The sequence below is a fragment of the Asterias rubens genome, chromosome 2 (assembly GCF_902459465.1).
Source record: "Asterias rubens chromosome 2, eAstRub1.3, whole genome shotgun sequence".
Lineage (NCBI taxonomy): Eukaryota > Metazoa > Echinodermata > Asteroidea > Forcipulatida > Asteriidae > Asterias > Asterias rubens.
In genome coordinates, this window is record NC_047063.1 from 22,414,049 (window position 1) to 22,536,566 (window position 122,518).

The window sequence follows — 122,518 nt, forward strand, 5'->3', positions numbered from 1 at the left end:
TGTGGTCTTCGTTTTACAACTATTTTTTTCTGAAGGGATTTAAACCGATTGCTAGCAACTTGTCAGCACATGAAAGAGTTAAATCATCAGAACCCCTTTTTGTATGAGATGTTCGTAATTGCTGATATGTAGTTAGATAATAATATTTACACATTATAAACATTAAGCTAAAAAGAGATAAGCAAAATACAGCAAGATTATACATTGTAAATAAGAAGAAAAAAAAGAAAAAAAAGAGACACACCAATAATAAATAATAATAATAAAGGAAACTTGTAATGCGCCATGTCTGTCACAGGTGACACTCCTGGCGCAGGAACCCTAACAAAGCTTACAACTGAAGTAACTAATTAAACAAAATAAACAGAAGGAGAAGCAGCTGGTGTGAAAGTGTTGAAGGAAGTTTCCTTTCTGAGTTTGATGGGGAGTGAGTTCCATAGGCAAGGACCAGACTGAGAGAAAGAGCAGTTTCCCCAGGAGTGATGAGAGAGGGGTACTCGGAGAAGGTTTGTGTCAGAGGAGTGAAGGCGTCGGTTCGGTTCATGGCATTGTAGCAGGTCTTGTAGGTAGGTTGGTGCTGTGCCATGGAGAGTGCGAAAAACCAGAACCAACACCTTGAAGACTATTCGCTGATGTACAGGAAGCCAGTGAAGTGCATATTTGATAATCTGGTAGGTGAATCAGGATAGCATTAGCAAAGTCCAGTTGAGAAGATATGAGAGAGTGAACCAAGCATTCAGTCGTCTTGCAAGTGAGGTACTTGCGGAGGTGTGACAGATTTTTATGCAGTTGAAAACGAAAACCTTTGCATATGGAGGAAATATGGCTATTGAGGGTCATCCCTGAGTCAATAACAGCACCCAGGTTGCGGCACCTCTCCTTGGGGGTGATCTCCGAATCTCCAATATTGATGGGTTGGTTAGAAGAGATTTTCCTCTGGGAGGACTTGGAACCAAGGAGCATGAATTCGGTTTTGTTGTCGTTTAGTTTGACGCTATTATGAGACATCCATTGTTTGACATCTGACACACATTGCTGCAAGCGGTTTAGTGCTGAAACCAGGTTGTCATCGGTTGGGGACACATTGCTGCAAGCGGTTTAGTGCTGAAACCAGGATGTCATCGGTTGGGGACACATTGCTGCAAGCGGTTTAGTGCTGAAACCAGGATGTCATCGGTTGGGGACACATTGCTGCAAGCGGTTTAGTGCTGAAACCAGGATGTCATCGGTTGGGGACACATTGCTGCAAGCGGTTTAGTGCTGAAACCAGGATGTCATCGGTTGGGGACACATTGCTGCAAGCGGTTTAGTGCTGAAACCAGGATGTCATCGGTTGGGGAGAATGAGATGAATAACTGAAAGTCATCCGCGTATGAGTGGAAGTTGATTCCATGCGAAACGGATGACAGCTCCAAGTGGTTGTGTGTAAACAGAAAACAAGAGCGGTCCTCCGACAGAGCCTTGGGGGACGCCATGTGTTAGAGGAGTTGGAGGGGATCTTGTGCCATTGACGGAGATACACTGATGACGGTCACTGAGGTAACAACTAAACCATTTCAGTGCGAGTGATGTGACGCCAAAGGTCTCCAGCCGCTCAGCAAGGACAGAATGCTTCACGGTGTCGAATGCCGCTGAAACATCGAGAAGAACCAGTGGGTCAACACGTCGAGAAGAACCAGTGCAGTCACCCTACCGTGGTCCATCTCTCGCAAGATCATATCTGTCAAACCCACTAAGACAGTCTCGACGCTGTGGTTACTTCGATATGCTGATTGGTGGTTATCAAGTAACTTGTTGTCATCAAGATGATTAGTGAGCTGAGAGAAAGTGACACGTTCCAAAACCTTGGAGAGAAAAGGTAGATTCGATATGGGCCTGAAGTTTTGATGAGAGTTACGGTCTGAGCCAGGTTTCTTAAGCACTGGATGTACATTGGCTATCTTCAAAGATGCAGGGACAACACCACACTTGAAGCTTGCATTGATGATAGAAGTGATGCCGGGCACAATGGTTGGGAGACACTCCTTCAAGAGGTCAGTAGGCATGGGATCGAGGTTACACGTCTTTGTAGGAGATCTGGCAAAAATGGACTTAACTTCATCAACAGTAACAGGTCGAAGGTGGTCGAGGGTTGATGAGAGTGATGGCAATGGTGATAAGGGGACACCGTTGGTAGCTGATATTAGTCCATCACAGATAGCTGAAACTTTGTCCTGGTAGAATTTACTGCGACAATCAACAATGCCACACTACAAGAAAAGGCAAAAAATAAAAAAGATACAAAGATTCAAAGATAATGTCTTTTAAAAAGAAATGTTCTGAGTTGAGTTTTAAAAATACCCAGTTCTAGTTTTTCTTATTCCCCCTTCACATCCCATCCCATCCCAGAACCATCCCCGTCCGATACAATCATTCGATCCTTATTGCCTGTACTCTCAGGGGAGTTTGACTTATCAGATGTGTGCACGAGGCGGATGTCTTTGATGAACTACAAGTTTAGTTTGTTAGGGGTTTTTTTCGCCGGGAAAACAAAATATGAGTGACGATCTTTGGATTGGGCAATTCAGGATGCTGATTCATAAAATTGTCCTTCCAGGGGTCACCCCTTCATTATAGAGTCTGTGGAGTGGTCACGCATCACACATTACTGGTTTCTAAGACTATCTCTCAGCTACTTCAATGCAAATATCATCTGTTCTGAAAGATACAAGTCACAAAAATAATTTTCATTTTAGTGAGACAAAATTTATTTTAGCATGTAAAACATATTTTTGTGACATTGTTTTTCTCATAATTTCTCAAAAAACTACAGCACCTCAGCAAGTATTATTTTAAGGTAAGCTTTCTACTATCATTTTCTTCAAACCATGTAAGTTTGAAGTAAACCAACAAAGTAACGTGACCGTTTAAAAGAGAGAGAGAGAGAGAGAGAGAGAGAGAGAGAGAGAGAGAGGGTGTATTTTCAGAAAAGTCATTGTTTAAAAAAATTATTTTTATTTAAAAATTGTTTTGACCCATCCACCCAATCCAAATTTTGAATTAAAAATAATCTATACGATAAAGAACAAAGAAATGCCTCAAATGAACCAGCTATTTGAGGTCAAAGGCCTCCAACATTAGTAGTTTTGGGTAGCATTTCCTATCGAAACAAATGACTTTTACTTTGAAGTGAAAATGGCGATCTTGGCTGGCTGGGTATTTTTTTTTTTCATTTATTAATTTCAGTTTTTCAATTATATTTTGACTCACCCAACTAATTTCAGGAGAAATGAATGTTCTGAATGACCCCTAAGCTGACTATTATGAAGTCTGTGCCAGGGAAATATTTTCTTCATTTGAATTAGCATTTGAAGAACCCACAAATCACTATTTTTCCACAATCAAAATAAGGCTATTTCCCCACAATCAAAATAAGGCTATTTCCCCACAATCAAAATAAGGCTATTTCCCTTTAAAAACAAGATGACTTAAAGTTTCTGTAGGTTGTTTGTAAACTGCAATCATCTTTATCAGACAGAGTGCGGAATGTTATTCTTGTTAGTAATGGGTTGGGATCAACAATACAACCTTTCCAACAGATAATTTCTGCAGATATTTCACGATAAATGCATCATCAGCGTGTCTGAGTCCTCCTATTGGGATGTTGAGTGTAGTACTAGGCTTTCTGCTTGTTCTCACCCATGCACTCCACTTTGCCGAGAGAAAAAACAGAAAGCCATTCCATCAGCTTTTTCCCCCGCAAACTGCACCTCTTTGGAACTCCTTGCCTGGTGCATGTTTCCCTCCATCCTACAATCTAGACTGTTTTAAAGGCAGTGGACACTATTGGTAGTTGTCAAAGACTAGCCTTCACAGGTGTTGTATCTCAACATATGCATAAAATAACTAACCTGTGAAAATTTGAGCTCAATCGGTCATCGAAGTTGCAAGATAATAACGAAAGAAAAATAACACTTGTCAAACGAAGTTGTGTGCGTTTAGATGGTTGATTTCGAGACCTCAAGTTCTAAATCTGAGGTCTCAAAATCAAATTCGTGGAAAATTACTTCTTTCTCAAAAATTATGGCACTTCAGAGGGAGCCGTTTCTCACAATGTTTTATACCATCAACCTCTCCCCATTACTCGCCACCAAGAAAGGTTTTATGCCAATAATTATTCTGAGTAATTACCAATAGTGTCCACTGCCTTTAAGAGGAATATCAATTCCTACCTTGGCTTCCCTGAGTTATTTTCTTCATACAGCTTCTTACCAATACCAAGAGTGGTTTTTAATCTTAATAGGGGCAAAGTTCCATGAAAGGAAAACAAAACGAAGACATCACTCTTCCAACCCCCTCCTGAATGAGAGAGAGGGGTTCTTTCCCTTTATAGAGAGATAGTATCCATCAAGTCAAATAAAGCCCACTTCCAAGTTCCAATCTAAATCATTCTAAAAAACATCTTTCTAGTTGAAGTGTCTTTAAACTTTGAGAAAAGAAGTTATTCAAAATACAGAATAGCTTCACTATGTGAACTAGTTTAAGAGTCCTTGTACATTATGTTTGTAACCATACAGTAGGGACAATTTTAAACTTGTTTGATTTCTTATTTAAAATATCATACAAATATTTTTATCAATTTGAATCTGGAATAGACAGTTTGCTTGGATTCAAACAACTCCACACAAATCAAAAACTGTTCCTCACAAGAAAGTTAATGATTCATCCCTTACAATTTGGTGAAAGAAAGTAAACCCGTCTCATCCCATTATGGCCTATCTGTACATAGGTAGAACTAGGAGAGTCATTTTGTAAGAGTTGTGGCATTAAACCTTAACATCGTAAAAAGCCATAAATTATCTTAGAAAATTGTGTAGTTCGAGCGACTTCATGGATAGGGGTAATAGATAGGCCTGTAAAAGTCTTAAGAAGTTAAAAAAGATCAGTTGAGGAGAAATTTTGGATGTCGGGTTCTAATTGATTCAATGCCAGTTTGCAGCCAGTCAGCCCTCAGCCAGGATGGCCCTCCGCCAGGTCGCTACCTGACAGAAATTAAAAAGTTGCGAAATCAGCGAAACACTGAAGGTTGCTGCTCTAGTGCTAGTTTATCGCAAGACGACATCGAGTTGAAGACATCCTGTCAGCCCAATTGCAGCAATTTGCGGCCTCGTCTGGCGCGCTTTTCTTATGCAATTTAAGGATTTTTAATTGAAACCTGAGAGAGGAGCGCAGGAATCGTGGCTGCAAGGCCCGTCTGGTGAGCATTGTGTGGAGACAGTTAGAGGAAGCATTAGTTACGAGCTATTACCTCCAGAGTTAACGCCCTTGTCTAGATAACCAGCGTGTTGACCCACTATTTACCTGACCCTGTTTGGGGAGGAGGGTTGCGTGGGTGACACATAGGGTGGGCTCACCCCCGCCCCTACCCCTTGAGCTGTCACATTAAATGTGCCAAGTGCTTTGCGAACATGCATACTTTAGGTGGTGTTTTTTTTTCGGGCTGGGATTTCGGAGGGATGTGTATATCAACACGGAGTCACCTGCGGTATTTATCACAGACAGTATGGGTGTTGTAACTTCCCACGTGCTTTAGTCCGCCCGACGACAGCGGGGTGAAAAACCAAAGGATTTGGATTGGAGCTGACATCGCACAAATATTGTTTTAAGGTGGAGGAGCATGTTTTGAATTAGTTTTGGACGAGCTAAACCAGCGCATCTTCTTATCTCGGGCAGGGAAGCCCCTTCTGTCAATGACAAACGCATTTTGCTAAAAACTGGGTCATAATTGAGTTTGAGACTCAAGGCAGGTGAATGGGTTCAAGGGTAGTAGGTTTCAAGTTGGAAAACAAAACTGAAGAAGAAGGAAAAGAAAAACAACAAATATGAAAACCCCTATTTTTTTTTAACCAAAGGAAAGTGGGGGGGGGGAAAGGAAGTATGTTAATGGTTTGATTGTGCTGCAACAGGTGGTTGGTGAAGTTTTGAATTCGGGGGAGAGGGAATCCACAAGACCACTGGACCTGGCCTCTGAATTTTTTTCTGGACCCGAATTTGTTACCCATGACCAGATTCAAAATGAGAAAAGACACGAAAACACTTAATAAAAATGACGACACAGTTTTAAAAAGTACCCAAACCCTTTAAAAATCCATGGAACGATTTGCTTTAATGGTTGTGTGTCTTGCTTAGGAACACAACGAACCCACATTGATCACCAACACCAAAGCTTGAGTTTGATGCTCTTAATGGCCGAAATATAGTGGTATCAATACATTCTTATTCAGATTGTGGCAATTGAAATAAGTAAAAGTGATTTGGAGATCATTCTCAAGAGATCGTCTTTAAGAGATCATCTTTAAGGGATCATCTTTAAGAGATCATCTTCATATTGCAGACGGAGTGATTTCTCAGGAGGATCCGTATCGGCATTACCAATCGGCGAGTTATCATATTGACGTTAATAAAAAAAATTCCTAGTTGAGATTTGAGACTTTGTCTTTAAAAAATCCTCAAACTGTACAAAGTGTAAATGTCAACTAGCTCCCTTGTGGGGGAGGGGCAGGGGGGTAATTTTCTCTTGGGTCCTTTTCTCTATAGTAAATTACATACCAGCTAATCTGCAGTTTTCTAAACACAATGCAGGTGTACAAAGAATATAAATTCTTCAGTAGGGCCTGTGATCACTGCTGTACAATACACATTTCTTTCTTTTTTTGTAGCAGGTGTGTGCTTTATGGGAACAGGTGGGTTTTGGCCATTATTGTTAAAGCAAGCTGGAAATGTTGAATATAGGGCATGGTTATAGTTCAGTTCTGCATTTCCCATTCTGCTGGATTCATACATCTGTTTTTTTGTCTCTTATTTCCCACTGGCTAATTTGCAAATTACAGGGTACTCTAGATTTTTCCGAGGGTTCGGACTTGTTGAATTTGGTTTTTCAATTTGTTTTTATAGGCAGGAGCTGGTCTGGATTTCTCGCTGCTCTTTAGTTTTTTTTGGTCAGTGCTGTTTCGGGAACCCTGGAAGTTATTTCATGTATGGAGTGAGGCAGTTGTAAAGGGATTAGAATGCTGCGTGATGGTGCAGGTGTCCATATCGATTAGAAGTTTGTGAAGCTATCCCTCGGCCTGAAAATAGTCCTCATGCTTTGACGTTATCACACCGCCATCTTAGATGCACATTAATGCAATAAAAGAAAATGCGCTTTAGGGTGCACATGGTTAGGGTGGACCAAACGGCAGGCAAACTTCATTTGACCTCTTGCTGAGGGCGCCCTACTCAAATGCAGTCATGTGAATAAGGTCCATTGAGATTAGCCTGAACATCTGACGTCACACTTCAAGGCTTGTGAATAACGCCAGAGACTGGCCTAAAAAAACGGCGTCTATATTCACCTTTGACCTACATTCATTTCACACAGAGATACACACAAATTCTACACATACACCAACAATACATGCAAGTACATCCACATGCATCCTGTATACATAATACCACTCACGTGGACACAGCGGACGACCGAAAGTTAGCTTTCCATCTGTGTTTTTATTGGTCATCCGTGGTGGAGGTGACCTCAGACCAGTCAAAACGAACACAGCTCTGGTAGCTTTTAGTCACTGCATCTATGATCTATCCAGTGATAATCATTGTATCCAATGGAATCACTGGATCTGAATAGAAGCAGGTACCTGTCTTCATCCACAAGGATAAAGACAGGGGCCCAGTCTGTATTGAGTTGTGAACCAAAACTGATGATGTTTAGTTTAGTCTTCTTGTACTGCACGTCAGCGAGTCAATTTCTAGAAGTAACAAGTTTTGCATCTTGGTTGGAAATTATTACTTGACCATGATCACTTGAGCTTCTTAAGGTATTGAGGGGATCAAGACACAATTATGCTGATGCGTTTGAGACATGTATGTAGACCTCATTCATTGATGTCACCATCTTAGATGTTATCAAAAATGATGGAGACACGGTTATGTACATCCAGACAGCGCACAGCTTGTGCCTTAATTTACACCTACTTTACTGACATGATGTTCATTGTCTATTGATTAGATATCAGTATTGATTAGTAATCAATAGCCTACTTATTAGATAACAGTATTGATTTTAAGTAATCAATACATGTACTTATTAGATAACGATATTTGTTTGTTATAAATACATATATTAGTATTAATTAGTAATCAATACTTATTAGATATCATTGTTGATTAGTAAACAGTACTTATAGAGTGTTAGACATCAGTATTGGTTAGAAATCAATACGTATAAGGTATAAGTATTGGATGGTAATCAATACTTATTAGATAAGTAATGATTAATAATAAACATTGATCAGAAATGCACATTAGTGAATGCATTGAACAACTTTTGTAATACAAATGGAGACAAAAAATGGTGGAAAACAAATAATGATTAAAGTATGGAGTAGAAGCTATCAAATTTAATAGTGACCTTAAAATCAATTAGTTGAATTCTATGCCCCATACTTTGAATTTGTTTGTCACTGTCAGGATTGTCAACAATTTTATCACAGGACTTTGCGTCCAATAATTGTTTCCTAGGTCTCTCTAGTAACAGGTGCCCTCTGTGGTATGTGAAGTATGGCTGGGGTCAAGAGGGGTCAAGTTGCTAACCTTATTGATGTGTACATGTAAAAATGTATGATGTTGGGCTGCCCTTAAAGGCACTGGATACTATTGGTAATTACTCAAAATAATTGTTAGCATAAACACTTTCTTGGTTACAAGCAATGGAGAGCTGTTAATACCAGTATAAAACATTGTGAGAAACAGCTCTCCTCTGAAGTAATGTAGTTTTTGAGAAAGAGGTAACTTCTCACTCAAATAAACCTTAAGCATAACACATGCATCGGAAAGCATGCAACAAGGTTTTTTCCCATTATTCTCTTGCAACCTCGATGACCAATTGAGTCCAAATTTTCAAAGATTTGTTATTTTATGCATATATTGCGATACACCAAGTGAGACTACTGGTCTTTGATAATTACCAATAGTGTCCACTGCCTTGAAAGGTTAGTGTTTTTTCAACCTAAACGTAATGCTATAGGCCAAATTATCAAGAAATATGCAATTAAAGTCACATTTGAAAGTTAACTGACCGAGTAGGCTACAGTGTCTACTTGCTGTGAAAAAGCCAAAAAAGTGCACAGTATTCTCACTCTAAAGTCAATCCATCCATGTGCAAGACCACAATTCAGTTTGTTTTTTTCTGCCTGTGTCTTTTATCAATTTTGATGAAATAAATCATAAACCATTGATTAAAAAAAAAAAAAGTTGTATGAGGTGACAGCGGGGACCAACCGCATCTCTGGCTGCAATTCACAAGCGAACACCAACTCTCAGAACTTTGAGAAACCATCCTTGCTTCTTTAGATTCAAATGGTTTTGGTTGAAAAACTATCCCAACCATAATACTTCTAATGGAATCCTTTCTCAAAATAGTTTATACAATCAACAGCTGCATTGCGTCTCACCAATTTCGTTTTTAAGGTCATTAATTTTTTGAGTATTAAACAACCTATGACCATACCTTTAAATATTGTAGGCTACACGTATACTGTCATCATTTTACAAATTTATGACAATGCAGGTTTTTTATGTGTGATAGAGCCCTCTGTTGAACCTGAAGAGTCACAATGGGGTAGGTACTACAGCCATAGCAACAGACTAACAGTAGACCTTGGCCCAATTTCATAAAGCCGTTAAGCAGAAAAACTTGTTAAGCACTGAAAAACCTGTTACCAGCCAAACTTCCATAAAGTTTACATAATTGCAACAGGTACCCCACTCATTGTTGGCTTAGCAAAGAAGGTTGGCAAGTAGTATTTTCTGCTCAACAGCTTTATGAAATTGGGCCCTAGGCTGGTAGTCATGGCTCTTCTTACCGTAAGCAAAGAATTGGCGCTTACGGTAGGGAAGTACGTGCTAACATGCTAGCGTGTCTCAAAGAGAAGTAGGAAGATTTAGCTCAATGTGCTTGTGCACTCCACATAACTAGACATTCTTTGCTTACAAACCTAGCTCAGAAATTTGGTGTTTTCCCTGTAAGCGAAGAATGGCGATCGCGAGCTCAGAACTTGGCGGTTAGCAGAGGGTATACTAATGGGACCAGCTGCATTGTTCTTCCAAGGACATAGTCATTTTTTTTGCTCAGTAACATTTTTGAATTGAATGTCTTATTTAGAGCGCCACCTATCAGCAGGAGTGCAGAGATTTTGTTAACTCAGTGGATCATGATTCTAGATCTCTTCAAATTGATCTCCTAAAAATCATGTAATTTCACAAGAAATTCATGGAATTGAACCCACCACCTTGTTATTGCAAGTCCTGGCGTCCATTTCACAAAAAGTTAGGACTTGTCATAACTTAGGACTAGTCCTTGGAGAAAGTAAAAACTGAAGGGTAGTCCTATGTTATGTTAGGATGAGTAACTTGTCTTAACTTGAGATCAGACTTGTCTTAAAGGCAGTGGACACTATTGGTGATTACTCAAAATAATTATTAGCATAAAACCTTACTTGGTAAAGAGTAATGGGGAGAGGTTGGTGGTATAAAACATTGTGAGAAACGGCTCCCTCTGGAGTATTTTTTCGAGAAAGAAGTAGTTTTCCATGAATTTGATTTTCGAGACCTCAGATTTAGAATTTGAGGTCTCGAAATCAAGCATCTGTAAAGCACACAACTCCGTGTGATGAGGGTGTCTTTCTTTCATTATTATCTCGCAACTTCGATGACCGATTGAGCTCAAACTTATTACAGGTTTGTTATTTTATGCATACGTTGAGATACAGCAAGTGAGAAGACTGGTCTTTGACAATTACCAATAGTGTCCAGTGTCTTTAATTCTTTGTGAAATTTACCCCTGTAGTCTAACCAAAATGGCTAGATAGTAACTAGAACCACAGAGCTACGGTGTACTAAGTACAGAGCAAAGACTAGAGTAGACTTTATGACAAGTCGTTATCGCTGCCCAAAACACACATTCTGCCATTCATGCAACAGTCACAGTGCGATTATAGTTCATGCAATGGTCGTAGGTAGCGCCAGCAGCTCTAACTGCCACTCATGACTCACACACATACTGGGATCGAGGATGTGTGTACGGTCCCCGTAGCTACACAGTCCTTAACAATTACCGACTTGATTTCAAGACTAGGATTAGAGGACCCTGTAGGCTCAAAGGACAGCTTTATCACATTGGAGTACCAATTGGTTATTTCATGATTGAGCCCTCTATTGGCCACTTTCCTTCCCGGTGGTTCAATGAGTATACATAGGATGGTGGCAGCAGATACAGTGGTCCAAGGTTTACATGTACAATGCTCATTAAATTTATTAAAACTTTTTTAGGTGAGAATCAGAGTTTTTGTTGTTGATCCTATCAAGAATTTGTTGTTACTACACCAATAGAAAACCTCTACCACGTTGATGATGCAGTTTATAGCCATACTCTTTCCATTCAGGGAAAAGAAGACTGGAATTTTGAACATTTGAGAGAATTGTGATTGTGGAAATATGGGCTATTACAGCTCAAGTTTTTGCCAACCAATGTAAACAGATAGCCACAGTTACACAAATATTCGGTGGGGATTTTGTTGGAAACAAAGCAACCAATTATGTGATTTTTTTAAATGAAGGTTTGCTGAAACATACAATTGAATATTTTGCTAACGATTCAGATGTCCACGGTGCCTAGCTTGGTTTGTTTCAGCAAAAGGACTATAATTTATGGGGGATGTACGAAGATTAACCCTTCAAATATTGTGGTAATGGTACCAATCAAATTCACATTGAACTACCTGGATTTGTGTCCACCACATATCTTGAGCTTTCTACTATTTTGTATTCTTTTGGGGGCGTTTACCTGCTAAGATACAATCAGGTCAACTTCAACTACTTGACAAACTTTGTGAAGCCAATAAAGTCAGTGACAATGGTCACTTTGTGGTCAGTTGCTGCCTAGAGGCCCAAGACCAGTGTTTGCTTATACCTGGTTGAGGGAGAAACTGACCTCCAGGCTGCGTGTGAGTATTATCAAATTAATGTGACCTTACATGGGGTAATTCAATGGCAAACACCTTGGGTGATTGTTGGAAGAATGTTGTGTTGGGGGTGGGGGGGGGGGGGGGCTGATATATTGGGCAGTTCGATGAAGCTGCTTAGGCACAAACAAAATTTCTTAAAAATCTGGGCCACTATTTGATAAAGCTGTTTAAAAGAAGTTAATTCGTCTTAGGAATAGTTTTGCTGAGCAAGAATTGAGTGGGGCACCAGTCTCAGCAATGTAAAGTGTATGGTATTTATGCGGTAACCTAATTCTGCTTAGCAATAATTTGTGGGACTTTGCTTAGTTTTTTATGCTTACATGCTTTAAGGAATATGGCCCTGATTTTCCTTAACAGTAGAAAGGTGTATTGGTTGAAAACCTGTCCATTATAGACTGTATTGAATATGACGTCACGCGGCTCAAATCCCTGACCTACAAGATGGTGTGTGTACGTGCATGTGCTGTAGAAATCAAACCGGGAATGTTGCGTGCTGCGTGCTTCGATGATGTACGTGTTTGGACCTGCATACGGTTTACCCTACAAGATGGCGACTTTTCATAGCAAAAAGGGGTTATTCAATACGGTCTATAGCCATCGTTTCAGGGTCCAATTTTAAAGAGCTGCTTTAGTATAAGAAATGAGCCAAGCACAACGAAAATGTGCTTGTCACTGCAGAACAAGGTTATCATCCAAAGTACTAGGAAAAAGTTTGAAAAGGGAAAGGTTTGAAAAAGTCGATATTATTTGTTGGAAATGTTGAAACACCTCTTACTAGGGCACCTCTAAAACAAGGGAAATTTACACTTCTACTTGAATATTTCAAGGCAGTGGAAGCTGTTCTCGGGCGAGAAGATATGTATACAGAGCCCTTGAAACACAACCGTTTGTAATTGTTCTAAATTATGTGTTTTTACAGTGGTTCTTTTGTGGTGGCGGTTTTACATTTTCTTTTGTGATGTGTTGGTGTGTTTTTTTTTTTGGGGGGGGGAGGTGGGGGGGGGTGTGGCTACAACTGTATAAGAATTGTTTTGGGGACCTTATCAATCCATCAATCGAAACAATTTATAATGGTGTTCAAAGGCGTCTGAACTACAAAGATTTGTTTTGTATGTTGAATAGTACAAATGAATTTCAATTCAATCCCATACAATTCGGTTAGTTCATTGGGTTCCTGCTGTGAGAGGATTTAGAAGGAATTGGGATATCAGGTTTCCTTTTACACAAGAGATACATAAGGATTTAGTTCGTGTGTATAAACAAATGTCTGTTAGGGTAATGTAAGACAAAAACTAAACAACTATTATTACACAAAAATGCACACTCTTTAAGATGGAACTGTCGTATTAGTTTTGTGAACAAATCCTTAAATAATCATCAAGTTTTGGAGGTAGTGCTTTTTTCTCTATAGGCCAGGCTTCCGATGAACAGATGAGAGAGCAAAATTGGGCAACAGCCCCTGGAAAAATAGTTATAGCCCACACCTTGAAGTGGCCTTCAGGCCTTGTGTGTCTGGGACACAGACAAGCAAAAAACTTAAATTTTTTAAAGATAATAAATTATTCTTTCTCTTTGTCTCAAAAAAGTGCAAACAAAAAACATGAACAAAAACCCTTAAGTCTAGATACTCAAATTCCTTGTTGCAGTTTCTTACAGGGACGTGCAGGTGCGTGAAGTTTTTGTGATTGGAGAAATCCCCCCACCACCCGCCCCCCACCCTCGTAAATCTTAATTCTGTCATTTAATGAACAGCGTCTTACATTTGTTGATTTCCTCGGTTGTGCATTTGTTATGCCAATTTTGACAGTCCGAGAAAATAAATTTGTACAAATAAACTTGCTCCCCATGAAAAATGTGATGGATGTTTTTCCACTGTCAGAGTGGAGTTCTTGCGATTATTGTTGCGGCGATGCAGTTGAGAAGGATGATGTGAATTCCACACCTTCTTGCAATACATGAAATAACTCCGACATTATTAATATTATACAATGAATTTTCAAAGCTCTGGCACAGAGTTTTGTTTAAAGGTAGGATCGTCCTTCGGTTTTGACACAAAAATTCTGATTTATAAAAGTAAGTTCGGAAAGTTTCAGTTGAATGCAGTGTCTACTTATTTAGAAAACAGCAAAAAATTGTCAGCTTTTCATCACATTAAGCGAGTTGACAGTGGGAACCAAACTGCATCTCTGGCCGATTTCAGAGCAGCATTCGCAAATGGACACCACCAAAATGTCAAAAAGTGACCTGCTGGCGATCTTTAGAGATCAAACATTTTGGAATAAGTTACTGTGAAAGTTTGTGTAGTATGTACTTGTTGAGAAAACCCAACCCTTTTCATCAAGAATGTGGAATTGATCCATGGATCAAGGTGACGGCGGGTTTCTCTCTGGCCGTATTTTAGGGTAGGCATTTACAGATAGCTACCACAGAAAGTTCCAAAAGTCGCTTGCAGGCAATCTTTGAAGATACAAGATTTGTCAACATAGTTTTTTGTTTGTTTTTAATCAACTTTAGCCAAAATAATTTAGTAGGAAGAATATTAATAAATGTAAATTTTTGGGATAAGGAATATAACATGGTTTTTACCCTTTTTGTTATCTACATAAATATCCACCAGGCAAATTTTCAAATCCTACTTTTCTTGATTCAAGTTGAAAAACAAATTGCTTAAAATCATAAACCATTGATTTGCTTTTTTTATGAAAAAGAGAACAATTAGTGTGATTGAAACTAGAGGATCAAAACAGATGCAAGCCTACCCAAAACTGTAGGTAGGAATATACCCCCAGTAGTTATCAAGCCCGGCCATCAGTTGAATTTGATGTTGTCATGAATTTGAAGTGCTACTCATTCAGAGAATGCCTGGTTCTGAGTGTGGGTTATTTATTAGTCTATGGACGTTTGCAGTTAGTTGTGTTGTATACTTTCATCGCCAATTAACTGTCACATTCTATTGTATGTCTTCATCCAGTGTTTTGCTCCATATGCAGGCCTTACAACATGGAGGCCAATGGCCCCTATTGCCTTATTTTAGTTTAAGAATACTAGGCGTTACACTTGCAGTGGTGCCCCTTCAAAACTTTTCCACACACTTAAAGACACTGGACACTATTGGTAATTGTCAAAGATCAGTCTTTTCACTTGGTGTATCTCAACATATGCATAAAATAACAAACCTGTGAAGCATTGAGCTTGATTGGTTGTCGGGAGTTGCGAGATAACTATGAAAGAAAAAAACACCCTTGTCACATGAAGTTGTTTGCTTTCAGATGCTTGATTTCGAGACCTCAAAAATCTAAACTTGAGGTCTTGAAATCAAATTTGTGGAAAATTACTTCTTTCTCGAAAACTACGTTACTTCAGAAGGAGCCGTTTCTCACAATGTTTTGTACCATCAACCTCTCCCCATTACTCAATACCAAGACAGGTTTTATGCGAATCAATATTTTGTTTACCAGGTTACCAATAGTGTCCACTGTCTTTAAGGATTTTCCAATGGAAGTATCCTTAGCAAACTGAAAATGGCCTTTAGTAAACCATAAATAATAATAAATAATTGTTTTAGTAATAAAACAAATTTAAGGAAAATCCTCTTAAGTCCAAAGGTCTTACATTAATTATTCTGCAAAACCATATTCGGGACTTGAATTTGGTGGCAAAATTAAAAAAGATTAAAATGATAATGTGTCTTTCTAAGCTACAGAATGTTTTTGATCTGTTTGTTTCATGTCTCACCAGTGATAAAAGAAACCTTGATCTGTTTATTTCATAAAAAAATTGCTATCAAAATTCAGCAGACCTCTGAAAATAACCCTGCATGAATAATGTAATATTCTTCTCTTGGCAATTGTCCAAGATGCCACCTACCACCCCCCTGAAATGTTTAGGTGTGTAACGCAATCTTGTTATTCGCAAGTCACCCAATCTGCTTTCACATGCAGCGCAAATATGCCCAAATATTTGATAGGCCTCGGATTACTAGTTAATGAACTTGCAGCTGGTCGATGCGTGGCTGAGATCCAAACCATAGTAGCTGAGGCACTGTGATGCTATGATATGCGTAGCTTGCCGACCGCTGTAGGCCATATTTGCAATTTGGTGAAGTTGATATTTTTTTATATTAATGTGTGAAAAAAGATAATACATTTTCTGATGAAGAAGGAGAGAGTAGTTTTAGTTTTAAAGGGATTGTCATCTTTTTATTTATTTCAGAGAAATCTGTTGCAAACTGCTTACAAATGGACCTATGGTAGAAATGGCAACCAAATAGTTAATGGGATGATGTTTCTCTTTTTTGAGTCTTTCTCTTTAAGGGCCTTCGAGCATAGTAGCATCGTGTTGTTAAGCTTTTAGCTACTTTTTCTGCTTATAGGCACTTGACACAATTGGTAATTACTCAAAACAATTGTTAGCATAAAAACTTACTTGGTAAACACGCAGTCGAGAGCTGTTGATAGTATTAAACATTGTGAGAAACGGCTCCTTCTGAAGTACCGTAGTTTTCGAGAAAGAAGTAATTTCACACTAAAATATATGAATTGATTTCAAGACCTCGGCTCGAAATCGAGCATCTGAAAGCACACAACTTGTGCGACAAGGGTGTTTTTTCTTCCATTATTCTCTCGCAACTTCGACGACCAACTAAGTTTTCGCAGGTTTGGTATTTTATGCATATGTTCGAGATGCACCAAGTGAGAAGACTGGTCTTTGACAATTACCAATAGTGTCCAGTGCTTTTATATACCTCTTTAAGTAGATCAGAGCCCTGATTGTTCAAACAAGGTATGAAGTAGTTTGTAAGCTAGTAAAATAAATACTACTTTACTCTTTGATAACCCCCGAAGGCATTGTTTATGTATAAAGCTTTGATGAACTGATTAAATCCAAATAAAATGCTTATCACCCTACACTGTTTCCCCACACATTGACATTTATTAAATAACTTTAAAGGGGGTACCCTAAAGGTTTGGTGTGATAGCTGCCAACAGTTTTCACCCAGCAATTTGGCTGATTTTAGACGAAGTGTTTAGACTTTTCTTTCAGACATGTTGTGTGGACACTGAATGCTTTTGCTAATGGCAAATGATTGATTGTTTGTGTGTAGCAACGAGCAATCAAGATATTTTGTGTAGCATATTTTTTGCTGTGCTATACCACAGGGAAAATAATTCAGTGTAGGGTTTCATTACTGAGCGGTTTAGAGCATCAAATTCAAAATCTGGTGGTTTAGTCATTGGGGTGTGGGTTCTGATCCCGGTCATGACACTTGTGTCCTTGAGCAAGACACACATCACTATAATTGCTTCTCTTATGGTCACCCATGTCCTTTCTCTATGGTTCACCCAGGGTATCAAGTACCTTTAAAGGGTAGAGGTTGATAGTGTGTTTGAAAAGAGCTTTTTGGAGCAACATGGCAGCCCAGGGCTGTATACTCCCCAGGGAGCTGAGAAAGATTCCATGAATGTTATTGGCCCAATGACCAGGGCACTAATGTAATGTGCATTGACAAAATATTTTAACAATAATTTTTGTTAAAACAAAAACACAACTTTTAGTTTCAAGTTGAGCATTATGATTGTGTTTACATCTAATCAGCCAAGTTGACGTTATTATTATCACATAATTTCTTGTCACATTGTCACTGAAAATTTGAAAAATGGAATTTAATTTGTGGGGAACATTTATTATCAGGTTAAATAGACATTCTTTGTTTATTTTGAATAGATGGTTTTTGTGCTTTCACCTAGCTCAGACATTTCTCAGCCTCTGTAGTCTTTGTACTAAATCTGCCAAAGAAACCTCTCAAAACCATTTGACAAGTTGAACACAATAGTTTTCCGCTTGATTCGACTGTCAAAATATCCGCTTCTCCCTGAACAGCAAACAATTTTTATATTTTGTCATGGCCAAACAATGGGCCAATGGAGTTCCAGTGAGGAGCTGGGGGTCTCGCGATACACACCCCAAGCCACATAGCTCACATTCCATAGATACCAATTTGCATAGTTATCCAAACAAGCCTTGAGTGGTGCTGTATGGGACCACGTGATTGGCTGTCTCCCCCCACCGGTGGTGAAGTAGATGAGTCGCGATTGGTCAAGGGAGGTGTAGGGCTATTCAAGAAGGTTTCATCACTGGGATGGGGATTGTGTGTGGTGTTTTTTTTTCTCTTCTATTCTAAACCAACCCAACAACCTGTGTGACTGGCCAGCTAGAAGAGCAAGTGGCCAAACCAAGACTGGAGTGGATTATAGCTTGGACTTTATGTCAGATACTGAACCCACTAGGTAGGAGCCTAGGTTAGTTCAGAACACTCCGTTAGTGTTTGGAGACTCTTTGACATTGCAAGTGTGTAGATTTCTTGGGAGTTGTATTTGAGACGGTCTTTGGGGAGTACCTTCTTCTCTCCCTCGCTGTCGTTGCTCTCACACGTCTTGGGTGTGTGGATGTTTGGTAGAGAATGATCATGGAGACATTGACGTACACTCAGCTTGTGCCGTGCTTTGATCCGATGCGGATTGCGTTTTATCATGAAGGTAGGGTTTGGTTGGATGCCATTGTATTTGTAGTATCCATTGATCAAGGGTGTATCATGTACATGTTGTATGTACCTAACATGTACATACCTAACATGCCCCTGCATGGTTTTAACTTATGTTGTAAAATCTCCTGTGTATAATACCTCCATTAACCTTTTTGAGATATGGGGGACACTACATGACACGGGTAGGAGAGCACAGTTTGGGTGTAGCGGTGTACTAAATAGACAAATACTTCTTGTCATACAAAAAGTACAGTACCGGTACATGTGGGCATGATGTGAGGTAGCATGCTTCAAGTCAATACTCTATTAGTAATGTATCCACCACACTGACAAAATGGTTTATGGGATTGGATATCATGAAGGAAGAAGAGTAAGGTTGGCCACTGTGTTATTCTACTCAGGTTTCTACCTCCATGTTCTACCACATCATACATGTACAGTACATGGTTATGTACATGTATTCAATCATTGCAGTCGGTAGATTTAGAACCATAGAGTAGGGAACATGGCAGATTCTTTTTAAAGACAGTGGACACTATTGGTAATCGTCAAAGACTAGCCTTCACAGTTGGTGTATCTCAACATATGCATAAAATAACAAACCTGTGAAAATTTGGCTCAATCGGTCATGGAACTTGCGAGATAATCATGAAAGAAAAAAACACCCGTCACACGAAGTTGTGTGCGTTTAGATGGTTCTAAATCTGAGGTCTCGAAATAAAATTCGTGGAAAATTACTTCTTTTTCGAAAACTATGGCACTTCGGAGGGAGCCGTTTCTCACAATGTTTTATACCATCAACCTCTCCCTATTACTCGTCACCAAGAAAGGTTTTATGCTAATAATTATTTTGAGTAATTACCAATAGTGTCCACTGCCTTTAATTAATCTGGTGAAATGTCTGTATCGATATCCGGCCCCCACTTTTCTTGATATAGTATCTACTGAAATTTTTTGGTAACAATGACTAATGAGTAGATAAAAATAGAATGATTACGAGAATTTTGTTTCAATTAATCTTTTTAGATTCTAATGAATACTGTACAGTTTTATTATACCATGGTCACCTGTGAAGCATTTTAAGGATTGGTGTTCCATGACAATGTCTAGTAAGTGCAGTTCTTCCCCCTAGTTGTTACTATGGTACAACCAATATGTACACATCATAGATGAAGGGTACATCAGTCAGACTATGGAGGAAGGGCCAGGGCCTAATTTCATAGAGCTGCCAAGCACAAACATTTTGCTTAGCATGAAATTTTTGCCTTGATAAAAACAGGATTACCAACAAAATTTTCACGTGATTTTCAGGATATGCAAACGACAGCCGAATACCAGTAACAAGCAATGTGTAACAAATGGAAATTTGGTTGGTAATCCTGTTTTTATCAAGAAAGAAACTTCATGCTAAGCAAATTTTTGTGCTAAGCAGCTCTATGAAATTTGGCCCAGACCATAGAGCTTGGACTTGGGCCTAATTTCACCCTTAAGCCCTGTTCGCATTGGACTTAATTTGGGTAAACTAACCGAGCCAATGGGTAACTTACCCATTTTAAATCCAGTGCGAACAGCCCAGGAAATTTTCCTCCCAGTTAACTTACCTGACCTGCTGAATGGGTATTTTAACGAAGCCAAAGGTGCCCAGGAAGATTGACCAGGTCAGTTTAACCGAGTCTGAAAGTCCAATGTGGACGCGACGACTCGGTTAGATCTCCCATCCGTCCGTGACCCGAAGAAGCTGACGTGTTTTGTCATGGAAGAATAAGATTTATGTTACGCAGGGGGCCAGCTCGGTTAGTTTACCCACGGTCTCGGTAAGTTTACCCGAGTCAAATAAATCCAAGTGCGGACGGTGGGAAAGTTAACCCGTCGGAATGTTACCCAGGGTCATGGTTAAGTTACCCAAAATATAAATCCAGTGCGAACACGGCTTTAGTCTATGATTTCACCGAGTGTTATTTACAGAATGTACATGTGCATGAATGGAGGAGTTTGTGTACATTTACCTCATGGAGTTGGAGTGAAAACATTAGGCTACAATTGTAGTCAAATGAAGGCTTACTGTATGAGTAATAGTAACAACAAACCTTGTCAAAACTTTTCACACAATTTACAGAGTGTTTGTTGACTTTCTTTGACAGTGATTGGCAGTTAGTGTTGGTTTGGTGCTGATGGTAGACATATAGACAAGTAGTAGACAAGTATGTGTGAATTTAACTTTTCATAACACAAAACAGCAACAAGCATTGTTTGACTTATTCTTACAAAGACACCATTAGGAGCAATAGTTACATTGTAGAATATATCTTTCAAAAGTTAATTTCTCTGATGTAATAAGATAGCTAATTTCATTTTTTGTTGTTGGTGGAAATCGACTTGAATGGTTAAAATGGTTTGATGTGTAAAACAAAGATAGTGCTAAGGGGTTAAAGGCAGTGGACACTATTGGTAATTGTCAAAGACCAGTCTTCTCACTTAGTGTATCTCAACATATGCATAAAATAACAAACCTGTGAAAATTTGAGCTCGATTGGTCGTCGGAGTTATGAGATAACTATGAAAAAAAACACATGAAGTTGTGTGCTTTTAGATGCTCGATTTCGAGACCTCAAATTCTAAACTTGAGGGCTTGAAATCAAAGTCATGGAAAATTACTTCTTTCTCGAAAACTACGTTACTTCAGAGGGAGCCGTTTTCTCACAATGTTTTATACTATCAACCTCTCCCCATTACCCGTTACCAAGTAAAGTAAAAAACTGACACCTTACTGGATTTATAACCAGAAATGTCTCCCTGGTTCAGTGTTGCTGCTCTCTCCACCACCAGGAAAAAAAATACCTGAATGATAATTCCCAGATGTTGGCTAGTCACTGCCATTTATTAGGTCCCTGGATGCGGCTGAATTCCTCCCAGTGCTTTAGAACCCCAGCAGGTGTTATCCCAACCCAGTTTGTGGTCCAGGAAAGCTGAGAATTAACCCCCCAATGGTACCATGTAAGACAGGAGAGTATTCATTAAAGCCTATTATGCGACTCCTAAAAAAGTGGGCATTTTGGTCCCCGCAGATCAGAAATATTTCTGGCATTTTGTTGTAATCATTATTTTCAGGGTAGTGAATCATCATGAATGGAGTGTTGTGGCTCCTTTAGTTTCAAAGTCTGTGTGTGACAATGGCCCCTATTGTTGTTTTCAGCCCCTCCACCTGACTGCGTAGGTTTCTCAAAGTCGCTGGAGTTTACTCCAACATCTCAAACTGAATCTTCCTTCCTTGTCTTTACTCCATCAGCCTCGAAACCAATGGTTCTTTTCAGAACCACCCCAACTCATTAGAGATAGTCATTGCATGGTGTTACTGCAAACCTTTTCCATATCCACCAGCCTGTTTGAGGTATGGTGGACACTAGGAGTGCACTGTTTGGTTTGGGTGTCTACAGACAAATTTACCCAAACCTAAGTAGTGAACTCCACTATCATAGTACTGTGCTCACCAAACCTAAAAATGGCTTAAAAGGTTCTTGGCTAGTAGTAGTACTATGATTAAGTTTGCTTTTTCTGAGAGTCCTTGGTTTCACAATTGGAAAAAAATGAATTGAAATGAATTGAAATCCCATCCCTGCACGATTAAGTGTGAAGGGTAGACAGTCGACTGGCCAACAGGACCAGTTGGCTTGGCATTTTACTGGTCCACCAGCTTTATTACTGGTCCATATTTCAATTAGAAAAAGAATTTCAGTTTTCCTCTTCTTTTGTTGTTGTTGATGAACAAAGTTCATGTTTGAAGACTGAAGTAGTGTGCACTACTTCTCCAATCTGAATCTGAAGCCAGTATCCGATGCACACTTGAAACCAAGTGGCCCACTGCTCCCTTTTTATCAGCGCTATCAGTGGGAGTGTACAAAACTTGAGATTGGACACAATCCTCTGGCTCTCATACTTAGCATAGCACGCATAGCAGGGCGGCCTCACTCACGCTCTGCTTACAACCGTGGGAAATTGCCCGAGACGTTTGTGCAAACTAATTTTCTTGGCTGTGTTTTTTCTTTTTGCCCATTCATGAGCGCCATGGACCCCCAATCTACTCAATGCCTGAAGACTGGTTTGTGTCTCTGCATGGGGTTGGGTTTGCTGACTTTCTGGGATGCTAAGTTGATCAAATCGGGAAGGGATCCCTCTGTGATTTTTTGGTCCTTTTTTGGCTCCATAAATAGAGGAAATTGATTCCATCAAACTGCTCCACAATTGAATGATCGTTGCATCTTTTTGTGTTGCTGCTGCTGTATTTCATGGTCATAATGCTGATTAGGCAATTTCAAAAAGAGTATGGAATGTCAGTTTTAACTTGCTTAAAGTTAACTCTCTTTTTATAATGTGTATATAGTTGAAATCAACCCATTTTTACAAAGAAATTATGGCAAGTAGAAGATAGCAAATTGAAAACTGCAATTGTTTTTAAAGTTTCTTGTTCACATGAGACTCTCCCGTTTGTTTCAAAGAAAAGTGAACCTGTGTGTCCACTGTTTCATAGACCCAGTGGAATAAAGTAAATCCTTGAACAAAACAGCTCTCAGACTTAAGCGTTTAGGCCTCTATATAATCCAAGACTCCCACAGAAATTGCTTTGCTGCTCTGTGCTTTTGCTGTGGTGCTCTGTGCTTTTGCTGTGGTGCTCTGAGCTTTTGCTGTGGTGCTCTGTGCTTTTGCTGTGGTGCTCTGTGCTTTTGCTGTGGTGCTCTGTGCTTTTGCTGTGGTGCTCTGTGCTTTTGCTGTCGTGCCCTGTGCTTTTGCTGTGGTGCTCTGTGCTTTTGCTGTGGTGATCTTTTTAAAGTTCCAATTAAAACAAAAAATCCTCCATAAGTGCCCCCTTACCAGGGGGAAAATTGCTGCAGCCTTCAAGAACGAAATTAAAGGCCTGATTTTTTCTAACTTACTTTCATGTTCAGGGTCCCAGGGATGAGATTGTTCAGTCTTTTGGCTGAATTCAGTCTTTTTATGTCGGCCTGGTGAAGAAAATCAGACAATATTTTTTCCACAAATAAAGAAATCCTGCTCATTGGTCTATTTCTCTAGTGCTTTGGATACTGTTCCCAAAAGCTCATTGTAATCTATATCCCCAGGGGTTACCAAAAGGTAGAAATGGCATCATTTCAACATACCCTTGAATTTGTATCCAAGTTTCAGACTTTTTCGTTAGTAATGACTCTCACCCCGGCATGTTACTGTCATGTTACCGTTCCCAATTCTATGAAGCAATTATGGAGCCTTGCTCAAGGTACACAAGTGTCATGACCGGAATTCAAACCCACACTCTGCTTCTGACAACGGCAGAACATAAGTCTGGTAAGGTAAACCGCTCAGCCACAACATGCCCTAAATAAAGATAATGCATGTACAGATAATTATTTAAACATTCATGGTCGAATTTGGAAATGAAATAGTTGAAGCCTGCCGTCACAGTCTGGCCATACACTTGCTTCATTGCCTTCATCAGCTTACTGTGATGTCATTTAACTTACCATGAACTGAGGGGGAAATTGGGGAACGGAAGTAAAATTTATCAAAACTATTATTGTGATAGACCTGAGGTATTTTTGTGCTTTTCTTTAAAACTGGCGAGGTGGAATTCCTGAGCATATTTTTTTATATTTATTGGTTTTTTTCATAAAAACATTACAAAGGAATGAGCATGCCATAGTTCATACAAAGTTTAATCATAATTTAACTTCCTATAAGCATGGTTGATTCAAACGATACATTTTATCCACCCCTAGGCCTATAACTGTTTAATATAGGATAACCCAAGGGCTTTTTGGGGAACGGTGAATCAGAAAAGAGTTTTGTAAATACAGATCAACTGAAGAGGCTGGCTTCATTATACTCTTAACAATTGACCTGGAAGTATAGTTTGGGTCTGGGGAAGTTGGGGAGGAAGTTAAACAAAAGGCCCATTGGAGACTGGTTTTTAAAAAGGAAACAATAGACATGCATTTAGTCTGGAAGCTTTATCATTTGTGACAGAGTAGGTACCAGTTGCCGCAAGAAAAAGTATGGACTTTGATCATAAAGGTTGATTTTGCCTATTTTTGATACACGTAGTTTCAATAATCATGGTATAGCTCCTCCATGCTTGTACGTAGCTCAGAACCATGTACACTGTCACGGATTGATAGGGTTTGGGAGTGGAACTCACAGGTCGTGTTTGGTTGTGGATTCAGTTTGATTTCAGAGGGCCCTCATCACAAAGTGTGTACCGGTAACACTAACATATCATTCAAGTTTTTTTTTATTGATAGATACATTGCTAGCCTGCAGTTTGATATCACTTGGTAAATAAATTTACATACTAGGTTGTCAACTGTCAACCCCCCCCCCCCCACCATCAGTCAATATCATCCGTTTTGGTATTGAATGATATATTCATAAATACCTAAGACAGTTTATCCATTCTGATTGGTCGAAAGGGCATCACGAGGTGTTGTTTGAACGGATGATATAACACCAGTAAAAAGTGTTATAACATGGGCGTGACACGCGCGCTTGCACCTGTGCGTATAAGACAGTTTCTTCATTCCTATTGGTCAAGAGCAACGGCTGAAACAGTTGCGCAACATCACGCGACGCGCACAGCATCTCCTTATATGGAGTTGTTTACCCGAGGGCCTAACCATTTCATAGCTGGATGGGTTTTTGTGTTGAAAGAAATCGTTGAATAATTATACTTTTTGGATTTATTTTACCTTTTGACCAAGAAGTGTTGATGTTTTTTGACCGAAAAGGTATTTATGAATGGGAATCAAAGTGTGTTGAATCGGTTTTCAACTAGTGGTTAAAACCCGCCGAGGCCTGGTTCTTGATAATTTACCTCGACTTCGTCTTGGTAAAATTATCAAGTCCAGGCCTCGGCTCGGGTTTAAACCACCAGTCGAAAACCTCTTCACCACACATTGGTTCCCTTATTTATAAACTATACCAGCCTGCTAATATGATGTAATGTGGTGAATGCATCTACATAGTACATAGTCAACCCTCCTACTGTTTGGCCATTCAATATCATCCACTGTGGTTTTAAACGATAGATAAACTATGCCAGCATGCCTCCAAGGTTGTGAATGCAGGCCTTGAACTTTGCTCTTGAAGGGGCACAGCAATTTTCCTCTGGTAAGGGCAACTCTATGAGGAAAATGTAAATTTGTATTGGAACTTTGCTCAGGGCACTATGGACAGCAAAAGCACAGGGCACCATGGCAATAACCAGGGGTGCTGTGGGTGATTTTGAGGTCTGGAATGAATGTCATTTTAATACATGTACACAGTTAGTTTTGTGCACAGTGGTTCCGCCCTACAGAACCCTGCAGTTGACTGGTTTCAAAAGGTTGGTCAACTCACTGGAAAGAGTTGCCAAGAGTTCTAGCAGGGCTTGATTTCAGGGGTAAATTTCACAAGACTGCATGGCCTTATAACTCAACATTTTGACTGGATCAAAACTTAACTTACCTAACCAGAATCTGAATGATAATAATAATAATAATAGACCGTTTTTATATAGCGCTTTTCACCCAAGAGAGGTGTCTAAAAGCGCTTTCGACATTATTACCCCTGGTCACTGGGCCTTAAATCATTCCTTAAACCATCTCAGCTCCCTGGGGAGTATACAGCATGTGTGCAATTATGTGCTACTCGGCTAAACCAATCACATGAACCATCTCTGCCCTCACAGGTACCCATTTACCCCTGGGTGGAGAGAAGCAATTATAGTTAAGTGTCTTGCTCAGGGACACAAGTACCACGACCGGGATTCAAACCCACACTCTGCTGAACAGAAGCACCAGAGCTTGAGTTCGGTGCTCTTATCCACTCGGCCAGAAACAACAGTGAAATACAGGTAGTATTAATCGCCTGAAAAATAACAAGACCGCCGGACTTGTCCAGTCCTGAGTTCACTGAATAATGGCCCAATCTGAAAATCACTGGCCTTGGGCCTGCAATCCATGGTGTAAAATTCAAGCCCTGTCAAGGGTGAACTAATGTCTTTCTCCTTCTGTCTCTTCCGTAGGGAATGCAACACTACGAAGTGACGACATGAGATCGGAGTCTTCCAAGGAGCTGCCGTCTCGCGTCAATCGGCAGCGACGGAGTACGGAGAGGAGAGAGTTGGCGCAGGTGTTGCGCTTTGATGAGCTTCACAACGGCAGCAGCAGCAGCAGCAGGACAGCAGCAGCGACTCTGATGGAGACGGCTGCTGCAGTATCAACTCGCTGTGCAGGGACACAAACGTAAGTGAAGTAAGATTTGTAAACATCAATTGATCGAGCAGGGTATACCGTTTGTAGCGTCAAGACCGAACTGGCTCTGTTTAGAGCAAACACTTCCTATAAAGAGAATTGTTACATGGTTGTACCTGCAAGTTTACTATTATACTTTATTCTTATCAAGTTGGTAGTCTGGTTTTTACCCTTACACAGATGTGTTTTGAAGGAACTGAAAACGTTTGGTATTTACTCAAAATATATTAGCATAAAAACTTACTTGAGCAACGGAGCTTGGTAATGAGCAACGGAGAGCTGTTGGTAGCCTGTATACAATATTGTGAGAAATGACTCTATCCGAAGTAAAATGTTTGAGAAAGAGTTAATTTCTTACTAAAATATGAATCAGAGAAAGATTGATGATCTTGACGTTTCTGGACCAATGTATTAAAACAAAGACAAATTTGAATGGCTGAACATCTTGTTAACGCAAGTAATTATTTACTGTCTTGAAATCTAACACCTACACATTCAAACTAAGTGTGCAGATACACTTAATGCTTGTGAGTACTTACTTCACTGCCACAGCAAAAATAAAAAGGAGAGGTTATTATATTTTTTATGACAATGGAATCCACAACAGATGTCCATAACTCATTATGGAATTTGGTTGAAACGTGTAACGCAACCCATGTGTGCAGATGTAGAATGATTCACTGTAGAGTAAAATGATCTGACAATCTTGACTTATGGACACCATGCAAGGATGTCATCAGAATTACAGTGGGTGTAGAACTAGAACTCCAAATGTTTCTGACACTGACAGACACCTTGTGTTCTCACCCCCCCCCCCCCCACACACACACACACCCCATCTCAGGCATGTATGCTTCGTGTTTAAAAGGGCAAGGGCAACGAGGCATTTTATCAATGTAAATTTCTACTGGAGCATTTTAAGGGCCCTTCCCAAGGGCAAGGGCACCAAGTCATTTTATCATTATCAACTTCTTCTGGGACATTTGAAGGGCATCAAGGCAATGACCAAGGGGGGCACGGAGGCAATCGCCTTCTTTGCCTCCATGAAGTTGATATCATCACTGATCCTACTGACTAGTATTGTCATAGCCCGGTGGTCCCCTTTTTTTTTTAATGGGAGACAATTGGACAGTCTTTTTTCTCAGTTCTTGCCAGTAGTGTGATTACTCAGACTTGGGCAATCTTTTGAGGTTAAATTTGAAATTTGTTGTACTGATTTTTGTTGATCTCTAATCAACAGGGGCACTTCAGACCAAGATGCTACCATAACCATATATAAAGTAGGCTTTCAGATAAACAGTACACATTTTTCTTTTGGGGTCATCATTAAAGTATGGACCCTAAACGTTTACAGAACAACAAAATCTTTTGTTTTTGTTTTGCCTCCAAAATGTAAGTTTTGAAATTTTCAAAGATTGGTGACTTTGTGAAACGTCAAGGATGGAAGTTAAATTTGCTGTGAACACTCCCCCCCCCCCAAAAAAAAGCCCTCCCCCCCAGAACAATGATGTATTTTTTCAACTGTGTAAAGCATTTTGAGAAACATTTCACTTTTGAAGTACCCGGTAATGCAGTTACACTGTATAAAAAGAAAACAGGTTTTTTTTGCCCCAAAATTTGAATTTGTGAATCATTTCTACATAAACGCTTCTCATGATTGTGTATTTCTATCAGGGATTCTTCTTCCTGCGTCTGGATTTTTCGATGATACCTCAAAAATTTGACCACCTTTTGAAATGAAATTTTCAGGAGTTAGTTTTATTGTGTACACGGTCATTTATACAGTAATAAAGCAATCAAATGGTTTCAAAAACCAAAGGTATACTTTGCCTTTAAGTTTGTCTGTGACGTGAGTAAGACATAACCTTGTTGCTGCGCATTAAACTCTGCCAAAGGTCTTCTTCTGGCGAGCTGCCTGTTTGTTGGCCAGTTTTACATTTATCCCTATGAGACATAATTCTGCACATATCATCATGTAGATGTACTTTAGGGCATGAGCTATGCAAGTTATGCACTAATGGCTTCTGAGCAATCCATATTATTAAAGGCACTGGACACTTGAATCGGTAATTACTCAAATAATTTTTAGCGTAAAAACCTACTTGGTAATAAGCAATGGTTAGCTGTTGATGGTATAAAACATTGTGAGAAAGGGCTCCCTCTGAAGTATTGTATCTTTTAAGAAAGAGGTAATTTCTCACTCAAATAACGAGAAAACTTCGGGCCTGAAGCCTTTTATTATGCATCTGAAAAGCACACTGTATTTGTGCAACCAGGGTGTTTTTTTCTTTCATTGTTCTCTTGCCACTTCCATGACCAACAATTGAGTCAAAATTTTCACAGATTTGTTTTTATGCATTTTGTTGGGATACACCAAACGTGTGTCCACTGCCTTTAAGAGCAGGACAGGGATTTGAAATTATTATTGGCCAAGACAAGGCTGTGGACTATCACCATGACACCAATAAAACTTAGAGAGAAAATAACTTTGTTTCTCTCCTGAGGGGCTTGTGAAAGGTGCTTAGCGGAAATTCTCTCAGTCTGGAAGATATTGAGGGAATGACAGGTTGATTCATGGTGGCCTGTTTGTGGAGGGAGGTATTGGGATGATTTTTTGACAGATCTGGGAGGACAAAATAAGAAATGGGGTTGTCAGTTTGTAACAGCTGGTTCAGTGCAGTTTGTCTGCCAGGGGTGGATTTCACAAAGAGTTTAGGACAAGTAACTCGTCCTAACTCGATTATGAGAATAAGGAGTGGTCTTATTTCGAGTAGTGATGAGTTACTCGTCCTAACTTATAGGACTAGCCGTAAGTTTTTAAGAGCTCCGATAGGATTAACTCTTTGTGAAATCGATCCCTAGAACTAGGCCTCATATCTCATAAAGCTGCATAACAATTATTGTGCTCGTAAGTTGTACCACAAACTTACCTATCTCGTCCACAGTTTATAGGAAAGTTGACATACCTTACAGTTACACAACACACTGGACTTACGGTCTTAATTCTGATCGGAAGGACGAAGCAATAATGGTTAAGTGTGTCTTGAAGACAAGTGTCAAGACCGGGACTTGAACCCAAACTTTGCTGATCAGAAATACCAGAGCTGGAGTCCAGTGCACACAATCATTAGTTCATCTCTAACAAAACGCTGCTAAAAATGTGTCCTATTTTTGCCTGTATTTACATACTGAGCATCTTTACATTACATGTAACACTAACGGTGCAAATGCCCAAACCTACATGTACATCGAAAGGGCATAAAGTCACATTCTTCGGTTTATTACTAATGGGGCACTTTGGACTTTATCTTTTAATCACTAATAGTCAAAGAATGTGTAACATTTGGGCCAACTTTTATTTCTTGTTGACCAACTTTGATAGGGCTGTGGGGACACAATAATCTGACCGGAGTAAATCTCTCCAGTGCCTGGGTTAAGCTTGGGTATTTGGGTTGGCCTGTTGGAGTTACGGAAATATTTGGAATATCCCAAGAGGATAGAGGCATTGTCAAGGCTCTTGTTTGCTGTGAACCCGGGCGCATACTTTGTGTCTCAGGAATTCAAAGGAGGTTGATCTGGGTGTTTCCACATTTTGTTTGGACTTGAAGAATGGAAAGCTGGGTTGATTTACAGAAGGAATAAATCACTTTGCTTGAAAGAGTGTTTGTCAAGTGCTGTACACAAAAGGGAAGGAATATGTACATGTATTAAATCAAGTTCATTATGCTTGTTTCCTATTATCTGTTGATCAGTTGATTTTGTTAGGGGGGGGGCCTATGCTTTTCTGTTGAGCTAAATAACCAACCTTTTCTCTAGTTGCTTACTTCCACTATCAATGAAAGAACTGAAAGAGATAAGAAAACTTGTCAGCTCAGCAAGATTGATGAGGTTGTTGTTTTTTTAATCAGAGAAATAACTACCATGAGACTTGAAGAAACAGACGTCGTGGGCATTCCAGAAGTCAACCCAGCTCTCCCGACCCCTAGCACTTCGCATCTCACTCCTTCCCCCACGCACCTCCCCAGCCTGCCCAGCAGCAAGGAGACGCAACAACTTCGGCCGTCTGTGATAACCTGCGCACCGTCGCAGTCAAGAGAGGGCGCTGTGCGGGAAGGCCACGGAAACAGCCCGGCGTACGGGAGGACCAACGGTTACACGTCAACATCATCATCGGCAGCGATTCAAACAAATTGCCATCGTCGAGAAATATCACTAGGTTTGTATGCTTCGGTTGTTACAAAATTCCCCAAATCAAAAGTTATCCATTTGCAACTTCCAACCCTCCCTCCGAACCCCCCCCCCCCAAACCCCCCCCCCCCCCAAAAAAAAAAAAAAAAAAACCCTGCAAAATAAATAAATGATTATGTTACCAGGGTGCATATATTTTTACTCTATTGTAAGAGTATTCTTTAATGCCTGGTTTTTGTGGCTGGTAACCAGGTTCTGGTGAGCATAATTTTATTGTGCTTAGCTACTTTTTGTGCTTAGCTACTTTTTGTGCTTAGAGGCAGTGGACACTATTGGTAATTACTCAAAATAATTATTAGCATAAAACCTTACTTGGTAACGAGTAATGGGGAGAGATTGGTGGTAGTATAAATATGGTGAGAAACGGCTCCCTCTGAAGTGCCATAGTTTACGAGAAAGAAGTAATTTTCCACGAATTTGATTTTGAGACCTCGGATTTAGAATTTTCTCGAAATCAACCATCTAATTAAATGCACACAACTTCGTGTGACAAGGGTGTTTTTTCTTTCATTATTATCTCGCAACTTCGACCACCAATTGTGCACAAATTTTCTCAGGTTTGTTATTTTATGCATATGTTGGGGTACACCAAGTGAGAAGACTGGTCTTTGACAATTACCAATAGTGTCTAGTGTCTTTAAACAGCTCTAATGAAACTGGGCGAGACTGTTTCTGTGCAGTCAACATTTACAGGGACACAAATCATTTTTTTTTAGTAATGTCTGGAAATCTTAACATTATTTTGGTTTCAGTAAAACTTCCCTTTGTTCACAAGACAGCTGTGTGCTCCAAAGAAAGCTGGAAAAATGTATCATAGATCAATCATTCACAAAAGGCTGCATACCAATAAGGCCACCCCCCAAAAATGTTTGCGTTACCCGACCAATCATAAAAATACAGTCGACCCTATTTCGGGGTTTCTTTTTTTCGACCCTGTTTTTTCATTTTTTTCAAGGCAATAAATATGATGACTAAAATCTATTGAGTTGGTTATGAATATGTTTGAAAAAAATTTTTGTCTGCCATTTCTCTTCAATTGTAGAGTGCACAATGTTTTGCACAAAGAATGTGCAGAAGATTGCACACGTCCATTACTTTCAGTTGTATGGACGGAGCTCGGAGATGGATGTACTGTACATGTATACCAGCTAGCAGCTTAACAAATTGGAAAATATGTCATTTGTTGCTGGGAATGAAAACAAAAAACAAAAACCTACCTATAATATTTTTCCAGCCCGTTACTCCAACCTTACTTTTTTTAAGGCCTAATTGAAATATTAAAACAAGTTGGGGGGGGGGGGAGGTTGGAGTCACAGCGAACAAAGATTTGTTTAGGTGATGATGATGAATGGCCTCTGTATTTCAACATTATTCCCAAGCTGTGCTAGAAATCTTGCCAGCCATTTGTATGAAATGAATCTGTCCCTAGAAGTGGGGCTTGCCCAATGATGGATGGCATTTCAGCATTTTATTTTCCTCCAGGATGCACTTGACCTAAGTTATGTGACCCTCTGCCTGGCTCTAGTCTTCTCTTTTAAAGGGTTTGGGTACTTTTCGTAGTACGAAACAAAACACAAAAAAACACACAAAAGATTTACATTAAACTTACACGGTTCATAGATAAAGATGATATAGAGCTTCCCTTAAAGTATTACTTGCTGAGGCGCTGTAGTTTTTGAGATATGAGTAAAACAGTTTCACAATTTTGCTTTCATGTTGAACGGATTTACACGGCTCTCATGAAAACATTGCTCTGTGATTTTAACTTTTTTTCTCAAAAACTTCACAACAAATGAAGCTGAAACTTACATACATCTTCATACACAGTGAGTGAGGATTCATGTCATGGCCCAAAATTGATATATTATACAAAAGGTACCAACACCCTTCAAACTTATCTGTGTTGCAGAACAGTAAAAAGTTTAATTTCCGTAAAACGGGGTGGCTTTAGAATTTTAGAAAAAATTGTACCTGCTTTCCCATGATAACAGTTTTTGTTATAAATGCTGGGAGTCTTGGGTTCATGTTGGGATTTGATTAATTAAAGAATACCCCCAAAACAACCTAAATTTATTTTCATTTTCTTTAATTTTTTTTGGAGTAAAGGTTTGTTCCAAGTCACCCCAAACCCTGGGGCCCTTAATTTGGGGTGACTTTTGACAGCCAATTACATTTATATAGGCTTAAATCATGGAACGATTAAAAAAAACACATAGGTATACTATGAGGGTTGGTTACATTGCATTACAAGTATTGTTATTATTATTATTATTATTATTATTATTATTATTATTATTATTATTATTATTATTATTATCTTATTATCTCTATCTCACTGAAATCTTTCATATTTTTTTACAACTTTGTCAATTCCTCAGGAGTTTGTGACCCAGTTATCGAGGAGCACTTTCGGAGGAGTCTTGGTAAGGACTACAAGGAGAACTATGGCGCCCCAAAGCCTTCTAGTTCCAACGACGGAGTCGTTACGATGATCACCGGCTCTGTGGATGACCATTTTGCTAAAGCATTAGGCGATAAATGGCCGCAGATAAAGAATGTTATCGAACCGGCCGGTCAGTCCCCGCCGTCATCGCCCCATGTCGTTCATCAAGCGTCAGTAATGTCTACGTAACACTGCATCAAAACACATTCAATATAGGTATAATCGACGTTGTTTCTGTTGTATGCACAAGGCTGTGCAATTTTGCTGTCTAAACTGTGGTGCCAGTGTCCCAGGCAATTCTGTCCGATGATGATTCTGTCCCTCATATATGGGAAATTAACATGGCTGGAAGAGGATGACTCAAAAGAGGGCGCTATCAGAAGAAGTTTGTACACAGTTTGGGGGACTGAATCTCCGGGGGACCAGAATCTCTTGCCGCAGCGGCCTGATACATTGTTCTTGTGAGAGGTGAGGTAGTTTTCCCCCGAAAGTAAAGAGCACCTTGTATAAATATGAGGGAAATGTAAAATTTTAATATTCACTGGTCGTACGGTTGCAGAGATCATTCCAATTCGTCAAAGCTAGCATCAAGAGGCTGGTCAGCCATATAATTTCATCAATTGTACAAAATGGAAGTACATTTTAAGTAATAGAAATTCAACTGAAGTATAGTGAAAATGTAGTCTTGAAAAACGGCTACAAATAAAATAGGGCTTCAAAAACAAACCTAAATGAGAAAAATGAAATCAAGTTTTCACAAAAATTAAATTAATTGCAATAGTTGCTAAATAGAAACCAATAAAATAAGTTTGACCAAATGAGGGAAACAATACATGAATTTGAATGCATTTTAACGACTTTGAACTCAAATTTGTTGAATTGACCGGGAAGACCTAGAGGTATTTGAGCAATTTTATGTGGATGTTTTGACTTGAACACTGCTGGTGAAATAAGCTGTGAGCACTATGAATGACCAAAATATAGAAATATAAATGCATCAAAGTTTGCTCTGAATTTATTAACTAAAAATGGATTTTATAATATTTAGCTCTTTATGAAAATACAAGTATTGGACACAGTGATGTTTGATCGTGTTGACTTTTAAATGAAAAGGAATTTTTGTTCATTTCCTCTGATAGTTGAGTAGATATGGTGACCAATGAAATTATTTCCAATAATATAATTAAAAAAATATTTATGAAGTTTTCAATATTTTTCAACACTTAAACCTTGATAAAATTGACCAAGTGCGCAATTCAAGAAACTATCCGGCACTGACTTTTAACATTAAGTTTGTTTAGAGCTACATGTACATTTCTTAAAATTCACGCTCTATTCGATACCCTTTTATGTTGTGATTATGAATTATTACTTGGGACCATTTTTCACTTTGCATCAATGCACTCTGGTGTATCGTAATGTGATCACATTTTAAAATTTTATTAAAATTCTAAAAACAAACTACATAAAACAAATATTGTAACTAACTGAAATGTTGCTTTTTAAGTTACCTCTTAAAGGGTCTATGTTACTTTTGTAGGACAAAAAAACACAATGTCCACAGATTTACATTAAACTTACACAGTTTGAAGATAATGATAGTAGAAAGCTTCCCTGAAAATATTACGTGCTGAGGTGCTGTAGTTTTTGGAAATTAGTAAAACAATGTCATGAAAATAATTTTCGTCTCATGAGACGAAAATTATTTTAATAATTTACAAACGTATTTTCATGACATTTTTTTACTCATTTCTCAAAAACTACAGCACCTCAGTAAGTAATATTTGAAGGGAAGCTTTCCACTATCATTATCTTCAAACCCTGCAAGTTTAATGTAAATCTGTGGACATTTTGAAAAAGTACCCAAATGCTTTAAAGAGCAAACATATTCCACTGACAAAATAATGCGTCGTAGTCAACTGTATAAATGTTTAAAACTGTAAAGCCTGGTTCATACTTCCTACAAGTGTTTGAATGTGAAGGAAACTTGATGTAACAACTCTATTTTCACAACTCTTGCGAATTGTTTGTTGCAAATTTGTGATGTCATATTCACTGGCAGGAAGTATGAGCCAGACTTAGTAAGTAATATTTTATTATTTATAAATAGTTGCCCCCTCACTGATATATTAAAGACCTGTATGGTAAAGAAAATGTAGTATTAAAGGCAGTGGACACTGTTGGTAAGAACTCAAAATAATTATCAGCATAAAACCTCTCTTGGTAACGAGTAATGGGGAGAGGTTGATAGTTTAAAACATTGTGAGAAACGGTTCCCTCTGAAGTGACGTTATTTTTGAGAAAGAAGAAATTTTCCACGAATTTGATTTTAAGACCTCAAGTTTACATCTTGAGGTCTCGAAATCAGGCATCTGAAAGCACACAACTTCGTGGGACAAGTGTTTTTTTCTTTCATTATTATCTCGCAACTTCGACGACAGATTGAGCTCACATTTTCACAGGTTTGTTATTTTGTACACCAACTGTGAAGACTAGTCTTTGACAGTTACCAACAGTGTCAAAGACTCTTTTCAGAACCACTGCTTTGGATTTGGTTCAGGTTTTGCTTTTGGCTCCGACTGTGGCTTTGGTACTAGCTCCGGCTTAGTTCTGGCTCTTGCTCCAGTCCTGACTCCGGCTTATGGTCCTGGATTTGGGTCTGGCTTAGGTTTATTAAAAAAAAATGTTTTCAGAATCACTTATGAGCCGGGGCAGGAGCCAAAAGCAGAGAACAGTTGATCTACAACCAGAATAACTTAGTGGGAACTATAAGACAGGGATTTTATGAGAAAGAATTGCAGGGTCTCAACAAATTGTAAACAATGACTGTACATAGTGATGTTTTAAGATGTTTTAAGACATTCCTAAATTTATTTGACTGTATCTTGCTTTTTGAAATATCCTTGAAGTTGGGTGTGTAAATTGATGCATGTAAACTGCCTGAACAAAATACAGTAACTGTCTATACTCTGAATTTACCTTTTTTGCCCAAAATTGATGCTGTAGCAGATCCAGGGATGTATGGGGGCGGGGCCTTTCCTGGGCCCAATTTCATAGAGCTGCTTAAAGGATTTGGGTACTTTTTCAAAATGTCCATAGATTTACATTAAACTTACAGGGTTTGAAGAAGATGATAGTGGAAAGCTTCCCTTCAAATATTACTTACTGATGTGCAGTAGTTTTTGAGAAATGAGTAAAAAAATGTCATAAAAATACATTTGTAAATGATTAAAATAATTTTCGTCTCATGAGACGAAAATATTTTCATGACATTGTTTTACTAATTTACTACAGCACCTCAGCACGTAATATTTTCAGGGAAGCTTTCTACTATCATTATCTTCAAACTGTGTAAGTTTAGTGTAAATCTGTGGACATTGTGTTTTTTGTCCTACAAAAGTTACATAGACCCTTTAAGCACAAAAAGTAGCTGAGCATATTTGTTTTCGCTTACCAGAATAAGGTTACCAGCCACACTACCGTGTCACAAGTACAATTTGTGACTAGTAGCCTGCTCATTTCTGCTTAGCAGAAATGATTTTGCTGTATTAAGTCATGGGCCCTGGTATGTGAAATCAGAATCTGCCCTTAAATTATCTAAACATTCTCATACCAAATTGACCAAATCATTTGAATTCCAACGGAGAAATACATTCTTTGTTTTAACCCCCACTTTGGAATGTCAAATTTAAGGTTGATTAAAGATATATATTTGTGGCTATAAAATGGCCCTTTCATTTCAACTAGACTTGTAAGCGGTGACACTCAAAAATTAAACATACTTCAAAAATATACTTTTCAATACGGTTAATTTTCATCCATGTACAGAGTAAGTCAAAACAAAGTTGAGCGAGATTTATGGTTTTAAAAAAAACCCCAGTGAAGAACATATGAAACAAGTACTTTTCTTGCTTATCTGGAAAAAAGAATGAAACAAATTGATCATTTCTAAGAGAAGTTATGCCTGCTATACTGAAAGTACTCATGTTTGTAGCTGTCCATGGAATACTAATGCTTGACTGAATCTAAACATAAGCTGAGTAAGTAGCAAAGGGTATAAAACAAAGTATTTCGTTGACAACTTTCAAAATGAGTACCTCTATTAAAATAGACATAACTCCTCAGGAATGATCAATTTCTTTGTTTTTCCCCGCAATAAGCAGGAGAGAGGGCTTGTTAAATGTATGCTTTACTGAACTTTGGAGTGTCATTTGTTCGTTTTGAAAAACATCACCAATCCTGGTCAACTTCTTTTTGACTCGCCCTATATCTTTAACAGTGAGTCCAGGAACTCATTGTGGGTTTTATCACTCGGGTTAGCGACCTGTCTCACTGCTTCAACCAAATACAATCAAAGCAATCATTACATTAATATCCACAGAGCAATACTTTGTAGATTCTAAATATTCCGTGGTTGTTTTTTGGTTTTAACTTCTTGGCAAAACAAAATTGTTTGTCTGTACATACCTGTAATTAAATATATATCGCTGTAAAGTGCATTGTATATATCAGTATACCGTTCATGTATATCACAACATTTAAGTGTATTAGTATTTCCGCAGATCGTTTTAGATTACTTCAAACACTCTTGTAAAAAGTGATGAGCTCTGAAATTTGAGGGGTTCAACACATAATGTGATAAACAGTGGTGAATTCTAGTATTTTCTTTGGGATTTCAACACTGACTATTTTGCTGTTGTGTTGAAATGAGTTACAGACCATGCAAGTCTCACGCAAATGGGAAGATTTTGTGGGTTCCCACATTATGTTTGGGGGAACCAAAATCATGCACTTCTACAGGTCCCAAAAAGATGTGGTAATATGTGCATATTAATTCTATAAACCCCTTTCACAATGTACAACGTACCTACACCTGTCCTGTCCGCCATTTTTAGGAGTCAATAATATGGGAGTCAAAAAATGAACAAAGAAATTGACTTTCAAAAAAGGCGGAAATGGTAGATGCACTTTGTGCAGAGGTGCGTTATGCAATATGCAAGGGTCCTGTAGACCCTGGGAAGACATTTGGGGGGGGGGGGGGTTGTTAACCAATTGACAACAAAAACTAGCACTGATAGTAGCCAAACTTATGAAGTTGATCTTTTCAAACTGAAGGATTTCATTCTTGGGCAATAGCTCTTGTCAAAGCTATTCTGCAATAAATTTTAGAACCAGTCACTAAAACATTGAGGGCAATTACCTAGCCGGTCCACTTATGACTCCAGTAAGGGCATTATGATTTGTTTTGCCTATGAAAGGTTTATTGGTTTAATTTTGTACTTTCACTGTTGTGAATATTATGAGGGCATGCTGTATTTTTTCTCCTATGGTTGTGAGGGGAAGGCTGTATTTGAGTTTCCTATGATTGTGAGGGCATGGTAAACACGGAATTGTCTGCGATTTGGAAGGATTTGTATTATGCATGTTCAAAGCTAGACCAGGAGTCAGTTAAATTTCTGTATTTGTAAATATTATTGCTACATGTGTAGTCCTCTTAATATTATAATATATTGATCTGAGGAAATATGGAAAATAACTCAATATTCCAATAAATGAGACTATTGAATCCGATAAACCACTCTTTTAAGAAGTGCAGTTTTTTTTTCTTGAGGCGTAGTGTTGTCTTATATTACAGCCCCCCTTTCTGAATTCTGACAACGATGGTGATACATTTTAGGGCTCAAATTTGACACTGGACACAGGCTTTGAGGCCAGTGGTTTTAGCCGCCAGCCAGTGAACTCTTACTGGTGGACAAGTCTGGCAGTCTTGTGTTTTTCAATCAAATAATCATACCTCACTCCGGTGCGGATGAGAAATGACATTCAAACGTTGACTTTGAGTCTGGTAAGACAAAGAATGAGTTAAATCTTTGCATTTTGCTCTTTCAAATAACAACTCTTTACTTGTTTAATTTTGGAGAAAGCTCTTTCGCATTAGATTCTGGTAGTCACAGAACTCCGGATAGTACGGAGTATCCACAGTGTGTATCGGACCTCAGTGTAATGGCAATGCACACCCCTCCCAAATTGTATGGGAGATTTTGTCAGACGAATTAAAAATGGCTGACAACCTTTAGACATCCTTTCTATTCAGCACAAATGTTCATGCTGGTCTAAGTAGCCACAACATCCGTGTTTTAAGCAAGTCGCTGTGTGTGGAATTCCTGGCAGCCTGGTGATGATGTTACTGATCCATGGAATCTCGTAGCTTGGTGTGTGTGACTGCAAGCTGTGGCATTAAGCTGAAAGATCTCTAGGAATGAGAAATATGCTTCCATGGGAGATGATGTGCATTCATAACATTGCAATATTAAGCTCGAGGGTCTTAAAGGCACTGGACACTAGTGGGAAATCAAAATAGTTGTGAGAATATAAAACTTGCTTGGTAACGAGCAATGAAAAGCTGTTGGTAGTATACAACATTGTGAGAAAGGCTCCAAGTGAGCCAAAATTTTCACAAATTGGTTATTTTATGCATGTGTTGGGAAACACTAAGTTAGAATACTGGTCTTTGACAATATTACCAAAGGTGTTTGTACCTTTAAAGGGAATGGTCACACTCTTCTAGTAGATCGTCATGGTCTTGTTATGTTCAGAGGGTTATAGGGAAAGTTTGGCAGACCAAAAACAACACAGAGGACGCCGTGGAAAGAAAAAAGAGGATATTTGGATTGACATAACTAAAGTGCAACCAGATATTGAGCATGGAGGAAGATACGAGTCAAGTTATAAAACAGCAAAGGAAACTATAACTGGGCCCAATTTCATAAAGCCTTTAAGCACAAAAAATTGCTAAGCACAAAAAAGTATTGATAAACAGGGAAACAGTTACCAGCTAAAATCACATTGCTGTGACTGGTGCCCCACTCAATGTATGCTTAGCAAAGAAACTTGCCAAGCAGTAAGTGTTCTGCTTAACAGCTTAGGAAATTGGGCCCTGGGTAAATGTTATGATAATTGCCCTGGGTAAATGTTATGATAATTTTGGACTTGAAGGCAGCGGACACTACTGGTAATAACTCAAAATAATTATTAGCATATAACCTTTCTTGGTAACAAGTAATGGGGAGGTTGATGGTATAAAACATTGTGAGAAACTTGTAATAAAGTACACAACTTAGGCGACTAGTGTCAAATTGGTATACGATGAGCCTATTGGTGGAGTGTCCCACTAAACACACTCCCATAGCATATAGGCCCTACAGTGCAAAATGATAAAATTTATAATAAAAATACACGAAGAAGTCTCACAGCTTTTTGCAGTAAGGGGAAAATTATTCATTTCTTCTTCTTGAACTTTAATCCTCTGCTCAATTTTATATGGAAAGTCCCTGGGACCGTCGGGTGATGTCCCCCTCCAAATGAGCCCAAAACACATCTACATCAATGTAACTTAACCAAACGCCCGAGCACCAATATTGAAAAATTTCCCTACACCTCTCAACAATAGGACCATTTGTTATGGCCCAATTCCATCCAAAATACAACAAGTTGGAAGTCAACTGGGGGTCACAATTGGGCACATTTTAACACTTTTTTGTTGGGGGGGGGGGGGGGAGGGGGTGCTCTCAAATCTGTCTTCCATGGTCTATTACATGTATATAGAATATTTTGAGGCATGTTCATCCATGGAGGTAGAAACACATCCATGGTTCATCTCTGCCCCCAAAGTTACGCCTTTTTGGTCTAGCGCCCTCTCGTGTTGCCCTAGTGCTTTTCGCCAATAAGTTTTCTAAAGTTTTTAGTTCTCGAACCACTCCGTAGAAAATGCCTGTTTTCTCACCTTGAAGGCCTTTTTTTGGACTTGTTTTAAATACTATGAAGACTAGTGGTAAGCTTGGATTATAATTATTTGTAATGGTATTGTAGATTAATTTGTCTAAATGTTGTCTAATTGGCGTGTACATTTTTATACATGTTTCCCGCCTTATCTCGTTTTACGTAGTTTTTGTTCCTTTTGTTCCCTGGATTTTCATTTGTTGTCAAGGCCATTGTTATTAAGATAATGGGTAGTTCATAGAACTAGCTGTCCATGGGCCGAATTTCACAAAGAGTTAGGAGATATACAAACTGCATGGATAGTCCTAGGTTAGGACGGGTAACTGGTCCTAACTCAAGATAAGACTGGTCCTAACTCGAGATAAGACTGGTCCTAACTCGAGATAAGACTGGTCCTAACTCTTTATGAAACCCACCCCCAGGCCCCCTTGGTTAGGGTTTACTCTTACTGGAAATTCTAGGTCATTTTTATGGTTGTACATGTATATTACAAAGCTAGATGTGCGAGTTTGTAAGGTCTACTGACTTGGTTTTTGTGTGTAGCAGGGCTTGCCCAAAAATATCTACTCGCCATTTGTTATTTTTGACGTGAGCTTGCTTCCTTTTGGGCTTTGCCTGTTTATGACTGAAAGTAGACTTTCGCGAGATTATAGCCTTTAGTCATGGCGCACGCGGCACACCGGATAGCACGCACAGCCCCAAAAATGTAACGCACGAAAAAAGACTATCACCGCGAGCGGCGAAGCCGCGAAGCGCCTTTACCAACTCGTTTTGGGGGCCTTATGTTTTTCTTTACATTTGCCAACGATTTGGGTGGGAGAAAATGTAACGAATTCGCATCGAACGTTCTTGTGACGTCATGCAAGTAATTGTGGCTTCTTATTGGCCAGCAACTCACCACGCTAATGCATTATGCATTACATTTTCTCCCACCAAAATTGTTGGCAAATGTAAAGAAAAACATAAGGCCCCAAAACGAGTTGGTAAAGGCGCTTCGCGGCTTCGCCTCTCGCGGTGATAGTATTTATTCGTGCGTTACATTTTTGGGGTTGTGCGTGCCATCCGGCGTGCCGCGTGCGCCTTGACTAAACGCTAGAGAGATTACTGCTCTCGCGCGAAATGATGGCTCCCCGATTTCGACTCCTCAATTAGACTTGTGGACAAGTCGTTAAATCGGCCCCACGCGCTGAGATAGTGTTCTTGCGAGATCACTGCTCTCGCGCGAACTGATGGCTCCCCGATTTCGGGGAGCCATCAGTTCGCGCGAGAGCAGTAATCTCACGAGAGCACTATCTCAGCACGTGGGGCCGATTTAACGACTGGTCCACAAGTCTAGACTGAAAGGATTTACACTCGCTGTATTGAGTGCATTAAAGAATCAATGCATTGTTGTTTATTTTTAGGCTGAAGATGACGAGAAGAGCAGTTTTTTTAGCACCATTTTATTTTATAGTTGAGGACATCTTGAGCTCACAGAGAGAACAATTCTGTCAGAAAAATTGTATGCTTTGCAAATTGTTCTTTCTTGAAATAAGCAGGTTTTTGTGATTTAAACAAATATTATTTATAGTTATTCATTAATCCTGATGATGTTTTTGTGCTAATCCGCCGGAGATTCTGTCCTCCCTTATGATGAAATTAACATGGGCTGGAGGAGGAAGATTCAAAAGAGAGCGCTATCAGAAGATATTTGTACACAGTTGCCACAGAATCTCCTGTCACACCGGCAGAACTCTGTAAGTAACCTGCAATGGCCTGGCATCAATTTGGAGTAGTACCACAACACTGAATATTTATTTATATTTTGTCTTCAAAGAATTATAATAGATTGTCGTGTGTTCAATGGTAAATGACGACTACCCCAAATAAAAAACAACTAAATGGTTTTTGAAGAACATTTTATAAATGTTAATCGAAAAAAGTCCTTCATCCTTATCAAACAAAAAGATGAACTAGACATTAATTTCAAAACGAATAATCCTTGAATAAACTACAGTCACCAATTATGTAATCCAAACAATTAATGCTATATTCACAGAACGTTTTATCTAGGGGGAAAGGGGGGGGGGGCACATTTGGCAAGAACAGTTTTTGTTTTTAGTACACCTACTAAAATTGAGATAAACTGATTTGAATGCAAAAAATCAGTGTGAAATATGGAGGAATGAAATGAGAGGGCGAGCATTGTTGAGATTGACACTCAGTTTAGAAGTACCCCCTCTAGCGGCCAAGATATACGGTCAGCCCATCACCTTTCATTGGTGTAGAAATAGAACCAAGCTGGTTGGCATGGACGGCCGATTGATGGTCAAACTTGGACACCAGGAAACAAGTTTCTCTTTTTTACTTTACTGTGACGAAATAAATAAAACCGAATTGAGTTATTGAATTGAATTACAATTAATTGTACTTTTTGTTTGCAGCATGCAATTAATGTAATTAATGACTTTGGGTCTTCTATATGCGATTTCCTCCACATGGATCTACCTCCATGGGTAGGGCCTTACTTCTGAAGATCGGTACCCCCATGTTAAAGGGACACGTTGCCTTGGATCGGTCGAGTTGGTCCATGCAAAGCGTTTGAAACCATTTTGTTATGATAGGGCCTTACTTCTGAAGATCGGTACCCCCATGTTAAAGGGACACGTTGCCTTGGATCGGTCGAGTTGGTCCATGCAAAGCGTTTGAAACCATTTTGTTATGATAGGGCCTTACTTCTGAAGATCGGTACCCCCATGTTAAAGGGACACGTTGCCTTGGATCGGTCGAGTTGGTCAATGCAAAGCGTTTGAAACCATTTTGTTATGAAACGCATAATGGTTGGAAAGATGTTTTAAAAGCACATACGGATTCACACAAACATGCCTCAAAATTGCACGGTTTTTCTTATACTTGGTCAACTAACCTGGCACGCCAATTGTGGGGTCAAGTTTTTGACTCCTGGCCGACCGTGTCAGTTCGCAAAGTAAAAGTAAAACCACGTAATTTCGAGGCAAATTTGTGTAGATTATTATATTCTACTTTTAAAACATCTTTCTAACCATATCGATCTCATAACAAATGGTTCAAGCGCTATTCATGGACCAACTCGACCGATCCAAGGTAATGTGCCCCCATAAACTCATCCATACAGTGAATCTTGACCAATCTTAGGGTGTTTCTCTCTTGGTCTTTCATCCGCATGTTAAACAACGCCCTCTACTGGTAATGTAGTGCGTTTTTGAGTGATGGCGCCCTCCTAAAAAGTGGTCAAAGACTAGACTGGGCCCTGTCTTTATCCTGTCAGATCCAGCGATTCCATTGGGTACAATGATACGTGGAGTGGCATGAGCTTTCCATAGATGCCCAAATACTCTGCTGTCAAGTCCGCAATAGAATTTGAGTGCGTATCTCTATGTGAAATGAATGAGGTCAAAGGTGAAAGTACTCGCCGGTTTGGAGCCAGGTCTCTGGCGTTATTCACGAGACTCAAAGTGTGACGTCTGATGTTCAGGGCTACGCTAGTTTGACTAGCAACGTACGGCCTTTTCGAAAAATTGACTCTTTCTACACGAGACGTATTGAGCCTTTAACAGCAGAGCCGAAGCCTATTTAAATGTGACGTCGTGCTTTCGAAAAGACTTGCATCTTCATTTTGTCGCAGCCAGGGACCCCTGTCCATTGATTGGATGGGCTCCAGGCAGCTACGGGTACAAACTTAACGATGACCTTAAATCTTACCCTTAAGGGGAGGGGGGGGGGGCTCTTGTCTTTACGTCTTCCCCCTTCTCTCTGACTTCATCGAGTTTGTAGAACTCATGACGTCACACCTCTCATTTCTGACGTCATATCTCGAATACGGATTGTGTTATCGACATTGGGTGTTATATAGATTACATTTTTAACACTGGTTATCCCTTACTCAACTCCGAAGACGCTTCCGGATGGCTCTGGATTTGGATCAATTATCTATTTTAATCCTGGACTTCATGACGAGTTGTCTCATGTTTTTCCTGGGGAAACTTTTCGTCATCACTAAAAATAAATTGTTTGCATAAACACTTCTTTGGTAATGAGCAATGGAGAGCTGTTGATAGCATAAAAACATTGTTAGAAACGGCTCCCTCTGAAGTTTTTCTGTCATTATTCTCTTGCAAATTCGATGACCATTTGAGCTCAATTTGTCACAGGTTTGTTATGTTGTGCATTATGTTGAGATACACCAAGGTAAGACAAAGTCACTGTATTGCACTAGTCTCAACCGACCGTGTCTGCATTTATTATTACAGAAATTGTATGCAGTGATTAATTCAACGCGCCCCCTTTACAGAATTCCTTGGATCTGTTTTGGCGGTAAAATTAGCAAGTAAATAACCCACTACTTTGACTATCGGCTTCAGCTTCCCATGGGCGCAATATGAATCACAACAACATAACTACTACAAGGGGAAGAAGTAGAAGTGTTGAAAAATACAAATCCCAAAGATACGATGGAAACAGAGAGAGACATATCCCTCCAAGGTGTTTTGTCAGAAAGCAAAGATGTCTAATAATTTTTTACAAATTGATGAGACATTTCCAAAATCTCCAGGGAGGAACTTTTTTCTTATCTTTGGAAGCGGGCGAAGCGAAAAAAAAAATGCAATTTTGAAATTGCAGACGACTGCAGCGTAGAGAGGCGATACGTGCTAAAGATAATTGACTATGGTTAGTTTCACATTGGTTTATTGGTGTGATGGAGCGTACACATAGCGGTTTTGTCTTCCATCTGTAGATACCGTAATTTGAAGAAACCTGTCGTTCAAATCTGTGCACGGCATAATTTGTCAAAATTAAAATTGTGAAACCAGACAAAAAAGGGAACAGCGAGAAATTGTATACTGTTGAACTTTCAAAATGGCCAGAAGTCTAGTTTCCCGACCGGAACAGTGAGCTATCTGAAGAAGAAAAAATACTACTTTTCAACGAATTCAATAAAATTATTGGCGAAATTCAGGTTCTTATGGTTTGATTTGATGTGGTGAGTACCTGTGTTTTTTATATGCGATACATGCACAAATATAATAATCGAATTGTAATTTGTGCATTATCCCTATCGTTGAGATTGTTAGAATGTTCACCATTTCAATGAAATCTATGGAATATTAAAATGAATGTTATTTGAATATTCTATGAATATTCTTCTATATAAAATGAGGGTTTCCTTTTTTCATTACTTTCTCGCAACTTCGGTTTTGAACCCAAATATTCACAGGCTTGTTATTTTATGCATTATTAGGGGTACACCAAGCGAGAACGGGTCTTTGACAGTTACCAAAAGTATACCATGCCTTTTAAAGAAATGAATGTCTAAAAGCTGACGAAAATGACAGCAGAAAAGAATTTCAGCTTGAAAAAATGTGCCCTTGAATTTAGGATGTACCAGACGAAATCAGCTGTGTTGCGTTTGTACAAGGTTTTGACATATCATAAATCAAGAGATGACAATACAAAACAATACAGCGTTTAAAGCCATTGGACACTTTCGGTAAACACTATTGTCCAAGGCCCACACTTCGTGTACCACAACTTATATATATAAAATAACAAGCCTGTGAAAATGTAGGCTCAATCGGTCATCGGAGTCAGGAGAATATAACGGGAAAACCCACCTTTTTTCCCTACGTTTCGCCGTGTAATGATATGTATTTAAAATAAATCCGTAATTCTTGCTATCGAGAATTGATATTGTTTAAATGTTTTCTTAAAAAGTAAAGCATTTAATGGAATAATATTTCAAGATAAGTCTTTCACCATTACCTTCTGTAAACCCTGTATATTATTTGTAAATCTGTGAACTTTAAAAAAAAATTCTGTACCGAAAATGTATAATGGCTTTAATGAGCTAGCCTACGCATGCACCGGAGAGTTCAGGAAAATATTCCTCCGCACATTCAATACGAAGGAAATACGATATTCTTAATTGTTGATGTTACAACTGAAATCGGCTGTTGCGTTTTTTTCAAAGTGTCATTGCAGTTTTCTGGAATTTTAGAGGAAAGATGTCACATGTAAAAAATGGTTCTAAATTATGAACTTAATAATCAGTAATCTTCCTGACTTGTGGCGTGTCATGACCGAGTGGTTAAGAGCACCGGATTCAAGCTCTGATCTGTTTGATCAGCAGAGTGTGGGTTTGAATTCCGGTCGTGACACTTGCTTTCGTAAAATTGGGGAGGTAGTGCTTTCTGCTCTACCGGCCAGGCTTCGGACTGATGATACCCAAGCCTATATCCGTATGATTAAAGGGTAAACCCTGTTTCAGCCTTGGGAGTAGGTGGCAACGGCCTCAAAAATAAAAATAAATGAATAAATAAATAAATATATTTTTGTACTACCGATCCTGTACAACACCTTTAAAGACGGTGGACACTATTGGTAATTGTCAAAGACTATAGCCTTCACAGTTGCTGTATCTCAACATATACATAAAATAACAAACCTGTGAAAAATTGAGCTCGATCGGTCGTCGAAGTTGCGAGATATAATGAAAGAAAAAACACCCTTGTCACACGAAGTTGTGTGCTTTTAGATGGTTGATTTCATGACCCCAAATTCTAAACTTGAGGTCTCGAAATCAAATTTGTGGAAAAATACTTCTTTCTCAAAAACTATGTCACTTCAGAGGGAGCCGTTTCTCACAATGTTTTATACCATCAACCTCTCCCTATTACTCATTACCAAGTAAAGTTTTATGCTAATAATGATTTTGAGTAATTACCAATAGTGTCCACTGCCTTTAAAATAAAACAAGAGATGACAATAAAAACAATACAGCTTGTAATGAGCCACGCAGAGAGTTAAGGAAAACATTTCCCCCGCAAATTCAATCCGTCCAAGAAATATGTCTCTACATCATTCTATGCTTCTTGATTCCGCGACCTAAATATCGAGTTACTATCCCTACCTTTGCGAACTGAAATCGAAGCGTGGTTTCAATTCTGATCGAGACAGATAAATTACCCCACATTGCTAAAAAACATTTGATCACATCATGATGTAATTTCGCGGTAGTTCTGGAAAAAAATGATTGATTCAGAGTAAATAGTGAATAATAAAACTTAAAATTGTACGTTGAAAATCTGTCCGTGTGCGTACATGGTAGTAAATAAATCTTTATTGAGCAAATCAATAAACAAAATAAAGAGGATAAAGCAAGCACACTTCAGCCCAGGTCATTTATCATGGTCAACAAAATTGGCCATGGTACAGTGCAGGGCAGACAAAACAAAAATAAACGCAAGACGTACCACCGAGAGAAAAGCAAATGAGCAACACAATAACTATACAGTCGCAGGTGAGGTTGGTCAGTAGATGGTTGTGGCGAGCATTCCATATGGTGTAGCTACAGAGGATGGCAATTTTACTAACCTCCTTTTTGAGAGACTTTATATGAGCTTCGGTTTTAGTGAATAAGCAAATAACAAATATCCTAGAAGTGGTTTCAGGAGTGACCAGACCACGTGACCAAATTTCAATGCAGGTGAGGTTACACAGTTGTACCCATTTTGTCAGCTACCAGGTTGGCATACTTTTGGTGTTTTCGTTCATGAGCCCTGGATATGTTTTGTTCAAATGGCACTGTCGTGTACATACAAGACAAATCCAATTTTTTTTGAGGAGCTTTGAATTTCGCATGAAATAGAATAATGCGACTTTTAAATTGATCGCTTTAAGCCTATTCGCCGACATTGATTGGGACTGCAAACTATCACCATTGTCATGTTTAACTGTTCAGCATTTAGCACTGCTTTAAAAAGGAGTGGGGGGGGGGGGTGCATCAAAATTCAGTGGGGCGCCTGCAACCACCAAAATTGAAGTTTTTGGGGCATGCCTAACTGTCAGGTGCTGAAACACTATCCCATCAAAACAAGGCAGTCATTTAAACAACTACATGAATATGCATGATTATGCTGACGTCATCCACTCCAGTCACCGTTTCAGCACGTACTCGACCTTTACACGCTTTGCCAATCATGGGGTTTCCTCCCCCAGGCAACACGCATCAAATACCGGATTGATTTCGGACAAGTGGGCGAGGTATGGCTGTCTATTTATTCGTCTTGATTCTGGATTTGGTCCACATTGTATGTAAACCTCTCTCGCTTCGCAAGTTTTCCCCCCAAAATGTAGGCTTTGATATTAACCTGTTAAGCTGAAAAGACATTGCTTAGCAAATTTGTGTACTTAATATAAAGCAGGGCACCAGTTACAACAACGCAAATGTCATTATTTTTTGCTTCTATTTCTGCTCAGTGATTTATTTATGTGCTAAGCTTGGTGCTTTCGGTAAAATTCGGCTTTCGGTAAAATTCGTCTCGGTAAAATTATCAAGAACCAGGCCTCGTTGCGTTGGGTTTAAACCACTAGTTGAAAACATCTTCACCACACATTGATTCCCTTATTTAAATTTCCAACAGATAAATGGTAGACCTGTTAATATTTACCTGTCTGTCGGCCCTTAAAAAAGGTGCTAGTTATATAATAATAAAATCGAAGTCTTATATAGCGCACGTATCTACCAAACAAGGTTCTCAAGGCGCTGAGTATATACAAACTTTCAGAAAGATAGGTTATTGCAGTGATGAATTCTGAGACCCAATTATTTAGCACCTTATAAGGGTTTACAAGGTGCTACGGCGCATTAAGCAGCCACAACCAGGAACACCGGGGCGAACCCCTTCTCTTTTCGATAAGTGCACTGGGTTCTACCAAATAGATGTTAAATTTACATCGGGGACAAGCCGTTGTAGTCTTTCTAGCCTATTTCACTCCACTGTAGGAGGAAACCCTGTTCACCAATTCGCCATTTCACTCCTTGAGCTGTCCGTTGCCAAGCAATGCCCCATGTACTTAGTTCATATCTCCATCTTCTGTTTTGTCGCCCTCTTTTTCTTGTCCGGTTTCTTGGAGTCCAGTTGGTTGTTTTGCATGCCCACCTGTTGTCATGCCTCCTTGCGAGGTGACCTGCCCACCTCCACTATCTTTGATTTAATGGCCTCTTATAGCATGCACTCATGATTTCTTTCTTAGGTCCGTTACGGTACCCATCTGCTAAAACACAGGGTTCGAAACAATAAAATTTTGGGGGGCTAATCATCCTTACTTGCAGCTAAGAGCTGAATTGCGAAGGACGCGGCTACAACGTGTTTGAGAAGCAAGGGCGCCTTTGGCTGCCAGCCACATCAACCCATTATGACCACGGAGCACAGCCAAGATCGAAAATGTTTGATTTTTCCCGAGGGGGGAAAACCGGATGTTCTGGAAAACCCTCGTGGCACAGCAGAGAACCAACGCACAACTCAACTCACATAATTATGGCCCCGGTCGGGAATCGAACCGGGTCGCCTTGGTGAGAGACGATCGACGCTTTACGCACACACCAACCACGCCACTCCTATTTAATGAGGGAAGATTCGTGTGTGGTCTTTGTGTTTTAAGACATAGAATGGCAAAGGTCGTTGGTTCATATCACACCCAAGTCATATGCCTGTTGTTGTTGATGTTAATATGTTTAAATGACTCGGGAAAGTAATGAGTATGCGGTGCTTGGGTGAAGTACAGAAATAACAATAAACATACAAATGAAATATTATTGTAAATCAATAAATCAGCCTTATTCATTTTCTACTTTGAAAACAGTGGGAAAGGGACTACGAAGTATCTTTATCCCATGGGGTTTTTACAGTATAAGAGTCCGTTGCGTCTCGATTGCCTCGTAGCTCATAATGATACAATAGGGCCTATTACTCCGAGGTGCAGAGAAGCAATTATGACCAGAAGTCTTGTAAGTGGGCAGTAGAGTGGGAAAAATAATGGCACTGCGTCTCATTTGCCTCGTGTTCTCACAATACAATACAATACTACTCCGAGGTGCAGAGAAGCAATTATTACGACCAGTAGTCTTGCTCATGGGCAGACGGTGTCATCCCGTGATTACCCAAGACAATTCTTCGCTCATCTTATGCCACCTCCGCTCACGACCGAAATTCCCGGTAAATCACTGTTCGAAATTCAACATACAGTTGCATTCAGCCCTTTTCCCCAGCATCACTATACTTCAGAATGATTCCAATTCAGTAGACTTAAATCCACCCACGGACCCAGTCAGTCTCCCGGAACCTTCGTTCCGTGTTTCTCTTGTGACATCCCCCCCGAGTCTCCGATGCACAAGACCCGCACGCCCTGCCCGACCGTCACTCGCTAGGGCTTCAGGGAATATAGGCAATAACGGGCAGCCGGGCCGCGGACCATAGTTTCGATTGATGGTAAAACGAGACCCCATAATAGCATCGGGTGCGTCTACAGAATTCTAAATGGGTGATCATGTACAAGAAAGTCTATCCGATCAAGAACTCTGAAAAATGTGTATTCACAGAGAGAGAGGGGAAAATAATGTAGAGATATCGCGACAGCGACAGCTCACCGCGCGTGGACTGGAGATACAGCGGGAAGGAACGCCGCAGGGCACGGCAGCACTCCACACACAGAACGCGCCTTGCTTACTCATGTGCCCGGTCCCTTTTCTCGACTAAAAGCTTATCTCTAATCAACTTGACCGAGAAAAAAACCGCGAAAAGACACCGGGATCCCGTGAATTATGTTCACGCATATCCCTCGCTCCGGAAACACAGTGTTATAATCTACATCTACTTCAACATTCCTTGCGGGCGCTGCTTGGACTCCCCAAACCCCCCCCCCCCCAAAAAAAAAAAAAAAAAAAGGAAAAGAAGAAGAAGAAAAAACCTCATTGATAAGAAACCTTTCCATCCATCCAGCCGGGATATTAGTCCTCATAAAACCATTTTGTCCACGGGCGGTTGGAGCAATTACTTTTATCCCCACACAACCAGCTCAACTGAGCTCAAAATGCCGGCCGCACCGGTGCAGAATATACAAATCAGATTCAACATTCTTTCCCCGCCGTTTTTTGTTTGGTCACGCTGTGTTTATGAATTTTGGCTTACAACCAAATGTTGATATGCCTTCCATAATTGGTACTCTGTGGAGAGCGAGGGATTTCCCCAGATGGGAATTCTAAAGAGAGGAAGTTAATTTTCATGGACAAAGGACAAACAAAGTCCTGATATAATATTGCATTAAGAATGAAACAGTTTCTTCAATATTGTCGACAATAATCAAGTATTGTTCCCTGCTCGAACTTGCCCACTGTGGACATTTCTATGTGCTGTACACAATACAAGGAAAATCCTGTTCGTCAACATTGCGAAAACACTGTGTGGACATGTGTAAGTCCACTTAGTGTTTCAAGACCCCCTAAAGACGATGTGACCTATGTTTACATTCAAACCGCTCTCTAGTGTATAAACACTATATACGTCATGTTTCCCCGAGCCAAAGACGAGTAGTCACGGTAAAATTGCGTACACTTTCTAGCTGGCTGCCAAAACACAAAGGTTTTGCCCGGCGGTATGCGCGCGAATCATGTTATTGTTTTCGAAAGACGTCAGAGGTCGTCTGTGTGTGGGTCGACCCCGACGTGTGGCGTTTATTTTTTCCCAGCACGAACGTGTGCAGATAATTACCCACGTGCGTCCTGGAAAAAAAAACCGCCACACACACTGGGGTTGACCCAGGGGAGCTATACGAACGCACCCACTATGTGTATAGCGTTAAACACACCACATCTGTTGTGACAGGAGATTCTGTCCCCCGGAGTATCTGCCCCCCCCCCCCCCCCCCATGGCAAACTGTGTACAAACCTCTTTAGATAGATCCCTCTTTTGAATCATCCTCGTTGAGCACACGTTAATTTCCATTAATTCGACCGAATCTCAGGTGGATAGGTAGCCTGAACATCTGACGTCACACTTCGAGGCTCGTGAATAACGCCAGAGACCTGCCTCCAGACCGGCGTGCACTTTCACCTTTGACCTCATTCATTTCACATAGAGATACGCAGACAAATTTGATTGCGGACGTGACAGCAGTGTACTGTTTGGGCATCTATGGAAAGCTCATGTCACTGCACGTATCATTGTACCCAATGGAATCACTGAATATGAGTAACAGGTACTAGTCTTTATCATTGCGGATAAAGACAGGGGCCCAGTCTAGTGGACAGATTTCCCTGGGATGGGACACCGCCTCTTGATCTTCTCAGTCAGGCATGGACACTTTGGTAACTATCAAATACCAGTATTCTCACTTAACTGTACTCGACGTAGGCCGATGCATCAAATATCAAACCTGTGAAAAAGAGAATCGAAAAGTAAAAGAACGTGTGCTTTCAGATGCATACTAAAAGGCTACAGGTGAGGTTTGTTATGAGTGAGAAATAACCAATTACCTTTAGTCTCAAAAACAACGTTACTTCAGAGGGAGCTTTTCACACAATGTTTTATACTATCAACAGGTCTTCAATAGTGTTTAATAACCAAGGAGCTGTTCGTTCGGGCAAGCTCCTTCATAATGCAAAAAAATCTCTTTTGAGAACTCTTCAAGCTTCGGGCAATATATTTACTCATTTTTCAAAAGCTACAGCACCTCAGCAACTAGTATTTTAAGGTACCCTTTCTACTATCATTATCTTCAAACGGTGTAAATTTAATACAAGTCTGTGGACATCGTGTTTTGTGTTACAAAAAAGTACCCAAATCCTTTAAAAGGAAGGTAGTCCTATGCGTTTAGACTCTTGAAAAATAATGGCAATACCAAATCTCTTGGTTAGAGATACAGCAGCTTTCGATTAGACTGAAGCAGTTTGACAATCATCTCACTTTGAAGTAAAGTGGTGTTGGAAAAAGAAACCAATTAATATCCACCCAACTGAGAAACTTTCTCAGAGTTTACGGTATGGAGTATTGTTGTTCCTGCGTGTTCCAGATTTCGGCGATGTCTCAAACCTTCGACAATGAATCTTTCACATGTTAGATTTATTGTAATTTATCTAATTTAAAGACAGTGGACACTTTTGGTTATTGTCAAAGACCAGTCTTCTCACTTGGTGTATATCAAAATATATGCATAAAATAACAAACCGTGAAAATTTTAGCTCGATTGGTCGTCGGAGTTGTGAGATAACTATGTCAGAAGAAAACACCCTTGTCACACGAAGTTGTGTGCTTTATAGATGCTTGATTTCGAGACCCCGAATTCTAAACTTGAGGTCTCGAAATCAAATTCGCGGAAAATTACTTCTCGAAAACTATGTCACTTCAGAGGAAGCCGTTTCTCACAATGTTTTATACTATCAACCTCTCCCCGTTACTCGTTACCAAGTGAGGTTTTAGGCTGATAATTATTTTGAGTAATTACCAATAGTGTCCACTGCCTTTACTTAGGCTTAAAACAATCGAACGGTTAAAAAACCGTTGTTATTTTCCAGCGGCTTTTAGCTTGCTTGTTCTACCCTTCAAAATGGACACGCTTCAATCTATACTGCCTAAATACGCATTGGAAGGCTTTTTAAACATACAGTTTTCTGTGCAAAATGGTCACGGATGAAGTCCCCTTCTCGATTTCACATCAGAACAGAAATTATCATATCCTAAAGGGAAGAAAACATTTTCGTCTTTAAGTGTTCTTAAGGTTTTTTTGTGTTGGCTTTGTTTTTGTTTTTCTTGAGGAAAGCTAATTATTGTTCAGGTGTTTACATCTTAAGCTGATGGCTCCGGACATCTCTTGAGGGTGATTGCACAATGCGTAACATTTAATGTTCTTTATACCCTCGACACTTGTTGGTAATTATTACTAGGGATGTTTACTGCTAGACGAAGTTGCACTGAGTGTCAACTAAAAGCATATAATCTTAAACCAGGTCGTTCACCTTAAAGATAAACTCGAACAAAATAAAACAGGACTGTTCTTTGTTAACGAAGTGGGTTAAAATGATTATATATTATATTTGTGTAAAACCCAATATAGATAATTAATTCTAGGCAAAACACTGAGTTTCACGAAAAGCCTCCAGGTGCCATTTGAATCATTACAGCAATGTGACGTCACAGTACGGACTCGATCTAAACGATGGAAAATGCAAAGCAACGAAGATTTAACACGTCAAGTCCATGTTGTCATGTATTTTTTACGTCACTAAACGGACTGGGCCCAATTTCATGGCTCTGCTCACCGTATTAAGAACATAATCGGCACTTACGGAAGCAGGGAACTCTGTGCTTACGGCAAGTATATTTCACGGGTAAGCGGCGAATTTTGGCTTCTGCGCGTGCGTAGTCCACGTTAATTGGCATTCTACGCTTACAAGGCTAGCGCAGAAATTCGGCGCTTGCACGTGAGCGGGGAATCGTGATCGTAAGCGCAGAATTCGGCGGTTAGCAGAGCCATGAAAATGGGCCCAGATTGTACTCTGGTTTTCTGATAGGAACGGATACATTTGTGTTGACTTCGCGTTGCATTTTGGGGGGTCTTTGCTTGGAACCCGTTTTTGTTAGAGGATGCTTAGGGCCTACTTTATTTAATCCAACTGTTTTTATAGTAAGTTTGCAAATAAAATTGCTATTCTATTTTACTACATTACAATTACCATATATTACCATACTGTATAAAAAAATAAGCTTTAGGATAGACATTAAACAATACTGTGTGTGAGTCGACCCTATACTTCTAGCAACAGTCTTACGGTGTTGTTGAAGAACTTGATTATACAAAGTAAAACACAAACTATTTTTTTCTTTTCTTCAGATCTCTCTTCTCGATTAACTTTGTAGTCGTTTCTTTTCCCCTCACTGCCTTGTACTGTATGGAAATACAAAGGTGTGTCTCTCTAAAATCTCTTTTCAAGAGGCTATCATTATTGGGCGAGGAGGCCTTAGTTTATGTTTTTGTTCACGACTCTGTTTTTCCCCGGCAGCTTCTCTATAAACGAGACTTGTGTTTGCCCAAGCGTAACACGGCTTGTACTTGTTTCCAATGGGTTGATATTCATTCTTTCTACTGCCCTCGTATTCTTACCCAACTGCAATTTTCCTTTAATATGTTTCCCTGCTTGTCAGCAAGCCATTGTTGTGCCCGTGTCCAATACGGCGGCGTTGTTTATCGACCTGGTGCACATCGCCTCAGGATCAGTCTCGCAAATTAAGCAGTCGAGAATCGAGTGAGCAAGGGCTTTGATTAGACTCGAAAGAGAGAAGAGATAGTAACCACCCCCCTAAAAAAAAACAACCCCAAAACGAGAAAAAAGAGAAATAAAAATTGGACGATGGTCTTGGTTAAGAAGACTGGATGCCCGAAGCATGAGTACGGTCAGACCACTGTCAGAGCCACCAGTGATGACGAAGGTTAGTAAGGACTGCATCCTGCTCAAGTCTGGCACTTGGCTCCTTGAGGCTTGAAGGGGAATGCTCTAATGATGACGATGGCAACACGTTCAAGTTCAGCCACTGAATGGACCGTGTCATTATGCGATTATATAAAAAAAATTGACTGGCAACTGAGGACACGAATTGAGGGAGAGACGTTATAGAGAGGGACACGAACATTATAGCACTAGTTTTAGTTGGGGTATACATGTAACTACTTGAAAACGATTTGTATCGATTACCTGGGCCAAATTTTATAAAGCCGTTGGGCAGAAAATAATGCTTTGCAAATTCCTTTGCTTACCAAGAAATATGAGTGGGATACAGTCACTGCATGAGTTTTTGCTGGGATGGGATAAGTTCTTGTGTTTATAGGCTTTATAAATGGGACCCTGTACTGGGCCCCAAGTTCATAGCTCTGCTTACCGCCTAACTCTGCGCTTATACGAGCACCAATATTCACTGCTTTCTGTCAAATTGCTGCGCTAGCCGTGTAAGAGATTCCATATTTGCTTAATACGGTAAATAAGCAGAACCATGAAAATGGACCCATAATGTACGAGTAGAGCTGTATTGAGGGAGTGGCAACATGGAGGGACCAGTTGTATTAATTTGATCACGTGGTTGCCTGACGCCATTGTTGGAAATGCGTTCGGATTGCAAGGTGTCGCAACTCTCTCAATTACATAGACTTAATTCAAGTCCCGTTCTCGTGTGAGAGGTCCCTATAACCATATCGCACCAACTACACTCTTACTTATAGCAAACAAGTCGCATAACAGTGCGCGTTCGCGGTGTGGAGCGGGTTGGGGAATTCAGAGCATCACAAAACAATAGTTTTCTGGCAATGGCACGGGATTGGGACTTAAGTCAAGTCGACCAATTACACGGCGCTTGGTACGAGACCAGAGTAGCACAAAAATGGACTTGTGGATGTGGGGACGGGGGATTAGGTATCGAGTATGGGTAGGTGTGGTGCGAGTACGGCATTCAATAATCAGGAGCGGATAGTGGGCAAACTTGTCACAGTGTCACAGTGGGCAAAGCCACAGTCACATTGTTATATTTCTCGGCCCACCGTCGGCCAATTCAGTGTTAAGCTTCACAGAAATTTAACATATTTGGATGTTCGGAAGCCATGCATCAACCCAAAGCCTTTATACGTCTATTTGCTGTAACATTGCTCATAAATTGCACACAATAATGCACGGCCGTCCGGCCCATGGTCATTACAAAACCCATAGACACACATAAATAATGTGGAGCCGGATTCGAAATCAAATAAACCAAAATGAACTCGTTTAGTAATTAGATGAACTATAAGGGTCCCCGTTGCCTTGGCTGACTGGAGTGTCGCTCCTTAGGGCAAGTCTCCCCCGAGGCGCTGAAGGGCTGTGTCTTCAGATTGTGTTATCAACCGCCACATGGGACAACGTGAAGATGTAACATTAAGATCTCATTCAAATAGCACACAAGTTGTTTTCGCCAACTGTGTTTAACCACTTAATGCAAATGCATTTTGAAGAATTCAATCAGGTTATTATGTTCTGTAACCCCCTCTTGTGTTGAGATGCAAGTTTGGTCCAGGGTAGCCTGAACATCTGACGTCATTCTCCGAGGCTCGTGAATAACGTCAGAGACCGGCGAAAAGCCGGCGTGTGGTTTGACCTTTGACCTCTCATAGAGATACGCACAAATTCTACACCAACATTACCAAGCAAGTACCGCTCAACCAAACACGCGGAACTTAAGCTCAACCAATTACCAATGTTTCTGGTTGGGGGTCGCCAAAACGCGCTTCATTCTTTATCCTTGCGGATAAAAACAGGTCTACGACCCTAATACTTAAAGGATTCAGGTACTTTTTAAAAATGTCCACAGATTTACATTGAACTTACAGGATTTGAAGATAAAGATAGTGGAAAGCTTCCCTTCAAATATTACTAACTAAGGTTGTGTAGTTTTTGAGAAATGAGTAAAACGTGTCACAAAATAATTTTGGTCTCATGAGACCAAAATTATTTTAGCATGTAAAATCCCCTTAACCAGTTATGATATTATACCAAAACCATAGCATAACTGGTTAATACGTTTTTACATGCTAAAACTGAGACGAAAATTATTACTTTTACTCATTTCTCAAAAACTACAGCACCTCAGTAAGTAAAATTTCAAAGGAAGCTTTCTTCCATTATAATCTTCAAACTGTGTAAGTTTAATGTAAATCTGTGGACACTGTGTTTTTTGTTAGGAAAAAGTACATATCTTGGTGTTAGATTTCATTTTAAGGTTGGATGGAACGGCTGGACAATTTTTTCCCCAACGGCGTGCCATGACCTTGGTTGATCACAAACGTGTAAAACAAGTCTTTCAAAACTAAGTTTAATGCAATTTGGTAATTGACAAAGACCAGTATACTCTTACTATGTGTATGCAAACACAAATCTATACACATTTGGACTCAATTGGTCATCAAAGTTGCAAGAGAATAATAAAAGACACCCTTGTTAACACAAATTAATTTGAAATGTATGCTTTTTTGATTTATGAAAAGGCTTCAGTCTATAGATTCAAATAATTATTTCAATGAGAAATTTACGGTGGCTGATCTCCGCCAACAAATAAACACTTTTTCAGTAGGGCGTTATAACGCCCTATAAGGGCGTAATAACGCCCTATACGGCGTTATAACGCCCTAAATTAACGCTCTAATTTACGGCGTTATAACGCCCTAATTGAGTAATAGGGCGTTATAATGCCCTAATTCTACGGCGTTATTACGCCCTATTAGGGCGTAGAATCCTGGAAAAAATACTACAAGTTTCAAAACTCACATTAAAACGATATCAAATGCCGTATTGCCATTGTATTTAGTACATTTCCGAGTGGAATTTTGTCGAAATCTCAAATCTTCTAATTTTATTACATGATTATATGGGTCTGTAGATTTTTTGGGGACAGGAATTAGGTTTCGGTTAATTCCTGATTTTCGGTGACATTCAATCAATCCCAAAAGTAAGTTACCCTTCTGACTGAGCAGCACATTTCTATTTGGAATGTACAGACCATTAATCCCATCACGGTTCAAATTTACTCTGAAAGAATTCCATAACGCAGTAAAAATTTGCACCAGAGGTTTCCTTTCATAAGGACTCTATCTATTATTATGAGTGCATCACACAATTTTGCCCTTACATAGAACCCTTCTTCCTAGGAAGGTTTCTGTCGCACGGTTTTTTAAGCACAAAGTGTTTCCAGAAAATAAAAGTGCTTATAATTGTTTTATTTATTCTTGCTATATATGTACTTGACATATTATCAGGACTAGAAAAATGATTGTCACCATGGACCTTGCTTTTAGCTCATGGTTTTATGCTAACATTAATCGATACTCGATAGGCGTCGTTTCTGTGGAATTTTTTTAAGAAGTATAATTTGTATGCTATCCCCATATTTTGTTTTTTACAACGGGTGCTAAATCTACAAGTTTTCATATTTTTTCTGAATTCTTTGGAATAATATAATTACTATTAAAAAGACAGATTGGCTGGAAAGCGCTGTTTTATTCTTTAACTTCTCCCTTTGGAAAACAACTTGTGGAAAAATAGAATAATAACACGCTTTATCCCTTAACTTATGAAGAAAAATAACACTTTACAAAACTTGAACAAGATAACTAAAAACATTGGATCAGTCTATAGTTGGTCTTTGAAAAGCGTTTGTAACCGTTTGTTGTAAAATGCATATGGGTAGAAACATGTTGTTAAAAAGTAGAATACAATGATCCACCCAACAAGCCTCGCAAAATGTGCAGTTTTCCTTTACCTTGTGTGACTAACACGGTCGGCCATTTATGGGAGTCAAATTTTTGACTCCAACAATTAATGGCCGACCGTGTTAGTTCGCCGAGTAAAAGGAAAACCACGCAATTTCGAGGCAAATTTGTATGGATCATTGTATTCTACTTTTAAAACATCTAGTTTCTATCCATGTGCATTTTATAACAAACGGTTACAAACGCTTTTTATAGATCAACTCGTCCGATCCAAGGCAAAGTGTTCGTTATTAACAACTAATACGAGTTGCCCAACATGTTCAACATGCTCATCACGGTCATACAAAGAGTATGAAAGGGGTCGGAGACCACGTGTGACTTTAAAAGGTTTTTAAAATACGAATCAATTTGAATGAACATTTTTGATAAGTAGTACTTTAGGGTGTTATAACGCCGTAAATTAGGGCGTTATAACGCCTTAATTTAGGGCGTTATAACGCCGTATAGGGCGTTATATCGCCCTACTGAAAAAGGGTTTATTTGTTGCCGGAGATCAGCCACCGTAGAAATGACATCGTTCTAAAAAACTACGTTACCTCACAGGAAGCCGTTTCTCACAATGTGTTATAATTACCAACAGCTCTCCATTGCTCGTTACCAAAGTTGTAACGATGTATACTCCGAGGTGAGGAGAATCAAGTTCCAAAATCATGTCAATTAATTCCACAGATTTGAATCACATCCCAGACTTTGCATGTGGATTGGGTTTCAGTCCCTGCCAGACTGATTGCGTGGGTTTTCCCTATGGGGTTTTCCTCCCACATCTAAAACTCACATTATTTTCTTCGTGGTCTTTTATACCGTATATTTAGGCTTATATGTTAAAAGCTATAAATGGATATGTTTTTGTTTGTACTTGTTTATGCCTTTGAGGAAGGTCTGGTTTGGATCGAAATGTAAGGCCATCTACCATACTTATTGTATAAAGTAATAATAATCATATAAACAAAATAATTGCCGCATTTACGCAAGGTTTAACCATGTAATAACAAAAAACTCCCACGGTTGACAATTCCGTTACCATAAAACTGGGTTGACGTCAATCATTGGCGATTCTCATTTCGCATAACCTCCTCTCCAGCAGACAAATGAAGCCATAGCGAATGTTCTCGCGCATGAAACCAAATAGCCGCAGTGAAATGACATTGATCGACTTTTTGAGAAAACATTAAAACAATATCAGTTGTCGATATTGAGAATTACATTTATGTCTTGACACGGCGAAATACAAGTTGTATATAAGTTGTGATACACGAAGTGTGGGCCTTGGACAATACTGTTTACCGAAAGTGTCCAATGGCTTTAAAGGATTTGGGTTGTAAAACAAAACACAATGACACAGGTTTACATTAAACTTACACCGTTGAAGATAACTATGTAGAAAGCGTTCCTTAAAATATAAGTTGCTAAGGTGCTGTAGTTTTTGAGAAATGAGTAAAATACGTTTTTACAGGCTAAAATGATTTTCGTCTCACGATCACTGAGACGAAAATTATTGTCATGACATTGTTTTACTCATTTCTTTACTCATTTAGCCCGGTAGGCCTTTTTTTAGGTAGTGCGGACGTGATAAAAGTGTACTGTTTGGTTTGGGTGTATACAGACATTTACGCAAACCTTGTGTTGATTGTGTTCGCCAAAATCTCAATTGGAATTCGGATTGTAGAATTTTGGGCAAATCAACCGCCGTGTCTTCCTCAACCAGACGACCATGGTCTGAGTGTAACATGTTGTCCATATTATTTTCTCACTACTGTTCTTTTAACATCACAACGCTAGGTCCCCTTTAATGTATTAGGGTTCAACGATTCCCAAACAAGCGTAAAGCAACCCGTCGTTCCGTGCTAATTTGTCGGTCAGTCCTGCAATTCCAGAACCTTGCCGGAACCGACCGGATTCCTACCGGTGCATGCTTCTATACAGCGTTAATTTGATTGATGCCTTTATTCACGGAAGCCATGCGATCGCTTTAACTCCTCCGTCACCTCGGATCCGATAACGACCACGAGAGGATTTCTTTTTTTAATATCGGGACCGGATCGGAACTAACAATTCGAGGCGTTTGTACACGTTGAAACACCCCCCCCCCCCCATACACACGCACAAGCACAGTCTGACTGCTATGTGTGAATGTTAAGAGACGCAGTATGCTCGTTAGTCAAACTCGTTTGAATCGATAGTTGTATCTGGTTTGAGGTTACTCTCAGACAGGTTTAAAGGAACACGTTGCATTGGATCGGTCGAGTTGGTCTAGTAAAAGCGTTTGTAACCGTTTTTTATAAAACGCATACGGTTGGAAAGATGTCTTAAGAGTAGAATACAATGATCCACACAAATCTGCCTCGAAATTGCGTGGTTTTCCTTTTACTGTGGGAACTAACACGGTCGGCCATGGCCGACCGTGAGAGTCGACGCGGTAAAAGGAAAACCGTGCAATTTAGAGGCGTGTTTGTGTGGATCATTGTATTTTACTTTTACAACATCTTTCTACCCATGCATTTTATAACAAACGGTTACAAACGCCTTTTAAAGACCAACTCGACCGATCCAAGGCAACGTGTTTATTTAAGGTTGTTTTTCAAACATGCTTGGGGGTAATGCTCAAACCGGTAAGATGTAGTTCAAACCAGTTGAGTCAGTATAGCTCTCAAACCAAATTGAGGCGTTAGTTTAAACCGACTCGAGGGGTAGATCAAACCAGAGGGTGTCTAGTTCAAACCGGATTGAGGGTGTCTAGAGTTCAAACCGGTTTGATGAGATTGTTCAAACCCGTTTTTGGTTGCAGTTCAAACCGGTTTGAGGTTGCAGTTCAAACCGGTTTGAGGTTGCAGTTCAAACCGGTATGAAATCGTAGTTTATATTGTCTTGAAGTTGGAGTTCAAACTGTCTTGAAGTTGGAGTTGAACCGGCTCGAGGTTGTTGTTCAAACTAGTTTGAAGCGGTATTTTTTATAGATTTTGAGGCGGTAGTTCAAACTGGTCGGAGGAGGTTGAGAGAACCGGTTTAGGGGTTAATTTATAATCAGTAATACACCTAGAAGCGCAATAGTTCCGGTTCGAGGCGGTAGTTTGAACCGGCTTGATGTTCTAGTTCAAACCGGTTTAGTCTGTGATTCAACCCACCTTCAGACTGCAATTCAACAGTCTTATTCGTTAAGACTCTTAACAGAAACAGCACGTTAGCTTATTCACTGTGGTTCCTCTCTGCCTTACTATTCATGCGCAATGGAGTACATTTGTATTGACGAGAGTTACACGCTCAACTGCAATCATACATGTTTTAGAGCTGTAACCGCTTTTATTAAATATTTTACGCTCGAATGATTTCATGTGATGAATAATCCATGTCACAAAACAGTGTTTGGAAGTGTTAATTAGCCTTGGTGGTATTGCTGAATACGAGATGAGAGGCTTTGGTGCCATTGAGGGATGGAACATGCTCATGAGATGCGGGAAAGTGACAACTTTACAACTCAAAGAGAGCTTCCGGAAACATAAAGAGATAAATAAGTGAGAATAGTTGCGCTGTTGTATTAAAAGCTTCTTCCACATCCTTGGAATGTATAGAATGATGTTGTGAACCCACTACTGTTATTTACGGATACTGCACCGATGTGATCCCGTCATGGCTGCATGATTGACTATCTATAAAATAATAACATAATAATAACAGTATTTATAAAGCGCCATTATAAAAAAAATGCTCAAAGGCGCTGTAACACTAAACATTATAAAAGCAAAACGAAGCCAAAACAGACGAAATTGATAAAACAAGGCAAGAACATTAAAAGTACAAAAGTATCTATCATAGAAGTATCAGCCAATCCAATTAACCGGTTCGAAAAGAAAATATGAATAGGCTTGATCTCCCCCGAAACTGCAGTTCTAACATTGAGCCAGATTGAGCCGAACCAGCTTAACATCGACCTCAAGACATTTTGAACCACTGACTCAAACCGGCTCGAACTGGTTTAAACTACCATCTCGAAATGTCTGAAGTCACTACTCCGGGAGAGGGCGGCGGTAGAGGGTACAATATCGACTGGCTCAACATCAATGGCTCGACATGTGTTCAACATCACAAATCAAGCTAAGACCATATTCGAAAGAGATGCTCTAAACGAGACTTTGTAAATATCACCCTTTATTTATGTACTTGACGTCGTTAAAGAACAATCGGACTACGAATCACAAAACCATGACGTCACACGTTGGCGATCTCTTCCGCAACAAGATAGTGTCGGTACACTTTCAGGGAACACGTCACCAGAAGGCAGCAAGAATCGAGCAATCAATGAACACAATTTATGTGTTTTTTAGTAGACGGGAACCCTCCTCTGGCTCTGTCTCCATTTACATGAATGAATCCCAAGCAGAGACGGAATGGGATACACGTTTATTCGATCACCGTCTATTTGAGTCATTGGAGCACTGTCTAGGCTACGTGTCGATGCAGCTCTGTTGGTTGTCAGTTATTGACGTTCGATATTCTTTGACAAAACGGGAACAACGTTCCCAAGTCCCAACTAAACAGGCAAACTGTTTTAACTGTTTTAATTCGGGGAATGCTTTTGGGATAAAAGCAATCTGTTGGTCAAGAATCATCTTTAAAAATATCACCTCAAGAAAATGTCATTGAGGAGCAGTGCTCACTCCGTTGAAAATCTGACGAAATACAGGTTAATGGTTCTGGCATTATCAACACACTGTGATACTTCATTATTACGGTGGCTTTAAAGGAACATTCTATTCTTAAATAATGTCGTTATCCTTCACGTGACATTTCACGACTAAGCCCCCAGAATGTTTTTATTTCATTCTCACACACAACGTGCCCTACACACTATTTACCATAGTGGCTAATAATGAAACATTAAATTCTTAAAATGCTGACGTCATCCTTCACGTCACATTTCACGACTAAGTCGTTGACGCTAATATTGGCGACTCACTGTACCCGCTTCTTGCCTAATCATCCAGCATCATGGGCCCAATTTCCTAAAGCCTGTAAGCACAAAAATGTGCTTAGCGCAGAAAATTGTTTAGCAGAAACTGGGTACCAGCCAAAATTCAATAAAGTTGACGTTATTTTAGCTGGTGCCCCAATCAATTTTGCTTAGCAAAGAAGTTTATCAAGCAGAATTGTCTGCTAAACAGCTTTATTTATTTGGGCCAAGCTGTGGAGACGGGGGGTTTCTCTTACGTTTTCACCGCGTTTTGTGTGATTCACTAACTGCTCAGTGGCGTAAGATTACAGAATAATCCATCAAACTCCTTAGACAGCTAAATACTCAAATTCTTCAATCGAGTTTTATTAAATCCTTGGCTTCCTCTCTGGCCATCGTCCTTGAATGAAAATTTTGTCAGATACCGTGCGATTTAAAGTGCTGTTTAAAGTCAGTGGACACTATTGGTTATTACTCAAAAAGTTTATTAGCATAAAACCTTACTTAGTAACGAGTATACGGGAGAGGCTGATAGAATAAAAAATTGTGAGAAACGGCTCTCTCAAGTGACGTAGTTTTCGAGAAACAAGTAATTTTCAGCGACTTTGATTTAGAGACCTCAGAATTAGAATTTGAGGTCTCGAAATCAGGCATCCGAAAGCGCACAACTTCGTGTGACAAGGGTGTTTTTTCTTTCATAGTTATCTCACAACTTGGCCGCCCCAATTAAGCTCAAATTTTCACTGGTTTGTTATATTTTATGCATATGTTGAGATACACCAAGTGAGAAGACTGGCCTTTGACAATTACCAATAGTGTCTTTAATGACGTAAAACTTGACCATGCAAATCACGCAACTATTTAGGACTTGTGAACCGTATCAACAAAAATTCATGCAGATTACGCCAAGAGTTTGTACGATTTGTGGCAACTTCTCTAAAGGTGACCACGGGATACGGACGTTGATAATTGCAAATTAACCCCTCAGGCAAAATCGCGTAATTTAAAATAAAGGTGACGTCGCGTTTATGTCATCGAATAGTTTTCCTTTAAGCCAAGATATACAATACATGTCCCTTGCTATAGGCAAGGCAAGAGAGTTCAGATTAAATGCGAACACAATTTCGAAACGACGCAGGATTTCCAGGATGTAAAGTAGCCTACGAGTACAAGTACAAGTGCCGTAAGTAGACGCAGGTCATTTCCTGAAGTTGGCAGTTAAAGGGTTTGCACAACCTGTGGTAATAGTGAACCTTTAATGTACATAATAGTTGCACACTATGGCCATGGTAGAAAAATACCCTTGAAATATTATGCTTAACATGCTCTGGTTTTTAAGGAAACAGTTAAAACAGTTAGTTTTGATCTCGCGAAATCTAACTTTGATGTTTGTAGACAGTAAAGACATTAGCCTACACTTTTTTCCACTATTTTTTCAACTCCGATGACCGATTGAGTTTACAAGGAACACGTTGCCTTGGATCGGTCGAGTTGGTCGTGTTTGAAGCCGTTTGTTATGAAATGCTAATGGTTAGACAGATAATTTAAAAGTGGAATATAATGATCCACACAAACATGCCTCGAAATTGGTTGTTTTCCTTTTACGTCGCGAAGAAACACGGTCGGCCATTTGACTTCTTAAAATGGCCGACCGTGTTAGTTCGCGACGTAAAAGGAAATTCGTGCAATTTCGAGTGATACTTGTGTGGATTATTATATTCTACTTTTAAAATAGCTTTTTAACCATATGTATTTCATAACAAACGGTTTCAAACACTTTTCAAAGACCAACTCGTCCGATCCAAGGCAACGTGTTCCATTCAACTTTCACAGGTTTGTAATGTCATGTCTATGCTGATTCACATACCTCAAAGCGTAGACTACACACAGGGCCAAATTTCATAGTGCTGCTTAAGCAGAGAATGATGCTTAACAATAGTCTGCTAATCAAAACAAGCAGAATGCCAGTCATATTAATGTACATGTGACATTTATACTGGTAACCTTGTTATGGTGAGCATATAATATGTTGTGCCTAGCCTTTTTGTGCATAAGCAACTCTATGATATAATGCACTGGTCTTTGACAATTTTTTGTCCACATATAAATTGGATATACTCTAGTAATTTCGGACAAAATTGAACCTTTTATATTAAAAAATAACAACGAAGGAAGCAATAAACCATGTTGTTAAGTAATTCAATATCCAAGCAAAGATACATTAATTCAATATTGAAGTACCGAGGGACAAAGTAATTTATGTTGTTTTCTCACTGGCAGTGTGTAATTTTTTCCCGCCAAAATTTCGCTCATGGGCAACTTTTTTGGCTGTTGCATTTGCCTTGCGACATCAACAGGTTACACTCAGCGTTCTTTTAAGTTGCAGACTCTTGAGAAGTGAATTGAAACAATAAGTTCTTCTATCCAACAACACAAAAAAAAAAATTATAGATTCCATTAATATGTCATTTTAAACGCCGTGTGAGCGGCTGAGAAACCAAACAAATTCATAAAACCGAAAACCTAAGTTACCCATCCCGCCATGTTTTATCAGATGACCGCTAAACCGGATTTACGCATCGCCACTGAAACAACATCTGTCCTCGCCTTAGTAGTGGAGATATCGCGATATCAAATTCAACCAGCAGCCCGTGTGGGCACGGCTGATATGATGAGCTACTGTTTCTCGGCAACGCACAGTGAGTCTAGAGCCATCGCGGGGCCGCACGCGAGCAACTCGCGCGTGTAACTCTATGATTCAATCATGACTGTACTGTAAGACTATACTGTAGATGGGGGAGTGACATTCAGAAGAAGAGAGACGGGCGGTGATTCATCGTGAAATGCAATGACTCAGGACAGTGCACTTGATTGCCAGCTGAAAGATCTGAGAAAATACCCCCACAATTTGATTGGGGAGATTTTCAGAGCGGCAAGGCTATCTGGACTATAATACAGGGTCAATGGCAGAATGGCATGCATGCTTAGTGACATGGGAATAAATAAAAAGCCCATCTGGAGCATTGAGGCACGAGAATCCAGTAAAATCCACCTATTAACCTTGAGCCAGTATTCCCTAATTCACTTGTTGACATTTTTAATGCCAGGGCATCCCCCCGCATCCCAGAGATTGCAACACTGATGACACACCCAACTACCAACTGGACGTTTTCTGAACGTTCTAAAAACGTTCCAGGTTGGTTTTTTGGACGTTTTGTGAAAACGTTTTATGGACGTCAAAATGTGGTAGGTTTTAGACGTTTTAAAAACGTTTTACTGGACGTTTTAAAAGCGTTTTTTAAACGTTAAAAGAACCCCTAAAAAACCTTTAAAAACCTTTCGGAAGCTCGAGACGTCCAAAAACCTTTTGAAAACGTTCTAAATATATTGTGGACGTTGTTAGAACGTGCAGAAAACCTTTAAAAAACGTTTGGAACGTTCTTAACACGTTTTTAAAACGTTTTTAAAACCTTGAAATGCACTAAAAACGTTTTAAGAACGTCTAGAAAACCTTTTAAAACACGTTTGGAACGTATATAGAACGTTTTCTAAACGTCCAAATGTTCTACAAACGTTTTAAGAACGTTTAAAAACCTTTTAAAACACGTCTAAAACGTTTTCCAAAAGTTAATATCCTCTTTGAGACGTTTAAAGAACGTTTGGAAAACCTCATAAAATATGTGTTGGACGTTCAAAAAACGTTTTAAGAACGTATAGAATACCTTTTAAAACACGTGCAGGACGTTCAGAAAACGTTTTGTTTTAATGTAAAAATGTTCTATTAACGTTCAGAAAACCTTTCTAAAATGTGTTAATATGTTCTACAAACGTTTAGAGAACGTTCATAACACCTTTATAGAATGTCTGAAAATGTCTCAGGCGTTGAAAGAATGCCCAACAAACATTAAGAACGTCCAACAAAAGCGTTAAGAATGTTGAACTAATACAAATTGTATATTGTTTAAACACTGGGTCACACTTGATCGATTTCAGGATTTTATTATCAAACATAAATAAATGTCCAAAGACTTGGTAATAATAGTACATGTATTTCACGGTCACTTATAAAAAGATAAAATATTCTCGGTAGGTTTCCATGGTGATAAAGTATTGACAACTGAAAGTTTCCATTAATACCATGCGGTATTCCAAAATCCAATAGACGTCTATTTCTGGCTGGTGATTGACAAGTGATATCATGGTTGAAAAATTGACGTAAAATAGACTGAAAGATGAAAAGTGAACAGAAATTTGGTTGGGATGGTTCATTTGAAACCACAGAAACAATAGTTATTTACAACAAAAAATGTTCAAGATGATATGTCATAGCAAGTGGCAAGTATGAATACTCAATTTTACCAATCTATTAATAAAAAAAGGCAAGTCTTTGAATACATCTAGTGTAAAAAATTGGCAGCACACACATTGCATTTTTTGTTACAGCATACTCAACAAAAGTCACTCAAGTGATTTATATAACCCGTAATTTTATCTTTGATTCCTGAAAAGATGATGTTAATTCGTACTGAAAACATGAACCAACTAAATGACAAAGAAAACTTTGCATAATTGGTTGATTGACCTCTGGGCTATACATAGAAAAGGCACGACTGTAAATATATCTAGTGTAAAGAATTTGGCAGCACACACGTAGCATTTTTGTTTGCAGCGTATTCAACAAAAGTAACTTGAGTGATTTATAGAACCCGTAATTTCCTCTTTGATTCCTGAAAAGATGTACCAACTAAATAACGCAGAAAACTTGGCATAATTGATGTCATTGACCTCTGGTAAAACCTGAACGAGAACTGTATAGTATGTGTCAAATTACCATTTACCATATTGTCCTTTTGATCCACCACAGATTTTATAGCCATGTCCAGATTTGTGCTATAAACGAGTTTTATCAGAAGCCAGCATTAGAAATTTCATCTTCCATGAAATACAAAATCCATCATATAACATAGTAACAATCAACACATAGTTATTTACATTAATGAGGTACAAGTTGAAGATATGTCATAAAACTGGCAAGTATGACAACTCAAATTTACCAGGCTATACATAGAAAAGTCAAGACTATAAATATATCTAGTGTAAACAGTTTGGCAGCACACACATTATTTTCCCTGAGTTTAAATGTGGTGTTGTCTGGCGAACTAAGCCTTCTTCGCATGGGTGTCTTCAAAATGAGTGAAGGGCCTGAAAACCCAACTATAAATGAGTTTTATCAGAAGCCAGTATGTAACTACAAAGTGAATCGAGAACAGATGTCATCAGCGTTTATCCTTTTCAATTATCCATGGCACCCTCCTCGTCTTCAGTAGCATCTGCAACAGCAGCATCTGTTGCAACATCTTCGGCAACATCTTCAGCAGCGACAGCTGGAACTCCAGCCCCAACGGTATCAGGTTTCTGCAAATCAGAGCAAACACTTATGTATAAATTAAATGTTCATTTCAACTATACCATAAAATCCAAAAAATATGAAGTCTCGAAACCAAAGCCTAAAAACTGACGACTGGATAAGTTAGGGTGGCAGTGAGGTGAATCCAGCCACCCCCATCAACAAGGGCAAAACTGGACTAATGATGTGCTTCATGTACAATATTGTTTTACAGATAATTTTGGCTGGATAATGGGTCCATCCCTTTCAAAGGGCACTCACACGTAACTAAAGAGTTTTCACTCATTCAATTAAAAGATAACTGTGAAATACACGTTTTTGTTTAAAACCCTAATCCCGTGTGGGGGGGGGGGGGGGGTGGCACATTGTGCCCCCCCCCCCCCAATGGACTCATGTGATCAAAAAAGCCCAATGGTATTAGGGTTAATGTCCAAGCAAAAATTTGTCAAAAAAGGTTGAATGCACTTTGAAATTTACCTTGCATTTCCTCCCTCCTGGAAGATATGGGGTTCGCTTGAGAAAGTCCCCTAGGACTTCTTCAATCTCCGTCTCTTTGGCGCCCTGGTGTGTCATTACGCAGGCTCCTGAAAGACAGAAAATAAATAGTTATAAGGTACTTTTAAAAGAGAATCAGAGAAGGGGATAAGGAATTGACAAATTGTATAAAAAGAATATGCTTAAATTATAGATTTTGATAATGCAGAATGTTAACAATAACAAACTACAGGTTGAATAAATGTGTAAGGTAGTTAGTTTGCTAGAGACTATCAATGTCCAATTGATCCCCAATCATTGTAACTCTTCAGGTGAATCCAGAAACATATAAAAGTGAAATTGAAATTGGCTAATTGATCATACTAATTGATCACTTACTGACAATGACTGGATAAAATCTGGTCGACTTCAGACCACGCTTCCCCTTCCGCCCAAACACGTTGAAATCCGACCAAAGATTATTTGACCCCAGCTTTTTCATGATACGCCGACTTGTTTGGGCAATATTGGCACCGCCGACTAGACTCAGGTAGTTGATCTGAAATTTAAAGTACCATTATCAATTACAATGCTGCAGATTCTCACACAAATAGGAGTCAACCTTCTCATTTCCATACAGTACTATGAATGTTTCTCCTACTAAAACCTCACCGAGTCACCCTGATGCAGTAAATATTAATTTATCATTTGCACAATTTGCAGCCTTTCCCTTTTTTTTAAACATGGCAATTAAGTAATCAAGGCATGTATAAATCAAAAACTCCGGATATTCAAGGTTTATATAATTAAAGCTGGACAAAAAGGAAAAACAAACATCATTTGAATGGATGGTTAAATAATGCCAAGTTAGTATGCAAGTATTTTTAAACTTACCATTCTCTTCTTAAAATCTGACTCTGCGAGTCTCATTTCGAGCACGTCGAATTCCTGCATTGTCTTTACAGGTTCCAATAAGGGCTCCTGCAGGTCGGCAGGACCTACCCGTGTAGTTGCTGATGATTTTGACAGGTTTGCCAGCATATCAACTATCTGGGCCTGCACATCTTCCAGTTTCTGCAGTTTCTGCAGAACCTGCTGCTGAAAATTGTCTAGAGAAAAAAAGAGTAAAAAAATACATTAACAAATAAGGTCATTTTGGTAGCTAACAAGAGCATATTGTGACTGATATGTATGACAGCTGTCCAACTATCGCATTTCAGGGATACACCACCAAGCTGCGTTGACAATACATGTACTTCTACAAAGCATCAGACAATGCAACACATACAGAAAGAATCTGAAAGCAATTTTGCAGAAAAATATACTCCTGCTTTGTTGATAAAAATAAATCAAAATTAAACACCACATCAAAATAAAGTTCCCCCCTAAAGAACCCCATCAAATCTTCTTTGTAGTTTATGCGGCTGTCATTCTTAAGCCCGCCCCCCCCCCCCATACCCGGGCATAGCATCAGGTAAAAAAGGGTGAAAACAACTCTTGTAATTTGAATCGCATTGTAGCGACCCCTTCATACCCAGGACACCAGTGGCAGTGCAACGGAGACTGACGTCCGACCAGGGCTAATTAGTAATAGTACATGCAGACATGATCATGACACAATCTGACAATCTTTGATTCCAATGTTTTCCCACATATTACACGTCTCAAATTCACTCCGAAACATTTAAACACCTAACAGATACCAATTGTAAAATATCACTTACCTTTGGTGTTGAAGTCTCACAGATTAGGTAGAAAGTTCAGGATTTCTTGATAGCTCATGAAGAGGCAAACACGGTATTCATCAACGGGAAAATTTTGAATGTAATCATTACGCAAGGCGCGCAGCGCGCGGCCGGCCGGCCGGGCATGCAGGCACCGCATGGCACGACATTACGTCATCGATCAATCCTCGCCGAGCGGCCTCGTTCGTTGCATGTGTATAAAAGATCATGGTAAAAATGTAAGAATGAAAGGATTTGAAATTACCGGTAATAAAATTGAGTTTGTAAAATCATTAAAAATATGTTATTGTTATGTATTTTTGTTTACGAATCGTGTATATACATGTATATGATAAAATAAACAAATCTCGCTTTCAATATAAAATCGCCTGAAGTATTTTAGTGATCTGTGTTTTCGTTTGTTTTTATTTAGTTGCACGTAGAAAAAATATTATCACTTCTGGTGTTTTAAAAAATTCTTAGTTTATTTATTGAAGTGGACGTATATAAAACGTTCTGTAAACGTTATGTACAAAACGTTTATTTTGTAACGTCCACAAACGTTTTGTCAACGTCCTATACCAAACGTTCTGTAAACGTCCTATACCAAACGTTCTGTAAACGTCGTGTACAAAACGTTTAATTTTGTAACGTCCAAAAAACGTTTTTGAAACGTTCACAAAAACCTAAACTTTGACGCAAATGAGAAGTCCAAACTTTAACGTTACATAAACGTTTTGAAAACGTTCATTTAGGACGAAGACGTACCTGACCTAAATAAAACGTTTCAAAAATATTGAAAAATAACACTCTCTTTGTTGGGTTCATTCATTCATTTGGAAGAAGTATGCATACTTCTTCCAAATGAATGAATGAACCCAACAAAGAGAGTGTTATTTGTCAATATTTTTGTTATTGCATTATAGAAAAAGAATTATTCAACAATAATATCAAGTGCAAAACAATGACAATAATACAGTTTGACAATTTGTAAAATGCAACATTAAACAGGTAGGCCAAAACAGCAGGTGGTACAAATTTCATGAAATTTACGTGATAAGTTAGAGAGAATGTCACTCTTCACAACTCTTATATGACACCACACCTTTTTTGTGAGCTCATCTAGGCCCGATTTCATGGCTCTGCTAACCGCATAATTCTGCGCATTGCAATCACGAATCTTTGCTTACAAGGCAAGCGCCTAATTTCTGCTTAGCTGTGTGTAAGCAAAGTAACGTGGAGTACGCACGCGCACAATCAACAATTCCCTACTCACACGTGAGATGCGCTTGACTTAAAGACACTGGACACCTTTGGTAAATGTCAAAGACCAGTCTTCTCACTTGGTGTATCACAACATATGCACAAAATAACAAACCTGTGCGAATTTGAACTCAATTGGTCGTAGAAATTGGCGGATAATAATGGAAGAAAACACACCCTTGTGTCACACTAAGTTGTGTGCTTTCAGATGCTTGATTTCGAGACCTCAAAATCAAACTCTAAGGTCTCGAGTCAAATTCAAATATTTTAGTGGAAAATTACTTCTTTTTTGAAAACTACATGACTTCAGTGGGAGCCGTTTCTCACAATGTTTTACACTACCAACAGCACTCCATTGATCGTTAACAAGTAAGTTTTTATGCTAACAGAGATTACCAATAGTGTCCAGTGCCTTTAAGTGCTAAATTCCCTGTAACTTCCGTAAGCGCCGATTCTTTGCTATGAAATTTACCCTGATGTATTTAGCATGAAGCAATAATTTAACGGAGACAATGCTTACTGAGTTAAATTGGCGGTACAATAATTTGTAAAAAGAAACAACCTTTATTTTGCTAAGAAACAACATTTCTTTCTTTTTTTGTTCAATTGTTCGAATCTGAATTTTGACCTGTTTTTTTTTAAAAACTTAATTGTAAATATACCCGACCCTGGTTCAAATCCAACCGACGAAAATCGAAGATTGAATGTCAGCCGTCCAATCAAAGAGAACAGATTTTGCACATCTTGTTTTCTTGCCATCTCTCTCAAACTTAATTTTCTTCTTCATCGTTTTGTCACCATTAACATTATGTTTTCTTTTGATTGTTAACACTGTTTCAGATCAGCTCTTGTCACACTTAACTTTTGTTAATACACAAATACAAAAATACACATGTCGTGTTTGAAGGAAATTGTGTAAATTTTTCTTTTTTTTCTTTCTAAAACACCCCCGAAACAAGCAAACCCAAATGCAATGGGGCTCTGACGGTAAACAAAAATTCAGACAAAAGGAATTATGGCGATTTTTTTTAACAAATGAACTTCTCTATAATATGGTTATATATTATAATTACAGCATTCCCCGGGTATATCATATAATAGTATCGAACAGGTATTATAGCAAAGTACGCACCCAGACGCAGGGAAAATGCCTACAGAGCCGGACTCCCGTAGGAACGCGTACAGTGCCACTCCGGCGAGAGGGAAAGTTTAACATGGCGGCCCACGCTCTACCTCCGCCGCGATCTTGGCGCTTAGTATGCTCGGTGTGTACTGTACTGTACTATAGTCCACTCATAATAACACCAAATGACTTTGGGTTTAGTATACGATATAGCCAACCTTTACCTTAGCCCCGATGTGTGCGGGGGTTGTGGAAAATAGCTGCTATAAATATCAAGGTATAAAGTCAAACCAAGAGGAGGTTGACGACTACCCACATTTTAAATGCCGTTTTAGGGCCATGTAACACATGAGGCAATTTACAGGCAACCAGTTACAGGCAGTCGCAAAGAAGAAAAGTCTTTCACTTTTTTGAATATTCACATGTTTTTCTTGGGGATCGTAAGACGTTGAAAAATTACTCATGTGCTACCAAAGTGGTCCTGTAGCATGCACTGATGGCTGTTTTCTTTTTTTTGCAAATCGCCTGTAAAAGTTGCCTCGTGTGACAAAGGCCCAATGCTTACAAAATCACTGCTAAGCAAAAATGAGCAGGATCCCAGTAACATATTATAAATGTGACATGGTATTTTTGGCTGGTTAGTTTAGTTTGTATATGGCTTGGCTTATTTTTATGCTTAAGCAGCTCACTATGAAATTGGGCCAAGGCCCTTAGAGTTGCCACTCTATCAAAACACGTGAATTTGCAACATTTTCATTCAACTTCCTCTGTTCATCCCTTCATACGTCAATTCCAATCAAAAATAGATTCTAAGATTCTTAGCATTGGCGTTTACGTCATAAACAAAGGCCCAAATAAGGTAAAGCCGCCTAATCGTCGCGTTCCCCTTTTGCAACAGCAATAACGAACACTGATCATTTGTTAACCAATCAGGGGTCAGACTATTTTGTTTCTCCAGCCAATTTCAGTCTTGTTAGGCCGTGTCCGAAACGACGACTTCGGCTACAGCTACGTCTAGATCAGCGCGTCTACCAGTGTTGAAGAATAGGCAGACGCAGGCAATCTAGCCGTAGCTGTAGCCGAAGTCGCCGTTTCGGACACGGCCTTAGATTCTCTTTTTAAATATAGGAGGGAGAAGATGTTCCGGTAGAGCGTACTTAGGTAGGATCTTGCTAATTTTTCCTTGTGCCATTGTAACTTTTGGTTACGAGTCTTTTTTGTTTTAAAGGCACAATGTTTTGGGAAACGTTCGATTGTTTTAACCCTACATAATGTAGTTGTACACACACTAAAACCGAAATTTATGATTATTTCATGTCAAAAGGTTGCGTCTTTTTTTTTGGTATCACCGACAATCCGGAGGAGTTTTATGTCAACGCATGCAGAAGGAATTTTTTTTTTACAGGAATGCACAATCTGAAAAACATACCTGGCAATAACGCTTCTCAAGATTCAAATTTGTGTGCATAAAATCTGACATTATTGTACATAACCACACTACAAGTGAAATGTTTCTCAAAAATGCTGTATACTATCGGAAGCTGCAGATAGGCTTTTAACCAAAAGTTTTTATTGGCATTCATTGTAAGAGGGATTACCAAACTTATTATAATTCCCTTTAAACTCTTTGGACTTATTCTATTGTGCTTTATTCAGTTTGTCATACAGGGTAGTGTGGTAATTATACTTGCAATTCGTCCATTGCTGCAATTTTTTAGTTTAAATTTCAATAAAGTAAAATCATTGACACTCTTCGTGTACTAGATTCACTCTGTTTGATGCAAAATGAATAATATGTCATTGTGTTCTTAGAAAAAAGGGAGGAAGTTAACGAAGATTGATGAATTTAATTAATTTTTGACAGCGTAGACGTTTGACGGAGTGCAGTTGGCCTAATTGTTCATTAAAGTAGTTAATCATTTCTTATCACAACATTTTCCTCAAATTAATAGATTGAAAATTTACGGCAGGTTTGGTTTCCAGGAAAAGAGATGCATTCAGAATTGACTGCATGAAACAGGACAAAACATCAGACAGTATGTTGTATGATGCTATTCACTCCAATATTTTGATGACAGTTTTTATACTTTTGTTTTAACCTTGACAGCCCCTGTACAACTTGTAACTATTGTGTATGTCTAAAGAAAAGAAAGAAACAAAAATTGTACACGCATTGAAAGGGATGAATATAGCGTTACCCTCTGCGATAAAGTTCGAACAAGAACGCCAGGGCCCTTTTTCATAAGAGCTGGAAAATACGGTTTAAAAAAAAAACCTGCTTCATGGCAAAAATGAGCAGGATACTATAGTCACAAATTGTACTGGTGACTATTTCTGGCTGGTAACCTTATTGTGTTGAGCATCATTTAGTTTTGCTAAGCTTATTTTTGTGCTTAAAGGCAGTGGACACTTTTGGTTATTACTCAAAATATTATTAGCACAAAAACTTTCTTGGTGACGATTAATGGGGAGAGGTTGATGGTATAAAACATTGTGAGAAACGGCTCTCTCTGAAGTGCCATAGTTTTCGAGAAAGAAGTAATTTTCCATGAATTTGATTTCAAGACCTCAGATTTAGAACTTGAGGTCTCGAAATCAACCATCTAAATGCACACAACTTAGTGTGACAAGGATGTTTTTTCTTTCATAATTATCTCCCAACTTCGATGACCGATTGAGCTCAAATTTTCACAGGTTTGTTATTTTATGCGTATGTTGAGATACACCAACTGTGAAGGCTAGTCTTTGACAATTACCAATAGTGTCCACTGCCTTTAAGCAGCTATATGAAATTGACCCCATATCTGCAATGCCGTTCTCAGGGTAGGCCGTGCGGAAGGCTGCCGTCATTCAAATGACGAACGAAATGGAAATAGACAAAACGAAGAATTGCCAACTCGTCAATTTATTCATGTGGGTGTCAATTATAGTATTGCTTATTCTGAAATCCAATGTGGCGAACGCTGCCGTGGTATATTTATAGAAACATAATTTCGGTTGCTGGTCATTTTTATGTTTTTTTTTTTTTTGGGGGGGGGGGGGCAATATAATTATGGAAGTACAGCCACATAATATCCGGTACGCTGCTGATGAAAAATGGGATATTGTTAGCAACCAAGGAAGCGCACATAAAAAGCAGGGATTATTTCTAGATGGGGGATTGTATTTGATGAGGTTTTGTCCCTATCTCTGACTTCAAACCCATCAATTGATATGAGTGTGCAGACTGAAATTGAAAAGGACTATATTAGAGCTTACTATAATTTATGCTGAAAGTTGATTATTACGGGTCGACGTTTTTCATGTATACAATAAGGCCTTGTACAATTTATTGGCTTCGGCTTCTTGCTCGTCATGTGAACAAGCGTAGAATCATTTAAATATTTCTACTCACTATTTTTTATGATCTCCATCGTCATCGCTGTTTAAAGAAAAATTTACATAAATAACACAACATTTACCTATTTCGAGAACGAAACACGAAATCATCGACCGAGTCCGGGTTCTTGGGCGTTTTACACTTTGCATTAATTTCCAGTAGTGTAATTTTTATTGTGTCCTTCATTTGATTATTGTTTTATGTTTTGAGGCAATACAGTTTCAGACGAAAAGCAAAAAGAAGAGAGTATTGTTGTTGTATTATTCTCTTTGAGGCATATCTTATTAAAATTCACTTTCAGAAAGTACAGCCGTTCCATTCAACCGAAGTTTTTTTTTTTTTTTTTTTTTTTTAGAGTGATGAACACTTTTTGCCAAAAAACATTGCTTGGGTACTTTCTCCATTGTAACTTTCAATGGTAAGGTTTACAAATAACTGTTCCGTTGAGATTTACATTAATATGTGCTTTTTCAGAGAACAATGTTGCACAGTGCTATACCTTTAAGTGCAGAGTCGACAGTGCACTTTGCGGAAAAAAAAACATCTTTGAGAAATTATTTTCTTTTGCGAGTGTGTAATAAATTGTCATAATGAATGCATCTGTATTTAATAATGGACTGATGAAGGGACTTTCTGGTGGCCTCCACCAGAGCTTTAATAACCGATGGCCTTTTCGCATTTTCTTTACTTTATTTTTGTTCTCCCCTTTTCTCATAAAACTAAACCCCCTACGGGCTGTTCTTTTTTAATGTAATTATGTTCAAAAGATACTGAAAACTGCTGCTACGTTTGACAACAAATATTTGTATTGGGCATAGTCTTTGGTCGAGACGGTTTTTATGTTGTTGTTGCAGCGCTTGATTGTTGTTGTAGTGGGTGCGACCAGGGAAGCTACAAAACTATCTCACTAGAGGTCAGATTAAAAAAAAAAAATGCTGGAGAACATTAAAACATGACAATCTGTAATTGTTACGCTAACTAATTTACATCGGGGATAAAGAACATTAATTTTGGTTGTACCGTTACACCGATGTGTGTTAGCACTGTACTTTCCTAAGTTCTGTGAAAACAAATGCAAAGGCTTATATACTCGGGTGGGATTCGAACCCACCTTTGCAATTCTGAGCAGATGATGTCTTATCCCGACTAGACCATCGAAAGTGCCCGGTAGCTAGCGGCAATTCGAATTTCAGATGAGGCAGATGGCAATTTCTACTAATTCCCCCCCCCCCCGAAAGTACAACGATGTAAAAAATAAAATAAAAAATAAAATAAAAAACATTACGTAACTTCCGTTAATTTCTCAGCCTTTACGTGCTGCAAATTGGGCGCTTGGAAATGCTTTTCTTAGTTGCAGCAGACCTTAATAATTTAAACCACGTTTCAAAACAATAATATCACAAAGAAAAGCTTCCCCCGTACGGAAACATAATTTGCATCCTAGGCAAAAACACACAGCTATAGAAATATAAAAACCAAATGACCAAACACGTGTATCTGTTACTAATATCGTTAACACAAGAAGTTCAAGTCTTCGCCCTAGGCAATACCACGTGTATTATTCAGAACCAGGGCCCAATTTCATGGCTCTGCTTACCGCCGAATTCTGCGCTTACGATCACGATTCCCCGCTTACGTGCAAGCGCCGAATTTCTGCGCTTGCCTTGTAAGCATAGAATGCCTAGTAGCGCGGAGTACGCACGCGCAGAGGCCAAAATTCACCCGTGAAATACGCTTGCCGTAAGCACATAATTCCCGGCTTCCGTAAGCGCCGATTACGTGCTTAACGGTAAGCAGAGCCATGAAATTGGGCCCTGATCTTCACCATTTTTGAATAAAATATGTTATCAACGGCCGGTCACCACGTGCCTAGAAGTGAGCCGTGGGCTAACTAGATACCGACATTCTCACAGTAACCATTATTGGCCACATTAGACAAAATTAGTCGTGTACAATACTGCACTTTTTCCGCTCGTAAAAGCAGAGCATAGGCCTAATGGACTGTTTGAGTGAAATAGTCGCTGACCCCTGCATGTTTATAAATAGTTTCTGTGCGAAGTTCGCGTATACTTTTTTAAGAGGGTATATTTGGCTGACAAACTGTCATTATTATATGGTATTCCGATGTTGAAAAATCAAAATCAAATGAACTACTTGTTAAAAGTAAGATTAGCCCTTTAAAGGGAGTATATACCTTTGGTTATTACTCAAACAGATTAATGAATATAAAAACTTTCTTGGTAAGAAGCACTGCAACTTTTGAGAAACAATTTCCTTATGTCATGGTAAAGAGGCATGCGTTTGCTGAAATAGCAAAGTTGTTTATATTTTATGCATGGTAAGAAAACTTTTTCTTTCTAAACATCAGGCCTGAAGTCTTTTAATATTCGAGTGAGAAATTACCACTTTCTTAAAAACGTTGTTACTTCACAGCGAGCCGTTTCTCACCAAGTAAGTTTGTATGCTTGTTGAGTCATAACCAGACGTGTCCAGTGCCTTAAACCCATGAACTGACTTTAATAAATAACTTGTCCCAAACCCAAGCCTATAGGCTCCGGCTCCGTGGTCCGGCTCCTTGGTCCGGCTCCACGGTCCGGCCCCGCGCTCCGGCTTCAGGCTCCGTCTGAAGCCGACGCACCGTTCAAAAAACAGACTGCTCCGAAAGTTAATGATGGAACCCAGGCCGGAGCCGGAGGCTTGAATTTCCGAAAAGCGCCCACATGAATCAAAAGGTACATAACTGTTTTCTCATTAATAATTGCTCTAATTTCTTCTTCGTCTTGTTCATCAAAATCAAGTTGTACATTGCAGACTGGAAAAATGCGTAAATGAAAATGTTGACTTCTAAATTTATTTGCAACATTTGTTAATGACCTTGACAAAGACAAGTTACATAGGAATGCGCTTTGTCCTCGGAATGTGAAGCCATGAAATACATAACAGACCAGATAATTCCTGGAAAAGATGAGGCCAAATAATGTTGAGCTCAGGTACCCTTTAAAAAAAATCGAGTGCCTTATCCCCCCCCCCCCAAAGGAATGGATTTCATACTAAAATAATGTTGATGTAGATATGTATTTGGTTTTCTTAGACTAGCAAATCATCGTCTAACCAGTGGGCTAAGCCCCGCCTTTCGCTCAGAACCCTTGCATACCACCCCTTTCCCTCACGGCCTATACGCCCCTCTTAAACGTCAACTTCAAAAAAATATTGCGCCATTTCTAGGTGACGTCACCACTTTGTGCTTATTTCATGCTGTATTTTTACAACGTACCTGACGTATGAAATTGTAATTTCATGCTTAAAACGTGAGATTTTTACGTGTTCGTAATGAGCATTCATAAATACCTCAGACAGTTTCGTTATTCCTATTGGTGGAGAGCGCGTCTAAGGGGGGTGTTTAAACCGTTGATAATGACCAGTGTTTATAACCGATTGTGAGCGGAGACTCCGCGCTAGTCTTGATGCAAGACGTTTCTTGTTACAGGCGATGCAGGCGCTGTCGGCGGGTTTGCCGCGCTGTGTGTGAAAGGAAAACCAGCGAATTTGTACTAAGACTATACGCACATGCGCACGAACGGAACCGGAAAACACACGCGTATGTACATTCAACACATGGAGGTGGAAACATACAGAGCTCAAGCACTCGGAAACGGATAAGTTTTAGAGTTTCTTATACTTTATTACGCCTTTTAACCAAAAAGGTATTTATGAATGGGAATCAAAGTGTGTTGAATCGGTTTTCAACTAGTGGTTTAAACCCGCCGAGGCCTGGTTCTTGATAACTTACCTTGACTGAATCTCGGTAAAATTATCAAGAACCAGGCCTCGTTGGGCTTAAACCACAAGTTGAACCCTTCACCACACATTGATTCCCTTATTTAAACCTCACTACTATTTATGCGTGATTGCGTCACAATTTCTAACCCAAAACGAGGCTTTAGGCGCAGCCACTGCAGGTTGTGGCGGACGTGCGACTATAGATCTTTATCACGCCGTCACCATCTTGGTCATGTTCCCTGTTTCCAATATGAATGCTAACATTCATTGCGCATGGCGCCAGACTATTATTTCGTCCAGCCTCAGTTTGGTTAAAATGAGTTGGAATGGAGTAAAATCAAGATGACCACACCGTAATAAAGGTCTATAGCCTCATTTTGGGTAAGAATTATGACGTCGTGCATGATTATTTAGAGAGGCGTTTATAAACAAGTGAGAACTCCTAGCCTGTTCTGTTTGTGTGAACTTTGATTTATTTTGTCTATCAGCGATACGCAATGTGGATATGGATGACTTTCAACAAAATATTGAGGGCAAAAAGGAGCTATTTAAATCTTATAAGAAACATTCTGGTAAATTCATTATAAGATGATATCATTCCGACGTGACAAAGAGTTAATTCTAATAGGTTGGGATGGGGGGGGGGGGGGGGGGGGGGAGTTGGTAGGGCTTTAATATACATACGTCGTGTGAAAAGTGCAAGCTTATAATGCATGCACCGCTGATGAAAGGCTCGCGCCGCAGTGAATGCATAATGCACAGTGGGATTCTATGGTCTTTCACTCCCTCTGTGAGAAATGTGATATATCGATGGGATAATATGACGCTTAACACTTCGGCTGCGTGTGTGAAGTATAGACAACATCTATTCCTGATTCACACTGACTGTAAAATCCAATATATACCCATGGTATCAAAATAGATGTTGTGAAATATAGCACATTTCCAGAAAGACAATGCTAGGGTCAAAACGTCAGGCCATTTGATTCGATATCTTTTTTGTTTGCATTATTTTATACCATAGGTCATTTTTGGTTTGTTCTATTCTCATAGAACATTGATTAAAGACTCTGGACACTTTTTTTAATTGTCAAAGACCATTCTTTTCACTTGGTGTATCTCATCATATGCATAACGCAACAAACCTGTGAAAATTTGAACTCAATCAGTCGTCGAAGTTGCGAGATAATAATGAAAGGAAAAAACACCATTGTCACACAAAGTTGTGTGCTTTCAGACGCTTGATTTCGAGACCTCTAATTCTAAATCTGAGGTCTTGAAATCAAATTCGTGGAAAATTACTTTTTTTCTCGAAAACTAAGTCATCTCAGAGGGGCTGTTTCTCACAATGTTTTATACCATCAACCTCTCCCCATTACTCGTAGTCAAGAAAGGTTTTATGATGCTAATTACCAGGTGTCCACTGCCTTATGAGAATGGTCAGTTTTGATGCACCAAATTTAAAGCGACACTGCATTAACGTTTCCCACTAGGGATTAATCTTTCTCATGATGCGTGGACTATTTTGGTCCGGATTTTCGGATCTCAAAAAACGCTACTACCTTTTTCAGTTAAATTTTCAGATGTTGGTTTTTATTGTGGATACATCTACATACATATAGGATTGTAACAATCGAACAGTTCCAAAAACCATGATGTATAATTTGCCTTTAAAGGAAGGTCAAGTGCCACTATTTAACGTACACATTCTGACAGTGAGAATGAAAAATGTATTCGTTAATTATAGATTGGAATGTTGATCATGATTTAAGTGAACACAAAGGCCGGGTCACCCTCTCAAAACCATCAACACCTTTTATTTGTTTACTCCTATAACTAGCCACAATTACCACCAGTTAAAGGCACTGGACACTATTGGTAACTACTCAAAATAATTGTCAGCATAAGACCTTACTTTGTAACAAGCAACGGAGAGCTGTTGATGGTATAACATATTGTGAGAAACGGCTCCCTCTGAAGTTACGTAGTATTCGAGAAAGAAGTAATTTTCAACGAGTTTTATTTCAAGACCCCAGAATTAGATTGTGACGTCTAGAAGTCAAGCACCTGAAGGCACACAACTCTGGTGACAAGGGTGATTTTTCTTCCATTACAACTTTGACGAACAACCGAGTTCAAAGTTTCACAGGTTTGTTATTTTGTGCATATGTTGAAATACACAAAGTGAGAAGACTGGTCTTTGACAATTACCAAAGGTGTCAAATGTCTTTAAATGTTAATGAATATACCTCCGAGAGGAGACGAACATCAATGCATATTTTTCAGGGTACATTCATTCCAGTCCTCAGCAAACTCTTTATGAGTGAAGGTATACTCAGTTTTCCATCTGACTAATAAATGTCGTGGCCGAGCGGTTAAGTGCATCGATTCAAGCTCTAGTGTTTCTGATCTATTTTAGTCTTGGCCATGACTCCTTTATCATTTTACTTCATTTTAGGAGGAAGCATTTCACTGGGAAAAATAGTTTTAGACTGAACTTCAGAACCAGGTAGCTACCAGACTAAAAAATAAGATGCACCAGTGAATAAAGGTGTTTAAAGGCACTGGACACTATTGGTAATTACTCAAAATAATTATTAACATAAAACCTTACTTGTTAACGAGTAACGGGGAGAGGTTGATAGTATAACACATTGTGAGAAACAACTCCCTCTGAAGTGCCATGGTTTGGAAAGAAGTAATTTTCACGAAGTTGATTTCGAGACCTCATATTTAGAATTTGAGGTCTCGAAATCAACCATCTAAACGCACACAACTTCGTTATGTTGTATATAAAATTGAGATACAACAAGTGAGAAGGTCTTTAGCAACTTCCAATAATGTCCACTGTCTTTTAAAAAAAATAACAAACATTTCTTATGATTTAGATCTCAACACATTTTTTTCCCGTAGGCCCTATATAGAGATTTCAATGCGGGCAGAACAAAGGAAACACTGGGGTAAAAGTTATCATGGGAGTAGTGTTTTTTTTTATGTTATAGCAGATGTACTTATTATTTCAACTTAACCATTTTTTCCCCAGAGTGTGAAGACAAACAGGTTTCCAGGATGATTTATACATGTATTTATTACGTCCAAAGCACGGTTTTGGAAAAGAGGTTGTTTCGATCCCCACGGCGCGTCCTATTAATTTTTTAAATTACATAATGCGCTAAAGGTGAGACTGACGTCACACAACCTCGCACTTTCTTCTGGTGACGTCAGCGCTCTCACACCTTAAACTAAAAATACAGCTATGCGCCAAAAACTCATTGAGATTTGTAAATTTGATGGGACACATTTTAATCCCCTTCTCACTGCTCAAATGATTTCTTGTAAGACACAAACAACTATTTAAAAAATCATTGGAAATGTACTGGTTTTTCATTAAAGGCACTGTACACTGTCTTTAAATACTTGTCGAAGACCAGTGTTTCCACTTAGTGTGTCCCAACATATGCATAAGATAACTAGTCTCTGAACATCTTGGCTCAATGGTCGTCGAAGTGTGCTTTCAGATGCAAATAAAATGCTTCAGATCTGAAGTTTTTAAGGGGTAAGAAATTATCGCTTTTTCACAAACTAAACTTCACAGGGAGCCGTTTCTCACAGTGTTTTATTATCAATAGTTTTTACCAATTATTTTTTAGGCTACCAATTATTGTGGATAATTACAAATAGTGTCCAAGATAAACAGCGGTTTTTTGTTCATTACGATATAAATAACACCATTTCAGTCTATAAATGAATTATTGATGCATCTCAGAATATGAAATTACCGATTTATGAACACCCTGTTCGCCTCTAGCTGAGACTGAAGCAATAAATTGTTACAGTGCCTCACCGAGCCAGACGTATACGTTATAGCATTAAAATCTATCAGACGAAAATAAAGAAGAAAAATGATGCACTACTTGTAGCCGACTCCGGGGTACAGCATGCTCTTGAAAGTTTGTCAAATTGTTATGTTAAAGGCACTGGACACTTATTGGTAATTAATCAAAATAACTGTTAGCATAAAAACTTACTCGGTAACAAGCAATGGAGAGTTGTTGATAGTATAAGACATTATGAGAAACTATTCCCTCTGAAGTAACGTAGTTTTCGGGAAAGAAGCAATTTTCTACTGAAATGTTTGAATTTGATTAAGAGAACTCAGAATTATATTTTGACGTCCCGAAATCAAGTATCTGAAAGCGCACAACTTCGTGTGACAATGGTGTTTTTTCTTCCATTATTAATTATCTCGCAAGTTCAACGACCTATTCAAATGTTCACATGCTTGTTATTTTATGCATATGTTGAGATACATCAAGTGAGAAGACTGGTCTTTAACAATTGCCAAAAGTGTCCAGTGTCTTTAACACCACAACCGACTCAATCTCGGTTACCCGCTTTCGCCATCATGGTAATATATTTGTTCATGTTAATGTTTGTAAGAAGAGGACTTGATACAAACAAGACAATCAGTTCATAGCGAGGTTATCTTTTTAGTTTCTACCATTAAAGGCAGTGGAAACTATTGGTAATTAATCAAAATAATTATTAGCATAAAACCTTTCTTGGTGACGAGTAATTGGGAGAGGTTGATGGTTTAAAACATTTTGAGAAACAGCTCCCTCTGAAGTGCCATAGCTTTCGAGAAAGAAGTAATTTTCCACGAATTTGATTTCGAGACCTCAGATTTAGAACTTGAGGTCTCGAAATCAAACATCTGAAAGCACACAACTCCGTGGGATAATGGTGTTTTTTCTTTCATTACTATCTCGCAACTTCGATGACTGAATGAGCTCAAATTTTCACAGGTTTGTTATTTGATGCATATGCATGAGATACACCAAGTGAGAAGACTGGTCTTTGACAATTACCAATAGTGTCCACTGCCTTTAATACACATTCTGTAGGTTTCATGTTATTGAACCTTAATCAGGAGCATTGGCTTCATAGTCTCTCTCGGCATACACATGTTAGCCGGACTTTTCTGTCTCATGGAATAAAAATGCATGAGTCAATGAATAATTTGTCCTCTAAAGCTGTAAGACTTGGAAGTATTTTTCATGTATTTTTGAATGATTAGCTTTTTGCACTGTATCCTACTTTCTAAAATGTAAAAGAGGGAAAAACACCACCAAACATTTCGAGTTGTCCCTCATATGGCTCTATAAAAATAGTGGTGGTTATTTCATTCTTTCAGAGGGGTTTTACTCCAGGACAGAGTGAAAAATCACTGAAAAAGATGCAAACTTCAATCTAAAAGAGTGGAAGACCACTCGAAAAAGAGTTGTCCTTAATATGGCTCTTCAAAGAGTGGTTTTTCACTCTTTTGCATTCAGAGATAGGGGAGTTTCTTCAGTGGGATGATGCTCCCTTAATGTAAACGGACACGCAATGCAGTAGCTGCATTCAGTAGACTTTGAAATCATTAGAGACGCAATAAGAAGAATGTAGTCAAACCGAGGCTTGAGGGGCAACTAGTCGTTGTTCGTACAGTTATCTTTATTAGATGCAGACCGGCATGGTATACTGGGTAACACGACAAACAGACTGCCTCAGCTCAGATCGTTATCCAAGTTTTTGAGGCCGTTTCTGAGTTAGCGGCTACGGGATGTGGCTGTGACTTCGTCACTGTGTCACCATTGAAACATAGGCTGCCCTTGGCAACACCCCTTAGCAACAGCCACATCCTTAGCAATAGCTGCCAGTTCGGAGACGGCTTGATAGCCCTTTCCATTGCAACACCAGTTTTTGCCAATTTCTCTTAATGTAAAAGAGTAAAAAAACACTCGTTTTGTTCACCGTACCACTCTTGCAAAGAGCCATATATGGAGGACAACTCTTTTTAGAGTGAAGTTCGATCCAATTTCACCCTAAAGGAGTGACACAGATTGACGTTTACAGCAAAAAGAGCAAAACTGCCACCACTGGGACAAAAGAGTAACACGTTCACTCTTTTACATTAAGGGAGAAGGTTGGAAAACTATGGGGAGCCATCAATGCAAAGCAATCAATCACGGGATGTTTTTTCTTTTAATTACACGTTTGCAGAAAATGTTGAATTTGGACACATCTGTTAACACGATTGTGCATGTTTTGCTAACACTCGGCTGACCATGCCAACCAGTTCGGTTTGTTAATCAACAAAAGCAAGGTCGTACGTGATCTTATAGAGTCAGGTATACTTAGAGATTCCAGCCTGCAATTGCTTATCACCTTCATCTTGGTCTAGCACCCTGTCTCAAACTCACAATACACCCTGTGTGATCTTCAATACATTTACAGAGTCATCTTCCTTCACATTTAACTGACAATTTGTGCCCATTGAATTTGAAGCTGAAGCGTTTCTCAAAACATATATATCAGGGTCTTTCCTAAGACCTATCATCAAAACTTTTCCCGGACAACTTGTGGAAAGATTTTCCCGGTACCATTTGGGAACAACTGCTGGCTCACAGTAGATAGCAAATCTATGCGTGCAGTTTAACCAACATTTAAACAAATGGCCCATAGAACTTCCCTGAAAACTGTTCCTGGAGTCTATACAGAATGCACAATATTTTGTTGAGGGATAACGAATCAGCTCCGGGAAAACTGTTCCGCAAGTTATCCGGGAAGAGTTTAAATAAAGTGCCGAGGATGTCCAAATCCGTCCTCAAACTAATTTAAAATTAAAAGTTTACAACTTGATATTTATAAATTAAAACGACAATTACAAAATGAACATACCGAGGCAAGTTTTCAGCACACCGACACACGACCCATACTCTTATAAAGGCAAATTTCGGGCTCACCTTTTTAAAGCTTAGCTGAAACACTTAAACAACAACATAAACAAGTTAAAATGTACATCACTTTTTGCAGACATTTTCACCACATAATCGATTAATTGTTTTTACCTAGTTTTATAAGAAAACCGAACCAATCGTCGGAATGGTGTGTAATAAATCACTGGGCAGATTTCGTGGCTGACACCATCTACACGGCGACAGCCCGTCACAGCCTTTGTCACAACTGCACGTTGTGTCCTTCCTGCTGGAACGCCGACGCACCGAACACGTGCTGCAGTGCGATCTGTCGGAACTCCTTGCTTACCACGAAGCACAGAATAGGGTTGATGCAAGCCTGGAAAAAAGTCAACCACGTGGCTATGGACACGTAGGTATACGGGAGAGGGTTGTTATGCTGGAACACCTGCCAGAAACAGTACACAGTGTACGGCAGCCATAGCACACTAAAAGAAATCGTGATGGTCAAGGACAGCTTGCTAAATTTCTCTTCCCGCTCGAAATCCGATTTGGAGAGCGAGGTGCTGTTGCCGTTCGCAGGGGGCGCCAACCCTATTAGGGGCGGCGGCGTGGGACCTTGGCGGTACCCAAGGAACCAATTGGCGGCTGCCTGTCCCGTGGAACCGGGCCCGTAGAAGGTCCAGTTGTTGGAGACGGCAGGAACGAACTGCATAGGTCGCATCTTGCGGTGGGCGCGCATGAAGAGAAAAACTCGAAAGTAAGCGAAGTGTGTGAAAGCAATGACGGCAACGAAGAACAAGAGGAAGCACAGAGTCTCATTGGACTTGTATTCCTGGTGCTTAAATGTACACTGGTTTTCAATCTCTATGAAGGAGTAGGTCCTCGTGTTAAAAACAGGCGGGAACGCCATGGACACGGCAAGTGCCCATGAAGCAAGCACTAGTAGTAGGCAAGCCGGTCCTTTTAGCTTCTGCCGGTGGAATCTGTGAAAGCGCAGTACAACATACCGTTCTATACTGATCAGGAACAGCGTGTATAAAACCCCATACGTAAGGTATACGTTGAAGAAGGCAAGAATCTCGCACAGTGAGTTGCTATATATCCAATCCCGCGAGACAACGGCCGAGACTACGAACGGGAAACATAGCAGGGAGCGCACGAAGTCGGCCAGGGCGCAGTTGAAGAGGAAGAAGTAGGATGGCCTGCGAAGTCTGGAGTTTCCGAACACTACGAGTGCCAAGATGCCGTTACCAACCACACTTAGGATAATCACGACGATGAGGGAGGCGCACCATAGCACTCTTGGACCATGGTCGTCTGCGAGGAGGTCGGCATCACCTCCACCCTCCTCCCCGGGCCGCACCCCGGCATGGAGGACCGTCCTCGCAGTCACCGATATGGAGTCCCCGGCAGAGGAATTCAAACCCGTACTACCGTTCGTAAATCCTAGATCCAGTAGGGTCGACATCGCGGTGGATAATTCGCTCATCCCAGTCGGTGCGAATGACAGGCGGGCTGGTGGAGGACGGATCCTGGTGGTAATAATGTGAGACATGGAACCCCGGACGGCTGAAGCGGTACACCAAGGCGAACAGCGAGGCACCACATGGTGGGTTTGAGACAGTCACCTGACGGTCGACCCTCTATGGCCTTGTGACAGTCGCATCCGATCTTAATAGTCCTTATGGCTCAAGAGGGTAGACGCAGCTTTCACAGACGCATCTTGCGACATTATCGGTTCAAGAGGGTAGACGCAGCTTTCACAGACGCATCTTGCGACATGTAGCATCCATCTCGTTCGTGCAACAAATCCATGAGCTGAAACCAAGAGAAGAAAAATTAAACGAGTTTAAAGGCACTATTGGTAATTTCTCAAAATACTTGTTTAATACTATAAAAAGTTACATGGTAACGAGCAGTGGAGAGCTGTTGATAGAATGAAACATTGTGAGAAACGGTTCCCTCTGAAGTTAACGTAGTTTTTGAGGAGGTAATTTCTTGCTCATTGTAATTATTGAAAAAAACTTCAGGCTTGAAGCCCTTTTTAGGCATCTGAAAGCACACACATTTGTGCAACAATTGTGTTTATTCTTTCATTATTCTCTTGCAACGTAGATGAGCAATATCGAGCAAACATTTTCACAGATTTATTATTTTATGCGTATGTTGGGATACACCAAGTGAGAATACTGGTCTTTGACAATTACCAAAGGTGCCCAGTGCCTTTAAAGACACGAGCATCACTCGTGTGGCTGCACTGTATTGCAGAGTACAAATTTGAACATTACCAAGAACCAATTTAATTATAATTTTCAGTCTGAAAGCTTTTCTAAAATCCTTGCAAAGTCAAGAAAAATACCCGCAGTCGATATAACCCCGATATGAATGTGTATTGAAAATCCCACTCAAAACATGCACTATTAATATTGTTAGTAGGTTTCCACTTTAACGAAATACCTAATGTGATGAATTTCTTTCTCAAAGGGCTGGGCTTTGTGGTGTATTTATAGAGGAAGGGAATTAATTTACTCTTCCTGAAAACTAATAAGGTACTTTCTTTTCAAGTCGTATAAAGGAGATCGATATTTCCAAGAAGTGGTACATGTGGTAATGCAGAAGGGCAAGAGCATGTGATAATGAGCCACATAGACAAATTCGAGAACTTCATTAAGAGTCAGTTCAGGTAAATAATTGACATAGTTGCTCACGGTCAAAAAATGAATTTTTTTTATACTTTGTTGGTGGAAGGGCCTTGGGGTGCAAGTAAACAAAATTGCATTTTCAATTCTATATATAGCCCGTTGCCATGGTTACGGCTCATTTTGGTTTTTTTGGCCATTTTAGGCCGATTTGGGGGTTTGAAAAACTGGTTTTTAGCTCATATTATTAACTCCACCCCACGAAAATGCAAAATTATTTCAAAAAACCTTTTATATCACTACAAAGTATCATCCTTGGCCTTCCTTGAGAAAAAAAAGTATTGCTTTAAATATCACCCTTGTGCTATTTTTGCATCATGCATTACAGTATGTTTTTAGAACTTGCAAAATCGACATTTTTACCCTATTTTTGGACCCCAAAATGTCAACCTGCCAGGGGTCTCAGAAAATTTTCCTTTCGGCTGTGATTAGGGCCAACATTGGTCTTTCCATATCTGGTGTCAAAAACTTGGGCAATTGTATACTGTTGTGACAGTACTGCCTCAAAACTAGACTTTTTTCCCCAAAACGTGAAAAATGCCTTTTTAAGGGTCTTTTCACATAATATCGACATACGTGTCCACGGTAAAAAAAAGGAATATTTTTCTTATACTTTGTGGATGGTAGGGACTTGGGGTCCAAATAAACAATATTTACATTTCAAATCATAATATAACACGTTGCCATGGTAACAGTTCATTTGTGTTTAGGCCACTTTAGGCCGATATTGGGGTCTGGAAACTGTTTTTTTAGTTAATAATTATTTACAACTCCACCCCACCAAAAAACAAAAATATTTCATAAAACCTTTTACATCACTACAACGTGTCATCTTTGGCTTTACTTGAGACAAAAAAATATTGCTATAAATTTCACCCTTGTGCTATTTTTAGAACGTGCATTAGAGTATGTTTTTATAACTTGCAAAATCAACATTTTTACCATATTTTTTGCCCTCAAAATTTCATTTTTTTCAGGGGTCTCAGAATATTTTCCTTTCGGTTTTGATCAGGGCCAAAATTTGTCTTTTTATTTCTGGTAAGAAAATCTTGGGCAAGTGTATCCTGATGTTAACAGTACTGTCTCAAAAATAGACTTTTTTCCCCAAACAGAAAAATGCATTTTTAATTGTTTTTTCTTCATATTGAATTTCTAACATTAAAAAGTAATAATTCTATCAATCTTGCAGCTTTTCCTAAGCACTAGTGGATTACCCAACATTGATCAGGAACTGTTGATGACCTTAATTTTAGAATTTGCCCGGCCCAGCCCCAATCATATTTCTTGACATTGCATAAAACAATGTTTTGTGAATAGCGCCTCTTTTTTGAAAGTGTTCCCTTTCGGTTGTTTCATGTCTTCTGGGTAGAAGCACTGTGTTTATTGTATCCTGTTGTGACTGATCATGCCTTAAGTATAGTAATTTTTCCAAAAACAATGCATGCTTGTTAAAAATCTGGCACTGTTTCCATGCCCTTTGAATAATTAATACAAAGTTTTTATTTAAACATAATGGTATCCAACCAAACCATAACCAATGTTTTGCCACTGAGAGTTCTTGATTTGGCTACTTTACCTATTGTACAGGTATGATTCTCATTGCAAGTAGTGCGATGAGCATTCTTTACAAGTTATCTTTAATACAGGGCCTACTCTCCTTGGTCCCTGCCTGCTACCAAATGTATAACTTTTCATAGAGATAGAGATCATAAACAATGTAGTTTCTGTGCTTGAGGCAGATGGTTTAGAGCATCCAATCATGTCCAACACAAATGTGGGAAATTAAAAAGCCCGCTTAAAAGTGTTGGAAAAGTTTGCCAAGATCTTATTAAAAACAATGATACTAACGATTTGCAAGATGAGCGTAAGAGATCATTTAAAAGGAACACGTTGCCTGGGATCGGTCAAGTTGGTCTTTGAAATGCGTTTGTAACCGTTTGTTATAAAATGCATGGTTAGAAAGATGTTTTTGAGTGATACTTGTGTGGATCATTATATTGTACTTTTAAAATATCTTTCTAATCATATGCATTTTGTAATAAACGTTTACAAACGCTTTTCAAAGACCAACTCGACCGATCCAAGGCAACGTGTTCCTTTAATGAAACAACATTGAGAGAAGTTGTAAATACTTGCACCTGCTCAACATAAATAAGTAAGGTGCCTTTGCAGTGACAAAAGTTTATTCAGGCTAGTTTGATTATTTTTTCCATTCACTATCTTACTAATTCATAATTATTATATATGTCTCTGAGAACGATCAACAAAAAACATTGTCAAACATTACCTGCTGAATTGTTTATCACGTTAAATAAACCAACTCTTTAATTGTTTGCAACAGTACAATTGAAAGGAACCCCACCATGGATGGGGGAACTGCTTACAGAAGGCCAAAGCAGGTGAATGGCCATTTAGATACTTTGGACACGTACTTGCTCACTTTTAGAGCCTCTTTGTTCTGATAGGGATGAAAATGTTTAGTTTGGTAGCGGGCAGGGGACCCAGAAGACTGTTAAAAGGCCATGTATAGACAAGAATAGTAAAGAATGCTCATCGCACTACTTCTCTTCTTGCAATGTGAATCATACCTGTACAACTAGGTAAAGTAGTCATGACAAAACAAGAACTCTCAGTGGCAAAGCATGGTTATAAACTTTTTATTTGTTACTTAAAGAGCATGAAAACAGTGCCATATTTTTTTAACAAGCATGCTCGTTTTTGTTTTTTATCAATTCAAACTAAGGGATAACTTCAAAATGCATTTTTATTGTTTTTGGAAAAATTACAATGTTTGAGGCAGAAGTGTCACAACAGGATACAATAAACCAAAGTGTTTCTCCCCAGCAGACATGCAAACCATAATGATAGCCCAATCACAACCAAAAGGGAAATATTCTGAGAACCAATAAAATATTCAGACAGTACAAACTTTCTTAATGTGCAAGGGGAATTTAAAAATGTGACTTTCAAAAAAGAGGCGCTGTTCACAAAACTTTGTTTTTTTTTATGCAATGTCAAGAAATATGATTGGGCCGGGGCCGGGGTGGGGCCGGGGCGGGGCAAATTCTAAGATTTAGGTCATCAACAAGTCCTGATCAATGTTTGGTAATGCACTAAGCCTACAGAGTACTTATGAAAAGCTGCCAGATTGATGGAATTAGTACTAACTTCTTAATGTTATAAATTCAAAATGAAGCAAATTTTGGCCCTGATCAAAATCGAAAGGAAAATATTCTGAGACCCCTGAAAAAAAACAATTTTGAGGCAAAAAAAAAGGGTAAAAATGTTGATTTTGCAAGTTCTAAAAACATACTCTAATGCACGTTCTAAAAATAGCACAAGGGTGAAATTTATAGCAATATTTGTTTGTCTCAAGTAAAGCCAAGGATGATAATTTGTAGTGATGGAAAAGGTTTTATGAAATATTTTTGTTTTTTGGTTGGGTGGAGTTGTAAATATTAACTAAAAAAACAGTTTTTCAGACCCCAAAATCGGCCTAAAGTGGCCTAAACACAAATGAACTGTTACCATGGCAACGTGTTATATTATGATTTGAAATGTAAATGTTGTTTATTTGGACCCCAAGTCCCTATACCATCCACAAAGTATAAGAAAAAGATTCCTTTTTTTTTTACCGTGGACACGTATGTCAATATTATGTGAAAAGACCCTTAAAAAGTCATTTATCACGTTTTTCGGAAAAAAGGTCTAGTTTTGAGGCAGTACTGTCACAACAGGATACAATTGCCCAAGTTTTTGACACCAGATATGGAAAGACCAATGTTGGCCCTAATCACAGCCGAAAGGAAAAGTTTCTGAGACCCCTGGCAAGTTGACATTTTGGGGTCCAAAAATAGGGTAAAAATGTCGATTTTGCAAGTTCTAAAAACATACTATAATGCATGATGCAAAAATAGCACAAGGGTGATATTTAAAGCAATACTTTTTTGTCTCAAGGAAGGCCAAGGATGATACTTTGTAGTGATATAAAAGGTTTTTTGAAATAATTTTGCATTTTGGTGGGGTGGAGTTGTAAATATGAGCTAAAAACCAGTTTTTCAGACCCCAAAATCGGCCTAAAATGGCCAAAAAACAAAATGAGCCGTAACCATGGCAACGGGCTATATATAGAATTGTAAATGCAATTCTGTTTACTTGCACCCCAAGGCCCTCCCACCCACAAAGTATTAAACAAATTCATTTTTTGACCGTGAGCAACTATGTCAATTATTTACCTGAACTGACTCTTAAAAGTTAGACTTAAAGGTAAGGGACACGTTTGGTCATTACTCAAAACAATTATTTGCATAAAACCTTACTAGGTAATGAGTAATGGGGAGCTGTTGATGGTGTAAACAATTTTGAGAAACGGCTACCTCTGAAGTAACGTAATTTTTACGTTTTTTTGCTTCGTTATTATCTCGTAACTTCGAGGAACATATTTCACAGGTTTGTTTTTTATGCGTATGTTGAGATACACCAATTGGGAAAACTGGTCTTTGACAATTACCAATAGCGCCCAGTGTCTTTAAAAGTTAGACTTAATTCAGTTCAATTCGATTTTGATTTGTGTTGTTTGGTATTTAATTGCAAAAAGTTCACAAAAGAACAAAATCTACCCAGTAAGTAGATACAAACATAATTATTTGTTTACTGTTTTGACTGTTTTATAGTTTTGGTATTTTATTTTATTTTATTTATATAGGTTTTCTCGGTCAAATTCGGCAAATGAGCAGTCAATTTCATTTTCATGCGTTCGAATTTAAGCTGTTTTGCCTCTCCAGTTGTTACTGCGTTTCAAATTCAGAATTCGGCCGTTCAATTTCGTTTTGGGTCTAGTCAAATTCCTTTAGCACTCTGTTCAATTTAGCGTAGCGTCATTCTTTTTCGTGACACACACGCCTCAAGAAGCGTCTACGAATTTGAATGATTATTTTGTTAATTCTAATGACGCAACATTACATTTGACTAATCTCAAAACCAAATCGAATGACCCTTTTGAGTAGCATTCGATTTTGCGCGAAATAGAATAGCTTGGTGGTTAAATTGGCTGCTCATTTTCCGAAATTGACCGAGAAAACCTATATTATATAAAATATATAAATAATAATTTGTGTGGTGTTGTTGCCGCTGCTGCTGTTGTTGATGGTGGTTGTTTTTTCAATAAGGGAATCAATGTGTGGTGAAGAGGTTTTAAACTAGTGGTTTAAACCCGCCGAGGCCTGGTTCTCAGCCGATCAAAAGGGAGAAACAGTCCCAGGTATTTGAATTCTCAATATGTTTTTATGTTTAAATACAATGTACACAAAAATATAAAGTTATATTTATTTGTTTTATTTATAATAAAAAAAAAAAAAAAAAATGATTGACAGAAATGTTAAGAGATCAATTGCAGTCAACCTCAGCAGCAGAGATGACAAACTAAAATGTGACGACTGTCACTAAATCCACTTGTGTAATTAAAAACCTGTCAAATTATTGATATGTTTTTGAGGACGAACACACAGAATACGTTACTTGCATATATGCAAGTAACATTATCTGGTGGACGTTCAGCCCGCAGAGCTTTCATCCTCATAGATTTTTAATCAAAAAGTAGGGAACTTTTTTCTTTACCCTAACTTTCGTGAATGTTTAAGCAGTTTACTTTAAGTAGGTATACACATTTAAACGAGGGACTTGGAAACAAAATAGGACAATAGAGTCCACGGTTCGGGAAAGACCCACAGTTGGAAGACGTGTACAAAACCAATGGGAGCTGTTGCCAATGGTTGCAGGCTCATAAACAAGCTTGGGTGTGTGTGCATCTTCTTTGTTTGAGTGTGGACCAATGACAATTTTGTATTCTTCCGAATACTGGCGTGTTTAAATTGATACCAGGGGTGTTGACACACATATAATAGAAGAAAGTTTACAAATAGGGGTGAGGAAGTAGAATTAGCTGTTGCAAACAATTTTAAACCAACCAAATGGACCGATGGTATCATAGCAAAAACTAGTTAATGGCCTGATCTTTCGAGGCTAAATGACAACCACAACTCAACACACATAAACAGGTATCTGAGTGAAACAAAAGGTGTTACTATAGGTTTTCTCGGTCGAATTCAACACATAAGCAGCCAGTATCATTTTCATGCGTTCGAATTGAAGCTGTTTTGCCTCTCTAGTTGTTACTGCGTTTCAAATTCAGAATTCGGCCATTCAATTTCGTTACGAGTCGAGTCAAAGTCCTTTAGAACTCTGTTCAATTTAGCGTATCGTCATTCTTTTTCGTGACAAACACGCCCCAAGAAGCGTCTGTGAATTTGAATGCTGTTTTGATAATAATTGTTAAATTGAATGATTATTTTGTTAAATCGAATGACGCAACATTACATTTGACTAATCATAACACGAAATCGAATGACCCTTTTTAGTAGCACTCGATTTCGCGCGAAACAGAATAGCTTGGTGGTTAAATTGGCTGCTCATTTGCCGAAATTTCCCGAGAAAACCTATATTATAAGACTAAACATTCTTTTTTTTTTTAAACGCGGACGTGTTAATGTTGATTTTCTCTTTGGTATGTGACAACACCCCGGTGTCAATTTTAACACCCTGTTATGGTCAATTTTTGCAGTGTATATATTTCTTGCGTCAGGGATAAAGAATCTAATTTGCTTTATTACTCCTATCTGTAATAAAGGAACACGTTGCCTCGGATCGGACGAGTTGGTCTATAACAAGCGTTTGTAACCGTTTTTTATAAAATGCATATGGTTGGAAAGATGTATTAAAAGTAGAATACAATGATCCACATAAGTTTGCCTCGAATATTGCGTGGTTTTCCTTTTACTACGCGAACTAACACGCTCGGCCATTTATGGGAGTCAAACGTTTGACTCCCATACATGTTTGTGTGTATCATTGTATTCAACTTTTACAACATCTTTCTACCCGTATGCATTAAAAAAAAAAAAAAAAAAATCCAGTTACAAAGGCTTTTCAAAGACCAACTCGACCGATCCAAGGCAACGTGTTCCTTAAAGCACCATTACTTTCCTAAGTTCTTTGAAAACAGCCAACAGGCAAATCACTCGGGTAGGTTTCGAACCTACGACCTCCGTATTACTAGTTGTTGTTACTGTTTTATCCACCAGGCATCCTGTTCTCAAATTAACATTTACTGAAATTAAAAACAAAACCACAATGATTGTCAAAGCTTCTTGACACAGCTGGTAAACCAATCGGAGTGTTATAAACAAGCTGGTATACAAGTAGCCTGTGAGAATGAGTGATTTGTTTTTCTTGGGTGAATCATCATTATGCCCCCCCCCCCCCCCCCATTGAACGAAAGTCGTGCTGATGGTGCAATATTTGATTGGAAGCCATAAATGCGACGCAAAACCAAATAGCCACAGTTTGTAAAAGTATTGCATAGATATTCAAAAATAGTTTTGAATTGGTTGAAAAAAATCAACTAACCACGGGACGTGTGGATTTTTTATGTACAGTTTGCAAAAAATGGTGTAATTGGGCACAACATTGGTTAACACGATTGAATGTTTTGCCAATACTCAGCCGTCCACGCAAACCGGCGCGGTTTATTCATCAACAGTGGAAAGGTTTATAGTTCCACAGTCGCGCCAATTTTTGAAGTCAGTGTCCCCAACGCGTGTTAATAATTATCACAGTGAAAGTTCGCATTTTAGCCGACATGGTATTTCGCACGTTTTACCATCGACTTTGTGAGTGTACGGTACACACTTGTGACGTTGATGTAAGAAATCAATAATTGGGATTCTGGGTCTTTGTTCTTCCGTAGGACACAAATCACAATATCCACAGTTTGACATTAAACTTACACGGTTTGAAGAAAATGATAGTGGAAAGCTTCCCCAAAGATATTACATTATTATTAGTTTTTGAGAAATGAGTAAAACAATGTTTGTCAATATTCGTCAATAAAACAATTGTCGTCTCAGTAGACGAACGTTATTTTAGCATACTCCCCTCCCCTCCGCCATAATGACATTAATTTGAGTGCTACATGTGAGTTTCATACCATACACCGCTTTAGGCCCATTAATTGTCTTTTGCACCTGGCACTATGAACAACGTAATTACCAGTATAGGTATAACATCATTACTGATAAATAGTAAAATAAACCCGTATTATTACGCGACTCTAAATGAAAACACTTGTGATTTTCACTTTTTTTTTCTTCTCAAACGTTTGACGACAAGAATGAGGCCGAAACTTCTACAGGTAAATTGTATCACATACATCTATATTGGTTAGGGACTCATGTCTTAAAGGAACACGTTGCCTTGGATCGGTCGAGTTGGTCTTTGAAAAGCGTTTGTAACCGTTTGCTATAAAATGCATAAGGATTAGAAAGATATTTTTAAAAGTAGAATGATCCGCGCAAGTATCACTCGAAATTGCGTGGTTTTCCTTTTCCCGTCGACTAACACGATCGGCCAGTTGAATCAAATTTTTGACTCACATGGCCGACCGTGTTTGCTTGCAAAGTAAAAGGAAAACCACGCAATTTCAAGGTTGTGTGGATAATTGTGTTCTACTTTTAAAACTTCTTTCTAACCAAACAGTTACAAATGCTTTTCAAAGACCAACTCTACCGATCCAAGGTAACGTCTGTTACTTCAACCCAAAACAAAAGGTATCAAAAACACTTTAAAGGAGATCAATCAGACTGAAACAACAAAAACCCGATTGGAAATGCAACGAGTACGAGAGATCTAGCTCATGACTGTTGTAGATCGTGGTTGTTGACATCCATCTCGCCCCCATCACACGCGTCGTTCCCTATATCTTAAAGTTGCATGGCCACAAACATCGACGAAACTGTTGTCGTTTGCTCTCTCTGAATGAGTTTAAGGCTTGTCGGGACCAAGCAGTTTACAACACCGACTCGAGCCCTAATTTCATGGAGCTGCTTACAAGCCCAACAATTAGCCAAGCACAACAAAGTTAATATCAAATCACTGAGTCATGTTGATTGACACCCCTCTAGGACAAGTGGCATCGTCCAGCCTAGGAAATCATGGCATATGAGCAGATAACCAGTGTGTGGTACACAACCCATGTCGATTTGACACCCACTCTAGGAGGAGTGACATGGTCCAGCTAAGGATATCATGACATATGAACTGATAACCAGTGTGTATAGATGTGGTCAAGACCAAATAACGACCAACGTTGATTTGACAACCCCTCTAGGACAAGTGGCATCGTCCAGCTTAGGAAATCAAGGCATATGAGCAGATAACCAGTGTGTAAGATGTGGTTCGACCAAATCACAGACCATGGTGATTGATATAATTATGGTCAAGACCAAATCACTGACCCCTGTTGCAGGCAATGATTGATAACACCCCTCCAGGACGAGTGCCATGGTCCAGCTTATGATATCATTTTAAAAGAACCCAGTGCACTTATCAAAATTAGAAGGGGTTCACCCCGGCGTTCCTGGTTTGATTGCCGGCATATCGGGCCACATCTTCTTGTAAACCACCAGATGGTGCTATGTTAAAAGGAGTAGGTCTCACAATTCAATGTAGTCTACACACCTTGCAGGAAAATACTGTATGTTAAAGCGCCTTGAACTCCACTGAGTGACGGATATGCGATTTTTTTGAAACCACAATTATTATTACATGTATTATTATTAGACAATGGTAATATTGAAGTATCAGTTTGTGCTGACATCAGTGTCCCTCACAGCAGGGGTTTAACAATGGGTCAGTGTGGATTAATCAATTACCAAGGGAGAGAGCACCTGTCAAGGAAGAATGAGGTTTTTCCACGAGTTTGTTTAATTTGCTTTCCTTTCACTTTCAAGTAATCCCAATACCCGGATGTCCTTTTTAATAATACAAACATCTGCTTGAAATAACATAACTATTCAACTATTGTTTTTGTTCGCGCAACCTTTCCCTACCCCCCCCCCAAAAAAAAAAGAAAGAACAGAACTATGGTCGCCATGTATCAGCATTTCAATCGTTAATGGACAGGATACCCAAGGTTTGATAACGTTCAACTTGCTTCTGAGACATTCAAAGTTAAGATTCGTTTCCTTGCAACCTAGATCATGATGTCGATGCCCAACTGAAGAATAAACCCAACTGGGGCCGCTTTTGGGATTGATCTGAACTTGATTCTTGCAACCTAGATCATGATGTCCATGCCCAACTGAAGAATCAACCCAAATGGGGGCCGCTGTTAGGATTGATCTGACTTGATTCTTGCAACCTGGATCATGATGTCCATGCCCAACTGAAGAATCAACCCAACTGGGGACCGCTGTTGGGATTGATCTGAACTTGATTCTTGCAACCTAGATCATGATGTCCATGCCCAACTGAAGCATCAACCCAACTGAGGACCGCTGTTGGGATTGATCTGAACTTGATTCTTGCAACCTAGATCATGATGTCCATGCCCAACTGAAGAATCAACCCAACTGGGGACCGCGGTTGGCATTGATCTGAACTTGATTCTTGCAACCTAGATCATGATGTACATATGTCCAACTGAAGAAAAAACCCAACTTGGGACCGCGTATTAATTTTGTTTTTACCCATCACTTACACAAATGTGTGCTGGCACTGTATACGCAGTTAGGCCTACTACTATTCCAAGTTCTTGGTGAACAAAACCACAGGCGTATTTCTCGAGAGGGACTCGAACCCACGGCCCTGGGGGTCGAAGTTGCGAGATAGTAACGACAAGAAAAAAAATACCTTGTCACACGAATTTGTGCTTCCAGATGCTTGATTTCGAGACCTGAAAATCTAGTTCTGAGGTCTCGAAATCAAATCGTGGAAAATAAACTTCTTTCTCGAAAACTACGTTACTTCAGAGGGAGCCGTTTCTCACTATGTTTTATACTATTTACAGCTCCCCATTACCCGTTACCACGTAAAAAGTTTTATGCTAATAATTATGTTGAGTAATTACCAATAGTGTCCAGTGCTAATTAAACATGTTAAAGTTAAGCGCACAGGGTAGTCCTCCAAAATATTGAAGAGCTTTTCAAAATGTGCTATACCGAGTGATTGGTTTCTATATAATTGCTAATTTAGTCAACCGGAAATTTAATGTGTGATCATCAGTTACTCGTAAAAAAAATAATTCAATGAAGAAAATGCAGCTGCACATTTTCATCGTGATTTAAAATAATGGTATTTGTTTTAAAATGTTCCTTATTTAAAAATTGGATGGGTTAAACATAAATCATCTGAATTTCAAAGTGAAAACGATTTGCCTTTTCTGTCATAAAAATAATTGCGTGCAAATATTGTTTGTTCTGTTTTCGCTTAAGGCACACATTACACAAGTTTCTTAATAACTATATTTACTTTCGATGCATTAAGTGGCAGTGTATACACAAAACCCATTAGTAATTATTCCGAAAGCAAATACAGGATCACGCGCATGATATTAAATTTTAAATTGGCAATGTTAGTGTCGCATTGCAGAAGAGATTTCATTTGGTTGGTGGTGGGGGGGGGGGGGGGCTACAATTAAATTTTTACAAAAAGTCTTTGAGTTTTTGTCCGATGGTAGACATGTACTCATTTGTTGGAGAAATGTGTTATTTTGTTACAAGAGAATGTGCTTTTAGTTATTTAAAACCGTATATTTTGTTTCGCAATCATTTCAACCATTTTCTGTTTTGTTTTAATTAAGGGTGTTATATAAAATAGGATTGGCAGAGCTGACGGTGGTAGTCGTTTCGCATGATCAATCATTATACAATTTAATAGCAAAACTGACTATGTTGGCCTCAATCCGTTGTGTGATGAGCCAGTAGACAATTGTAAAAAACCATGCACACTTTTCAGGCAGTGGACACTATTGGTAATTACTCAAAATAATTACTAGCACAGTACCTTACTTGGTAACAAGTAATGGGGAGAGGTTGACAGTATAAAACATTGTGAGAAACAGCTCTCTCTGAAGTGACGTAGTTTTCGATACAAGAGGTAATTTTCCGCGAATTTGATTTCGAGACCTCAAGTTTAGAATTTGAGGTCTCGAAATCAAGCATCTGAAAGCACACAACTTCGTGTGACAAGGGTGTTTTTTTCTTGCATAGTTATATCGCAACTCGTACGACCGATTGAGCTCAAATTTTCACAGGTTTGTTATTTTATGCATATGTTGAGATACACCGAGTGAGAAGACTGGATTTTGACAATTACCAATAGTGTCCAATGTCTTTAAACATAAACAACTGATATGATAGATTGTGCTCTTTCTTAGCTTATCAGATGGCATACAGTTTTCTCGAACTTGACTTTATTTCAGAGGGAAATATTTAACAGAAAACAAAAATTGGTATGAACTTCTCTATATAAAGTGTCTTGGTCAGTGTAGCTTTTTGCCATGTTCAATGTCTGTCATTTTTTGGCGTGTCTGTCTGTTTGTTACTTTGTAATTATAGTTTGTACGTTTGGCTTTTCCTTACAATCCTCTGGTCTATATCGGAACAGCCTTATACTCTTTTTATTCACTTTTTCCTGCTTTTTACTGCAACTATTTATTGTTATGTTTGCTTTACTCCATAACTACATGTAGATGTCATAATTTGTTTCATATAAAAGTATGATTATCAGTATTAGATCAGGACAATTTTTGAGGATGGTACTTTTATTGCAACAAAAAAACGACCGGAGTAAATTTCTGCACATCATAGTATAGGAAGATGATGACGACGACGAATTGGCAGCGCGTGTGTCATAGTACATTTGCATTGTTGAGTCATTCGTCTTCTGCTTAAACAGAAACAACCAGTAAGCTACCGTGCCTTTAACTTCTGCTTACGGTAAGCAAGATACGGTAAGCAATGTTCATGAAAAACATTTGTTTGCTAACAGAAACAACCAACGAGTTACCGTGCCTTTAACTTTTGCTTTCGGTAAGCAAAATACGGTAAGCAGTATTCATGAAAAAATTATTCTGCTCACAGAAACAACTAGCAAGCTACCGTGCCTTTAAAGTTTAACTTTTGCTTACGGTAAGCAAAATACGGTAAGCAGTGTTCATTAAAGATATATTCTGCGGATTGCCTCTCCTTCAACAGAATAAAAGCAGAAGACAGACGGAAATTGAAGTGTGGTACTGGTGTGGATATTGTGACACTATAAATAATTATTGGCATAAAACCTTTCTTGGTGACGGGTAATAGGGAGAGGTTGACGGTATAAAACATTGTGAGAAACGGCTCCCTCTGAAGTGCAATAATTTTCGAGAAAGAAGTAATTTTCCACGAATTTGATTTCGAGACCTCAGATTTAGAACTTGAGGTCTCGAAATCAACCATCTATAAACGCACACAACTTCGTGTGACAAGGGTTATTTTTCTTTCATTATTATCTCGCAACTTCGATGACCGATTGAGCTCAAATTTCCACAGGTTTGTTATTTCATGCAAATGTTGAGATACACCAACTGTGAAGGCTAGTCCTTGATTACCAGTGTCCACTGCATTTAACTGATAATGGTAGGCAAGTCAGTGTCCACTTTTCACCAATACAGTTAAAATTGCAGGTCCCCATCATATCACAGTCTGAACGGAATCGTGTTTGTGATCACATAAATAACTTGTAAAGCGTTCATGAATAAACTCAAAAATTTACAATTAAATTAACTAGTTTTGTTGTTGCACACTGTTAAACTTGCAAACTTTGTCTTTGACTCGGTAAACAATTTTGAGAATAAGAGATCCATCAAATTGTCTTAAAAAAATCTCTAAAACACCCATTTCCTATAAACCCAAAGTACTTCCTAAAGTGTTGTTTGAATAACTATACTCCGCCGGTAACCATCACAGTGAGTATACGTCCAAATAATTGGTATTTCATAATATTCATTTTCTTGTTATACTGATCGGATTATTACACATTCTCCGTAGTAATATTACCATAACCCAATCATAATCTCAAAGCAAACATGGTCCATGTGCAATAAAAACAACAACATACACACAGCATGCGGCTTATTGAGTTGGAACATTACCCATGCTGTGTGCAGTGAGCTGTTTCGCGCCAGCTGCTGAGGCACACACAAGCTCCAACCCACAAACGAATACAGGCCTAAAGATCCAATCTCGACAAAGACCCAACAGCAGGAAAAACTGTTCTCTTTGTTCCCGCAAACAAGGGCAAATCTTGCGCTTTTCCCCCTGTTCGCAAACAAAGCTGTTTCATACAACGATCAGCTTTACAGTCTTTGTTTTCAAACTGATCTTTTTTTTTTATGAACGCTTAGGCTATGGTTCTATTTTAAATAGAGATGGTCATAATAAATCATAGAGCACTATTCGTCATCCGGTTTTATCATGAACTCAAAATACACAAAGCCACGACAAGAAGTGCGAGCATAATTTTGCTCCATCGTAACACACACGCAGACAGACTACAGCCAGCCGTTCATTTATACCATGTAGATTTTGTGTGGTATTCTCCTATGTGCGTTGTCCGTCGTCATCCAGTCTCATCCACACACACTACACACACGTTACTCCCTACTGCCAGACCGGAAACCATTTAACAGTACACGCACATCCTTAAACATATACCCCTCTCAACATCATTCCTTTGTCCAAAGAGAAACATCACATCATCACTGACTCATCACTGGTGTACAAAGATGATAAAAATGTTAGTTTTTAGGTCTGATGTACGTACCTTACTGTCCACTACTCCAACCGGGGTTATATCGCTCCAGATTATGTGTTATTGAAATCAGACAGAAGTGTAGCTTCGATGCAAAAATAAAAAAGCACAGATGTTGGTTGCGTGGAGACACTGTGTATTATTAAACGAGGCTAGCTGGATCACTCATGCCGAAAAGAGTAGTGTTCATTCTTGCCTCCTGTCTCCTGCACAGACAAACCGTTAGGAAAAGCACACGCTACACAGCGATACACAGTCTACGCATCATCAAGGGAAGAATCACAAAAACATACCGTGTTGACGGTGGCCTGCTGGGCGCATGCGCTCAGCACTCTCCATCGTCCTCATATTATGACAATATTATGCTATTTACAGAGAGTGTACGCTCCGGCTTACTGTTTTTTGTTTGTTGGTGACGTTACCGGTAGTACAATGACTAGCTTTGTCTATTAGCAACATATTTTTGCTATGCATGGGTTCAATACTAGCAATGCTGATTCTCTTAATGTTGTTCTCCCCTAATATAAGCCTTACATTTTCTGTAATCTTTTAAGTGGGATCATTTTTGATTTTAGTTATATTTTTTATTTTATCACAATACTCCACTGGCACAACAATACAAAAGAAAAATATAGGGAAATCAAAATATACAAATAATTATAATAAATGTTGTAAAAGATAATTCAAATTGGTGCGAGTGTTAACAAGAATAGAAAACGATGTGTCAAACGTAGTTTGTAAAATATAATACCTTACAACAAATAGAAAGAAAGCATTGACACAATGCAACATTGTGAAATGTTTCCCCTATAATTTTATGAGTTTGTGTAGTACTGTAGAACTGAGCATTTGTTTTTTTTTTCCTGGAAAAATAACAGCTTGCTATAGCGTCTGTTCCTGCACTTTTTGTCTGTGTGAGTCGAGCATGACAATAATGCATCATGATGTATTGAAGTAAAAAACCTATGCCAATCCACATACTTTCATTCAAAAGAACATAATACAAATACTCCGGCTAAAATTATAATCTGCAACAGAATTATCAACGGTAAACAACCTCATTCCCAGCGAGTAAGTCCATCCGGGGGTGCCCCCTCCCCTCCTCCACCCCCGGAGATAGACAATACTCGATAGTCAGACTTAAGGGCTTGAGTTTTTCACACTTATAATGATAATTTTTACAACACAGCCCCCGTGCTGAATAAAAATTACATTCACCTTCTAGGGTCGCATTACATTGACAATTAATCTGCGGGTTCAGATTACGGAAACAGAGCCACTTTCTGACAATGTCCGTAAGAAATGGCAGATAACTGAACCTCTGTGGCTTTGTTTCCCCTTTCATTAGGAGGGGGCAACAAATGCCACAGGAAAATTCGTCTGAATGGTGAAATTGGAACCGTGGATGTTGCCCATAGGTGAGATGGGGGAAAAAACAGAATGCATGTTATTTGCATTCGTTTTCACAGGATGATGCGACTGAAGTCTGTGGGGTAGGGCTATATCATTGAGAATGAACTCAAATTGAAGGGAATTGTATGACAATAATATTGATCAATATTCCAGGTATCAGCGACACGAATCCATTGTCAAATTATCTGGGTTCAATTTGGAGAAACGGTTTTCTTCTCGTTCTAGTAATTTTATTTCAAGACGTATTCTATTACAATGAACACCAAGCCACAATTTTGTATGTTGAAACAGATGCTAGGTCTGACGGTCAAAATACAAAATCACAAAACCGTAGATTTTTTAAGGGGTCCTTAGCTTCAGTCTTTTATTATGCATCTTAAAGCAATTGTACACTTTCGGTACAGAAAAAAGAAGAACAAAGTTCACAGATTTACAAATAATTTACAGGGTTTACAGATGGTAATGGTGAAAGACTTCTCTTGAAATATTGTTCCATGAAATGCTTTACTTTTTGAGAAAACATTAAAACAATATAAATTCTCGTTAGCGAGAATTACGGATTTATTTTAAACACATGTCATGACACGGCGAAACGCGCGGAAACAAGAATGGGTTTTCCCGTTATTTTCTCCCGACTCCGATGACCGATTGAACCTAAATTTTCACAGGTTTGTTATTTTATATATAAGTTGTGATACACGAAGTGTGGGACTTGGACAATACTGTTTACCGAAAGTGTATTTAAAGTACACAAATTTGTACATCAAATGGTGTTTATTCTTGCATTATTCTCGAGCAACTTCAATGACCAATTGAGCCAAGTTTACAGATTTGTTAATTTATGCATACTATGTTGGGATACCCAAGTGGTCTTTGACAGTATGAAGGCCGGTTTATAGTCGGTCGCGCGACGGTCGCGCGATGGAAATCGTCGGACGCTGAGGATCGCTGGACGCTGGCCTTTTGGCACAGTTTATAGTCGTCGCGCGATGGGATGCAGTTTGTACAGTATACACATACCCAATTAATTATGTTTAAAAGAAAACCATCTTTCTCAATTAATTGTTATCAGCATTATGAACAACCAAAAACGAAGAATTTTAGTTCATCTGATATGAATTTTCCTTTAGCCCTTTAGTCCCTGCACCGCCCGAGTTTGCTGAAATCCAATTTCTCAAGATTCTTGCAGTAAATTACTGGAATCGTAGTTCAAATTTTAAAAGATAGCCATGGCTTAATGTGTATGCACAATTTTTTACCCTTTCGGTAATATTTGTATAAAAGTACAAGTTCTCATGGGAACAATAAATGCCTCTCGTTAAACGGCTACGGTAATTGTTATGGCGAATATTTTGTGTGCACGGATAAAATGAACACAATAGCTTTTCAAGGCTTTTGTCTGGCTCAATACTCATACTGATTAAATGCGAATATTACCGTTTTTGGTTGTTCATAATGCTGATAACAATTAATTGAGAAAGATGGTTTTCTTTTAAACATAATTAATTGGGTATGTGTATACTCATACTGCATCCCATCGCGCGACGACTATAAACTGTGCAAAAAAGGCCAGCGTCCAGCGATCCTCAGCGTCCGACGATTTCCATCGCGCGACCGTCGCGCGACCGACTATAAACCGGCCTTTAACCGGCCTTTAAAGTGTCCAGTGTCTCTACAGACTGACGTATACCAAAAGTAGCAACTACTACTTCATCATCAGATTCAATGAGGTAGAAAAGCTAATTATCAAGAACCTGAGCGTAGATCAAGGACTTTTATAGGGACCGATGTTTCCTGTTTTTTTTAAGAAAGAAGTAATTTTCCACGGATTTGATTTCGAGACCCTCAGATTTAGGATTTCGAGGTTTGCATCTGAAAGCACACAAATTCGCGTGACCATGGTGCGACAAGGGTGTTTTTTTCTTTCATTAATATCTCGCAACTTCGATGACCGATTGAGCTCAAATTTTCACAGGTTTGTTATTTTATGCATAAATATGTTGTGATACACCACCTGTGAAGACTAGTCTTTGACAATTTCCAATAGTGTCCAGTGTTAAGGTTCAGGTTTATAGTTTACAGTAACGTAAAACAGGCAATGATCCAAATAATACAGTTAAGACAGGAGGAAATAAATACACTTTTATGATACTGCAGGGGAGCTCACTAAGAAGCAAAGCTTATAAAGCGTGAGTCCCACACAGGTACACCCGTTGAGCCCCAACCAAACACGGACTAGTCCTATAGGAGGTATTAAAAACTTAGAGCTAGTCCTTAGTTAGGGACGAGTAAATCGCCCTAACTCGAGATAAGACTAGTCCTAACTCTTTGTAAAAATCCACCCTTTCTTACTGATTTCATTCCTGTAACTTTAATCATATATATTATTATTATTGCTATTGGTTTATTACAAAACATTCAAACGTGTTTTACTTGGTTTATCCCTTTCAGTACATCCGATGAAGTACAGGTAGACCTATGTTGTGGCTACGAACGCTCATACATGTTTTTTTGTGTGCTACCACCACTTCATTCCCTGTTTTAGTATTTCATGTGACATTATTAATCCGGAAAAATGCTATGGTGAGTGTGATGATCAGTGACCTTGGTCGGATTTGAACTTAACGGTCTTGACACGTGTGTCCTTAAAGGAAAGACACTTACCTTCGTCCTTCGACGCGATTAAGCCGTACCTATATAGGTCGCGTGTGTTGTGTATATGCACACAAAACACTCACACTTTATGACAAGAGAAGGAGCTTGCCCCGTCGTTCTGTCATCACCTTGTGAGCCAAGGTGTCATGAATATGTACTACATATAAAGGGGTCTCATTTTATAAAATTCAAAAACCCGTCTCAACAAAAATAATAAAATAAGCATTTTTAGACGCTGATAAAACTCATCAGTTATATCAATTAATTTTTCTTGTTTAATAGTGAAATTCTTTGGTTTTCAAGGGAACATCTTTATATACGTTTGGTAATCACTCTTAAAATTAATGACAATACATACTATTGGTTAGAAGCCTACAGCAACGTTCGATAGCATAAAAACATTGAGAATTATTTCACTTTTCACCCCAATATTTGAATCTGCATGAAAGGACATTATTCAATCCGGATTTTCTGCGATATCTCAAATTATGCGACCGCCTTTTGAAACGACATTTTACGCCCATCTGTATACATGATTAAAACAATTGAACGGTTTCCAAAACCAAATGATAATACTTGCCCTTAAAGGCAGTGGACACTTTTGGTAATTGTCAAAGACTAGCCTTCACAGTTGGTGTATCTCAACATTATGTATAAAATAACAAACCTGTGAAAATTTGAACTCAATCGGTCATCGAAATTGAAAGATAACAATGAAAGAAAAAACACCCTTGTCACACACGGAGTTGTGTGCGTTTAGATGGTTGATTTCGAGACCTCAAGTTCTAAATCTGAGGTATCCTGAGTCGAAATCAAATTCGTGGAAAATTACGTCTTTCTCTATAACCGTGGCACTTCAGAGGGAGCCGTTTCTCACAGTGTTTTATTTTGCCATCAACCTCTCCCCATTACTCGTCACCAAGATAAGGCGTTATGCCAATAATTATTTTGAGTAATAACCAATAGTGTGTTCAACTTTTAGAGTGCTTTTTGTTATGTTTATTATTATTTTAAGGGTTCATTCGTGGCAATAAGATGCGATGTCAATGTTTATCTGGATTGGTACCAGCGACTTTACAATCAGTGACGTTTTCAGATTGAAATCAATTCAGTATTCTAATGTCAATAAATTCAAAGCTGTATACTATTTTAGTTTCCTTTATCCCTTAATGTCAATGTCAGCACATGATTGTACACTATCATTTCCTTGTTCTGTTCCCGTCCCATGGGGAACAGAACACCACAAAACCAGGAAACACCGTTGTTATTGTAAGTGGATCACACAAACCCTGGATGCCAATATTTTTAATAGTAAAGCATTGTATTGAACAAAACTTGTAATAATACAGACGCGGTTGGAAAACCCACTTGACTTGAGAGGTCCCGCTGTTTCGTCGAAACGAAAAAAGCTTTTCGATATACGATTTTGTATCTTGATTTAAAAAAAGGGAGATTTCCAGGTTCATATAGCCAACTTTCTGGTGTGTGTGTGTTTAAGTTCCAGCTACACTTTTGCATAAAACCGTATTGTTGAAACATCACACGTTTTCGCTGCCACATGGGTAACGATGGTTTTGAAGCGGACACATTAGACCTTTTCGCAAAATACACATTGCACAAGCGTTAACTGTTAAAGGAGGTGCATGCTGGTCTAGCTAGCGATCATACCCGATCACTGGCTATACCAGCATGCACCTCATTCCACGCCAATAACGTGCACATCGGGTATTTGCGATAAGGTCTCTGAACTAAACTCGACCAACCTGGCACATGCAGTCGGCATCACAACACCATCCACAATTATAAAAAGAAATGAGAAGCAGATTCACATTGTTGTTTAAAAACAAGTAAGCCTATCCCAACCTCGTCCCCAGGGTGTGTCGAGCGTTTCGAGGTTGACCAGACGAGGTTGGGCCTTTATGCGAGTTCCAGTTTGCCTCGTATTTCCAGGGGGGGGGGGGCACAATTTCCCGCAGTTTTTGACTTTGCATCTCTTATCTCATCCATCTCGACCATCCCTCTCCAATCATTGCCAACCCCACCCCTCCCCCTGAACTACCCCACCAACTACTGGCTACCCACTTCCAAGTCCCAGTCGGCCCAATCAAGTGAGACGCAAGACGTGTCAACAGCTAAAAACGTTTCCCAGTGCACTGAATTGGTTTCATAATGGTGTCATCTCGTTAAAAGGCACTGAACACGTTTGGTAATGACCCTGAAAATTAATGTCAATAACAATCTCACGTTAAGGAGTCCGCCAGCTTTTGAATTGTAGAGTACATTTTGAGACGCATTTCGCCTTGCAGTACTGCGGTTATGGGAAATTAATATCTACATTTTTTATCACAACATTTTGAATATTATAAGCGGTAACAATTTTAATATTACTATTCCTTGTGGGGATTATTCTTCCTGAGTGGACATTATTCACTTCATATTTTCGGCATTATCTCAAAACGCGACCAACTTCTGAATTGTCATTAGACCCATCAAGTAGATGCTCCTTAAATGCGCTGATCGGACACCTTTAGTAATTGTCAAAGACCAGTCTTCTCACTTGGTGTATCTCAACATAATATGCATAAAATGACAAGTATGTGAAAATGTGGACTCATGCAACTGGTCATCAAAGTTGTAAGAGAATAATGAAAGAAAAAACACCCTTGTTGTACAATAATGTGTGTGCTTTCAGATGCACAATAAAAGACTTCAGCTTAAATCTTTTATTATTTGAGTGAGAACTGTACCTCTTTCTTAAAAATTACGCTACTTCAGAGGGAGCCGTTTCTCACAATTTTGTTTATTAAACAGCTCTCCATTGCTCGTTTAAAGACACTGGACACTATTGGTTGTCAAAGACTAGTCTTCTCACTTGGTGTGTCTCAACATGTACACAAAATAACAAACCTGTGAAAATTTGAGCTCAATCGGTAGTCGAAGTTGCGAGATAATAATGAAAGAAAAAACACCTTTGTCATACGAAGTTGTGTGCTTTCAGATGCTTGATTTCGCTCGAGATCTCAAATTCTAAATCTGAGGTCTGAATATGGTAATTACCAATCGTGTCCAGCGCCTTTGATGGTATATTCTCAGAGGGATGTACATTGACAAAAAGTACTGAAACATCGCGTGGTTATAGATTGACCCAAACATGAACTTCACTTCCCTCTTATCCCTGCAGATTGAAAGTGGGTTTACCCAGGAGCTCGTGGTGTGAAGCCATGGAAGTAGAACTAATTCTTCCTTCTTGGTGAATCAGAGTTACGAAGACTCGAGGACAATACCCACTCAGTCCCTCTATAAACCCCCTCCCATTTATAACCCCCTCCGCCCCACCCACCTTTAACAATTGTCAAGGCCCTGGTTTCTTCTTCCCTTTTAACACAGATACAAAATCAGTGGTCATCCGCTATCGATGAAAACAACAAATGGAAAAAAAACCGACAACACTATTTCTTCTCAAAAGCTCTTTGGAGGTAAACAAGTAGATATTAATCATATGGAAGCATAGTATGGTGTTTAATAATGACACTTGGCACTATGGTAATTCTCAAAGACCAGTCTTCCCACTTCGTGTATCTCAACATATGCATAACATAACAAACCTGTAAAAATTTGAGCTCAAATGGTCGTCGAAGTTGCGAGATAATAACGAGAGAGAAAAAACGCCCTTGTCACATGAAGTTGTGTGCTTTCAGATGCCATGATTTCGATACCTCAAAATCTAATTCTGAGGTCTCGAAATCAAACTCATGGAATACTACTTCTTTCTCGAAAACTACGTCACTTCAGAGGAAGCCGTTTCTCACAATGTTTTATACTAGCGACCTCTACCCATTACTCGTTTACCAAGTTAGTTTTTATGCTAATAATTATTTTGAGTAATTACCAATAGTATCCACTACCTTTTATGTTACCCTGTTTATTTAACCGCATTTATTGAAGTTAAGTTGAAAAAACCAATACCATCTGAACCTCCTATCAAATCAGCAATGATTTATTATTATTCCTTTGAGTTGAGAACTACCGCCGATGTTTGGATACTCTACAATCACATGATGCCATGGAATGCTGTGAAAACAAAGTTAAAAGCTGGCGGTGAAAAAGCCTTTTTCCAACACAAAGAGTTCAAAACAGTGCATGTTTAAATTCCTCGTGCATGTATTATGCTCACTCGATCATAATTTAACAAAACACCAAGTAAAAACTAAGTTATCAAAACACCTTACCTGTGTTTGCTTGAGACGCAATCCCACTGTTAAAATTACAAGTTGGTAGCACACTCGGCCTCCCATTGCGTGTAGGTAGCTGAACAACAAACAATATCCAGTACAATTGCTTGGTGTCTTTCAAAATGCAATACATCCACACGCCATATGGCATCTAAAACAAAATTCGATTTGTGGTATCTAAAGAAATGAATGGCATAATTATTTCCTCTTGCCGGGCCGGACGCGCATTGAACAAAACAAAACCGACATGTGTCCGACAGAGATAATGGCATGTGTGCGTTTGGTTTGATGCAGTGCGTATCCGCTCGATATCCTGTACTGTGTGTACGTGTGTAAACACTAAAGCTAGAAACAAAGGACATTGCCCCACCCGCCTCCCCCCCCCCCCCCCCTTACACCAACACAACACCATCACATTCATCGATATCCGCCAACAAACCCTTTCGAAACCACGCGTGGCTTCGGCTCCAGATTCGGCTCAGGCTAGATTGGCCCCGCGGTTTTTACATTTGAAGCGTGCTTAAATGCGTGCTCAGGGCTTCAGAAGGCCTGAAGCCTTCTTCCTGCTCCAAAATAATGGAAGGGCCTACAAATAAATAAAGACAATCGATTTATTGTGTTAGAAGTCAAATCCGAGAAGAAAGAAAGGAAATAACAATAACACATGTTGACCTCACAAAAGGAAAAAAAATCGCTTCGGCTCGTGCTCAGAATAGAACCTTCCCATGAAATATGCTAATTACATTCACGCATGCGTACAGACCCTGTTGGTTGGCAAACACCATAGAGTTGTGCACTAAGCAGACGCGCAATCGCGTCTGCGTTCACGCACCCATTAGCCGTGTACAAAACAGCGCGATGTTCCCTCATTTTGACAACCAAAACGTTAGTGCGCAAACGCTATGTGCAATTTACATATTTCATGGGAAGGGTCTATAATGAAAGGTCATAAGTGCAATTTGTATGGGTTCGTAGCCCACAAATAATAATAATAATAATTAACCGTTCTTATATAGCGCATAACACATAGAAATCAAACATGTCTCTAAGCGCTCTTGAGAAAAACACAACAAAATACAAAGACAAGATGTACTGCGGTAACAAACAAAATTGATGAATTAAATGTTAAATAAGTGCATCTTTAAAGGCAGTGGACACTATTGGTAATTACTCAAAATAATTATTAGCATAAAACCTTTCTTGGTGACAAGTTATGGGGAGAGGTTGGTGGTATAAAACATTGTGAGAAACAGCTGCCTCTGAAGTGCCATAGTTTTGGAGAAAGAAGCAATTTTCCACGAATTTTATTTCGAGACCTCAAGTTTAGAACTTGAGGTCTCGAAATCAACCATCTAAACGCACACAACTTCGTGTGACAAGGGTGTTTTCTTCTTTCATTATTATCTCGCAACTTTGATGACCGATTGAGCTCAAATTTTCACAGGTTTGTTATTTTATGCATAAGTTGAGATACACCAACTGTGAAGGCTATTCTTTGACAATTACCAATAGTGTCCACTGTCTTTAAAGCAATCTTAAACTTAATAATGGAGTCAATGTTTTGTATGTGTTCCGGGAGACTGTTCCATAAGGTTGAGGCAGTGTGAACGAAGCTGCGTTCACCATATGATTTGGTCATCACTGGTGGAATAACAAACAACTTTTTCTTATTAGAACGAAGATTTCTAGAAGGTGTGCACAATGTTAACAGCTCTATCAATTAAGGAGGCGCAAAGTCATAAAGACATTCATAAGCTAACAACAATAATTTGAATGAAATGCGAGAGTGAATAGGTAGCCAGTGTAACTTATTAGGATGAGAGACACAGGTTCATGTTTCCTAATACGATAAATAAGACGAGCTGCAGAGTTCTGCACAACCTGCATCTTTTGCACTTGACGAGCCGAGATCCCAGAAAGGAGGCTATTGCAAAAATCAATATGACACACCACAAAAGCATGAATCAAGCGTTCAGTGGTGTGTTTATCTATCAGGTTGCGAATTTTCCCGATTTTGTGAAGTGCAAAAGATGCTGATCTGCATTTCTGTGAAACAAAACTGTCCATAGTGAAGTTATCATCAAATATTGCACCCAAATTACGACACTTCCTGACAGAATTAACCTGTGTGCCATCTAAAACAATGAATGATATGTGATCTGTGGAACGAAAATGGGAAGATCTGTGAAGGAATTCAGTCTTGTTGCTATTGAGCTTAAGACCGTTGATTTGAGACCATTCCTTAATTGCTTGAACACAGTCAACCATCTGAGTAATAACATCACGTGCTTCTGAATGTTTAAATGCAATATACAATTGAGTGTCATCAGCGTAGAATATGTGTTGTTGTTTTTTAAACACAAAAATGATAATAATATTAGTTTGGAGTAAATTGGGTTTATTTTTAAAGTTTAATTTTATGTACATTATTATACTGTTTGATCGTTACGAAATGAAATTGCAATATGAGGCACTGGACACTATTGGTAATTACTCAAAATAGTTATTAGCATAATATAAAACCTTTCTTCGGTAACGAGTAATGGGATAGTAACAATGTGTTGATAGTAACACATTGTGACACAACTTCGTGTTTCATCTCGCAAATTCGACGACCAATTGAGCTCAAATGTTTGTTATTTTGTGCATATGTTGAGAAAAGCCAAGTGAGAAGACTGGTCTTTGCCAATTACCAATAGTGTTCAGCGCCTTAATGACTTTATAGCACTGAGCTGACGAGTTTTAGTATTGCGGTTACAATAATTTGGTACTCTGTTGACAGCAATGATTGGGCAATGTAAACAAAACTGATATTATATCTGAGTAAAAGGCGCTGTAAAGCAAAAATTCAGAAAATGCGACGGCGAAGGGCGACGGCGACGGCGACTGCGACGGCGACTGCGACGGCGAATGCGACGGCGACGCGACCTGTCGTCTTTTGAACACCATTATTATATATCTTGGGCAATATCAATAAAGTAATACCAACTCATGGGTCTATCACTGGTCTCAGACTAGCCATCATGGACTGTACTTTGAAAAAGTTGCGACACTTTGCAATTAAAATCAACGTTCTGTTTAAAAGACACGTGAGTACACAGGGTGCTAGACTAGACTGCACATTTTTTGGTCAGTGTTTCGGCTTCGTCGGGCTCCGTTGTTTCGTTAACAACCACGGGGCCAAGCAAGTCTGAACCGAATCTGGGGCCGAAGCCGTAGTTTCGAAAAGGGCCTTATAATTAGTGTTCGATTGGGGTATGATGGTACCCCCACCATATCGTGTCATAGTGTGCTTGGAATCCCAGTTATTGTATGGGGTTCTTTTGAAGGGGGATATTTCTCTACTTAACGAAAATAGTGTCATGAAGTATTATAGGCACATTGCCGAGAAGGGGGGGGGGGTGCCCTCTGCCCACAAAGACCAATATTGTTGGATTATCTAAGACAACATTTTGAAGTAATATTTTCATCTTTATTAACCAGATTCTTTCCATTTTTGATGTCTAGGCCTTTTGTTTTAGGACGTGCCTTCAAAATATGACTTCGCAAGTAAAACCTATGCAGGCCTCATTGCACCTATGAAGATGTACGAGGTTGATATTCCCACGACCCCTCATGTATTATAATGCTGAGTGTAATAGCACCCTGACGAAGGTCTGGGTGCACGTATACTTTTCCGGCCAGACAGTAATTAAGTTTTGTAAGAGCATTGAATCAAGGCTAGAGGGTTTCGTTCCTAGAATCTCGAACCCGCCGGCCAGACAAACCCCGGGATGCAAACGAAAAACATCTTTACCACCACTATGACTGTGTCTATAGTGGAAGTGGGCCTACAGAGGGCGCACTCGGCGAGTTATCGTACAATTCACGGCGACGAATTAGTTGCAGACGCCCCTGGCAACCACTTTTCATTACTCTAATTTCTATTTCATTAACAAATCAAGTTGTCTGAAGTCTACACTTAAGCCTGACGTGGACGACTATGTTTGGCAAGAAAACACCAAAGGAATTTGATTTGGAATGATCAGATGAAGCATTTGAATTCAATTAATAAGAAGAATGGTTTTGCGTTTCGTGTATTATGTTGTTTTCTTAGATGATCTAAAAAACAACACTTAGGGGACTTCCTGGAAAGCAACTTATGCACTGGTGACAAGTAGGACAATAATGCATTATGCATAGCAATTTTTATACTCCAATAAAGTTAACTCTTTTAGAAACAAACTAAACGGCTGAACAACACTTTTTTAGTGGTGCCGTTGTCCTAGGGTATAGTCCGCCGGATATTCTGTCCCCAATGATGGGAAATTAGCGAGCTTTCGATTTTCGGCACGAAGCACACAGGACGGGAGAAAGCATAACACAGTAGTCTGTATGCTCACGAGTGCTCCCGTTGGGACCGCATGGTGATATAGAATTGAAGTCCCTGTCCCGTGAGAGTCCTTCTATTTTATGTCCCATCGCCTAAAGTCAGACAACTTTTGCGAGGTTGGCATTCACCGACCCCCCTGTGCCTGACCATTATCGGGACCACAATCGCTACATTTTGAAGTCGGATATGATTTTTAGGATCTCTCGCACGAGAACGGGGCTTGAATCAAGTCTATCACAAGGCTCCCACACCATACAACGTGTACAAACGACACCACTCCGTTGTCGTACAGACCGGACGTTGTTTCACCAAAATAGCGTTCCCAATCTCTACACGACGGAGACTACTTCAGTTTGGCGCATGCGTCGATCGATTTTCCTGCTCCACTGATCTCTATTATGTACAATCAGTAATCCCTCATAGCGTATTTTTTTCTTCCCAGGAAAGATGAGGCCACTAAGCATCAACGGACGTTGTACATCGAAACAGCTTACATTTAGGACGGGAGTGTGAGCGAAATCGAAAGCTCGGTCAGTGCATGCACGCTTGAATGGAGTTGCACAACACCAGAAAGTGGGTGCTTGATGCTAAGTAGCCTCATCTTCCCTGGGAAAAAACCACGCTTAAATATAATTTTTCACCATCCTGTGTGCTACCGTCCCGAAAATCGAAAGGTCGCTATTATCTTGGGCTGGAGGAGTAGGATTCAAAAGAGGGCGCTATCAGAAGAAGTTCACTGTTTGTCAATTATTATGGGTGCGTTCGTTTAGTCCCTGTGTCTACCCCGTGGTGCTCACTCGTGACGAACGACCACTCACCGCTCTCGTATGGCCAGCTTCCAAGTGACCCACTCCACAAGCCAGACACTGGGGGCTGACCTCAGTGAGCCCCTGGAATGACGTCAGAAGCTATTCGAACGCACCGGGGCAGACCTGGGATGACCCAGGGAAGCTAAACGAACGCACCCATTGGGAGCGGGGGGGGGGGGGGGGGGAGGGGGTGGGGGGGGGGGGGGGGTGCACAGGGACACAGCATCTCCTGCAGTGCCACACCGGACGTGTCTCTGATAGCATTTCAGGATAGAGATGAGTTGGGGTTGTAAAGGCCGCGACACAGGCGCATTCTGCGTCAAAACAATTAAAGAAAAATTAATGGAACTCGTGACCTTTGACCTCTCTACCAGGTTTACCAAAGTATTGGTGTTTTTTGCGGGTGGACCGAACGTGTCCTTCGGATAATTGCTAGTCACACATGGGGTGTGCGGGTTGGTTGCCGCCATAAGGAACTGCGGAAATTTGTCTTGTGAATATCCTATTAATGTATTAGTTGAACACGGGTACACTCAGGACTGATGCTTCGTATTTGAAAAGGCAAGGCCACCACGAAATTTTGTCCTAGGTAAAAAGGGCACCCTGTATACATATATATTGTTCTATATATACATATGTTTTGTGTTTATAGTCGCCCGAAACACAAGGCCTGAGTGCTACTTCAAGGTGTGGGCTACCTTTGTCGCAATCGTGTGCTTTCATCAGAAAGCTTGAGAAAAAACGCTTTAATGCCTGGCCCTGAAGCCTTTGTCAGATTCAAGTTTTTGAGGTGAAAGTAACCTCTTTCTCTAAAACTTTACATTCAAAGAGAGTCGTTTCTAAAAAGTTAAAATACTATTACGGTACAGTTTACGGTACAATACTATTACCAGCAGTATATCTTGTTATTGAATATTACTACCAGCTAGTTATTGGAGGGAGTCAAGAACTATGTGCACAACATGCACTGGGCCAATGAATTATTCGACGTATTAATGGTCATGCACAAGTGAATAATATTATACCCGCATTATAGACAACGTAACCTCTGTGACACCACATAATGTTTACAATCGAAACAACGGAGCCTGGATTTTCTGCAGGCAGTGTTAATTTGCTTACATCAGAATGGACGAAAACATTAATCTTGGAGAGTGATCAGTTGTTGATCATTGACCGCACGGGGGCGCTTTCATTAAGAAAGTACTCGTCTCCAGTCAGTACTCGTCTCTAGTCAGTACAGAATGCTGCAGCACGTCTCCTAACTGGTACTAGAAAGTTCGATTATATCACCCCATACTCTATAAACTACACTGGCTACCTGTCAATCAGCGAATTCAATTCAAAATCATACTCACATTCAAGGCACTACATGGTTCAGAGACCAGGTCTAAGATCCATCAGCAATACGCTCCATGTTCCTTGAACTCGCCTGGCCAGTTACGGGGACAGGGCTTACTTCAACATAGCACCTAGACTCTGGAGCTCACTTCCGGAATACCCCAGACAAATCCACAACATCACTCTCTTCCAGTAGAAACTCAAAACACACTTGTTCTTGCTTGCTTTTTCAACATCTTGACAAAACTTGACCGGCGCCTTTGAATGTTCCTCTTTTTCAGTAAAGTGCGCCTTGTAAATGGTGTAGTTTATTTTATTTATTATGTCTTGCATCACATGATCACAATGATAAAGTTTGTTTGTATTGTTTGCCTCAACACAAAAACAAAATACTGAAGGGGGAAAATGGTTTACTTTCATTTTCATGACGTGAAATGTGTCCACTTTCGCCCTCTCACGCGGTCAAAAGGACGGCAAATGGATTGTTATCGTTTTTTGATGTGCAAGGGAACACATCATTAAAACTATTCAGCTGGTGTGTTTGTATAAGACTGCATTCCCACTGGGTCCACAATTGAATTTATGTGCAAACTAATCACATAACAATTAAATGCCAAGTCTCCTGGTGGCCATAATGACTAATGCAGTATCTCGCCTGCCTCTCATTTTGAGACTAGACTGCCCCCTGATGTCTTTTTATCAAGTGATTCCATTGATGACCGAAATAAAAGTTTCCATATTACCTGTGTTTTGATTGGTCGTCCGAGGTGACCTCAGACAAATTAAAAATAAAACCAGCAACGGTAGCTTATAGTCACTGCATTATATCCAATGTCATTTTGTATCAAATGGAATCACTGGATCTGAGTAGCAGGTACCTCTGTCTTTATAAAGGGGCCCAGTCCAGTTAGAGACTCGCGTCCTCACCGCCAACTATATATAGAGGGCGCTGCCACGGATGAGCCACACTACACACGATTTATTAATCCACCAA

At 39.2% G+C, this 122,518-nt stretch overlaps 3 protein-coding genes across 6 annotated transcripts; 1 reads left to right on the forward strand and 2 right to left on the reverse strand.

The window, feature by feature from the left end:
- The first annotated feature begins 18,205 nt into the window (after positions 1-18,205).
- LOC117306811 (transcription cofactor vestigial-like protein 4) lies at positions 18,206-35,151 on the forward strand. Of its 2 annotated transcripts, none has more exons than XM_033791334.1 (4): positions 18,206-18,589; positions 26,648-26,867; positions 30,785-31,092; positions 33,503-35,151. In XM_033791334.1, the coding sequence occupies exons 1-4, from the start codon at positions 18,514-18,516 to the stop codon at positions 33,754-33,756; spliced, it is 858 nt and encodes a 285-aa protein (XP_033647225.1). In that variant the 5' UTR covers positions 18,206-18,513; the 3' UTR covers positions 33,757-35,151. The 2 variants fall into 2 exon arrangements, with proteins under 2 accessions (XP_033647225.1, XP_033647226.1); XM_033791335.1 differs by having other exon boundaries at positions 18,208-18,340.
- Positions 35,152-68,603: 33,452 nt separating this feature from the next.
- LOC117307093 lies at positions 68,604-72,470 on the reverse strand. 2 transcript variants are annotated; one of them, XR_004521022.1, is made up of 5 exons: positions 72,201-72,470; positions 71,706-71,865; positions 71,310-71,416; positions 70,211-70,840; positions 68,604-70,007 (listed from the first exon to the last, which is right to left on the reverse strand). XR_004521022.1 is itself a non-coding variant. In XM_033791752.1 (4 exons), the coding sequence occupies exons 1-4, from the start codon at positions 72,345-72,347 to the stop codon at positions 70,718-70,720; spliced, it is 537 nt and encodes a 178-aa protein (XP_033647643.1). In that variant the 5' UTR covers positions 72,348-72,470; the 3' UTR covers positions 68,604-70,717. The 2 variants fall into 2 exon arrangements, 1 of the variants encoding a protein (XP_033647643.1); XM_033791752.1 differs by having other exon boundaries at positions 68,604-70,840.
- A 15,942-nt stretch (positions 72,471-88,412) lies between these two features.
- LOC117307041 (probable G-protein coupled receptor 173) lies at positions 88,413-115,314 on the reverse strand. Of its 2 annotated transcripts, none has more exons than XM_033791679.1 (2): positions 115,000-115,314; positions 88,413-91,136 (listed from the first exon to the last, which is right to left on the reverse strand). In XM_033791679.1, the coding sequence occupies exon 2, from the start codon at positions 90,871-90,873 to the stop codon at positions 89,578-89,580; it is 1,296 nt and encodes a 431-aa protein (XP_033647570.1). In that variant the 5' UTR covers positions 90,874-91,136; positions 115,000-115,314; the 3' UTR covers positions 88,413-89,577. The 2 variants fall into 2 exon arrangements, with proteins under 2 accessions (XP_033647570.1, XP_033647569.1); XM_033791678.1 differs by lacking the exon at positions 115,000-115,314 and adding an exon at positions 106,715-106,952.
- Positions 115,315-122,518: the final 7,204 nt, after the last annotated feature.

Coding starts and splice junctions, on each gene's coding strand:
- LOC117306811 (XM_033791334.1), top strand. CDS start 18,514: ATGATCATGGAGACATTGACGTACACTCAGCTTGTGCCGTGCTTTGAT. Junction 18,590..26,647: donor GATTGCGTTTTATCATGAAG/GTAGGGTTTGGT, acceptor TCTCTTCCGTAG/GGAATGCAACACTACGAAGT. Junction 31,093..33,502: donor TCGTCGAGAAATATCACTAG/GTTTGTATGCTT, acceptor TCAATTCCTCAG/GAGTTTGTGACCCAGTTATC.
- LOC117307093 (XM_033791752.1), bottom strand. CDS start 72,347: ATGCTGGCAAACCTGTCAAAATCATCAGCAACTACACGGGTAGGTCCT. Junction 71,417..71,705: donor ATTTTATCCAGTCATTGTCA/GTAAGTGATCAA, acceptor TCTGTCTTTCAG/GAGCCTGCGTAATGACACAC. Junction 70,841..71,309: donor CAGGAGGGAGGAAATGCAAG/GTAAATTTCAAA, acceptor TCTGATTTGCAG/AAACCTGATACCGTTGGGGC.
- LOC117307041 (XM_033791679.1), bottom strand. CDS start 90,873: ATGTCTCACATTATTACCACCAGGATCCGTCCTCCACCAGCCCGCCTG.